Source organism: Corvus kubaryi, unplaced genomic scaffold, assembly GCF_017639235.1.
Source record: "Corvus kubaryi isolate FWS band 111438036 unplaced genomic scaffold, C.kubaryi_AGA036_p1.0 split3-73, whole genome shotgun sequence".
NCBI lineage: Eukaryota > Metazoa > Chordata > Aves > Passeriformes > Corvidae > Corvus > Corvus kubaryi.
The window spans coordinates 35,206,517-35,350,695 of NW_024582091.1; the positions used below are offsets into that span (position 1 = coordinate 35,206,517).

At 40.3% G+C, this 144,179-nt stretch overlaps 2 protein-coding genes across 5 annotated transcripts; one reads left to right on the top strand and one right to left on the bottom strand.

Moving 5' to 3' along the window:
- The first annotated feature begins 386 nt into the window (after nucleotides 1-386).
- AKAP7 (A-kinase anchoring protein 7) lies at nucleotides 387-86,096 on the top strand. Of its 4 annotated transcripts, XR_006014119.1 has the most exons (9): nucleotides 391-667; nucleotides 7,197-7,346; nucleotides 8,417-8,562; nucleotides 15,397-15,533; nucleotides 19,752-19,912; nucleotides 26,452-26,564; nucleotides 36,741-36,885; nucleotides 83,883-84,604; nucleotides 84,846-84,918. XR_006014119.1 is itself a non-coding variant. In XM_042016592.1 (8 exons), exons 1-8 carry the CDS (start codon nucleotides 508-510, stop codon nucleotides 37,592-37,594), a joined length of 1,167 nt encoding a protein of 388 aa, XP_041872526.1. In that variant the 5' UTR covers nucleotides 387-507; the 3' UTR covers nucleotides 37,595-39,288. The 4 variants fall into 4 exon arrangements, 3 of the variants coding, with proteins under 3 accessions (XP_041872526.1, XP_041872523.1, XP_041872525.1); XM_042016592.1 differs by lacking the exons at nucleotides 83,883-84,604; nucleotides 84,846-84,918 and adding an exon at nucleotides 37,440-39,288 and having other exon boundaries at nucleotides 387-667; XM_042016589.1 differs by having other exon boundaries at nucleotides 83,883-86,096.
- MSH5 (mutS homolog 5) lies at nucleotides 30,395-33,503 on the bottom strand. Its single transcript, XM_042016576.1, has one exon. The coding sequence runs from the start codon at nucleotides 33,334-33,336 to the stop codon at nucleotides 30,901-30,903; it is 2,436 nt and encodes an 811-aa protein (XP_041872510.1). The 5' UTR covers nucleotides 33,337-33,503; the 3' UTR covers nucleotides 30,395-30,900.
- Nucleotides 86,097-144,179: the final 58,083 nt, after the last annotated feature.

Below are 144,179 nucleotides of genomic sequence, written 5' to 3' on the forward strand. Positions count from 1 at the left end.
CAGAGTGCCCGGGCTGCGTAAAGCAGAGCACATTTAGAGCTAGAATAGACAAGACTGTCTATTCTCCTCCAGACCGCTGCTAAATTAATGTTAATTACCGCCCTGCAGCCCTAAGCTACAGCCGGTTATTTTGGGGGACGCTACTCCCGCTGGCTGCAGCTCCCCACTGGGGCGAGCGCTGGGGCAGCCACTTCTCATTAAGATACCGAGTGAAAGCTGCGCACGAATCGCGGATCTCACGTTCCAGGCCGCGCCGTTCGCTGTGAGGGCCGGGCCGGCCCCGCCGCCCCTGCGGAGCGCACGCTGCGGGCAGCTAAGGGGCAGGGCTGTGCCGCTGCCTCCACCCCGCCGCGGCCGCCTCCCGCCGTGCCCGCCGCGGAGCGCGCCGGGAGCTGTAGTTCCACGGCCGCACGGCCCCGTTCCCCCGCTGCTTCCCCGAGGGGCGCGGCGGCTCCGCCAGACCCGCTCCGGCTTCTCGGCGGGCAGCGCTGCTCGCCCCGGCCGGGCATGCGGCCGCTGCTGCGGCGGCTCCTCCCCGCGCTGTGCTCGGCGGCGGCCCGAGCCCTGCTCGCCCGGCGGGCCGTGCCCATGGCGCTGCGGCCGGCGGCGGGAACGGAACGGGCCGGGGGCGATGCCCGGAGCGCGGCCTGCGCGGGCCCGGAGCACGGTGAGAGCCGGCGGGGCAGCGGTGCGGGCCGGGGGAGAGGGCAGGCGCTTGCGAGACCCCGCGCCCGCTGGGCGGACGCTGCGGCGTGCGGGGCGCGCTGGGGCGAAGGGGAAAACTTTTCAACCTAATCGTGGGCTCTTGCTGATAGGTCTCCCGCGCTTGCCTGCCTGCCCCGCTCAGTCCCTAGCCCTGCCGACAATGTATGCATCCAACCTGACTGAATACTGAATCTACCATTTTCCCCTTATGTTTTACTACTGCTCCTTTTGTTTTTAGTTCCTTGACTGTGTATCTGACTTGGTTGAATACTAACCCCACCATTTTTTGCATAAGAAACTTTATTATTATTCTTTTTTTTTAGTTCCTTAGCTATGAAAGTAGGAATCTGTAGTGCCAGCACTGGACAAAAATGCCTCAACACTAAGACCATCTACTTCTACAGCTCTCAGTTAAACTGTCTCTAAAGGATTCATTTGTTATTAAAAATATGAATAGAAAGCAGCGGATGAAAGCTCAGCAAGAGTCAAGGAGCTCTGACCCTCTTGCCATCAGGCAGATGGGGCGGAATGGAAAAAGATCCCTGCTCAGAGAGGTAGAAGAATCCCTTCCTGGCATCCCTTGCCTTCCCAGCTGCCCTTACAGAATAGGTACAAGGCTCTGGATCTCAAGGGTCAGGCAGAAAACAGTGGAGCAGAAGGTCTATCTGGAGGGTCTTCCAGACCAATGCAGTCAACCAGGCAGATCACAAATACAGGTATTAAGAAAAAAGTGTAGTTGTAGTGGGTGACTTGCTTCTGAGAGGAACTGAGGGTCCTATATGCCGATTGGACCCATTCCACAGGAAAGTCTGATGACTTCCTGTGGCCCAGTAAGGGACATTACCAAGAGACTCCCTGAACTAATTTGGCCCACTGGTAACTACTCACTGTTGGCTGTCCAGGTTGACAGTGACGAGGCTGATGAGAGAAGTACCAGGGTAATCAAACAGTACTTCAAGGCACTGGGTTCTCTGGTTGAAGGGACAGGAGTACAGGTGATGTTTTCCTCGATTCCTTTGGTAGCAGGGATGAATGCCTGAAGGAACAGGAAAACCCATGTGATCAACAAGTGGTTTAAAGATGGTGCCATCAGTGGAATTTGCATTTTTTTGATCATGGGGAGGTTTATATGGCACCAGGCCTGCTGGAGACAGATGGTGTTCACCTAACAGGCGCAAAAGTGTTCTAGACAATGAGTCGGCAGGGCTGATTGAGAGGGTTTGAAGGGCGAAGGGGATGAGACCAGGCTCACTAGGGACAAGCCTAAGGGCTGCATGCCACAGTTAGGGGCAAAATTGGTAGCCCAGCTGAAGTGCATCTACACCAGTGCACCCAGTATGGGTAACAAACAGAAGGAACTGGAGGCCGTCATGCAGCAGGAAAGCCATGACATAGTCGCCATCAGGGAAGCATGGCGGGGTGACTGTCATGACTGGAGTGCTGCAGTGGGTGGCTACAAGCTCTTCAGAGGGGACAGGTGAGGAAGGAGAGGCACTGGGGTGTCTCTGTACCTCAGGGAGTGTTTTGACTGCACAGAGCTTGAGGATAGTGATGATACAGTTGAGTGCCCAGGGCTGAGAATCAGGGCGAAGTCTGGTACGCCAGATATCCTGGTGGGAGTCTGTTACAGACCACCCAGCCAGGATGAAGAGGCAGATGGAGTATCCTGTAAGCAGCTGGATGATGTTTCACAATTGCCAGACTTTGTTCTTGTGGGAGACTTTAACCTGCCAGTGTCTGCTTGAAACCAAACACAGTGGAAAGGAGGCAGTTTAGGAGGTTCCTGGGGCATTTGGAAGATGACTTCCTGACACAGCTGGTGAGGGAGCCTACAGGGGCAGTGTCCCACTAGACCTGCTCTTTATGAACAGAGAAGGGCTGGTAGGAGATGTGATCAGAGGCTGCTTTGGGCAGAGTGACCACAATGTGATAAGAGTTTTCAATACTTGGTGAAGTAAGGAGGGGCACCAACAAAACCTCTACCCTGGACTTTCAGAGGGCAGATCTTGGCCTGTTCAGGACACTGATTTGTAGAGTCCCTTGGGAAACAGTTCTTGAAAACAAAGGGGCCCAGGAAGGCTGGACATACTTTAAGAAAGAAATCCTGAAGGCGCAGGAGCAGGCCATCCCTGTGTGCTGAAAGATGAGCCGGTAGGGAAGAAGACTAGCCTGTCTGAGCACAGAGCTTTCACAGGAACTCAAGGGGAAAAAAAGAGGGTATATCACCTTTGGAAAAAGGGGCAGGTGACTCAGAAGTGTTTAAGGATGTTGTTAGGTCATGTAGAGAGAAAATTACAGAGGTGAAAACTCAGAACTTAATTTGGCCACTTTTGTTAGGGAAAACAAAAAGTTTTTATAAATACATTCATAACAGAAGGGGGCCAAGGAAAACCTCCGTTCTTTGTTGGACATGGAGGGGAGTATAATCATCAAAGACGAGGAAAAGGCTGAGGTAATTAACACCTTCTTTGCCTCAGTTTTCAACAGTAAGACTTGTTATCCTCAGGACAGCTGGCCCCAGCTGAGCTGGTAGACAGGGAGGAGAAGCAGAATGGACCCCCTGTAATCCAGGAGGAAGTAGTTAGTGACATGCTTAACCACTTAGATGCTCACAAGTGTATGGAGCTGGGTGGGATCCATCCTAGGGTGATGAGGGAGCTGGCAAAAGAGCTTGTTAAGCTGCTGTCCATAATCCATCTATCATCAGTCATGGCTAACCAGGGAGGTCCCAGGTGATTGGAGGTTGGCCAGTGTGACACCCATCTACAAGAAATACTGGAAGGAGGATCTAGGGAACTACAGGTCTGGCAGTCTGACTACAGTGTCCAGCAAGGTTATAGAATAGATCATCTTGAGCATGATTATACAGCACATACAGGACAACCAAGGGATCAGACCCAGTCAGCACAGGTTTAGGAAAGGCAGATACTTCCTGACCAACCTGATCTCATTTTATGACCAGGTGACCCACCTGGTGGATGAGGAGAAGGCTGTGAATGTTGTCTACCTGGACTTCAGTAAAGCCTTTGACACCATCTCCCACAGCACACTCCTGGAAAAGTTGTCCGCACACAGCTTGGACAGGCACACTCTGCTGGGTTATGAACTGGCTGGATAGCCAGGCCCAGAGAGGGGTGGTGAATGGTGCTGCATCCAGTTAGCAGCCGGTCATTAGTGGTGTCCCCACGGATCAATTTGGGTCAAGTCCTCTTCAGTATTTTTATTGATAATCTAGATGAGGGGATCAAGTCTACCACTATCAAATTCACAGACAAGATCAAGCTGGGTTGGAGTGTTGATCTGCTGGAGGGTAGGAAGTGTCTGCAGAAGGACCTGGACAGGCTGGATTGATGGGCTGAATCCAATGATACGAGGTTCAGCAAGACCAAGTGCTGGGTCCTGCACTTTGGCCACAACAATCCCCTGCAGCACTCCGGGCTGGGGGCAGAGTGGCTGGAAAGTGGCCCAGCAGAAAAGGCCTGGATCAGCAATAGTGTGGCCAGCAGGACCAGGGCAGTGGTTGTCCCAATGTACTTGAACTGGTGAGGCCATGCCTTAGGTCCTGTGTCCAGTTCTGGGCCCCGCAATTCAGGAAGGACATTGAGGTGCTGGAGCATGTCCAGAGAAGGGCAATGGAGCTGGTGAAGAATCTGGAGCACAAGTCCTATGAGGAGCAGCTGAGGGAGCTGGGGGTGTTTAGTCTGGAGAAGAGGAGGCTCTAGTGGATCTTATCTCTCTGTACAACTACCTGGGAAGAGGCAGTAGCCAGCTGGGGGTTGGCCTCTTCTCCCAGGCAGCCAGCGACTGGACAAGAGGACACAGGCTTAAGGTGCACCAGGGGAGGTTTATGTGGGACATTAGGAAAAAATTATTCATGGAAATAGTGGTTGGATACTGGAATGGGCTGCCCAGAGAGGTGTTGGAGTCATGTCTCTGGTTCTGTTTAAGGAAAGACTGGACATGGCACTTAGTGCCATGGTCTTGTTGACAATGTGGTGTTCAGTCATAAGTTGGACTTCATGATCTCAGAGGTCTTTTCCAACCTAATTGATTCTGTGATAAACATATTAAACATATTGACATAAATGTAGTAAACAGGGAACAGTGCCTGAAGACCAAATCTCACTGTGATCTGTGATATTTATGTGTCAAATAATAGAAGATTATTCTATGTGAAACTATAATCTGAGTATGTAGAGAAGGCAGCTGGGATCAAAGTGCAATCAAATATGTTTTATCGCTCCTTGTTTTTGTGGTCTCTCCTTTATGAGCTAGGTGTATCATGATTTTTTTTTCCTGCTGGAACAGATGACAAATGCTGATGAAGATCAGCAGTCAGTTAACAAATACAAATAAGGGAATAATGTATACACCTACTCATATATGACATTCAGGCAAATATAATTAAGCATGCAATTAAGAAAAAAGAGTTTATCCTGTAGCAGCTTGATGGTCAAGGAGTTCCTATGGAAGCTCGTTTTGTTGATCTAGGTTTCAGATTATCAACATTATGTCAAGAATTTTGAAAAATCTTGTTTCCAGGTGGTTTTAGTGACTAGAATGCAATTCTTGAATTTTGTTGCTGATTTCTTTAATTAGTATTTCAAAAAAAGTGATCTAGTTTTTTTTGCTAGAGGCACAACCTGTAGAATTTAGACACAGTGCCTGCTCAGTTCAGTTTACTGAAGGTGCATTGTTAATTACTGTAGCTGTGCCTTTACTATTGTGAACAGGCAGCATTTTTCAGTGGCACAAGTATGTTGCTTTTTGAGCAGCCAGAGAAAAGGAAACCTGCAATCTGCAATATACACCCCTCAGATTTATGTGAGTCCTTGTCCTGTAGTTGATGCTACCTTAACAAACCCCTTTTTCTCCCAGCTGATTATGATTCTGTAGTGCTGAATTTTGAGGTTTTCTGCCCCAGCCTGACCTATTTGTTAGTTTCATGGGTCTCTGTCTTGTCCTTCACTTTGAGATCTCTTTGGATCTGGGGTTGTTGTTTTCTGTATGCTCATGGATCACCAGAAACAATCTCATTTGTGTAAGCTTTAATCTAAATGTGAAGAAATAATTTTATTATTGCTTTAGCATCTGTTTGTTATGCATAGTTCTTTAGTGTCTTCAGGGGGAACAAGTAACAAATCTAAATACTTTGTTTCCTTTGAATAGCCTTGGGGATAAAGTTAGGTGTCAGACTACAACCGCAGAGTGATTTATGGCTCCCTACTTTAGCCTGGAGTGAATTAGCATTTAATCAGGTTGTTCTTTTAATTATCTTCCCTAGCAAAAAGTGATATGTGTAAGAAACATTCCACAGGGTGATAATCACCCACACTGGGTTTGTAATAATCGATTTTATACGTGTGTAGCCTTGCATGCCACAAGAACATAGTAGGCTTTTGCTGCTGAATTTTCCTCTTAGGCCAGATTTGGGCTATCTGCACTGGTCATGAGAGGAGCTTTGAAAGTGTCTTGTCTGTAGTAATGAGCTGCCCTGGAATAAACTGCAATTCTGACATACAGCTCCTTCCACTACAGTAATCCTTTTGTGGAGTTGTCCCAAAAGGGTATTGCGGGGTGCTTGATTATATGCACATTGTTTGCTGCTAGAGAAGATTTTACTTATTCTTTTTTTTTAAAGGTATAACTTAATATGCCAGTATTAGAGTTTACTGATGCAGAAATGTGAAGTAGACATAAGGAAATGACTCATGCTCAGTTGGTACTCTTGGGGAAAAAGACCTTTTAAAAAACTTGTTAATGGAGATTTTTCTGTCCCTTCTAACTCAAAATATTCTGTGATTGTGGTATTACTCTGAGTTAGAGCTTCATGTATATCGTTGTACATGCAAGATGTATTTTGTTTCATATTGATTTCCTTCTTTAGCTTAAATACTTTAAGTCAGTTCTTAGAATGAGAAATTCAGATCATTGCTGTCTAAAATATGCTATACTGTGTGGGAGATGCAGGAATAGAGTAATCATCTCATTCCTGAATGATAGAGTCAGCTGAGAACCCTTTGTTACATGTGAAATGGTAGGATTCCCTTCCTGCTTCTTCATGGCTCATTTTCAGTGTGTTTACAGTGGAATTCATTTGCCATTGTTTGTCTGCACTGAATTTCATATGCCATTACTGTTATCTAAAATGAACTTTATGTGATGGCTGAAGGCTACTATTTTTTATGCTCATTTATCAGTATATTTTAAAATTTTTTTGCATTCAATTCCATTTACTTGGAAAGACCAAACAAAACCATAGTTTATTAGAAAGCTGAACTCTCTTTTTTTGCAATTTCATGTAAAATGTTAAGGTATTTTTACTGATCTCTTGACAAAGAAGAAGAACAAGATCCTTGCGGGGTTATATGTAAATATTTATTTGCTGATAATTAATTAAATGTTTACTTGGTATGTTGCTTATGTATAATGTCTCTTAGCTGTTTATATCAAAAACTAAGACCCAATGTGTTATTTTAAATATATTACAGATGGGCTGGAAAATGTACAGCAAAAGAAAATCTTTAAAGAGAATAAGGAAAAAACACTACAGAGAGAAGAGCCATGTGCTGCCGATTCAGTAGACTCTCTAATGGCAGAAATGCCATTTGTGGACACAGATATTGAAGAGGAATGTGCTAGTAAGTACATTAAACAGAAGTAATGTGAAAGCATAGACACATCATGCACTCAGTTCTTGGTCTTACCTGTTGGCACGGACACATGGGCCATGCACATGGAACAGTCTCCCTGCAAACAGGTTACAGTCCAGAGCCTCTCTTATTAGTATTCAGTCCTGCAAATACTTGAGCATATTAAAAATTCACCTTTATGTTACCCTGTGGAGCAATGAGTCACAGAATAAAGATGTTTCATGTATTAATTCACGTTAATGTATGTGAGCTTCTTGGGTCATGGGTTTTGTGAGCTGTCTTTCAATATTTGTATTCCCAGCATGGGGCTGGAAGTACACTTCTAATTGGACAGTGGATGTTTGCAGCCTGGTCAGCTTATGGGTATGTATCAGGTCATGTGGTGGGAGAGGGTCTGTAAAGGCTCAAGGAAATGAGCTAAGAGAAAAACAATTATGTGCAAAGGAAGAACTGAGGACATGCACATTTCTTACACTACATCAGAAGGTGTCTCTGGGAAAGGAGGAGGTAGAGAGCAGATCTGACTGGGATGACGTTTTCTTCTGGGCTGGCTTTGGTTCTTGTGCTATAGGTTGGTCAGTCTTAGTCTGCTACAACTTTTTCCTTTAATAATCCTATGTATTACTATGTTTTATATTTCAAAATGCAGAATGCATGAGATTTTTGAAGCTTAGTATTGGTCCTTAATATTTGCTCTACAGTCATGTCCATGTTCAGGTGTAGACAATTTGCAGGGCTGTTGTCCTGTTCCCTTAGTACGTTGGCTAAGGGAAGCTCAGTGGTTTGGAAGCCGTGTGTCTGTCTGTGTTAGCAGCTTATAAACCCTGCTTAGAGGTGTAGGCTGTTAGTTCAGGTGTGATACTTCACTTGTATGGCTGCATTAATTCAGGTCAGAGTTGGATCCCAGTCAGACAGTTCAGAGCATGGGCAGAGCAGGTGAGTGGGAAGACATGCTCCAGTCAGTTGACTGAAGTCCAGCTCCTGTTGGTGTGATATTAAGAGTATCTTTGTTTTAATATGTCTGTGTGCCGAAAGTAACTTTTTTTTTTTCTCTTCAGTGCATGCAACTTCTGAACTAAATAGTAAGAAGAAAAGAAAGCGGACTACTGGAAGGGATGTTGAAGAAGGCATTGAGAGAAAGAAGAAAAAGAATAAACAACATCAGCCAAATTATTTTGTTTCTCTTCCAATTACTAATCCAAAGGTGATATTCTTTATTATACTAATTTGGAATAACCAGAATTACTCCAACAGCTGCATGTGTTTATAAGAAGAACGGTGTTTGATATTATGGAAAACTATTTTATTTTTCAGGTATTTTTAAGAAACATTAGCAGCCTATTCAATGAGTAACTCTGTGTTATGTAACATTTTTGTGAACAAAATTGCTTTTCTAGAAAAGACTGGAGGAAAGATATACTTACATTTTTATTCAGTTTGTCAGTCTTATAGATTTCACTGAAAGTGGCTGAAATTTCCCCTCTATAGTGTTATAGTATTGCTTATTTTGTTGTTCACATAGCATAAAGAAGAGAGACATTCCTATTTAATTTAATAAGAAATTCTCTAGCTGTATTTTTAGCTTTCTTTATAGATACAATTTATATTTGGATTTGTTACTGTTTTAACTTGGCAGTTTGTAGTTTAGCATTTTCCAGTAAAATGGATCATCTTATTTAAAATTGAAACAACTGTTGTTTTAGTGAGATGTTGTTGAAATGGGTTCAGGAAGTGCAAAGAGCTCTTTAAGAAAAGGCATTTTCTTGCAGTTACAGGAGTTGTCTCATTGAAAATGATTTCTTACATGCTGCAGGTTATCTCTGGTACATCTTTGATATCTTTTTTGTCTGAAACAAGGAAAGTAGGTGCATTATGTTTAAAAAGTTGAACCCAGCAGTTTAACACCATTTGCAAATTTAGTTCAGGGGTTTTTTTTTATATCAGGAGCTATCTCAGATGAATTTTAACTCATCCTACGTCTGTGTTATCAATTCTCTGAAAATGTGAAAGAGAATACCAAATGAAAATAAACCAAAATAGGTTTGAAAATGACACTGCAGTCTTTGATTCTTCAAAACATAGTATGTCAAGAAGAGATTGTAAAGGTTGGTTTTATAAGATACAGGATAACCTGATACAAATATTGTAGGATCTCTTTTGTGACACCTTATTCTAAAATATCTTTTCTTCCAGTCTGTTCCATGATTTATCAAGTGCAAGAATAATGTAGGGGTTATATAATCTGGTAATTGAGAATTCCTGCTCATGATTGTTACTATGCCCAGGGGTTGGTTGGGAAGGTCTTAAGTATGCTTGGTTTTTTATATGTCATTTATTTAGTCATATCATTTACAGAGGTAAAGAAACAACTGTTTAAATTAAATCTCAGAGCATTTGGGAATTCCAGGACTTTGCTAGAAAGTTTTGTTTATACTTACCTTAGAGGTGGAGTTGTTTTGAAAGTAGAAAATACACATTAGAATCTGTGTAGGCAATATTAGCCAACATTTAGACACCTGGTTTCTTGATATCCAGAGTGAATCTGGTAATTGCTGGTAGTATTTCAGTTGGTAGTGAGAGACTTTTATTTTTTTGAAGATCTGATTTTATTCCAGTGAAGTATTTTAAGCATTAATACTCTTTCTTTGTATTTTATGTAGTAACTTAAGCTTTACACAGAGGAAATTTTGTAATAAAGGATATTTCTGAAACATTTAATCAACTGTTCCTCTTGGAAAATGAACAGTTTCCTTGTTTTCATTTTAATTGTTTGGAATCGTCAGAAATGAAAAATGTTGTTCCATTAAGTTTGAATTTATACAGACTTTGCATTATTACTTGTGCAAAGAGAGTTAAATGGATTATGATCATTGTATCCTTTTCTGTTTGTTTGGGGTTTTGGTTTTTTTTTAAGTTATGATTTACATGATGTGTTATCACTTGGTAGGTTAGCCATTCAGGGTTCTCCAGTCTTGACTATAAGTACTATTGATCTGTTAAATCTTTAAAGCTTTGTATTTACTTCCTAGTAGTATCTTTGCAATAAGCAAAACTGTTTTTCTGTTACTCTTCAGAATGATGTATTTCAAGTAATGGGACAGGAGATCTTGAAATCAGTAGTTGAGGCCTTTTTTTTTGAGTGTTTTTTTAAAAATTCAGAGGGAGGAATTTTAAGTGTGATCTGCCTTGAAACAGTTTTTTTAATTAAGTTAGGACATCTCAAGTAAAAATCAATAGCATGATAGCATTTGAAATGTAAAATAATACTTTGTAAGATGATGTAAATAACAGGTTAAATAGCAATTTAAAGTTTTTATTTATGTGGTGGGTCATATCTTGTTGTACAGTGTTGGAAGAGTCCTATTTTGCTTAATTGATAGTACACTCAAATGTTAATTGCACTGTAGATTTATTGGAGGAAACAGAACAAATCCAAAGTTGTGATACGCATTGTGATGGCACACCTGTTCAACAGCTGTTGTGTTACATTTTGATCACATAACTTCAGGAAAAACATCTTAAAAACAAATTTCTGAGATTTAGAAAAAAAAAAACTTACTTGAAAATGTTTTTTTTTCTTTCCAAATAATGTTGATTGTGTAGAGCATTGTCATTCAGCCAGAAAGAGAGAACGTGCTCAGCCTTCTTTTTATTTTACCTGTATCCAAAAGGCAGGCTTTTTCATACTTTCTTGGTGGATTCAGCAATAACTTTTCTCTGGAACTGCTAACTGGTTGTCTTTGGACTTAACCCTGTTCCGATGCCATGTTATTTGTTAGGTTTTTAGCTTGGCTTCCTCATGGAGTTTTTACAGCTGTGAGCCTGTCCATTGAGGTTTTTTGGGTCTTGAACCCGCTGTGGGTTTTCAACCTGTTGTCCAGTTTTGGACAGAAAAATCGACATCTCAGAGGTATTAATTTCCTACTCTTTTTGTGCCATTGGTGCTCGCATAAAAGAGCGAGCCATGAAAGAACATGAAAGAACTACATAGGGGTGCGGGGATGTGGGGTTTTGGCTGCTAAACTAAATGCTGAGTAATAATGATCTCTTTCAGAGCTAGGTTGGTTTTTACAGCTATGATAACACAGTCCAGCATCTGTCTTCTGTACTGTGAAGGGCTTGTACATTTACATTTATATTTTTTCCTTTGCCAGCTCAACAGGTGCAAATTAAATTTAGAAGCAATAGTTGAAAATGGAATAAAATTGTAATTAGTATGACAGTTATTTAATTTTTGAGTTTTGTTTCTTTTTTTTTGCTTTAGCTTATTAAATAATTATTCAGTCAATACATTGTAATTAGCGGGGATCACGTTTACCAGTTTTTTGCTTAAATATGGGTTAAATTTCTCCTGTATCGGAGACAATGAAACTGTTATTTATCCAGGATAAGGTCAATTCTGACATATGAAGGAAGATAGTCTTATTACAGCATGATTTATGATAAAATGTTGGTGGAATTTTCTTCATATGTCCTACGCTACTTAAGACACTTGTGGTTTTGTAAACACCATATCACCTTTTCTGGCAAGTAGCTCTTACCTTCCCTCCTCCTCCCTTCCTAGAATTGGTCCCTTTAAGTTATAATTTAGTTATGTTTATATGACACTACTAGATATCTATGGCTCATTAGGTAAAACTTCTGCATGGCAAAACTCATTTTAAGAAATTCAGTCAGAAAAATACTGAACACTCCCATTAGATTGTGGGTTTTTTTCCGGGAAATTTATGTGTTCCTTATGATTAAAAGAGCTACCAAAATCTATCAATGCTTTTTTTATACCTAAGAGCTACTTTGTGCTTATCTTACAAAAGTAAAATCTGTACAGTACATTTGTGAAGTATTCACCACTGAATTTCAAATAAGTAAACTACAAAAAAATGAGATTGACGTTTTCAACATGCTTCTTTTAGACTTTATACACCAAAGATGATTTGTCTGTAATGTCTTTGCTCACTGTGCTTTAAGAAGTAATTAATTTTGTCAGATGGTCAAGTTTATTGGATTTGATTTAATTTTCACTAACATACTCAAAAACTGTTGCAGGTTTTTGGTGTTTTGTTTTATAAATGCTACAATACAACTAGCATAATGTCAAGCACAGTAAACATTTTGGATACAATTTATAGAGCATGTATAACCATATAAATAATTTTCAATGAAGAAAATGTAATTCCAGTATTTTTAAAGAGTAAAACTGATGAAGTTAGAGCTGTATATATGTTGTAAGGAAATTTGTCTAAATACGTTTGAAGGGAGTAGATAAATTATATCTGTCTACTGGACAATATAATCAGAATTGCAAATCAGATATCTCTACAAATTATTTACTGAATATTCTGGTTTTGTGTGTGCCCAGTCCTGCAAAGATCAGTGTTACAGCGTGGATACTGCAACACGCATATCAATCAACGAGGCCCGTGGAAAAGAAATAGATATGGACCGATTCTTGACAGATGTTTCAGAGAGATGTTTATTTCTCCAGCCACATGGCCGGGGCTCTGCTGAGGAACTGCTCAATCAGGGGACCCGAGGGTCCTTGCCCGTGCAGGGGAACACAAAACAACCCATGGGGAACAAGGCTGACCAGGGGCAGGGAAACCCCGTGTCTCCCGCTCAGGACCACATGGCAGGGGGGAAGGGACCCCGACATTTCACCCATTTAGTTTTAACAAAAAGAGATTTAAAACTTAACATTGAAAACAACTGGATAAACATAACCAGAATAGTTTCAAAACAAAACAAGCCACCCACCTGAGTCTTTAAATGTCCAAACACATTCTCTGGAACATCTTAAGGCTGACAGAAGGGAGACAGGATTCTCCGAGCATGCTTTGTGGGGAAACTGAGGCAGGAGAGGGTTTATTCTATTTGTACCTGTTGGAACTCTAAACAACAATAGTTAATTTCTTCCCCTCTTCATCCCCCACTCGGCATTGGAAAGGGATTTTTTGGGGAAACAATTGGTAAAGGCATGGTTTTGTGAGGGAAACCATGGGTGAACAAACGGATTGGGAATACACTGGGGGTAACAGGACATAGGGTAGAAGGGAAAGGTGGGATTAGAAAAGGGAGACGGTAGGGGGGGTTTATAATGGAGATATTGTCTAACATGACTACGATTTTTAGCATATATACTGCCTTTTACAGAAACACCATCAGGCCCAGTGACCTCCACTGCTTGTAACCCTTTTCTACCTTGCACAATTTTGAACCCTACTACTTCTCTCTCGTAAACTTGGGATGTATTTTTCAGGGTTATTCTTTTTAATAGCAGTTCTATGAACGAATATGTTTTCTTGGTTGTCACATCTTGTTATAAAACCATATTTTTGTTTAACATTATACCATTTTACTATTCCTAAAACCTTAGCTAGGATGACTTTTTCCTTTTTCCGAGTGGCTGCTGTTTTCTGTCTCGCTGTGTTTTTGCCTTCTCTTTCGCTCACTCCCATGTTGGAATTGCCAGGGTTGTCAGTGCTTCCGGGGCCGTCGGGGCTGCTCGTGCCTGCGCGCTCTTCCCGGGGTCGCATTTGGGGCCGCACGGGCTGGGCCGGGCCACGCCGCTCAGCTCCCCGTGCACCGCTGCCTCTGCTCCCAGCTGCGCTGCCGCTGCCTGGGTCCGCACCCACGTCTTGGCCGGGCCCCCAAGCGATGACCCCCCCACGCCATGCTCCAGCGCGCGTCTCGGCTGAGCACGGTTCCGCTCCACTGCCGCCAGCCGCCGCCCGCGCACCGCCCTTCTCTGTTGGGCGTTCACAGGGCTCGCTCCACCACGCGCTGCACGGGGCTGGGCGGGCACCGCCGGGTTGCACCGCTGCTGACACTGCAGCTCGTGTCACTCTGCCCGCGCGCGGGAATTACCTCGCTGCTGCTCGGAGAGGGCTCGGTCCACGTGGCCTGGGTCGCACGGTCCCTGAGGCAGTTTTAACTTTGCAAGGACACAGCTGACATTGCTCAACAGTCCCGTAATAAAATAATATTCACAAAAATATTCTTCCATCGGCATATATTTTGACTCAGAAATTAACTGTGTCCAAATGGTCTTCCAAAAGTCTTTGGTAAGAATCAAATCCCAAGAAACGTATAAAAAGTTCTTAAACAACCATGCCAGGAAGTGTTTCAGTTCCTTTTGAGCTTGAATTAAGCTAAAATTTACAAATCGTTGTTCAAGAATCTTTTCAAGTTTAAGATAAATGTCCATATGCGGCTCGGAGAGCCAAGTCTTTCCACGGTTCCTCCATAGTTTAGAGATGGAACAGCAAAACAAAAACAAGAGGAGAAAGCCAGAGTTTACTCACAAATCAGTCACTGTCCTTAGGGATCGGGGATCGTTCTACTCATATTACCACCATTTGTTACAGTGAGGATACTGCAACACGAGTATCAACGAGGCCCGTGGAAAAGAAATTTATATGGACCAATTCTTGCTAGATGTTTCAGAGATGTTTATTTCTCCAGCCGCATGGCCGGGGCTCTGCCGAGGAACTGAGGCAGTCACGGACCCGAGGGTCCTTCTGCCCGTGCAGAGAAACACAAAACAACCAATGGGAACGAGGCTGAGCAGGGGCAGGGAAACCCCGTGCCTCCCCCCAGGGCCCCTCTCCCAGGACCACATGGCAGGGGGGAAGGGACCCCGACAGATCAGTTTTTCCAGTCACTTCTCTGTGCATAGCAAGATAAAAATTGAGCAGAGTGGGCAGAGAAATTCCTTGAAGAGGCCTTTTATTGGTATTACTGGCAGTGTAAAACTGGATGATCTTAATCTGCTTCAGGAGTTTATGATCCTTATGGAAAGAAACTCCCATTAAGATGTGATGGGGAGTGTCCAGTGATTTATTAATCACTCCATTTGTACCCAGTTTGGGTTCACTCGGGTTAATTAGCACAGCTTTGTCAGAGGATAAAACTTTTTTCTGCTAGAATGGTTTTTACATAAACGTTTGTTTTTAGTTTGTGTGCTTTCTTGTTCATTTGCATGATGGGATACAGTAATTTTTGTAGCAGCTAACTGTTGTTTCTGTGTCTTTCTTCCCAGATTACTGGCAGTATTCAGGCTGTCCAAGATGCAATAATACAAAAGGATCAAAGGCTTTCCAAAGCAATGGTTCGCTCTGGCTCATTACATGTCACCATGTTAGTGATGCATTTATCCAGTGAAGAGGAAATTAGCATGTAGGTATTTAGTGTAAATTAATTATATACTAGTATTTTTCTTTGATGTGTTCATAAAAAGACTAAAAGGGTTAACTGACACTTTTTTATGCAATGCACAGCCCTAATTTACTAGGGTTACTGAACGTTTAACTCATGTTGTTTTTAAAATGCTGATCTTACTATTAGCCATTTTCATAACTTCTGGTATGTCATAAGCTCTGAACAAAGTATGTGTTTTTCCCTTGCATTTTTCCTACTGTGTGCTGAACTTGCATGCACAGATCTTGTGTTTGCTAAAGTAATTCTTTTAAAACAATGTTTTGATATAGAGGACAGAGGAATTAAAAATCTGTTAAAGTGCAGATTGCTCGTAAGAAGGTGAGAATCCAAGATAGAATGTAGAAACCATTTGGTAGTCAAGGGCATGCTTCTAACAAGTAGAAGCATTTGGGCTGAAAGCATTTGACACACCTAAAAATAATGAATGATCAGTATATCTAAATCAGTTACCTTGTTTTTACACACTTGTTTTCTTTGAATGCTATATCCTTGAGACCGCTATACTCCTCCCTGTCCTGTGAAGATACAAATCTGTCAGCATCTTCATCTCCAACAGTCTGATCTCAGGGGAGAGAAACAGCGAGGAACAGAGAATAAAAAAGCAAGCAAAGGGGGTACTAGATCTGGTAGATTCCCTCCCCTCTCCATGTGCCTTTAGTTTCCTGGAGTAAGCACAGAACTTTCTTCCTGCCTGGTTGATGAGCAAACTCTGATAGCACCTGTAAATTGGTGAGAACAACCACCAGCTGTTTATGTAAGACTTTTTTTGAAAGGGTTTGAAGTACGAACTTTTAAAAAAGGGAACGTGGGGTGATACCTCAAAGCATATGTGCCTCCTCATGAGTATTTTTTAAGGAGTCCAAAACTGCGTACCAAAACAAATATTCTTAAATTCAGAATATTCTGCTACTCTATGAGCCCCTTCTCAGCTATCACTGTCTGAATGCCACCTAAGCACTGACTTACAGAGTTCTTCTCTGCCTCTCCCAGCAGAACTCTACAGTCCAGCCACTCAGGACTGTCCTCTAGGCAGCAGCAGCTTCCTCAGAGATTCACCCCTTCCCTGGCCAGATGCCTCCTGTAGGCTTCTAGCTCAGCTATCCTCAGGTATTCTAGATTGCATGTTCTTTTAAATGGCTTTAAAAAAAAATTCATAATGGATTTTTTTTGTTTAATCTTTTGGGAGAACTCGAAGAGTAAAATGCTGAATTTTTCTTTTTCTTGCTTCACCAATTTTTAATGGAAAGAAACCAAGATCCAGGCTGGCAAAAGAACCTCTGTGTAATATAGGGGGAGAGTAATCTCTCAAACAAAGTGCAGCTAGTCAACTGGGTATCTGAGGTTGCACAGATCCTTAGGTTTGGATCCATTAAGTTACTTCGATATCTACAGTTTTTCAACTGTGTTTGCACAATAGTGCCTCTGTCTATACAGAAATGAAATGTGTTGAATGCTATTTGAAGTCAAATGCGTGATAAGAATGTGCTAAACATAACATTCAATTCAGCACAAAGCCCTTTGTGTGGTATTTTAGTACATACAGCTTTCACCCTGAAAATGGAAGATCTGTATTCTAGGCCACTCTTTCTAAGGAAATCCAGACCTGAAATTCCCATGCAAGTTTTCTAACTGATTGACTGTCGTCTAGCCTTCATGAACACACTATACATGTCTTTTTGTAGGACTGTATGAAATCAAGAATGTGAGATTTTGAAACTAGAAAGAAAGCCAGCAATCAAAGAGTCATGGCAGCACTCCCTTCAAGCCAAGAAGTTCTACTTTATGCTAACTGTATGCATAGTCATGGGATCAGGTGCTAGAAATCAGGATGCCTGCCTTTGCAGTAAATGCCTTGTTATGAGATTATAGTGTCAAGTTTTTCTTTCTAGTTTTCTGTCAAAGACTCTGTGAATCTCACCTTTTCATTACAAATAACAGAACTGAAAGAATTGAGCTTGGCTTTTTTTGTGATACTGCTTTTTCTAAAAGGTAATCAAAATTAAAACTCAGAAATTTCTAAAAAGAAACTTCATGAATTTTAAGTGCTACAATATTTACTTTACAGCAATATAGAAAGAAAAGTCACTGCTTCTATAATTCTAGCTTGTATTCACTTAGAATATGCTGTTTAATTATTTTTTTTAATTTCCTTTTTCCACTTTAGATCAAAGTGCTTGTAAACTTTTTGGGTATCTCTGTGGATTAGTGGCACTGAGTGTAATTTCTAGTTGGCGTTTTAAATACTGTTTGGTATGGAATAACAAAAAAATGCCACTGTTGTGGTTTTTGCTGTTGACTTCAGTGGAAATGTTTGTCCTTGTGCATTATTCTTACAAAGCAATTGTTAGACATTATAAAGTGATGGATAGAATACAAAAGACAAGATAGCTAGAGTGAGATGACAACTATTTTTCTACATATTGTAGTGTTTGCAAGATTATATATAAAAGAAAAAGTAGAACTAAATCTTCGATGCTACAGTGCTAAACTGAAAGCACACTGCACTGTGTGGATTGACCTTTCATAGAACTCATCGGGTAGACTTGGGCTGGTCAGTGAGTTCTGCAGCAGACCCTACAGTATGGAAATATAAATCTGTTCAGCTGAGGAACAGAGCTTTCCATGACTTTCTGTGGACTAACTCTCATATATAAAAAATACAGAGATAGATTTTAGAGACATGCATTAATCACTACTTTAAAGCCCTCTGCAAGCTTTAACTTAATTTGACGCAGTGTATTTGAAATATCTGTACTTGTTTTGGACCAATTTTTAGGTTCATGTTAATAAAAAATACATATAAATAAATAAATAAATCTATGCCTGCTTAAATGTGAGGTAATCTGACAGGTAGAACCAGTATTAGATCGTGTTTCTGAAAGGTCTTGAAGTACACCACATAGGGAAGACACAGGAACAGGCTTGTCCAACAGTGATAAGAGGGTAGGTAAGTGACAGAGACTATGCTTAAAGTAAAATGTCTTTGCCGAGGAACAAGTAAGGGCATTGTTGTTTATGGTTTTAAAGGATCTAAAGTACTTCTAGCTTATAGATTAAACCCTTCTAAAAAGACCACAGGAGAGCTCTAGCAATGAAGGATATTTTGTCATGTAATCAACCTTCACGTGTTTCTTAACTTTGCCGAGGTTCCAGTTAATGCATAGTTCACATCAAGAGTCCACTTTGTTAAACACAATGGAAATGTGTAGAGATTCTTGTAATTGTATAGGCTTCAGTGAAATCATTTAACCTGCTGTAGAAATCATGGTGATTGCTTTCATTCAGCTAGAACAGAAAAAGTAAAAATGCCTCTTTTCAGCGTTTTTACTGCCATCTAGCGTTTGTAAAGTCTGCATCGGTTTGGGGAAAATAGTAAATTCAGGTTTGTTGAATAGAATTAAAACCGTGACATGTGAGACATCTTTTAGAAAACAATAGGAATGTTTATGTGGTTTTTGTTTAGCATTTGAATCAATTTAAGTGCAGGTCAAAACAATTATTTGATGTAATTGTACATACACTTGATGTGGCTAATTAAGATGATTATTAAAAGGTTACCAGGCTTGTAGCCTGTTATTGCAGTTATTGTGTACATGCCTCTTAGCTCTTACAGAAAGTAGGCGTAAATTGAGATAGTACCTCTTTTAATAACAGTTCTCCATAAGCTTAGTTGTAATTTCCATAAATTTTATCATCATATATGTAATGTCACTTACATCTGTTTATAATTTAACTAACACTCAATGAAGCAGAATCTTAGTTCAATTGACCTATCAGGAGAAGAAAAAAGTTAATTAATTTAAGAATGAAAAACTAAATACTTCTGAGTAATCATCTTATTTAAATGGAATGCACAAAGTAATAGGGACACTGTCATCTTAGTATCTGGATACCTTGAGGACTGAGATAAACTCTTTGAGGAATTGCACCTGCTGATAAATCTGCCTTATTGTTTGTATGATTTTACAGTACAGCATATGAACCACTTTACCTTTATAAAAAGGTGGTGGTAATAATAACAACAACAACTGTATTGATAGGAATTAGTGCAAAAGTACCATAGTAGGTAATAAATTGATACTAAAAAACCTTTGTTACATTTATTGATATAATGATTAATAGCAGTATTAACAGCAGAAATATATTTGACATTGATATTTTCTTTCCTCTTGACAGAGCAGTTGGTGCTCTTTCAGACAGCAAGGTTTTTGTAGACAATCTCCTGAAAGGAAAAAGAGTGGATTTATCTTTTCAAGGAATTGATCACTTCAGAAATCAAGTTGGATTTGTGAATTTGGCAGAAAATGATCATACAACACTACTTAAAGAAATAGCAGGTACAACTTGTCAATCTAGTTTAAGTGTTTTAAAGACTTCTTGACAAACTAAATGAGAATGGAGCACAAAGATAAGTTGGTGCTAATTTAGTCAATATTAATTTACCTTTAACAACTGTAAATGCTACATAATTAATTTCCTAGCCTACTCTGCATAGTTCAAAAGGATGTTAATGAATTACAGACAGTACTGTTCTCTGATAACTTTTTATTTAGTATATGTAAAAATCATAGTGCAAATTTGTAAATGGGATATAAAGACTTCATGCTACCTTGTTTTGGTCCTATTTTTTATCTGTCTATGAGTCTATACTTAAAGTATGTTGTTTACAGATATTTAATACAAATTCTCAAAGAACAGTACTGTCTGTAATTCACTGGTGTCCTTTAAAACTATCCCGGCAATTCCAACTATTCCTTGGAAAGACTCTTTAAAAGAGTTTTTCAGTATTGATGAATTATCTTTTGTGCTCTGAGGAATGTGAGGTCACACCATTTTTTAATAGCGCAATAACCCATATAGGACATTCTGCAGAGTCGCAAAGACTGCTACTATCATGCTACCTCTTTGCAGTCCAGTACAGAGGGAAAAATTGAAAAGGTTTTTATTAATACAGTGTTTCCTTTAGCAATTAAATAGTTTCATTTCTGAAGTGCAGCTGGTTTGACCTTTTACAAAAACCTCAGTTTAATTTATTAAGGAATCACTGTTTTGCTACTTCAAGATTATGTATGGCTTCTGCTATGTTCTAAGGTGAATTTTGATTGCATGTGTTATTTTGTGTTGGACATGAATGAAGGAGAAATACTGATAACACAGGCAATAGAAAACAGATGAAGTTAAATTAGCTTCTAAATGGTAGGACACCATTTAGTTCCATAAATAATACAGAAAATTTTTTGATAATAATAACATCTGCATGTGGTCATTGCATGTCTGCTAATACCAGTGTAAATGTAGGTTTGCCAGAGACAAAAGTCCAGGAAAAGCACAGCTAATGTGAATCTTCTGTTTGTTCTGATTTGCTAGTTACTTCCCAAAAATCCACTAAAAGACATTAGCATAATTTAATTATCTACCAGGAGTAATGCTAAACTGTTCTGACAGAGGTTTGAGGAGTATTTTAATAACTCTTTGTCAAAACCTTTTTAGAAATCATGTGCTTACAGTGACATATACACTTACAGGACTTTTTAGAAAACTCTTTTTCTTATGCTTTCCTACACCACAGAATATTTGAAGGACTGTTGTGGTTTAGTCCCAGCTGGCAGCTCAGCCCCACACAGCCACTCGCTTACTCTTTGCTGGCCATTTTGGGGAGAGAATCGGAAGAGTAAAAGTGACAAAACTCGTGGGTTGACATAAAGACAGTTTAATAGGGAAAGCGAAAGCCATGCACTCAAGTAGAGCAAAACAAGGAGTTCATTCACCACTTCCCATGGGCAGGCACATACTCAGCTGTCTCCAGGAAAGCAGGGCTCCATCAAGCCTAAGAGTGACTTGGGAAGACAAATGCCATCCTCCCTCCTTCTTCTTTCCCCAGCTCTATATATGCTGAGGATGACACCATACACCATACGGTATGGAATATCTCTGTGCTCACATGGGGTTAGCTGTCCTGGCTGTCCCCTCCCAGCTCCTTGTGCACCTCCTGCTTTCTTGCTGGAGGGGTGGGCTGAGAAGCAGGAAAAGCCTTGGCTCTGTGCGAGCACTGCTCAGGAGTAACTAAAACATACCTGAACTATCAACCCTCTGTTCAGCACAAGTCCAAAAAATAACCCTATACTAGCTACGATGAAGAAAATTACCCCAGCCAAAACCAGCACAAGTACTAACTGAATTTGGAAAAGGTAATGAATTGCTTCGTTTTGATCTTTATTTTGATAACTATATTGTAAATGCTGCTTGAAGCTGATAAAAGTGGATAAGTGAATCCTGGTTTTTACCTGCAGGATTTGCAGATTTTGATTTTATGGATTAATGATGCATGTTATGGTCTGACCATGAGAGGGAGCTTGTATTTCATGAACAGAAAAATTACTCTTCTGTTTATACATACAAATATTTCATTTGCTTTTGGTCCTTTGTTTTTAAGAAATGTTGATTTGTTGGCTTAAATATTTTAATAGTTAAGACTGCAGTGTAGTACGACAGTCAGGTTGACACACAGTACAACTAACTTACTAATTTTCTTTAACTTTAGTTGTGTATAAATGACATTTCGTCTAATCTCTCTGAATTGATTTCCTAACAGTCCACACTAGAGAGAGAGAGAGAAATGGAAAGTGAGTTATACTGCCCATCTTCTTCTCTAGATACATTACAGCTTTACTCAAGCATAAACTTACATTGCCACCATACCAAAGCAATCTGACTCCTTTCTGCAGCCACATGGTGAATTCAGCTGTGGTAAAATTAACGTTTTTACCTTTGCCAGCTAATTTTTAGCCTGTTCAGTTTGCCCATGCAGTTTACTGTATAGCTACATAACTGTTGGCATGAAAGATGGGAGCAGTGGCAGGCACTGGGCTGGAGAGGAACAGTCTATTTTGACAAGGACGATAGTTTATGTGCTTCTTTAAAGATTGTGAAACCACACATTTAGTATCCATTTGAGGGTGAATTACATTGCCCTCACTTCAGATAGCCTAGGGAAATAGTTTAATTCAGTTAATTTAGTTCACTTTAGTTACAGATGGCTGAAGCTACGATAAATGAATTTTGCCTCTTGTCAGCTGCTCTTAGGTCATTTCAGATGATGAAAAAATTGGAAACTCAAAGGTATTGTAATTTTCCATTAGAACAACTGATTTGTACAAAGCGAGCAAAAAGGTGATAGTCCAAATTGCTGCTGTTTAGTTAGGTGGGACTGGAAGTATGATTCTCTGAAATCATACTGAAAACAAGGGCAGCAAATGCTTTTAGATCTTAATCTACATTCTTTCTATTCTGATAAATAGCTCATTAAAATGAAGCAATATGCTTATTGTGGTTTAAAAGAAGGTACTCTCACCCACTTCTTTTTGTGATCATAACAAATTTATGGGAAGTATTAGAATGGATTGAAGCCAGTAAAAGAAGCAAGTTTTATTAGGAAGTTCTACTTACGCTTCTATTTCAGTTTTGGACTTTGCCTTCACATTGTCACTGTCTTGTAAGACTTACCATATGTACTGATGTATGTGCACAAAGTAGGGATTGCTTGGCCCAGCTGCTCCATGGATCCTACTTTATGAACGAACTCACCTTTCTTCTGTATGTGTATGTGGTGATGGAGAGAAACAGAACAACCTGCACATACTCCTGATGAGTGCTTGAAATAACAGTATGGCTTGCTGATACATGGCAGTGGTTTGGGACAGTGACAGCTCACTGTAGAAAAGCCTAACTAATACATAACCAAGGAGCAGTGGAGGAACTATTGGGAAATTGGCTTGACTCTGGCTTACCTTTTGGCCCATCGCTTAAAAAACCCTAAGAACTCAAGAATTTTAATGTGGCTTAACATGGCAGTTCTAATTTTAAGTTGTCTATGCTCAGCTATTCTTCATTTCCAAGCGTAAAGTAAAAAAAAAAAATTCAATAAAAAGCCAGAATACTTTCTAAATTATAAACCTTTTAATTGAAGGAACGTGGTTTTGAGACAAGCAGAAATTAATAGTCTGGAAGTAAACATACATACATAGCAGGTTTCTGTATCTAATGAAATCTTGGGAAAGAAGATGACCATTTGTATTACGGAATATGGCTCCATATGCAATTTTACTATCAATTGTTCTATATTGATGTAGCTGTTGAATTTTTGATCTTTTCCCATGTAAAGTGGCTCTGAGTAAGCTTCATATATCACATTTCCATTCTAATTATGGGGAGAGAGTTGTCTAATGGATTCAGCTGCATCCAATGTAAGAGGCAGATGACATTCAGTAATTTTGACATTATAAAATGAGGTACAAAATGGTATTACAGAGTACTTCAAACTGCATGAAAGGCAGTCTGAAAGCTGTCCAAAAATTTGTTCCAGGAAGTCATTGAGCTTGTAAAAATAGCTTTAACATTTCTAGGGTATACTTTGAAGCTGCAAACATCAGTCAGCCTGAGGCTAATAAAGGAAAACATAGATTTCGTTTGATTTTTCAGTCTAAGTAGTAATGATAATGTCTGGAGGAAAAATGGAGGATACTCATTTGTCAAGACCCTTGGGCATCATCTGTCTATTTTTCTCATCACTGGCCTCTAAATTTCTTTCAGTTTAGGCAATCCCCATCATAAACTTTAACTTTTATGTATCTGCCAGTTGACAAATCCACTTTTATGCTATCTCATAAGCCAAGAACTTTCTCTTGCCCACAGCATCCATGCGTCCTTCCCAGTTTCCGTTAAATCCCTTCTTGTAGCCACTTCTTCAAAGAGCTTCATGGATTTTAATAGCATTACATTATCTTGTAACTTTACTGTGCTCTCAGGAAAACATCTGTCTTTATTTCTTTTTTTCCCCTCCACTTACTCAGATTTCTTTCTATTTTCATTTGTTTTGAAGAAGGAAACAGTGTTAATTATGTTCGTAAGTTACCTTACCCAGTAAAATGTCACTCTTTCTGTGCATGTCCAATTCTGCAAAACTGGGGCTATCTGTAGTCCCAGCAAGCCCAATGTCTTGAGGCTGTGATGTTTAATATGTCTATGCCACAACAAAGCTGTGTGAGAAGCCTGATGCCCGTGAGAACGTGTGTAGACACACATCTACACACACGTAAATCTGTTAAATTTAAAGCTGCAGTCTCTGCGTGCTTTTCTGCTCTGACCCAGGTTTTCATTGGTATTTTTGATTAGAATTGCCAGGTATGAAAGAGCAGTTTGGAAAGATAAATAGAACACATATTGAACAAAGCTATTTAGCACAAAACGAAGACAGGGAGGGCTGTGGTTGCTGTTCAGCAGTGTAAAGTGTAGGTGCCCAGCTGTCCCACCCAATTCCCACACAGTCACAGCACTGTGTGATCGGTCTGCCCTGATGAGATCCCTGGGTTCATAGTCCTGTGATCAGGGGCACATTGGCAAACCTCTGCTCTGATACTAAGCTCTTACTGGACTTAGGAGGGGACACCTGGAGAGGTGCAAATCTTCATCAGCACAGATCCTAATTGCAGAGTGTGAGATAAGACTGCATGGCCTCAGATGTGACGGCAGAAAAAAATGGAGGTTTCAGAGGGGGAAAAAAAAGACTACCATGCACAAGACTGAGCCACAATATCACATGGTAGCGTAAACCTGGGTCTGATAAGATTTACCCCTTGCTGGAACATCAACATCAATGGATCCCCAAATTGTGCTGTTCAGAGAACAGATACAGGAGCCAGAAAGCTTAGTGGGGATCCAATGTAAATTTAGAAATGTCTGCCACAGACAAAATTTAAAATAATACAAGTAGGTCAGCGGTACTTGTGTTGTTTGCTTCCCAGTGTGATGCTGTTTCTTCCAGGTGGGAGAAAAAGGACTGTTGAACTATCAAGCAAAAAAAATATTTAAATGAACATACATTGTTAAGTTAAGGGCTGATTATATATATGTGATAGGATTTATAATTTTTCCCCCTATTTTGATTTTATTTTGTTTGTATGAGTCAGCAAGACCTACACCTAGTGAAAAACTGGAAGTTGTACTTACAAAGAACAAAACAGTTTTGCAGTTTTTCTGTTTTTCAGTAATAGAAATACTCTTATTTTCCAGTATTATTTTTACTACAGGTTTTTCCAATTCTATCTAAACCATTTTTTGAATAGAAATTTTTCATGTTGGAAGTATTTAATCTAAAAAAAACCACAGAACATAATTTAAAAGTTACACTGAAATTTATTTCCAAGAAATTAAACATTACATTGGGCAGATGAATTGGGAAATAGTAAACTAGGTCAGTGTTGTAGAGTTGCTTTGGCCTGGACTGTAAACAGATAAAAGTGTACATTAAAAGTAGGAAATTAGCTTAGAAGGCAAAAGTAAAGCTTTAAAACCCAAACAAAAATCATCAGCATACCTGATACATTCTCTAATGCTGGCATGTAAATCCAGTGCCAAAACTTAGAGCTTTCACTTCCAAATTTCCTCTGTTCTGAGTGGGAGATTACCCAAATACAGATAATAGAATTCCCCACAGAATAGTGTTTTTGAATAGAGAATTCTTTTACATACTCAGAGTTTTCCTGAAGTTTCCCGCACTTCCAGTGAGAGTGACTCCTGAACAGTGCTATGTTGAGTTCCTATTTTGATAGCAAAATCGGACAGCATGAACAGCTTTCTAATTGCCATTATTTAACTGATATTAACTGCAAATATAGGACCATTTTCACATGCAATAATATATACCTCTGAAGAAATAATTATGTGCCTTTGAAATTAAGTAGAAATCTCCCTGCTTTTTGGTACTCATCATCTTGTTTCTTTCATGTGAAGGAGCCATGACTAAAATTACATTTGAAAACACATTTTAAGCATTATATTATGTAATATCTTTGTACTTACACACTTTTCTCCTCATCAGAGACTATGAAGATGATATTTCAAGAAAAGGGGATCATGACAGGAGAAGAAAGAGCTTTTAAACCACATCTGACCTTCATGAAGTTGTCAAAATCAACAGAGCTACGTAAGCAGGTGAGCTCACATTTCACACATCTCAGCAGCAATCTAGAAAGTTTAATTTGGAGATGGACAAAGTGTTGTTTATGCTATAGCATCATACTTTCTACTTTGTAAGCAGCTGAAGAGGTAAGACTTTAAAATACTTGGTTTTTAAAGAAATAATTAATGTATCTACTGTATAACCAGTAGTCCTGTACTGTAATTTACCACTCTTCATATTCTCGGTGCAGTAATATCATGGTCTGTTTTCTGTTGGGAAATTAGACAAGACCAAAGGATAAAAGTACTTGTTCAGAGTCACAGAATTCCCATTAGGGGGTAGATTGTATGCATATGGTTTGTTTGCAGAGTTTTGTTACTGTATAGGGGAAAATTAGCAAATAAACAGTGGAATTTCCCTTTGAATTATGCATAGTAGGCAGACTGTTAGTTTTCTCTACTAAATATACTTTGGTGAATTTCAGAGTAATGAGGAAAAACTATATTAATATATCTTCTATATTCTCTCTTGCAGGTAGTTATTTCTTGCCTATTTATTAGATTTTTTGACAAAATACACAAATGCATGAAAATAGGATATAACTGTGATTAAAATACATAGAAGCAAAACGAGTGTACCTATTTTTTATGTCATACTAATTTAACTAAGACTGTATTATTTAACACAAGGTATATGTGCATAGATTTTTTTTTACTGACATTGTATAGAATGTTTTATGTGATCTTTTAACATTGAATGGGAAAATAACTTTCAGAAAAAATATTTTAAATAAGAATTAAAGTACATAATACTAATCTTTTACGTTGATTTTTTCCTTAATAGTGGGCATTAAAAAATACTTTAAAATTTAATTAGAAATATCCCTAAAAATGCTGAAGGTGCATGTTTTAATTAAGTAGTATTTTGAAATCAGTAAAAAGAAGGTAGGGAGATTTGAGATACATCAAGAAAATTTGAGGATATGTGTACTTTAAAACAGAAATAAGGAACTATTCACGGGATGCAGGTGGTATATGATAGATATTAAATTTGTAAACTCACAAAACCTTTTGCTTATATTGACAGCTGGGTTTTTAAAATGCTAATTTAAAAATCCACAGATCTTCTAGAATATCAGTGGTTCAGTGATTTAACTGGTTAAAACATCTGAGACAATCAGGGTGGGGGTTTTGCTATTCTGTTTTTTTTATTGGTTTTGTTTGTTTCATTTACATTTATCTAGCTTCCATGAAATATTAGCCAGGATGCATCCTTTCTGTGTTCTGATATTCACTGCTGCTGACAGAACCAGGTCAATGTCATTCCCAATCATCTTCCTGAACCCTCTATAATGCTGGATAATGCATATGATCTACTGTATAGAAAGATACTATGTATTAAAAATCTGTACATTTTTCTCTGTCAATTCAGTGTCAGGCATAAGCATCAGTCTTTACTATAATTTTTTCTTTCATTGTGTTCATACATTTAGTTAGATAGTTTTACGCATTTAGAGAAAACTAAATAAAAATATGAATCATAAAAGGAATAATTATTTTGCAGTACATTTGAATACAATGTGTAATTGCATTTTTAGATCATATAACAATATGAAAAGCAAGAAAAGGAAACTGGATGAAGGTTACATGAGCAAGCTTATAAAAGAAAAAATAGTACTAAAGTGGTTGAGTATAGTTCTCAGCCATGGCTTTATAACGGTATTAATTTAATTTTTAAATGTAAGCTTCCTTATTTGAAATAATACTCTGTTAACTCACCCTCCTCTCAGTGACATCTGAATTCCACCAAAGTTGTATTTTTGGAAAAAAAAATAGGTTTTTTAAACCTTAATATAACTGCAGGCATTTTGAAATGCATATATTCTGAAGAGATTTTAACTTTCCCAAAGTTAAAAATTATATTTACAAAGCAAAGAGTTTGAGAATTTAGAACTAGTGAAGATCTCAAGAAATCAGTTTTTCACTTTGAAGGCACATCATTAAGCTAAAAATGGTACATCTAAAAAACTTGGAAACAGATATTAATAAAGGATAAAAGTGTGAAATAAAGTGGATTAGAAAAGAGCTATCTGGTTTACTGTACCCCCTTCAGCTTCTCAGAATAAAGGACTTATTCACCTACTCAGAAGTGGGACCAACTCACTTTTCATGCTTAGTTGGACATTTCTCAGATTAGATGTGCCACTGAAAACTTCCCCAAAATCAGGAGGTATAGTGTGCTTCTAGATGTCCTTGTGGAAGGAGACAAAGGGATATGATTTACTTGCACATGTTTAGCTATTTCCAGAATTATTTGAATGATAAGAATCTTGGGTTAGTATAGTTATCTTCTATGCAAAGAACCTAATGAAGCCTAATAAAAGAAGAAACTGACGTTTTGCATTTGAAGATAATGTTTCTATTCCTGCTTCCCTCACTTGCCTGCTAAGTTGCCACCAGTCAGTGACAAGCCCTGTGGTTTTCATTTGTACAGATTCCTGTTTATTGCAGGGTGTGTTGAGAGGCACACTTTGTAAGTGCTGTATGACGTTTGGAGGTCCTTTGATACCTAGTACTGCCAGAACTGCAAATACTGTGGAATGAATTTCATAAGAAGATGACTGACAGCTAAATTGCTCTGATGGCATCTGTTTAATTAGTGCAGAGTATATCCCTATCCTAGACAGTGGTTGTCAACAAAAAAAGCCAAAAATATAAATTATGAATCTTTTGTATATTATATTCTTTTGTACGGTGTATCTTTAGGATGCTGTATGTATAGTTGGTAAAAGAGAATATGTTAGTGAAAAACACGTTTGTATATTCTACACTTGCGAGCATTGTACAAGGCCTGATTCACTGTTGCCATTCACTTCAGTGCTAACATCATCAAGATACCAGATATTATGCAGACAGTATTATTTTGATTGCCCTGGAAATAGCATTAAATGCATGATTCAGTAATTTATTATTGTATTTTTTAATGTAAATTATGTTAAACTTCTGTCTCTTTCCAGTTTCATACAGAAATAACATAAGGTACTTATTTTGTAATAATAATATTAATAATAGTTCATCATCAAGGAGGAAATTCCACACTGAAACAAAGCCAAAGCAGTGTCTCCAATTTCAGATCTTTTTGATGTGCACTGATATTCATCTTTTTGCTATCTTCAGCCAGATATACCAGATAACATGTTAAATATTTATAATTATGAAGGGATTTAATTTCTTTTCATGTAAATTTTCTCTCAGTTTATGTGACATTAATATGTTCGGCTTCTTGAAATGGCATATAAATGAGAGATGTAGTATGTCTTTTATTAGCCATTATGTAAGTGGTTAGAGCAAGTTTTAGCAGACAATAAGCTATGTAATGTCTCCTCTGTCTTATTTACATGAGGAATCTCAGGCACTCCGGCTGCAGGAAAGGTTATTACTTTGATATTATTTAGATAGGGCTCTTGTGTCATTAATTTGTTAATGAATTTTTCTTGCATATGCGTACATAAAATACTGTGTTCAATAAAGATCTTCTGCACGACAAGAGCAGTGAAACGGAATCCTCCCTTTGTGGTATTAATCCTCAAATGTTAATAATTGAATATAGAATAGAAAATGTGAATTTCTCTCTTACATTCCTAGATTTGTAATTTTGCGTTTATTTATACCCATGTGGCATAGACACATAGTTTTATCATACAGGACCTTAAAGAAGAGAGCATTTCTCAGTAAAACCAAGGCACTCCTTTTTATCAGTCCCCACTTATTCTGACCACCAGCATTCTTTTTATAATGAATCCTGGTATCTCTGGCATTTTGGACAGAAAAGCTGGTATAAGAAAAGCTGCAGAGCCATTAAATCCCTTTGTATTTCCATTTATCAGCCTCTATGTCAGTGGTTTTTATTGTGACAACTATTACCTGCTGATACAAGAGTCTGAAGCACATATTTATTTGGAATCTTTGATGTTGAGCCTAAAATGGCTGCAATCATCACTTTGGCACAATATGAAACAATAAACACTTTCATAGTCTTCTAAGACCAGTAGAAATGTGTTGTGATTTTTCTACAGTATATTTTTTAATTGGAGGTTCCAACAAAAGGGCAGAAAATTCACAAACTGGGTGACCCAACAGCTGGGAGACGTTCTTAAAATTCTTCTTCTCTTCGTACACTTATATGGTACACCATATTGCAGGGATATATAAGTACTTGGTTTAAACAAGAGGAAGGAAGGACATAGCTACAAACAGTTTGTTACAAGCTACATGTCCTGTGAGGTGTTTCATCATAGTGATCATTCTTTAAAGTACCAAACTCTCCATGGTAGATATGATGCACTCTCTGCATTTACACATATGCTTGCTACAGGACTGAGGCTGCAGAAGGCAGAACTTCTTTAGACATGAACTCTTCCAAGTCCACTTGGGGATCGTCAAGGTCTATGCAAAGAAACTTTTCCACAACAGACTTGCATTTTTCCATCCTATCACCTTTGGAAGGATGATCAAGACGTTTGATAGGTTTTCCATTGCGAATCAGTTCTGATACTTCCACTCCTCTTTCAATAATTTTGGCTGGCATTCCTGCTAATGCAGCAATGGTGGCAGCATGACTAATGGTGGACATACCCTGTTTGATCTGATAGAAAAATATCAACTCCTCTCCATCCTGGTGGGTCTCCATGGTCAGGTACTCCAGAAGAGGTGTGTCAGGCAGGAGTTCTAGCTGCATTAAACTGTGAAAGTTAGTGGAGACAAAGACCTGTGGACACTGTGTTCCTTGTCTGATCCAGTACCTCAGGACAGCAGCCAGAAGGGACAGGCCATCCAGTGTGTTGGTCCCTTTACCAAACTCATCAATAAGTACCAGGGACCTCTCTGTGGCATTGTTTACAGCCTTGGCAACCTGGTTAAGATCAATCATGAATGTGGAGAGCCCTACAGAAACCGATTCCCTGCTGTGGATTCTTGTGTAAATCCCATCAATTACTCCAATCTCTGCCTCTGCTGCAGGGACATAACTGCCGATCAGAGCCATGAACACTATAAGACCTACTTGCTTTAAGTAAACACTCTTTCCAGAGGAGTTTGGCCCTGTGATGATCTTTATTCGTCTGGTAGCCTCGCCGCTGTCCACAGGATTGGCCACAAAAGTCTTTGCACATAGTTCCATGAGTGGATGTCTTCCATCCTTGATGTGGAAGCCGTGGCGATGAGTAAAGCGAGGTCGGCAATAGGCATTCTCCCGGGCCATCGCTGCCAAGGCTAGCAGTACATCCAGGTGTGCAGTGTACTCAATCACACTGTTAAGTACTTCAGACTTCTCCAAGATCCTTGTCTGCAGCTGGTGCATGATGAGTGTTTCCTGGTCTCTGATCTCACAGTGCAAGTCACCCAGCAGGCTGTCTAACTCCTTGGTCCGGGCACTTCTGTAGTGCAGTTTATCCTCTGACAAGAACATGAAGTCCAAGCCTTCAATTTCAAAGTCACTCTTCTCCACCATATTTGGTAGGCGTGGAATGGACAGAAGGAACCCAATCAAAGGAATGTAGATCACACAACAGGAGGTAATCTGATTGTCCAAAGTCTCCAGTTCTTTTCGTGCCACTTCTGTAAGGAAGTCTGACAGTCCCATCAGCTTTCGTTTCTTTTCATCGATATTGGTGTCTACATTAGGTCTAACAGTGAAGCGGTTCTCTGAGAGGCTGCCCTCAAAGTCTACCACTTTGCTGATTAGATTAGCAATGTAGTGCAGATCATCAGTGAAGACACGTGAAATAGTCTGAAAAAGTTCAATAGTATTGGGCAGAGAGCGACACGTGTCTCTAAGGCACACTGCATTGTACGCTGTCTTATACAGTGCTTGCCAGTCACTAACTTTTGTGTTGGAAAGAGTCATTCTCTTTAAAATAAGAGGCACATTTTTAATATTCTTGAGGCAGTTTTGAAGAGTGAGGACTGTTTCATGGTTCTGAGCCAGCAGGAAGAAGTTGATAACATCTAGCCGTTTGTTCAACTCTGTCACGTTCCGGATAGGTCGTGTGAGCCACAGCCTCAGCAGTTTTTCTCCCCATTTGCATCTGCAACGGTTTAAAATTCCATATAAGCTAAATCCTTCTTTTAGTCCACTGGATAGCTTGTACACAGAAGGATGGATATCACTTTTAAATATCTGCAGGACACAGTAAGTGTCTTGGTCCATATTCACAGTATCTGACAGCACAAATTTTTTAAAGGCCAAAATAGGAACTGCTACACTGCTGTCTTCGAGCTCAACTCCAACCCTTCTCCTGTCTAGAAACTTAAGGAGGCCCCCTAAGGCTCGTATCATGAGTGGACTCTCGAAAGGGATGATTGAGGACAAATAGAGAATTTTCTCTGTTGCAGTCATATGAGATGGGATAAATGGAAATTGCCTAGATAGGATCCGTTGCTTGGTGACTTCTAAACCAAAATCTATGTTAGGAAACAGGACAATTTCTGGTTTTCCCGTGTCTTTATCACCAGCAGTAGCTGTTAGGTTGGTCAGGAATTTGGCAATATTCTGGTCCTGTTTTGCACTGGTCACTATGCATTGAGGGTTAAGTTCCCCAATCACTTTTTGCAGTAGCTTGAGGTCTTCATTATCAGGTATCTCAGGCATGAAGTAGACTGAGCAATCTTCTGTATCATAGTAAGTAATTGCCAGCTGCCCTGCATACCACAAAACAGACATATGTATCTCCGAGCTCTCTTGCTCCTCTTGCTCGGGCCCAAGCGGCGGTGGCAAGGCACAGCTCGTGGCTGATGTGGCACTCATTCTGTTGGCAAGAGGTATTTTTATTCTCAACTCATCCAAAAGGTCCTGAGAAGTAACTTTGATTGACAACAGGAGGTTAACACTCACTCTTCCAACCCTGAAGAAACTAAGATGCTACCAGGAGTTAACTATAACCATTCAAGTGAAAAGATGCAGCCAGTAACTACAGCCACCGTCTGTTTCCAAGGAAGGTGTAACAGAACTAAGTAGCAGCATTAGTTTTACAGTTTTTCTTTGCGTCCTTTATTTTTTTAAAGTATCTATGTATGCCCTGGTACCCATAAATACAGTAATGTACACGGACATGTATATCCACGTACAAAATCATCCTCCCTCAGAGGTTTGTGACACACACCTGCACTGACCATGGCTCCTCTTAGCAGTGCAGCCCCACAGCCTGGCCATCATTTCAGGGTCCCAGCCCCACATTTACACTGCACCATCACGCAGTACCAGTTTCTATACAAGCACTTAAGGGATCAGATATACCAATCCCTGTCAGCACCTCACTTCCAATCCATTCCCACCTCTTTGCTCTGTACTCACCCTCCTCACCACAGACGGGCAGCTCCCCTCGGCTGCTGCGCCTCCCTGCAGCCCAAAAGTGTTCGGCTGACCTCTTTCCCTTCCTCTCCGGGCGGGAGCTCGGCGCTCCACCGGGAGGGCCCGTCAGAAGGGCCGGACCCTCCTCCGCAGCCGGGCCGCGCCCACAGCGGCCCTGTCTCGGCTGGCGGCCCTGGCGGCCCGGCCGCCCCGCGGGGAGCGACCCTCGGCCGCCTGCGGGTCCCGCCTGGAGGGAGCACCCCAGTGGTGTGCTGGCTTGTGGGGTCTGGCACACGGAGCCCGCAGCTGCTTGCGTCTCTGCTACCTGCGCTGTCACCACTGGAGCCTTCCTGCCCCTGGTCCCACACCTGATTCCTGCCCCAGGTCCCAAGGCTGACTGTGGCAGCAGCCAGGGGGACTGCATGGGCTTCAGCTGTGGGCTGGGGATGGCAGGCTGCACCTTCCCAGAGACACAGGGAGAAAAACCAGATATGGCAGGACTGCCAAAGGCTAGCTCCCTGGTGCCCTGCCAGTCCTTCAAGAGCTCCTCATGCCGTGCCTCTCCAGGCCCGTGTTACACAGCCATGTCCTTTACAGGCATTATCCATTACTGTGCTTCCTCGAGAGGCAGATGTCTTCCTCCTCCCATTCCAGCACCAAATGCTTCAAAGTGGCCTCTCAAGTATTCTTGTTTCTCACCCTCCCCCATTACAGCTTATCTTTATAATCAGCATGTGTTCTATTCCCATGTGGTAACAACTTTTCACTTGCACCTCTACTGCTCCAGACTCTTTCAGTTAAGAAATGAGCCATGACCTTCCTGTGCACCTGCATTGCTTCATCCTTTCACATCTCACTGCAAGCAGCACTCCAGAAATTGTTCCAGTTACTAAATATATCATAGTTTTCCCAGGACTGCTTTTCCAAATACCTTTCAGTAGTGCATCACAAGCACAACTCAATTCCTGAGCATTCAACATTTGATTCACACCTTACCAATCTGTCTTTGACAAGCAACATCCCAACCTCTTGTAAATGTTATTTTTTTTGTTGTAGCATGAAGTTGTGATTTTTATCTTTTCTTCATTTCATTCCAGAAGTACTCAAGGCTTCACATTTTGGCAAATGTTCTCCTGGCTGAAAAGGTCTTTTTTAAATTTCTAATTGATGTCTAACTGTATTTCCAAGAACTGTCAGCCAAAAATCAAGGAATGATGATTTAATTTCGGAATAACCTTGGTACATAAGGACTAGTTTAGCCATAGAATATACAATTTTAGGTAACGACTGTGAGGATGGAATAAAGGTAGACTTCACGGAGATGTAGGCTCCGAAATTTCCACTTCTTGAAATGAAAAGCATCCACCACTAGATGTCATCATTTCGGAGATTAAGGAAATGAAAAAACATTTTGACCTTCACTAAAGTAGACTTTACTTTTCACACTGATGGGCTGCTGAGAAACCACACACAGGCAAACGTGGACTTTGCAGCTGTTGGGCATGTAAAGCCGAGGGTCCAGGATGCTGGCAGGTTGACTCTGCAAATGCAGGGTGTGTGCAGGGGGAGAGGTTGGGGAAGAACACAAAAGAGGAGTAGACAGTATGGACTGCAAAACGGGCCAGTCCTGTTTAAAATGAGCCTGGTGGGTGCACTTGTCTGACATTGCCAGGGGCAAATGTCTGTATCCTCCCCACACTGTGTGTGTGAGGAGTGTAGGTGTTCACTGCCAAACCTCAAGCAGAGCCAGCCAGTATGTGGGAGACCCGTGGGCTCAGTAAGAGCCTGGTAATCTGGGCAGGGATGCCAGGTGGACAGAGGGGACATGACGGTGCTTCAGGAATGCCCACATGTGAACATGGAGAGAAAGTCATGTGTGTCCTGCACTGCTGAGCTTCTGTCCCTGCCAGGAGCCACCTGCACTTGTGTGTCCTGTGAGCCCCATGTGCGGGTGCTGGTGAAGGCAGTGGCATCCATGTAGCCAGCAATGTCCATGTCCTTTGAGCATGAGTGTCTCTGGGAGGTGAAAGCAGCAGGTACATCCATCAAAGACTGGGACTCCACACACTCAACTGGGGTCCAGCAGCTGGGCAATAGGGAGCACTGGGCTGGGGCTGCTAGAGGCTCCTAACATTCCTTATCATGGAGTAATGATACTTAAATAGCAAACAGCATTATTGGGAGGTAGATTGAAGGAGAAAAGACTGAATTTCTACAGAGATCCTATATTTTGATTGACAGTGGAATGGAATGAGGACCCCTAAACTCCTAAAATAACTACTGAAATGATGTTTTCTGAAAATAGCTTAATAGAATATTTATGTTCCGCTTCATGTATCAACTGCATACTGATTTCAATATTATAAATCACAGTAAGTTTTTAGATTTACTGAGGTTAAAAAGTCCAGTGCTAATAAAATACAACCATTTTTTCCTGTGTGCTGATTTTAATGACTCAGAAAACTGCCCTTGACAACCATTTGAGATTCTTCCTTGTTGTAGCATGCCCAGTGATGATAGCAAGAATAATTTCCAGTTACATGTTCCATGAACACTGTTGCAAACCATTTGAAGTTAAAGCAGTTGTAGTATTGTGTATGTTTTTGTTTCCTACAGGTCTAAAGATGAAATGATGGAAAGGAGAACTAATGACATTTTTATTTCATTTAGTTCTGAAGTAGACAGTGCTTCCCTAAAGCAGAAGATTTGGCATATGATTATTTCTGTATTCTTTTTTGGATCTTGAAGTAGTTTTCCATCCTAATTATACTTATGGCTAAAATGAAAACTATAGAAATTAAATATGAAAATTCAGTCTCCAAGTAGAATGCCTAATTGAATTTTATGTTGCTTTTTTAAAGGTGAAGAAAATTGACTCTAGTCTGTATGAAGATTTCAAAAACCATTATTTTGGAGATGAGATCTTGCACCGCTTTGATCTTTGCTCCATGTTGAAAAAAAAGCAACCAAATGGTTACTACTACTGTGAATCCTCTATTGTTTTTGGTAAGTACATCTTAATTTTCTTCTGATCAGTTGTGTCTCTGAGTTATATGTGCAAAAAGCCATTTTTTTCTGGAGTGTGTGTTAGGCAATTCTTGTAATATCCATGGAGTCTGACAGAAGTCTCTCCCTCAGCCTTGGCTCTGCCGGAACTCTGTGCTCTTGCAGGTTCTTGCTGGCAGCTAAAAGTTTCTGTTCAATTATCCATCTCCAGAATCCCATTAAATTTCTCATCCTAAAATGAGTGTTTAAGGTAAGTGAGATGTCTCACTCTCCAGAGTTGCTCATCTGTCTGTTGACTTTAAAGACAGGCTGCGTGACTAAGTCAGATTAGACACAGTACTTACAGATGATTAAAGCTGGGTGAAATGTCTCTGGTTTGGCAGAGATGTGACCCTACTTGGACTACATTCATAAACAGTGAGAATTTCAGTGGTACCACAGATTTGATAATAACTCTTCAGGATACCATTAGACTTTCAACATTGTAGAAACACCTTGCTAGATTATTGCAATGCTATAAATCACAGTTGTGTCTTTGTGCTTTGTCTTAACAGAAATACCACTGTTAGAAGTTAGTGCTGGTTTCAGGACTACGTGTAGGGCTTTGGTGACAATTTGGTTTCTCCCTTGTGGTGACTTCTTTTTCTGTGCTGCAGTGCTGCTGCTGGAAGTGCTTACTGGTCTTGAGGATTGTTTTGAGGACTTTTAATTAATACTTACACAATACTTTAAACGTCAGGCACTTCACAAATCTAGTTGCTGTTAATGTTTTTGGCTGTGCTTAGGGTCACCTTTCTTTAGCTTAGGTAAATTGTTACAAAAAAATCAAAAGCAGTACAGAGGAAAAAAGGGTAGGATATAGCAAAACTATTGCAAAATCCAGATCAGTTAAAATCAAAATGAGATATCTTTACACATATTTATTTATCTATCTATATATCTGTCTTATATTTATTACCTTGTGTTATGCATGTCTCATGTTTATCTATATATATATAGCTATATATATAATGTCTTCTGTACATGTTTGTACATTTAAATATTACTTGTATGCGTCCAAATGCCTCAGAGAGAGAAATTACAAGATCATTTAACATGGTATAAAAATTTTGATTTGGGTGAAATTGAAGCTGCACTATTTACAAATATTCTTCAGACTATTTTGGAATATATGTCTGATTAAGGAATTCAGTATATAACTCAATAAAAAAAAATCTGTTTAGGAGTATATTTGGTAGATATGGACAATGTTTTTCACAAACATTTGTTGAAATCTCTCTTCTTGAACTTACCTTGTTACTGACATCTCAGATTGCTAAAATGAGACAATCTTTCAGCAGTCTTTTGAATGTGAGTCCCATTAAATGGTTTACAACAGCAGTCAATCAACCAGTATTCAAAGCAAGAATCAGATGCTTGTTTGGCTTTAACTCAATCCCAGTATGACAATGCATAAAGAATTTATGTGTCATTTTCACAGTCCAAACAGAACTCTGCTTTGAATTATTTTTACATGAGCACTACATCTGACTTTCTCTAGCCGTAGAGAGAATGGATGTTCTTCACTGATATTAGATTAAGAAAGTGCACTGTTATTATCCCCATTTTTCTCAGTTCTATATGGATTTAGATGCATCTTGGTGAAATATCTGCATTTAATTTCTTGGTTTTGTACACGTTAATATATATTTATTTAAAGTCAACAGGTGAAGGAAAACAGCTATATTGGAATAGAGTTTAAATTACTTACTTTTTAATTTCAGAGAAGAAGAAATTGTATTTTAATGAACTTTGAAACATTAATTTTAAAGTGGTTTAAAATGTGATTTGAATAGGGTTTTTAGTAATTATAGTTGCTAGGACATTAAAACAAGGGTGTTAATGTGGTTCTACTAATACATCAAAAATAGTGAAATTGGAAAACTACTTAATACAGACAAAACACTGTATCCAGCTCTAGTTCTTCTTACATGTACATGTACACAAGCAGTTGTCTTTTCCTTGAAGTACACAGAAATTACAGAAACAGAATTTACTTGTTACCTAGAGTTTGGTCAGAGTTGAGATTTTTGCATTTAATATGATGAAAAGATATAAAAGGGGATCAGAATTAATGTTAGAAATCCATTCACAGCAAAGACTTGCTTACTACCATGTCCTGGCAGCCAGGAGGGCCAAATGTGTCCTGAGGGGCGTCAGGCACAGCATCCCCAGCTGGGCAAGGGAGGGGATTGTCCTGCTCTGCTCTGCACTGGGGCAGCCTCACCTCGAGTCCTGTGTGCAGATTTTGGTGCCACAGTGTAAGAAAGATGTGAAGCCATTATACAGTGTCCAGAGGAGGGCCACAAAGATGGTGAAAGGCCTTGAGGGGAAGCGACATAATGAGTGACTGAGGGCACTTGGTCTGCTCAGCCTGGAGAAGACTGAGAGGAGACCTCATTGCAGTTACAACTTCCTTGTGAGGGGAAGCAGAGGGGCAGGAGTCAATCTCTTGTCTCTGTTGCCCAGTGCCAGGACTTGAGGAAACAGCATGAAGCTGAGTCAGAGGAGGTTTAGGTTGGATAGCAGGAAAAGGTTTTTCACCCAGAGGGTATTTGGGCACTGGAACAGGCTTCCCAGGGAAGTGGTGACAGCACCAAGCCTGACAGAGTTCAAGAAGCATTTGGACAATGTTCTCAGGCACATGGTGTCTTGGGGTGTCCTGAGCAGGGCCAGGAGTTGGACTCGGTGATCCTGATGGGTCCCTTCCAACTCAGCATATTCTATGATTCCATGGCTAGTAAGTGCCACAACGCGTATCAGCTGCACATTTATTTAAAAGTATGTTTAAAAATACGGGAACCAAAAGAGATTGATATGAATAAAAGGCAGAAGTAAAACACCTGCTGAACTGCATCAGTATGCACCTCAGGTAATCAGGCTTTGACCAGATGTTACAGAGCAGCATCCACTAACTTCAGCAGATCCTACATCTGCGCCAGAAGTTTTCTCTATCTGTGTGCCAGCCCCATGGGGTGTGTGTTCAGGAGTTAAAAATTGATGTGACAGTGAAGGTAGTGTTGAAGCTTTGTCTTCAAACTTGTGTTCAGTTTGCTATTTAAAGCAAACAAAACAGCAAGCCAAACAAAGTGTCCTTCTTTGGACCACCCACCTCATGGCAGCTGTTGTATGTCACCTCAAATCCCAAAGAAGACAAGTGAATGCTGGAATGAATTGAGCTTTTCAATGTATACTCCTTCACCTGAATGATTGGTCAGTTTTTGATACCGTGGTAAAGATGTTCAATAGACCCTCTGACTGTCAGAGGGAGCATTACGTAAATCTTATGTCAAATATACCTTTAGCATTAAGTGTATCACTTAAATATTTTCAGGATCCATTAATGAAGATTTTTGTAGACTTGTTTCAAAGAAAGTTGGTTTATAGTATTATAATGTAAAACGAGATTATATACACATTAAAGAAAGTTATCACATGCCAAGCTGTTTTCTGTGATGTTTCTTCTGAGTGGCTTGTAAGAAGTTTATACATCAGACTTCCCCTGTGCTACATCTGAGGTAGAAGAACTTCAGGAAGTCTGTTGCTTGGTGGAAACCACCCAGCACGTTACTGTTACTTTCTGCACAGCCAAAATTCATAGTCTGGAGTGTGGGCCAAGCTGGAGGTTAAAGTACCCTTACAGCCTTAATCCTTGCAATCTAGCAGTAGCAATATGGAAAATGAAATATCAGACTACAAATGTCTATTTTATCTGCATAAAAACATAATAATATGGTAAAAGGTAATGCTTCTTTCTGCTCATAATACTTCAAACAGATGCGTTTTTAAGTAGCAGAACATTAGTGGATTGATTTGCTTTTCAGTGGAACTTTTTACAAGTTTGGTGTCCCATCTGACTTTGTTACAAAGGTCATTCTACAGTCTTGCTGAGATGGGAGACACCTGCAGAAAGTCATTCTTCCCATTCTAAAAGGAGTATCTAAGACAGGCAGGATCTGAACGGTATCTATGAAAGGCAAGTTGTGAGTCTAAGATACACTGTTAATTTGTTAATTAGCTTGCTTGTTAATTCTATATATATGTATATATAAATATACAAGTTTTCAACTAAATGGTAAAAATATGCATTGTATTTGCAGTCTTTAAGTTTCTGAGGGAGATCAATAACACTGTGCACAGAACATGTTAAAAAAAAATTCTTGCCAATTGCTGGTGTTAGGCTATTTAAACCATTTAAGTAACATTTTAGTTACCTTAGTAAGCTTGATTAGGACTTAGTAGTGCAATTTACGCTTCCACATTACATTTTATAATGCTAGCCAGGCAGCTGCTCAACACCCATGTCTCAAACAAAGAATAAGACGCTTCTGATGGTACATTGTATATGAGCCCTCCAGACTGAAGATAAGTTTGTCTGCAATAGTTTTGGGAATACCCACAGAGACGAAAGAATTACAGAAGAAAGAACAGGAGAAAGACTCATCTGTACCTGAAACAGAAAATAGATATGATAATGTTACTCTATGAACTCCAAATAATACTGAGAAGAAGCAGAAGACTGAAAATAAAGGAATTGGAAACTAATTGGTAGTTGGAGAGATTGTCAACATCCCTCAGTCTGCTCTTGATAAAAATGCACTTACAGTGTCAAGCAAAACATACAGTAGCATTTCGCCTTCATCATCAAGGAAGAAAACATTTCAATACAGTATGCAATTTGAAGTTTTTCCAGTTTGTCTGAAAGCTTTTTATGGTGGCACTGTCTTAAATGGAGGAAAGACTGCCATTTGTTTCTTGTAGATGCTCTCCTGCTTCTCCGTTTTACTGGTGGTTTGACCTTAACGTGGTTGAATTTATTTGTACAGCAATTGAGCATTTTCTCACATTGGGAACAGCAGTGGTAACCAAGTAAATGCTGGTTTAATGTCCAGATTCTACACCCAGCAAAATTACATGTATTGTGTGTTAGTTTCTTTTCACCCTCCTTCTTAATTGCATGACAGTGAAACGCTTTTTCTAAAATAACGATACAATTTTTAGTTTTATCTGTTATATGCCTTTCTTTCCTCTTTGCCTGTAATTTCAAAATACCCCTAGGTTTGCTTCTTTCACATCTAAATTTTCTTTGCTTGATAGTCTATTTGTAGCTTTTACTTTCTCCACCCTATTAAGTTGTGAGTAACTGTTTTTGAGTTTCTTGCATATTTGTGGCACTTCTCCCAAATTGTAATTAATTATATGGTAGTCATACTGCTTCTAGGTAAAAATGTCTTGGGTGTTTTCCCAGGGACTGTTTCTTAACATTTAAAATTAGTAATTAAATCACTGTTTGTGTTGAGTTTATCCAGAACTGCTGCAGTCTTTTGCATGCAGTGTGCTGAATAAGTATTTGCCTGGATAAAAAGCAACAGGTATTATGTGCTAATCAATAAAGTCTTTCCCTAAAGCCCTGTTTCTCAGCTGACACGTGGTAGAATATTGACTTATAAAAATGTTTCTTTTAAACATGGCAGAGAAAAATTCACATTTTGGTTATTAACCTAGAAGCCAGGCTCTTTGTGGACACTGACTAGAAAGTAGCGATCCAGTGGTTTCTTGCAAACATCAAATAGTTTTCTATTTCCACGTGAGAACGGAGTGGTCCCCTATTGATTCCTTTTCACTGCTCTTGCGTTAGAACTGGATGGATGGACTCTAGCAATAAATCTCATCTTGTATTGCTACACTGGGCAGTTGCTTCTGTATTTGGTAATTTTCTGCTATTGAAACGTTGATCATTAGTATTACATTTTTCATCATGAGATTGCATTTTTATATTAATTTTGTCATACCAGTTACAACATAAAAGCTGTATGAATACTTGCTGTGTCTGGATAACGAGAGCAGGCTAATTAAGAGGGAAGTAACCAATATGGTTTGAAAATGGAAGTTTTCATTTCAGAATAATATTTCATTGTTCTGAGGCAAATTCTAATATTTGAGCTTTAATGTTGGCAAATGTATGACAAACTCTTCATGAGACAGTGACAGGGAGCTTCAAAGACAGGAACACGTGTTTAGAATTTAATCATTTATCTCCTAGTACTGAGAACAAGCAAAAAACCTCCTCATCACTTTCTGTGATAATGAGATTTTATTTATTGTATTTGATTATGAGATTTGCTTTATTGTACTGGGTAATTTTTGCTACACTCTTTTTAAAATATCGTAATGCAAGTGTGTTCAAAAGACTATTTTCCTTTGTTTTTCAACAAAAAAGTATTTGAAGTAGTGATGTGTTTTTGTGCCAGAGCTGTTACCAGTAGTTGAAAATAAGTCACAATAGGATTTTCCAAAATGATTTTCAAATACATGTGCAAACAATGGGATAAAACTGGTAAAGTAAGTCTAAAAAGCACAAAAGCCTATTTGACACCAGAAAGATTGTGGTTCCTGACTAAAAATTTAGTTGAGTATATGAAAAAAGTGGAATTGATTTTTCACAACATAACAGAGTATGCTATAAAATACAATTTAATAACATCCAGCAGGTTTTTTAGTGTCTTAAGTATTTATGCTTTAAAGATATTTTCCCCAGCAGACTTTGGTGGTCGAACAACTAATTTATTTCCAAATTTAATATATTCAAATTACATTGAAAATGCGTAAAGCATTAATTTCAATATATCTTAATTGCAAAAAAGTAAAGAGACCACTTAGGTGGTGACGAGTAAACTATGTAATATTCTTTCATTAAATGGATCAGTAAAAGATAATAATTTATGTTCTTAAAATTTTCCTAGCTATCAAGGTGCTTTTATTGATACATATTTCTTCTATAGCATTGACATCAAATAGAACGTATGTTTGATTTACCATAATGAAATTAAGCTCTTCCTGCAGTTTCTTGGAATCTTTTTCAGTAATTTGAAGGACCTGGAATGAAAGGAAAACCAGTTTTCCATTGTTCAAATGTCACCCTTTTTCAGTTGTTGCTGGTTAGTGTAGAACTCTTACCCAGTGTGCTGCACGGTTCCACGGAGAGTCTGTAGGCTTCCTACCTAATCCTTATGAGGTATTCTAAGATAAGACATGGTTGCAGATCAGTAGAGGTCTGTACCTCAGAGGTTTTACAAATGCTGACATAAAAATGTTGGGGAAAAGGGCTTGTTTTGAGTAATACCCCAACTTGCATTTCTCTTTCACAACAGTACTCAGCAATTAATAGAAACAGGTGTTTCTAGGATAGAAACAATAGTTTTCTTATTCTAGACTGTGCATAAAATAGTTTTGAAGCCCCTAGTATTTGTGTAAGTTCTTTTAGTGAAAATATTTTCAAGATAAAATGTAACAGATTTTAAAGGTGCATTGTTAATGTGGCTTGTAGTGTCATTTCTTGTTTCCAAGAAAGCCACAATGCACTGTTTGTCATGGAAGCCGTAGAAGGTAAGAGCAGGATTACATCAACCACAAGCTAAAACATGACATCATTGTTTTAACAGTAGCCTGCCAAGTTACTTGGTTTTAATCTGTTCTTAAACACAACAGAAAGGGTTATCACAGTACCTGCTGAATACATAGTGTGTGATCTTCTGTTTTTTGAATGAAGATCAAATATTTAAGATCTGCATTAATATTTGATGACAGCAAAGGGACCTGAGCCTCCTCTCTGTTTATAGGACAGTTAGGCAGATATGCTGGGTACAAAAGGTTGGAGATGTCACTTAAACAGTATAAAGACCTTTCTGGAAGGGTGCAAGATGCAAGCTTGTTGCTATATTACATACCTGAAGAGTTTTCATTTCTTCTTAGTGAATTATGTCTGAGCCTGCATGTGTGGACTCTTATTGTCAGCCATCCTACCAGGGACAGTTCAGCATTGCATGTAATCCCCCTGCCTGACACGTACCAGAGGATGTGGGGTTTTTACACTACCTTGCATGCCAATGACAATTCCTTATCTGTTCCATTGAAGGATTGAATGTGCTAGCCACCCGTGGCATAAACTATGTGATATTACTCTAGCATTTAATGTACCTCACTTGCTTGTGCAGTGGAAGTGACAGGGAGCACTTGAGATCACATGGAGATGAAAATGCTAAATGCAGCTGTTCTTCCTGCTTCTCAAGCATGGGTGCCACCATGAGGCTGATGCTATAATGTTTAGCTATGTACTAATTTCTGTACCAGCATCAGCAGCTCAGGAGGTTTACAAAGCTGTGGTACCCAGGCAGAGGTTGAAGATGCAAACATACTCATACTTACTAGACATACTTACAGACATCTGAAGTTAGGCTTCCAATTTTTTAACTTTCTAAACATGCCTACCCTCTATTTTCTGAGACAGTGTGGGTTCACTCTGCTTGCATTCTGAGCAAATATCTGGCCATACGTGGTTGCCAAAGTGCTGAGCTTGACAGTTTCAGTTGGCAGCACAGATTTCTATTCACCTGGATTTGGATCGGCTGTGAGTACAGGAAGTCTTGTCCTCTCTAGACTGCATGATTTTACTTTAGGTAAATAGTTTGATTTCTGAAGTCCCAAGACACTACAGTTGACCCTTTGACACATACTTTTGAAAACCTCTGCTGTTACTTCATCTTTTGCAAAGAGCAGGTTTGTCTTACAGAATTCTGAGTAGCCATCTCCAGCCTAGGGATTACACCGGAAAGTAATTGCTGACTGAAGACTGTTTGAAAAACCTTTTGCCTTCTAAATCATTTATTTAGAGAAGCAGTTAAAATGCCACAATTGAATTTTAATACCTAGGCTACCATAGCTTTTTTTTTTTTTTTAATATTTAAGATGTTTTGAATCAGAAACCTTAGATACTGAACTTTATTGTTTTAATCAAGAGAACAAACAAAAGCCTTTTTTACACATATAAATGCTCCTAATTAAATGCTTTTGTAAAGTGGGTCAAGCTGAACAGGAACAAAGCACTCTCTTATTCCAAAATAAGAGTGTTCACATATGGAATTATTCAGAAACAGCTCTTAGTACTTTAAAATTCCCAGGCAGTGTTAATCTGTCTTATCTTTCAAATTCAGGCAAGCTCTATAGTTTTCCTTCCCCATTCCTATCATATTGCAGACTCAAAACACATTGACTGTTAAAATTTTTCATCACTTGATTAGGTTGTTACACCACCTTTGGAAGAAGAGATTTGTTAGCATACCTTTAATATTAGAAATGTTATTTTCACATGAAAGCAAGTAAAAGCAATCATTTTTTTGCATGGGATGTACTCTTTCAGATGATTATGTTGAACTTTTGTGATCTTTATTATTGGTAAATTCAGCTTTCTATACATTGTAGTTTCCTTTCCTGATTTATACAATATCTCAACATATCATCCACAATCCAGTTACACTACTATGGTTACACTACTTCCTTCTTCCAATTGTCTTTCAGTTAACTAGTCAGAGCTTCTCATTTTTATTTTTTTATTCCCAGAAATATGCAGAATATCTGGTTTAACTTTATTCATAATTCATTACCTGGACTGGTTTGAATGTACTTGGTGGTTATCTCTGTTCTTGGGATAGCTTTTCTTAATTTCTTAGAATTTCTTAATTTCTAAGAATACAAAGCACATGAAGGTATGCTGTGTCTCCAAATGGAGTCTAAAATATCATAGTACAAATCTATATAGGCATAAAACCCTATATATTCCAGAGCAAACCAAAATCTATAATCTGAAATACAGATGTGTAAATCCTAATGCCCTAGTTATTTGAGAACTATTGCAAATATTTCCCAGATAAAAAAGTCATCTGTATTTTTACTTCTTCTCTGTATCCTGGCACCTTTTATTGGCTTATATGACCAACTTTCATGATGATATTGTATTTATTCAAGTGCTTATGAGGAAAAAGGACTAAGGTTTTAAAGATTCAGTTCTTTCTTACTCTTTATCTGCACTTTCAGTTTTAAACTCTCCACTCATTTTCAGTCCTTTTCTTCACTTCTTTCTCTGTTTGGGACTCAAGTAGTACAGGGCCAGTGGTGGAGAGGCTCACCTAATGAGATTCTAAGGAAGAGAAAATTATTTTGGGAGAATATTGGTCTGTGCTAGTAGATTTTAAAGGTAAGAATTATAATGTAGAGTGCAATACCTGAGTACAAAATATTTTTGGTTATTTGGATATATTTGAGCTTCTATTTTGCATCCCTCTTGTTTAGAGCAGGGATTTTGTCTAAATGAGTTGCAGTGCTCAAACACATGGAATGAGTCAGCTGCATATGCCTAATAAGTTTCTCTTCTGTAGCAGTAGCTGTTCTGGCTATTGCATTTTTATTTGAATACTTTTGTCTTTATGGCTTATTTAATATAGTGGAAGAATGTGTAAGGGGCCGTGTTTTGTTACAGATACACATTTTTTCAATGTAAATTTACAATTGTGCAAATTCAAATGTAATGATCTGCCAGTGCAGATCTAGAAGGCAATTACAATAAGAAATCTACAGATCAACTGTCTTTTAAGGGCTGTTTTCCCAAACCAATTTTGATCCACAGTGCTGGTCCAGAGTCTTTTGCACTGTGAAATATAACACATGTACTGAATGTATATTATCTACCTGACTAAAAAGTGCATTTCATAGGTGTATTATGTTGACAAGTCCTTCTGTTTTGTATTAAAGGAAGGGATTGTTATAGATCTTTGTGTATAAATAAAATTCACAAGTCAAAACCAAAGGTTTTAGGTGAGTATCTTGTATAGGAATTTGGCCCCAGAATGAGATGCCTCCATTTCCAGTTGTGTGGAGTCCAATATCTCAGAGCAGAGTCAATAAAGGCTGAGCTGAATGGTGCATTGATCAAGCCAGGCATCAACACCTCTCTGTCTTTCTTTGGTTTTTGAGTTTGGCATCTCACCCTACTGGGATCCAAGACCTAGTATCCTCTGTTTATGATACATGGGTACTTAAATCAGGTTTCACATTTTATTTTAAAGAGGGAATACTTACTACATACACAGTTCGCTTGCAAATGAAATTGGACATTGGGACTTTTTTCTGCTCCCAGCTTGGGAAAATTCAAGCCCCGCAAAGACCAGAAAAGCCACAAATGGCAGCTCAGCATGGAAACTGAACTATGCACCAGTGTTCTTCAAGGAACTTAACCACAGAGCAGAGAATTCAGCCAAAGAATGAGCCCCACCCTTGCCCCAAATAAGATTCTGTAATCCTGTGCTTATTTCCTGGTGTGTCTAGTCTTATGGAGGTCACAGGCACAATGCTAAAATGCCCACCGAACTCCTAATCTTGTGGCTGATTTAGAAAAGGGAGTGTCCAATTTCTGGATCCTTATCCCAGGCTGTTCAAACTGAGCCAGTTCTGAACATGACTATTTCTGCTACTGGACAATATGTGGGGTTTATTCAGTTTCTGGATGCAGATTCATCACTCCTGGCTAAATATTCTGTTTGGTGCTTGTCTTTTTTTGCTATTCATTAGAAACAAATTATCAATATATAGCATTCATACATGCATATGTATTATATGTAGGTCTGTGTGTGTGTGTCTTCATGTTTGTGTATACTGCACATGCATGCATGTTTACTGTAAGGTGATGTGGAACACTCCTTTTAAGCAGCTCTTTTTCTTGCTGAAATCCTTGTAATCAATTCAGCCACAGTGGTGGGTAGTGTTCGTTTGCATGGAGGAGGTTAAAAAAAGCACAGCAGAGAAGCATTGAATGCGTGTGGGTTTGGACAGCCTTTGTCTATGGGACTTGTATGGTACCTTGACATATATCCAAGGTGCTTCCTACCAGTTGCACAGTAGATTCTCCCATGATAGGCTCTGGATTGACTACAGCCCAGATGTTAATTTTCTCATGTATTGTTAGTACATGATTCATTGAAATGTTCCTTTTCTTCGGAAACAGTTCAGAGAATCTCATACATGAATGTCCACTTAAAGGAGCATCTTTTTTGCCTGTTGCATGTTATCTTTCCTATGTGAGCTTATTTTTCAAGCTATGCTGGCTTTTGCCTTCTTACGTAAATGTTCATTAGCACTTAAATAAAAAATTCATGTTTAACATCATAATTAAAATACACAGATAAATCCAATTTATCAATTAGTGTAAAATAGCAATTTAAAAATCAAAACAGATAGTGGAGGTGTTACCAGTGATTTCTCCTCTCTCCAAAAATATTTATCATACTAAGGATGAAAACAAATGTCTCTTTCCCTCTCAAGGAGTTGTACAGTACACAGAAATTTTATGGAGATAAACAGAATGAGAACAAACAAGAGAAACTGTTTTACTTCATCTAATGCATGCTTACAAATGAGTACATTTTGTAAAGAAATACTTTTCAATACATTAAGGTAGAGAGAAAGAATTTATTTCACTTACTTGATATTGTATCCTCTTGTTCACACAGCAAATGCAGAATCCCATTCCCTTTTTTATGACCTTTATAAATACCACTGTGTCCTTGGAGTATAGAAATATGTGGGAATGCTCTCTCAGTTAATTACATTTTGCTGAGTTAATATAAGCATCTCAGTCCCCCAATACTTAAATTCCTTTCTAAGAATGAAAATATTTTTCTCAAAATGGCACAGTTTTTGTACAAATAGGTAATAGGTGTTCATACATGAAACTAAAATTCCAGAACACACTTCCCTCATATTTATAAATCTTAAATACTGAGATTGAAAGGCAATAAACATATTTCTAGGTGAAGATACAAGAAAGTCTTTGGGGTGTAGTCCCAACTGGCTTTTTTTTGAGAACCTTTTGGTAAATTGCTCCTGGCTGTTAGATCACTTTTGACTCCATAGTTTTCTAGGACTTTGAGATGATGCACTTTCAGTGTTCCAAATTTTATATTATGTAGATATCACTTCTATATCTTTTTATAGAGATGTGATAGAAAATCACAATGCATAATCTTTGCTTCACTTGTTCTTACTTTACTTTTTACTACTTTCAAGTGTACATAACATTCAGATTAATCGTTGTCAGTAGTCTTATGTGACCTACAAAGAAACTTACCAATTATTTAAAAATGCATATATTTTAATTTTAAATCTGTAAGCATATTCTCTAATGTCTGAGTCTCTTGGGTAAGTCCTATAATTAGGTCTACTTTATTTTAATGAACTCCAGTATTTTATCTCACCTGTAACTGGAGGCCAGTGAAAAACTGGCAGAACTATTTGTTTAAATCAAAATTAGGAGGCTGTTGATCTGTAGCAAAAGAATGGCTGGGTTCTAGATGAAGTGTCTGTTAACTCTGGGGAAGGACTTGATTTTTGTGTTACTTAGGGGGTTTTGAGAAGAATGTATGAAGGGAATAACAAGAATCTGTGTATGACTAACCAAAATGAGTTTAGTTCACAGTCATCTGAGAAAGCAAAAGCTGGCTGGCATTCCCAGTGCTCCTTTTCTTTCCATTTAGAATGAGTTTTCTGCTTTGGTCTCAAGAAAATCTTGGAGCAGAATACCATAAGAAATGACTCAGTGTTACTGCCTGTCCTGATCCTTTAGCAGAGACTATCTGGCACTTCTCTTTGTGATGATGAATCTGGTAGATTCACACACAGGCAGTCATGGCAGTGTAATGCCTTTCAGTTGAAATTACACCAGCAGTTATCCAGCTTTCAGTCCATTGGTGTGTTCGTGATGTATTGGTAGACCATATGCTAAGGGGTCAACTGGAAGTGATAAATGCAGATTATTCACTACACTTACTGCAAAGATATGTTAATAATGAATGCATTTTTTGTGCCTGTTTTTGAGATGAACATTTCAAATTCCATGCTCTTTTCCCCTTTCTTTCCATAGTGTAAATTAAAACAGTGATAAAAGAAATGCAAAAGGAAAGAAACAGCTTTTTAAAATTACAGTCAGTAAATGATTGCTGGACTAAATGATTACAATATTCAAGAATATGTTAGCTAGATCCTGAAATATTTTGCAATGTCCAGTTTCTGTCTTTTTAGGAAGGAGGGGGAGCAATGTTTTCGTGAAATAAGTTTATTTGAACTGGTATACTCAGAAGAGAGCGTAACAGTTTAGTGTGTTTGCTGTCTGCAAAAGATTGTTCTTTGTATATCAGTTTGAGCTGAACATAGATTAGGGCTTCACCTGGCACTTACTGCTTTGAGTGACATTGTGCATGTCAGGTGAATGCCATGGTGCTGCACATTAATCAGATAAAACGACTCAAGCAAGAGGGTGACCTGAAGGATCCCTACTTGGTTTGTATGTGAAACTCAAAGTGGTGAGCCTTTTGCTGAGGTGAATGGGTTTAGCCCAAAAAGATTATATTCCTGAGGAACCTCACAGATGTGTGGTGCAAGTGTGGGACAGGAATGTTTTGCCTGCTGCCAGTGGCCAAAACCTGGGCACTGGGGGAGAATTAACTGCTTGGCAGACTAAGCTGCTTTCTCATCTCATTGGCACAGAGGAAACTAGAATTCCTCTGGGCATTGACTTTGGCCTGACTTCCTGCTGGTTTTGTGTGTATATGCCAGTCAAGCTCTTAAAATTGAAGATTGATCAGGACTGAACCTAATCACTGGTCAGAGCTCCTTCCTGCTCCATTCACAGACCTTCTTTCCACTGTGGCTGATCTTTTTGAAGGACTGTTGGCTGTGGAAGAAAAGGCTGTATTTAAGGATATATTCAAACCTAGAGATTCATTTTCTGGAAGGTTTTGAGGTGAAACGTGTGATTTCAAAGGAAATGATTAATCCTTTTCTTTCAGAATATTTGTTTTCTTTATAATCTGACCAAAGAGATTGGTTGTGTTCCGTGTACAGTTTACTAAAACAAATGGCAGCACACAAACAGATTTCAGTGAACCATATTAAGGTGCAATCTTGCTGATGACATCAAAACCTGATTAATTTTGGTTTTTACATGCAAATTGTACGTGGATTCATTTGGTGACTTTATGCTACTTTCTTTTTTCCCTCCCATCAATCATAAAAAGCCTTTGATACGGCCTTAAAAACATAGCTGTAATGCACAGTAACCAGCATTGGTCCCTACATTTCTGTTCTTTGATGCTAAATACTTATTTGTAGAGTACCAAATACCTCATTTTCACTGGCAATCAGGACTATTATTGCAAAAGGTTGAAGAATGATGTAAAATACAGGGTGTTTATTCTCACTAGAAAGTCAGAAAAAATAACCTGTTACTACTGATTTCCAGAGCTTTAAAGAGCATAGGGCATCTGTCTTTTCAACATCTAATTTTTCTTCACACTGTAGAAATATGTATTTGAGGAGCCTTCTGTGGTTGTACCATCAAGTACTTCTAAGATAAATGAAAACTTTTACAGAAAAGACCACTTTGAATATCAGCTCTGTCTTGACTTGCATTCTTACCAGAAGTTTTAACGAGCAGGGGAAAAGAAACTTTGTAATTTCTCAGAAAATTAACAAATGGGCTCTGGAGTGCCAGATGTAGGAGATCAGGGAAAAGCTGCAATACTGAGGAGTGATGCAAGAGGAGTGAAAAGGGGACTGCAGTCAGGACCTCCCTGTGAAACCTTATGCCAGCTAAACTTTGGGCACATTCAGTGAGTTAATTATATATTTAAGTATTCCAAACCTGATAATAATTTTAGTAAAGAATGGTAATGAAGAGCAAAATATCAGCAATAAAATACTGACTGGGATCAGTGGCAGCAGCAGATCAGATACACAAAACTGTGGTACAGTGTGAGTGCATTTCAGTGACTTTCTTGACAGTCTTTGACAGGAAAGAATATTACTAGTCACAATTAATTGTAATTTCTTCCTTTAAAAAAAAGTGCATTCAGTTTGCTTGTTCTTAGGGGAAAAATATTTTTTTTAACAAGAATTGTTCTTCTAGTCTATGCGCAACACTCAGTGTGAAAGAAAAGTGAAAGAAAATTTTAACATAATGTGATCAAAAATATATGGTTGTTGCAAAAAATATCTCACTGTGCTGTGTGCATAATGCATTTTATTTTAAATGTAAAAATTTGTCATGTTTGAATGGAGAACAAGGGAAGGATGTACAAGAACAGATCTCTAACTTCTTTTCCTTGATAGCAGGGTTTTCCAGTTCTTCAAAATGATAATTTAGAAACACTTCATGTAATCCGGAAAACAAAATATTCAAAACAACATTTGGGAAAAAATGAAAGTAATCTTAAAAAAAGGCAAACAGCAGATTGATAATTTGTTGGAAATTAAGGTTTAGTGATGTAGATGTCAGAACATAGTCATTAGACCCTTGCCACTGCCACATCTTACTCTTAATTTTTATACACATAGGGGAAAAAAAATCATTATTTTGCTATAGTAAATAATTTGAAAGAGAGAGAAATCTTTTATACTCTCCTTAAAACTTCTTTGGTGCCCTCACAGTCAGGTTAACTCTCAGTAAACCATCATTGGACAATAATAGCTGTCTTTAGCTACTGACTGCTTCGTAAAATTGAGAGACTGCATGCTAGGAGCAGAACTCTTTTCAAGCCTTATTATCCCAGCTGTTCAGTTTGCCTTATTTCAGAAGGAAAAATGTAAGTACCAAAAATTTTCCCTTGACTTGTAATACAGTTTTTTTCCCACATGGGATTTAATAATTTGTATTAAGAGAGTCAGGATTTTAAAGGCCATTTCCCTCACAATAGCTAATGCATCCTTCAGTTTCTGGTCCTCATGTTTTTATATATTCTTTAATCTTTCTTTTTGATGGAAACAGCAGGAACTACCTGAATATTGAGTTAAATGAATGCTTAGGAGGTCTCAGAGGCTTAGGGCTGTAAATGGAGCCTTGGGAAGACCCTGATGTGCAAGGTGTATCTCACCCCAGTTTTTTACATTGTCATTGTCATGGAACTTATCTACAAGTCTCTTATGTCAAAGGGGACACATTCCTGTACTGGCAGCCAGTATGAAGTCCATCTCGTACACATCCTCTCAGTGAGGCAAAATCACTTCAGGAATAGATGGGATACTTCGGGATGTAGCTGCTATAGGTGGTCACATCCACTCTGCAAAGAAGGATGCCGTGATATGTTTGTGGTTTGCACCCAGAAGTGCTGTATGGCTTATTCTAAATGTGGCTCTGGATGCATTCCTGAGGATAACAACTTGTACAGTTGGCAGATTTGGTCTTGAGCCTTGCCCTCAGGTTGCACTTAAAATAGAAGGCAGGCTCATTGGTGGCTGAAATCCCAGCCTTTGCTGAAAGGTACAGTGCCTTCCAGAAATCGAACTCACAGGAATAGTGATTTGCAGTGAGTAGGATCAAGATTCTCTCTCTAGAAGGCAGTGTTGTAAAACACATATTAGTGGTGAGAGTTCCCTGGAGGATTTTAATGTGGTTTTAAGAAGCATAGTTAAAATATGCACTCCTGTTTTATAATGCAAATGCCAAATCATTATCTTCTTTTTTTTTTTTTTTTTTGGTATAATGCGTGTTTCTAGGAATATTCTTAAGCTATTGAAAGAAAATAAAATACTTTAAAATTAATTTAGGCTCATCATTTAAGCTTTTTCTCCAGAAAAATTGAATTGGAAGTGTTTTCAGAAAGACACAATTGAAAAATTGTTAGAATTATACAATGCATTACAAACCAAGTATCAGAAAGAAGTGGGAGCATAGTCTGCACTGTCAAACACAGTAGGAGAATGTTTGCATATTGGCACGTCCAACATCATTTGTTTATCCCTGTTTTATCTTCTAAATGGGGATTGTAATTCTGATTTGGTAGGTGCTCCCAAAACAAAACTTACAGTGATATACTGTCTTCTGCACTCTATGTGTGTGTACGTGTGTTTTTATACATAGGCTTGAGAACAGCTTAGGTTCTGAGTGCAGAAATACTTTTAAATTGAAATGCAGATCAGCTTTTCCTCCTCACCCACTTTTTACATAATTTGCACCACAAGCATCATCTAAAAAAAGCTAGGTTCCTTCTGATCAGCTGAACAGTATTCAGGAGCATTAAGAAGGGTGAAACTGCCTGTGCTTAGAATGAATACACTTTAGTTTTTCTTAGTCTTTCTCTGCTGTGAGGAGAGAGACTTTCCAAGGTTTAAAACTGTAATTTCTACTCAGTGGAGGCCAATAGGTCTGTTTGCTGGTTTTTTACCGCTTAGTTCTGGCTAATCTGAACAGCCATCCTTGATGAATGATGGCACCTTGCCATCCTTACCTGGAAAAGTTCTACCCCTCAATTTCAATCCCAAGGTGTCCTTCAGTTTCTCGGCCTCCCAACAAAATATATACCAGTGTCTTTTGGGGTCTATTCATTTTTGATAATGCTTTGGCTATTTAGGCCTCATGTGGCTGGAGATATTATAATTCTATATCCAGTTACATGTGCCTGAAACAGCTGAAAGCTTTACTGCTCTGCTGTAACTTCTGTCAAAAATGGACTTTGAATATCTCACCAAAATTTCAAGAGATGTCCAAACAGAACAAATGGCAGGTCTTGAGATAGCAAAGCACTGAAAATGTGATCAGACCCACTTCTGTTACTGAATATCATATTTAAGATGGACCCTATCCAGCTCTGGAGGTTTCAATGGACTTGATGGTCCCTACCCTCATCTAGGAAGTTAGAGCATGTAGAATGATGGGGCCAGTGTTAAAAGGCCAGGGCCCTCCTTGAATCCTCTGCTTCTTCCATGTACCCACATTTGTGCTTATGTATTTTGTTAGTTTCGGCTAAAAGGTGGCTTGTTAGATGGATGAAAGAGGTCTATCCCTGGTTGTGGCTATTCCAGAACTGCTTAATAGAGTATTGTCATCCTGACATTCATGGATTGCCAGGACTGCTTAGAAAGTGATCAGTAAGAACTGTGATTATTCCATGTTTTAACAGAAGGATTCTTGGGCTTAAGAATATTTTGTGCTTCTTATGCTGCTTGGTTAAACATACTTGTTGAAAGATGAGAGCACCAGGAGTTCTGTATTGATTTAGGTACTACATACATGTGATCTGTGTATATAGAAGGAGATTTTGCTTACATAAAACTGAAAAATATATGTTAATGTTTGTTGTTCTACTTGAACATTTTTGATTATTTAGCGGTTTTTTTCCTTTTTTAAAGTTTTTTTTGGTTGAGAATATTTGGGGGGTTTGCTTAAAATGCTGTCTGTCTTCTTGTTTTGATCCTGGACAGGCTGGAAGATACTGCTCACTCTTAGAAATACTTTCTCTGTGCTTTGATGACTGTCTTCACTTATGCCCTGTAGTATTCATGTTTAATTCATTTATGTTGTAGAATATGGGTCATGTTCTCTTCTTTTTGCTCTGGGTTAGGCTGACAGCATCTCCTCAAGTGAGGTGACTACACAGCTGAGAGGAATTTCTTTGAATATAAAACTTAAAAATTGTTATAGTTATTTTAAAAACTTGTATACTGTCCTGATTTTTCACTTCTGCTACTGGAAGATAATAATTCTTTAAACAGTAGATGATCTCATTGTTGTTAATAAGAGAACAGTAATGGAAAAGAATAAAAATTACCACCTACCAACCTTATGCATTTAGTTTTTGAATACTGCATAGCTTAAAGACAATTCTAATTTTATGAGGAACCGTGCTTTAAAAATATGTTAAATTTGTTCTTGTTCTTCTGAGATAAGCTGACTTATCTCTGTAAAAAAATGAAATATTCATAGGATTTTCCAGTCGGAGATTCTTACTTTTGGGAAAACAAACATATAATTTCTTGAATCAAATAGTAGTTTGAATATGAAGTAGTAGACATTTTTGTGGAGAACTTCTGCCACTGGTTAAATTAATGCCTTTATAGAAAGCATGTCATATGAACTAGAACATTTAAAAAGTGCAGGTTAATAGTAGGAGAATTCATACCTTCATCTGTGTGGTAACTGGATTCTTTGCTCATATGTATTAGTCTTTATAATATAAAGAAAAATAATAAAAATGTCATCTGAGCCTTATATTTTATTTTATCCATGTGTTGAGGGGAAACTTTGATGCTTTATCCTCCTTCATATTAACATCACATGTTAAGAACCATTGCTGTCACAGGCTGTCTGTAATGGTGCTCAAGTGTCAGTGACTGCAGGTATCACCAGAGGAGGTGTGCAAGATTAGGTCTTTTAATGGAAAGAAATTGTGGATTTGGTTTCTTCTGATTTATTTTTACTTTCTGAATGTAAAAAAAATTACTTTCAGAAGAAATTGATTGCAGTCATGCAAGGCTGGTTTTCAAGTGCACATGGATGATCTCTCAGTGAAACACCATGGTTTCCTGGATGTCCTGGACAGGAAATTGTGTTGTGGTTTAACCCCAGCCGGCAACTAAGTACCACACAGCTGCTCACTCCCTGTCCACTCCCACCTATGATGGGATGGGGAGAAGAAGCAGGAAAAAGTAAAAGCTGTGGGTTGAGGTAGGAACAGTTCAATAATGGAAATAAAGTGATCGTTTAATAATAATAATAATAATAATAATAATACAAAAAGAGAATAATAAAACCCACTGACAAATGGGTTGTCAGCCTGTCCTAAGCTATTGGTGCCTCCCAGCCAACTCCCCCTGCTTCGTATACTGGGCACGACATTCTACAGTCTGCAGTATCCCTTTGGCCAGTGCAGGTCAGCTGTCCTGGCTGCACTCCCTCCCAGCTTCTTGTGCACCTGCTCTCTGGCAGAGCATAGGAATCCAAAAAGTCCTTGACTTAGAGTGAGCACTGCTCAGCAACAACTAAAACATCAGTGTGTTACCAACATTGTTCTCATCCTAAATCCAAAACACAGCACTGCATCAGCCACCGAGAAGAAAATCAAACTCTATTCCAGGACAGCACACAGACTAGTCTGTAATCCCACAATTTCTATGTACAACTGTATTCCTTCATTATTAGCCAAATGATAGAAATCTGTGGGATCATGTTTTGCTTATGTGTGTTATCTGCCCATTACAACATTAAAAGTTGTTAGAAAATTTCTGGTAAACACATGTAGAAGTCTCGAAATATTAAATAACTACATGTTAGCAGAACTACACATCCAGATAGAAGAGAAAGATATTTTATTGATTCCCTCAATGAAGCAAAAATTGTGGTATGAGCTTAAGTTTTAAGAGCCACAGGGCATCAGGGAGTCTTGTTATGAATGGCTTACCATGGGTCAATCTTCAATATGAGTTCATTGGACACCAGAGAGCTACTTCTCAACCACATGTCATGTACATTCCTTGTTGTCTAACAGAACAGCTTGTGCTGACAGCTAATTGCAGTAAAAGCTGGGATATTCACATAGACTTACCCTGAAAAGATGCTTTGATAGCCAAGAGTATGTGAGCACCCCAATAGTGTTTGATTCCTTTAAATTAAAGGAACCACAAGACAAAATAAGTAGAAAGCACAGTGGTTTTGGTTCTGGTGAGTAGAAGAATACTTAAACAAAATGTATGTCTTTTCATTTGCTTTTATTTACATACTTTGGAGGAATGGACTCAGTTTGCCAAAGCCATACAGGCTGTGCTCATTTGCTATCATTTCTCACTGTGTGTGCCAAACTTTCACTCTCATGTGTTTTATAATTTATTTACTTTCAAGTAACTAATGACTGTGTTGAGTAATGTTAGGACGAATACTAGTCCTTGTAGGACTGCCTTTGATTCTCTTTTATCTTTAATCACTAACTGATGTTGCATCTCGTTAGTATTTTATTACCTTAGGAAATCCTAAGTTTACGACATCCACCAGGTGACCTTCATCACCCACACTTGTAGTACACACCGTGTTGAGGAAGATTAGTAACCTGGGGTGAAGGTGACCGGCTCTATTGCTTCTAAAGTCGGTGGCAAATCTCCACCACACCCAGAGCAATAATCCCAGTTTTGTTTCTCAGCTGCTGTGCTGCTACTCCAGTTGCTTGAGCAGCGTTTTTCCTTCCTTAGTCTTGTAACTTCATTTTTCCTTATGGGGGAAAGGAAGTGAGCCCATATATTAACTATAAATACGTAATATATATACATAATATGTCCTTAACTCTATTTTCTCCCGTTTCTCAGCACGCCGCTGTGGAGCGGAGCGGAGCAGCGGTGGCAGGGGCACTCAGCCACCCTGGCCGGTGCCGTATTTAAGGTGGCCAGACGGGTGCCTGTATTTTCTAGCGCCCATCCCTCCCGTAACGTCAGGACGGGAAAGGGAAGATCTGTCTTTAAGCAAAGTGGATGTCAGGGAGGTAGGCGCAGGATGCCAGTGATCCCCGGCCCCGCGGGCTGGCGCTGGGCTGGGGTTTGGATTGGGGCTGGGGCTGGGGTTTGGGCTGGGGCTGGTGCTGGGCGGGGGCTGGCGGTGCCGTGCCAGGGGCGGGGCGGGGCGGGGCCGCCGCTCGGTCCCCGTCTGCCTCTCTTTTCCCGGGCGGAATAAGCAGTTTTTGCACGAAACGCAGCCCGATCTGCAGGTTTTGCTTAAGGTGCACGCAGAGAGGACAAGGGAGAGGCTGAGGCGGCGGGTGCCATGGGCCAGCTCTGCTGCTTTCCCTTCGCCAGAGGGGAGGAGAAGATCAGTAAGTGCGCGGCTGTGCGCGGCGCTGGCTGCTGCCGCCGCGGGGAGGGAGCTGCGGGAGCGTTCCTGCGGGGTTTTTCCTTTTGGGAAATTAACTGATTGCTTTTTAAAGAAGGGGTTGAGACAAATTAAGCAATATTTCCACTAAGTATGTGAAGATTTCTTTCTAATAGAGATAAGTAATCAGGTCTAATTTTGTTTATGAGCGTTCTGTCAGTCCATTTCTGTAAGCAAATGTAGCCAAAGTGAGTATTTTGATTTTCCTTTTCGGCAAGTGCAGTTTAGAGTGAGAGATGAGAAGGTTTTGTGTTGTAAGCATGTGCATGTTAATGATAAAGCTCATTAGCAACAAAGAATGGAGATTTTGTTAATGTCAATGTTGACAGATGACAAAGGATTTCCAGTTGGGTGTTGGTTGGATGTGTAGTTTTAAGGTGACCAAGTGAGGGAACAGGTGCACTTTATGTATGGATCTGGTAGTGTCTGGTTTTGCCTTCAGTAATGTAAGTTGAATCAGAGGGAGTAGTTCTGATCTCTTTATCCTTTGGTGTACTGAGTCGAGCTATCTAATTTGACTGGAATGTTGTTTCTGTTAAATTCTGTGCTGAAAATGATGTTTGTCCTAAATTTGGTTACACAATAAAATATTTACTCTTGACTTCTTGCTCAGTGAAATATTTTCAACCTTTCTTCTAGAAGATGCAGCCAAATTTCTGTCACATTGTGTCTGAAATCAGTTTTAACTAAATTCACATAATTTGTTAGCTGTGGGCTAGAAAATCCAGTTTTCTAATCTGGTTTATATTTCATTCTTGTTACTTAGGAAGCTGTCTAGGCATAAATAAAGTGAGAGTTTATACCATCAATTAAACAATAAATGTGTCTGCCAGTAGTGCAAGAAATGTAGAAGACGGCCTCGAGAAGATGAGTTGGCAGTTATTTTAAAATGTTTTTCCTTCCCAGGTCATGATATGAGGGTAAATCAAATTTACAAATTTACAAATTTTGCATTGGGGAAATGACTAGGAACATCTTATATTTCAAAACTATTTTTTCATCTAGCCAGTACAGAATGCCTTTATGTGGAGACCAAGTAGGTAATGCAATTCACTTCTAATATATGAATAGGTAAAGACAGACAACAAATACAAATTGAGATTTTTAGTTTGTTCTGTTGACAGAAAACAAGAGAAAGAAAAAACCATTATATTCTTCTGCATCCTGCTTCTTTCAGTCCCCTCATCACTGGTTTTTAACTTTTCTTCTGCCATCACCTGCCATGCACCAGCTTTCTTTGTATGTGCTCCTGTGAGTGACTGGAACATACACTGAATATACCATTTAGCACAGCATGACCTCAAACTACATGTAGTAAAAAAAAAATCATTCAGGAGATGTCATTATGTATGTGCAAAGTCACAAAGGCTTTTGAAAGATGTCTGCTTTTGGCATGTAGCACCTGGAAGGTGTGGCATAACCCCTTGAGAATGTGGAAGGGAAAAATACGGATAGTTATAGGATGAGGGGAATCTGAAGCAAGGAGATCTGGCTATGGGTGAGGTAAGAAGGTGGTGTCTGAAATGAGGAGAAAAGTAGATGTGGCACTGTTTTACCAGTATTCATGGGGGAGTAACATGACTGAGCCATCTTAAAAAGGAAAAGAGAGAGGATGTACAGGATGAGCATGGTGAACATGATTGGTTTTTCCCGTAGTTCAGCACTGACTGGAGAAAAGAGAGAGAAGGGAAATTGCTTTCCTTTCATCTGGCCTCCCTCCCTCTCTTCTGCCACATCTGTTTCTCCCTCTGTGCACTGAGAGGAAGCACTGCTGGGCATCTAGCATGGCCCCAGCCAGACAGGAGGTTTGAAGCTGGCCACGTGGAACAGGCAGAAAGGAATGTGTCTCACATCCATTTTTCATCTTCTTGTCATATTATTGTGGTGACCTCTAAATTAATTGTGTTTGGAAATTAACCTGGGCTTTTTATTACCACTAAATTATCCTGGTTAGCAAACATGCAAGTGCAAATCACAATGATGTGGCTGTTGTACACAAGAAACAAAAAGTACATTATAAAGGTGCAAGCATGTGCAGTAAACAGCAGCTCACTGTGCTGCTTGACTCATTTCAGTTGCAGTGAAGATGAAAATGTACGAACTTCATTATGGCTTTCCTATAAGTTTTGTTTCAGCTGAGGTGCCTCAAGTGAACTCAGCTGACAAATGCCAGTTATTGAATTGCTGAAGGTTTGTTCCTTATGCAGTAAGGAAATGTCTTCCTTTCATATTAAGCGTAGTTTCAAAAAGTGCTGTAATTGTATTACTGGGTATTGTTGCATAGTACATCTTTCTGTTGAGTGAGGTGAAAGCTCACTCCTTTCATGGTGTATTTCTGAAAATTTGAGTTTAGATATATTTCACATCAAGTGTGAATTGAACTTAGCTTCAACATGTTGACTAATCTGCATTGTTAAAAAAAAATTAACCTATTTTGCCTTAGAAATGAATAGGTGCTTATGATTGAAATGCACCAAAGTGCTGACAAGTGGAAGCTGAGTTGTGTTACTAAGTTTTAACAGCCACTTGCTTACATCTTGTACCCACACACAGTTATGTATTTCACATCCCTTTCTATTCTCTTCAAATTTAGGTATAGCCATGGAAAACATTTAGCCGAGTTTTATGGTTATGGTAAGATCATAAGAGTGGTTGCCTGGACCAGGTTTAGGATCTGTCTCCCTAGCACATGCCTAACAAAGCCATTAGAAAAGGGCAGGTGTGTAAGAAGGTGTTTCCTCAAAATAAATGCTGCAGCAGTTCAAGACTTGTGGACTTTGTGAAGCGGGATGGCATCCTTGATAATTACAAGTCTTTAATTATTTTTTCCTTTTCAACCCACAGAAGTTTATAAGATCTATACTATCTTCTGGCAGAAGGCTTTATGGCTTAAATATGGTTTTTGTAAAGAATCTTACTAGTCATGCCAACCAATACAATATTGTTTACTGAGTACTATCTAAATAAACAGTTTTTCTGCCACACTTGGTGGAAATCAATTCCCAGAAGGTACTCTGGGTAGCAGAGATCTAGGGTACTCTGCAATGAAAGAAAAGAAAAAAGTATCTCTTCTCACCACTGATTGTGGGATAGACACAAGTAAAGCACAAGTAGAAACTGTTAAAACTTAGACATGTAGGACCTTAACAGCCTCTTCTGTTGTCTTAGTGAATGATCATGTAAACACTCTAAGGCTGAGACAGCTTTCTACGAGGATACAGACACCCAATTCAGCATGTTAAGTTCCAGTGAAGTTGGTTGGAATTTCAAAACCTGGCTCACTGTGTTCAAGGAAGGGCTTTTCAAAGAGTATATATTTCAAATGAAGATTAATGTTTAGTCTAACAATTAATTCTTTATATTTCTGACATCATGAAGGAATTGCCTTCATGATAGCCCTGTAGTTAGACCTTGTATTGATTTGCTTATGTCAATGCTCAGTAAATGCTATTTCATTTTGGAAATGGCCTCAAATGATCTTTAACTGCTTTTTGAAATGATCTAACTAGAAGTTCATTTCTGGTCTAAACTGTTTGTTTGCTTTAACTTCATAGCGTGACACTTCTTAATCTGACATTAAAGAAAGCACTTTACAAAATAAGTATCATTACACCTCATTATAGCTGTATATGTGGTAGCCCATTTGCTACTTGATAGGAAACCAAGGAACAGAGACCTTGTTGTACTGGCCAGAAATTGTTTAAAAAGGCTGTTAAATGTTGAATGCATACAAAATTCCCATATTATACAACTATTAATTTGAAATAAGGCTGGTCATATAATCAAAATAGAATATGAAACTTATTTGCATTCTAAAAAATGTGATTTCCAACTTAAAAGGGCAGAGTATAGCAATATGAGCACTTTTGCATGTTTTAATTTGATGAGATTAAACAATTTGTTGTTTGCTAGCTGTTATAAACAGAACAAGAGAAGCCCTGCTGAAAAGGACTTGGGGTGCTGCACATGACCCAGCAATGTGCACTGGCAGCCCAGAAATCCAGTTGTATCCTGGGCTGTATCCAAAGCAGCCAGGAGGGCCAGCAGGGCAAGGGAGGGGATTCTGCCCCTCTGTTCCGCCCTGGTGAGACCCCACCTGGAACACTGCATCCAGCTCTGGGGTCCCCAGCACAGGAAGGACATGGACCTGCTGGAGTGAATCCAGAGGAAGTCACCAACATGATTAGAGAGATGGAACACATCTCCTATGAGGAAAGGCTGAGAGAATTGGGGTTCAGCCTGGAAAGGAGATGTCTTTGGTGCGAACTTATTGCGGCCTGCCAGTATCTGAAGGGGCCTGCAAGAAAGATGGAGAGAAACCTTTTACTAGGGCATGTAGTGCCAGAACTAGAGGGAATGGCTTCAAACTGAAAGAGAGTAGGTTTAGATCAAATATTAGGAAGAAATTCTTTATTGTGACAGTGGTGAGGCACTGGCACAGGTTGCCCAGGGTAACTGTGGATGCTCTTTCCCTGGAAGTGTTCAAGGCCAGTTTGGATGAGGCTTTGAACAAGCTGGTCTAATAACAGGTGTCCCGGTCCATGGCAGGAACTAGATGATCTTTAAGTCCCCTTCCAACCCAAACCATTGTATGATTTTATTATTATATGCTATCATTCATAGTGCATATTGAATATAAAGTATGTAAATAGTTGTGGAAATGAGTAAATGAACACAGGGCCTAGGGCTTTGTAGCCTGTACAGAGGAACTGGGCAAGCTGGCAAGTTCCAACTTACAGCCAGGCGAGCGACATGCAGTCCAGATCTTTTGGGCCTGACCAAAAATTACCCAGCTGTATCAAACTAGGGATTGGTTTTTGAGGGTAAAGCAAAGTTCAGTGAACAGAATGCAATTAATTTATTTACGTCTTAAAATGATTTTGAAAATCCTGAAAGTTACATTTGCAAATCATTGATTTGGTCAAATATGCAGTTTGGTGTAAGTTACCGGGATTTATTTTGCATTTACGTAGCTGTAGTACAAAAGTTGCATTGTCTGGCCTTCTGTCACGAGAGACAGGACAGGTTTGCCTATCACAAATAGTAAGTCAATCCCCGTTGTTAAACAGGCCTTGTGCATTTGCCAGATTATCCAATACTGATTGCTCCCCGTCCTGCAGGTTGTGTCCTTCTCACTGCTGTTTTGTGAGGTTTTAACTCTTACTTCCTCAAAGTGATACCTGCTCTGGTACTATGAAGACATTATTCTTTTCCCTTCTTCTTCCTGAAATGTGAAAACACACTCATCAGCTGAGGTTGGTGAGTCCTATTTATACTCATTCTCCAGTGCTTATGTTCTGTCTTGCCAGTCTCCCTGTGTGATGTTGTTTCTTCACTCCTACACATACATTCACACAAGATATACACAAAGAGGTGCATGATGTGGATGAAAAAAACAAACAATTTAAAGGAAAGGTGCATTCCTCAGAATGACATTTTGAATGACAAATAGGTGTTGTTTGTCTTTTTCCCTCATGGAACTTCACGGTGCCTGTGATTAGACTGCTAAGATTGTTTCCATTCTCTGTGGGAAGAAAAGAAAGAAAATCTAGCAGTCTAAACCCAAACTAAGTGTTCAATACTTACCATGTCAAAGTTGAAAGTTACACAAGTCTTCATCTTCCTGCAACCAACTTTAGGTTTGATGACCAAGGCAATAAGCCCAACCAGGGCCTGAAGACAGCCAAGGCTGTCATTAGTGTCACTAGAATCATGACTATCTTACATATATGTTTGCTCTTGGGTCTGACAGCGGCTGTCAAAAATAATCCCTCAGTAATGCAGCTAGTCTGCTAAGAGAGCTGTACACACTAGTGTAGATAAAGAGAGATTTAAAGAAAATCTAGGAGAGAAAATAAGGTGTTAAGTTCACCTTTGCTGCAAGGTATCAAGGAGTGGGATGATTGAAGAACAGGCTTTTAAATCAGAGGAATGATGTTTAAGAAAATATCATTCTGATACTTCAGAAGTGGATACCTCTGTGGCCTCAAGAATGAAGAATATAGGCATCTTGAAGTAAAGAGGATAAAAATACTGGTGACTGTGAAATTGGGAAGTTTTAAAATTGTGTTGGATGTTTCCATATGTCTTAAGCAATCCTCCTTGAAATTAAAATGTCTCAACATATTTGGGGGTGTTGGTTGGGTTTTTTAATTAATAACTGCACTTAGAAAATAGTCCTACATGATAGGAACACATATTGCTGAATTTTCTTCAATGTCTGATCTATAGTAATTTTAATTGAAAAGTGGAATTTAATACTTTTTTCTCACTTTGTGTTTGATACAAACATATGTAAGTCCAAATTTAAATCCTATCAGCACACATGGACTGCAGAAAGAAATTAAATTATTGAATTTAAATTTTTTACCAGTTTTTATTTGGGTATAAGGATTTTTATAACACAGAATTGTATTTTTTTAAAATAGGCTACGTTTTATTATTTCACAAGTATGTAGCAGACTGTCTTGCTCTATAATCTATTAGGCTGCAAAAGTTGGGCTCTCTTCCACCTTCCTGACAGGATGTTTTGTATAAAATAAATTGCAACTAGTAATTCTGGAGATGGATCAAGTCGAACGTGATTGCCTTGTGATTAGGTTATGTTGGTGGGAAAAAGCAGAAGTGTTTATTGTATAATTTATTTAGGGATATGACAGAACTGCTTCTTTTCCTGAAAGGAAAACATGAGCAAAGTCAGGGAGTTCTGTGGTTCATAATCAAAAAATGTTCAAGTTAATTTGTAGATCTTCTAAAACACTGAAAATTGTAAATTCTGCTAAAAGTCTAATCTTTATATACTATGCACTTATGTATGAAATGAGGATGTATCTGGGGCTGAATACCTTATTTGGAGTACTATTGGCCACAGTGATCCATAACTACACTATGCTGAGAAACTTCAGGAAAAGTCTTAACTAAACCTGTTTTAAAGAACTTGAACAATAACCCATGAGACGATAGGAAGAGCATTCGTTTCATTTCAGCTGTAGCAAGAAGAAGACCAGGACTAGTTAGATGGAACAGGTACCAACACTTCTCTTGATCCCGGTATGAGAAGATGAGAAATAAAAAAAAAGTACTGGAATTCAGAAGACCCTAATGAGGAACTTCAGAATGGAGATGAGGTCACTAAAATTGGCACCAGGTTGATGGAGTTGGAACTTTAATGAACTTAATGATCACTTTTCATAAAAAGTGTGTCTTTTTACTATTTTGCAAAAAGTATTTGCATAGATTCCTCCTGTGTTGTTGAAATTGTATTTATTTTCCACATTGAGGCCAAGTGCTCTATCTTCCATCCACATGCTACTATTACTTTACTGTCAATGCCTCTGCAACTGTATTAGGTCCCCAGCATATTGGGAGAGAGTATCTTTTATATCTGTTTAATGACTGGCAGAGGGGGATATACATAACGTAACTATTGTCTTTTGCTTTCACCCTCACTATGATCTCAGTCCTCCTTACCCTGATGGGGGAGTTGTGTGATGTTTGGATAAGACTACCAAGGTGAAAACTGGCTACACTTTTTATAACCCTGCCTGTAGTTTGTGGGAGGTTGCTACAAGCTGCCATCTTTCTCAGTGAATTCTAGCAAGAAATACGTGATCACGTGCAATACTGGTTTACCTGGCTTCTTACAGATAAATGTTGATAGAAGCAAAATTACTATGCTGCCAGTTGTTAGATAAGCAAAACAATAATGGTTCTATGACCATAAAACCCCATCCTCTTCTAGATTAAAAAGTGCTGACAGAAGAAGTTGCAGATCCCACGGAATCACTGCTGCCACCATCCCTGGTTGTGTACACTGGTGATCTGTGCTGTGTAGACTGATCCATAGCAGAGCAGGTTTTATGTGAGCACTCTTTTAATAAAGGCAGAAACACCCCAGTGAGGTTAAATGCTTCTCCATCATTAGGTGACTGACCTGGGTAATTTTGTTTTAAGTGAATTAAGGAATTTTGAAAAACCCTGCAGCAGCTGATGGTAAGGGTCACATATCCACAGTAGCTTCTTCCATATTATGACTGGATCTAGTGAAGAGTAATACACAAGAAAAATACACAGGCTCAGTTTTGCAAAGTGCTGAGCGGCCCTTGTGAGCATGTGCACACACGGAGATGGCTTCCTGCTGCCAGTAGACCATGCTGGAGTGGCAAGGAGCTGAAGCTTCTGATGCATATGGGAAGGACTAGCAGAGTGGGAAGAGGAGACACTGACCAGAAAAGTTGATTATGATGTCTTTCTCAACAGAGAATACTGCTCTCTTGGTGTAATGGAAGGGTTTTTGCTATGTTTAAAGTAATAAGCTCTGCCTCTGGGCAGGTTGACCCATTGATACATGTGGATCAAACAGTAAATCATGTAGATGTCAGATGGGTCAGCCTTCCTGCTAAGTGTGCCATCTCAGGGCAGTGAAATGGTGTCTCTGTACCTACCCTGGACTCAGAGAAGACAAGTAAGACCTGCCTGGTTGTAGCCAAATGCTTTTCAGAAACTGCAGTAAAAATAGTTGGAAGGGCAAAGCTCTGAGAGGTGTATGGACTGTGTATCTCCCTTCTGCCACCCCTCCCAGTTGTATTGCCTCATATGGCTGCTGCTTCACAGGGTAAAGTGGTGTACTTCTTATTGGCTGGCCTATTTCCAAGGTCCTGTAGGATTTATCATGCTTATATTTCACAGGAAGGTTATCTTCATATTTGTATGCTTTCCCATCATCTTCTGATCTGCAAAGCTATAATTCAGAAATGAGTTTATTGACAAAGAAATGGTTGTTAGTTAATGCTGGTCTGGAAATGTTAAGAGACATGAAAGAAAGTTTAAAAGCTGATGCAAGTGTATACCTAATTTCTGCTGTGAAGGGCATTGTATGAGCCATCTGTGGATTTTTTAGGTAATCACTGTTTAGTCCTGTTAGTACTGCAGAGGATAACTCTGTTATGGGACTTTTCATTGAGCAAAGAGGAGAGACAACATTAAAACTGTTTTGTTTACAGCTGAAGGTTTCTTTGCAGATATGGGAACTGAGCCTGTGATCCCAGTGAGTCCATACAAAGGTCACCACTGCTGGAACTGGTCAGCACGCTTGTCGGGCTAACAGAGGCTGCTGGTTGAGGGGGTTGTGGTTGTGAAGAATGCACAATTAGTTATGCATATATGGTTATGCAGTTTTCTGAGTGGAAATGAAACACTATAAGGGGTGATGATGAGTACCATGCAGTATTGCTGCTGTTGTATGTATGGCACTGTAAAGGAAAGAAAACATAATCCTCTGTCAATCAGAGGGATCTTCCTTAAAATGTTTATTTTACTGCCTATTAATGCAATTAATTATTTCTGTGATTTGTTTTCTTGATTTTGCTCTCTATTTTAAAATTTCTGGCCAGATAACGTTTTAGTACACTTGGCTGCAAGGTCAGACAATCTCTGTAGAGAAGTAATACGCTAGAAAGTTGCTTATGTGGAGAAATTTCTAATAGTGACATTAGCTAGACATTTTGTTCATTGTTTCTGGAAGGTATTTCATTCAAAAAAACGCATGAATAAAACCAACAGATTCCAAAGGAATAGTAGTATTTTCTTTAACCCCTTACTGAGCACACTGATGCTACATCAGTTAAATTGATTGACAAAAGTTTGGGAAGACAGGAGGCTGCAATAGATGCAGAATTGAGTCCTGCATTTCTTAGGTTATATAGATATCAGTTAAAATTTCATCTATCACAGGTCATTTCCTTGCCCTGTAAGGGGGGGAAAAGCTGCCCAAGAATATATCTGTACACTCCAGAAGGCAGTCAGGAAAAAGAAGCTTTATGATGATTTGGAATATGAGCAAATTCTGCTGCAATCACATTCAAATAGCCCTGAGCATTACTGTGGGCCACCAGCTGCAGTGGCAGATTACAGTTGAAAGTTGCATTTAAAATTCAAAATTGTGCTGCTTCTTGGTTCAAAAAGCCAAACATACCAAAGAATAGTGAATGCAATTTCTCATGGAGCTAAATCTTTCAAATGCAATTAGTTTGTTTTGTAAATCTCCAGCATAAAGTTAGACAAAAAGCTTGAATAAAAATTAATAACTCTTTTAAAATATACTGTAATGGTTAATTGCTTTTGATCTTTTATAAATGGGTTATAACTGGCAGTTAACTATTGTCTGTCAATTTGCAACATAACATAACATAAATAAGAATACATGTTGTTTTTGCCCAGAGAACTTACTTCTGTGTAATAAAAATTATACTTTTCTGGTAGTGGTAAAATCTCAGAAAAATTTCCAGTGTCTAGTAACTGAACTGTTAATTTTAATAATGTTTATATTAATTAAAAATAATAATTTCAATAATAATACACCATTTAGCACTGCAGTGCTTTGAAGCTCTCTAAAAGGATGCTTCAGTTGGAATATTCGATTAGAAACAAGCTAACAGTGTTTTAGGATTTTTGCTAAACATGCAAGTAAAACCATGAAAGGGAAACAGATTAACTGGGGCATGAATCAGGCGGTACTGAAAATGTCAAGTGAAACCCTTAGCAGCAGTAAGCAGGAATAGTGTTGATTTATACCAACCAAGGACTTGGCCTGCCAAGTGTCATGGCTGTGACAGTCCACTGGCAGCCCCTGGAGTCCAGAGCTGCAGTGAGACGGATGAGAATATCAGCTAGCCCATTTAAAAGCAGACCTTCTATAAATACTATCAGAAATACTGGTTCAGATGGCAAGCCAACAAATTGCCAGCTCCATCTGGAATCCTCTTTCTAAGTACATACATGGCAAGAGAAGGAGCCTGGGTAAAATGCTGTTTGTGCAGCCTTGGGCATTAAAAGTCAGACTGGTAGTCTGCTCTCTTGGCTCTTGCAAGAGACTTCCAACATGATTTCTTCAAGAGAGAGTGAGCCTGGAAAGAAAATAAGATCACTTTTAAATCTTCTGCATTTACACTAGTTTGTCCAAGCAGTGTGTCTGCTGCCCTCCCATATTCTTTTTGGGTTTAAAAGGGAGAATAAAGGCCAAAAGACAAAGTAAACATACAAAGTAAACATAAATATGTCTTGGGTGAATTGAAGAGGGTAATTACACTGATGGTCCTGTATGCAGATGTTCCACTTGAGAAAGTGTAGTGGATTTCTCATACTTCTGTAAGTATGGATGTTAAATATTATTGCTCATTAGTGGAAAATGTGTTTGGTATCCACTCCATATACACCCAGATATGAGATACTCTGTCTTTTAAGCTGTTAAAATGATTTAAAGATTATCTTAATAACACCATTGGCACAGCAAAAGGAAGACTGGGTTCTCAGAGGAACTCTGCTTTACTCTAGATACGATTGAATGAGGCAAAGGCTACAGCATTATGTTTTTATTGATTTTCAAAGGGTAAATTACAGGTCATTGCTATCGGATAATATTAAAAGCTGCCCTGTACTCCCTATCTGGATAGTGAACACTATTCAAATATCTTATTCTGTATTATGGAAGTTCTGTCAGTACTACTTCTCTCATTCATTATTGCATGCTCCTGTCCTGGTTTACTGAGATTTGTGTGTACTCTGGCACGCTGCCTCTCTCTATTCGCTATACAAATTGTGCCACTCTTTACACACCAAACCGTAGAAGGAGCAGCATGGTTTTCTGAAGTGCTGTAAGGTCTGCCCTGAAAAGTAAAAAGCATTAGAAAGTCCAAATGTTTAAAGTTACGAATTTTGCCTTTCCATTTCCTTACCTTCTGCAGGTTAAATCAGAACTACAGCGGTAAGATTTCATTGTAGTAAAAGAGGAAATGTAAATTCTGTTGTTCCCACAGCTTTACTGGAGTCAGGAGCCAAATCCTGTCCTCTGGCACATGTGTTACTCTAGCTACTACTGCATTACTCTCTGAAACTGTTCTTAGTTCATACTTCTGTTTTCATTTGCGCTGGGCTGCTTTGGAGTTATGATTCAAAACCTCTGCCAGGAGAAATCCACAGAAGTAACTGTTCCACGAATGCAGAATTTGGCTCAAAGTACTTCTTAGCTTTGCTACCTACAGACACAGCCCAGCTCTGTGACCACTCTGGGTGCCTTGGATGCCGGGGTACTGCATGCTAGGGTGGCTGGGGCTGCACCTGAACACTGGGACTGCCTTGCCCATGCCAAGACTCTGATATAGTTCTGGACCTGGCAAACTGGTACATACTGCAGAAACTTCTGGGCACTGGTTAGGAGTTAGCACCAGCCAAAGTCCTTTCCCAGCATGCAGTTTGGATGCAGCCACAGCATTTCAGAGGCCTGCAGAGCTGGATAGGACAGACCTGAGTTGCTCTGTGCTAATTGGCCTTAGAGCCAACAAGTACTAGCATTGTATAGCTCACCTGTGTAAACATAAGCAGGTGCCTCTGCATGAAACACCAGGTTTCAGAGATGCTTTTCATGGTACTGTGAGGACAGGCGTTTGTCTAACATAGAACCCAAGTTGAATTTTCCTTCTCTGCTCGAAAGTGATCCATAAGCAAATCCATTTTACAGCCAAATAGAAAGTGCAACATGCTAAACATGACATACCATTCTCTGTTACTATATGAGAACAGCTACCCTTTCAGTTTAGAAACTAATTTGCTTTGACCTATTCTATTGCTTTATGACAAGTCCTACTGTAACCTAATTCCTGAGCTTAGAGTGGAGCTGCTCACAATGTAGAAATTGTAGCATATGGAATAAACAGCTATTACAGAAATAGAATAGCCACACTGAGGGTGGGAAAGTGTTTGTTATACAACCAAAATGTGGTAGTTGTCTTACTTCTTCCTAAGCTGATATTTTAAATGTGCTTTTTTCCCTTTATTCTGTCTGATTTGTGTTGCTTAATACTAGATAATTGAGTACTTTGTTTGGTAACGGAGAGTGGTATTCCTGGAAGCAGGCAGGCATGTTTTAACCTTAATTCCAGAAACCATTAAAAAATTAAATTTTTTTAAAAAACTATAGAATTGGTCCACACAGCCTCCATTAAAGATGCCATATAATTAAGAAAGAGAAAATGAGTTATTTTGTTTCACTAAAGGTCTCTAGAAACTAGAATATGGACTAATAATCAGACTCTCAATTTTGACATTTCTGTAGTGACCTGGAATGGTCAGGAAGGTATACTCAGTCCTCTTTCAAAAAGGGGTGAAAACAGGTTTCATCTGTGGAAAAAGTTCACCTCTGGAAGGAAAAACCAAACCCCAAAATCTATCTCTTTTTTCCTGTCCTGCAAGGTCATGTGCCACCAGACCTATAACCTTTTAGCAGAAATGGCATGCGCGCAGTGCTAGCTAAATCTGCCCTGAGAAGATCAGTGTAACTTTTATCCTAGAAGCTCAAGAAGCTCATGGAGCAGAGGAAATTGATGTTTGGAGGAAATACTGTGTTTCCAAAAGAATATGATGCTCGAAACATGAAGTAGGAGCCCAGGCTGTGCTTCCAGAATATGCCTGGGGAGCTGTGGAGCTACATCTTGGGGAGCTGTGAGAGCAGGAGCTAGCTAGTTTTGAAAAAAAAAAGCTACAAAGACAGAAGGCAGGAGGAGGAACTGGTTAACATGATTAAGCAACTGTTAGGATAGCATGGGATTACTTCTATTGCATCATGTGAAATAAGACCAAGAGAGAACATTTTGTATATATTTCAGGGAAAGCTTCCTGTCAGTGACAGATGCTGGGCTGCAGAGAGTCTACATTTTGCAATGTTGTGACCAAGATTTTGAGATTAAGGCAGACAAACAAAGAAGGCAAGACAAACAACAGGTCCTTGGTCGAGTGAGGGGTTGTCCTTTAGATGACATTGGTCTGTTACTATTTGTGAAATTATTATAGGCAAAGTGGAAAATAAGATAGCTTGAAAGTATCATAATAAGGCGTACTGGCACCTTGTTCAGCAGCTGATTACTGATGGTTTAATAATGTTTTATGCCAAATCATTTTGCCATTTCTAAAATTTGAGTGGTCCTGTTTTCATAAGCTTAGAGAACTGACAGAAGAGATTGGGATTTGGAGTAATTTGGGTTATATGGTTGTATATGGTATGTAAGTTAGCATGGCGTTCCTGCCCATGGCAGAAGGGTTAGAACTAAATGATCTTTAAGGTCTCTTCCAACCCTAACCATTCTATAATTTTGTGGAGCATAGGGTTGGAAATTGTCTTAAAAGGAAAATGGACTGGTTGCAGACTGTCCTTGAGCCTTAAGTAGCTAGAAATACACTGTACCAATGACCAATTTGGCACTGCCAAACTTGTACAATAGTCAGTACATTTAGACTTGTAACTCTGATGGTGGCATACACAGCCAGACTTTTTCAGGCTCTTGACCCTACCTGTAACTCACATGATGCTTAAGAATCGTTGTCCTAAATTGGTGTAGAGAAAATTCACTTGTTATTAGGTATGTCCTCTGGATCCCAATCCCCAAATCTCAAAATCTGCCATTAACTTTACCTTTTCTGCTGATGGCTTAATCCCTTTGAATATCTGCCAGTCTCAGGTGAATTTGATCTGGGCACTTGATAAGTTTCCTGTGAGTTACAATCCTCAGGCATGGATAATTCATTTCACTCGCTAGAGAACTTGTATCCTTTTGCTAAGACGTGATTTGTCTTACCCCATGTTCTATTATTGTGTTAATCTGTTTCGCATCCTAGCAATAATTTTTCAGTGACATTTTACTCAATTTTTCATTTTACTACAAAGCACAAGGATAGAACAAAACATATTAAGGCTCAGCCATGTTTTCTGTATCGCTTACTGTGGCTGAGTACCATCAGCAAATGTACATTTTTTGCTGTCTTAAAAATCCATTACCATCCGATATAGCCTAATGCAATCAAAAAGGTTTTCCTTTCTTCCTCTCTCAGATCCCCTTTTGCTTTTCACATACACCTCATTAATACAATGTGAGATGTTTTTCCAGCACAAAATGATGAGTTTATTCTTGCAATTCTACAAACTGTAATCTGTGATGTGGTGAGTTCTAGGGATTGAACCCCCTTCTAAAGTCAGGGTTTACATTTCTCTGTTGAAATGAAATTTGCTGTAGTGTTTTTGTGTTTTAAAGCGAAGTTGATCCTCTGATTTAATGACATAAATGTTAATTTATGTTGACCCCCACCTGTGTGCCCTATTCATACATTGTGTGTGTGCTCTCTGTTGTAATTAGTCTGAAACATTTTGAAGAAGGGCCAGGCACAATACAGCCTGGATCATGGAGTCACTGCCTGTAATGCCTGCTTCAGCACAAGTGAATAATAATAAGTCCATTCCAACAGAAGTGCATCATTCTACTTTAAGAGATCCATTTCATTCCCTTTACCTTCTTTTTAAAGCCATAATCTTTAAAGAAGTCATAAAATAAGAAAATATTGCGGGATTAGACTTTAGATAAAAACATGATATGTGGTGAGGTCTGTCCGAGTATAAGCTTCTCCATCAGCAGCAGAATGTGTGGATGCCTGTGGTGCTGCACCCAGGTTGTGAGGACAGGCCAGTTCTCAAATGCTCTGGGTTACTGCTTCTGATGCCCCACACGGTAACCCTCGGTGTGGAGCTACACCTGCATTCTCGGAGGTCAAACCACGTGGCATTGTGCTGAGCAACTGTTGTATGTGCTTTCCTGTCTCAGGAAATCTCAAAATCATGAATTACATAACCTGCTCTTGAGGACAACTATTGCCCATTTCCTTCCTTCTTCTCATCCTTAACAAACTTTTCTTGGCTCCTGTAGCCAGATCTAGAAATGGGAGAACTTTTCTGTATGGAAAACATAAAGGCAAAGCAAACTAAACTACCTGCTTTTGATTACACAGTTGGTACTGAATAGAGTGAAAAGAAATGCAAAAACTGGTTATGGCGGGAATATGCACCCTTTATTTTTTACTCTTGATCTGAGGAAAGGCTGAGAAAAATACTGCTTTAAAATAAGAGGATGAAGAAAATACATGAAACTCCAGATTAGACCTGTTTAGCCTGATAGAAATAAAGGCCCAAAAGAACAGCTGGCATAAATAAGCAGTTTTCTACTGATGTTATGGGACAGATTTAGAATTATTTGGATGCTAAAGAGGAAGGTGTGGAACTGTGTATACTATGTAGGTAGAGAGAAAATTTGCAAATGGAAGGAGGAGTGCAAAGAGATGAGAACCATCAGTTTTAAGGCATGGTAATGAGCAATCCATTATGGTACGGGGTAAATTGGTAAAAATTGTGATAATTAGTTCATTTTTTGGCATAGCAGACATATTTTCCTGGATTGATTTCACTGAAGTGTTGCTAGAACAGTCTTTGACTCACTGAGTTTGAGGAAGTAGAAATATGGGGGAAGAGAGGGAGGGGGAGTTATTCTTTTGCTAGAATGCAGTGTTAGAGCTGTAGGGATTTACTCTCATTAAAGAAGTGTTGCTGTTAGGGAAATGGGTGTTTTTTAAGGAGTTTTATGTTGTTTCACAAAGAAAATGCTTCTATAACTATTTTATATTTAGCATAGGAAGGATGTGGAAGTAAGGCCCATTGGTTTAAAAAAGTAATTAGGACTCGATTATTCTTGATTTTTAATGGTGAAGCAGACTCAAGAATAATGTTAATTTTGATTACTAGGTGCTTGTTCAGCAAATGAGGATATTTGCACTATTCATAAAGAACATAGGATGGGAAAAAATCAGTATTGTCCTCTTATATTCTTTCAATTTTTTCTTGCCCTAGATTATAAAGTCTGTTTTTTTCATATGAAGGATTGATTGCATTAAATTTAGTTTTATGGCATGGTAATGTTTCAGGATTTTTTTCATGCACAGATTTTGTTACGCTATCCTCTAGCAACAATTTTCAGATTTCTGTGAATTAGATTAAGTGAGCTGTAGTCATACCTTCAGCATTCTTAACTCTTTATCTACAGCTATTCTGATTTCATATGTCTGAGGTCACCAACACTCCCACGGTACAGAGCAATTTATTATGACAAAGCACATGTCTGAATTTGTTGCTTTTCTTGTCTTTGAGATATTTTGCTTTGGAAATCGAGAGGGACTTTTTGCAAGGGCATGGGTGATAGGACAATGGCTTTAAATTGAAAGAGGGTGGTGAGACACTGGGACAGGTTGCCCAGAAAAGTTGTGGATGCCCAGTCACTGGAAGTGTTCAATACCAAGTTGGATGGGGCACTGAGCAACCTGGTCTAGTGAAAGGTGTCCCTGCCCATCTCAGTGGGGGTAGGACCTAGATGAGTTTTAAGGTCCCTTCCAAACCGAATCATTCTGTGATTCAGTGTTCTTGCAAGTGGGTATATTTGGACTTTTAGAGAAAGATGAAAAGTTAGGGAACAGCTTGTCCTGAAGAAGATCCCAAGCAGTGGTTTTATGGGTTCAGGACCAGAGCATTTAAAAGGAGGTCTAAACTTCTATGTACTAGTACTCTCCAAGTGTCAAAAGTAAGTTTCATATTTACAAACCTTTGTGTGGTAGAGCAGTGAACATTATACAGCTACATCTCACAATATCAGAATGAAAACTGATCTCAAATCCCAGCTCTTAAGAAACCCACCACATTTAAAGTGGAAGTTAGGTGGCAAACAAATGAGAAGGAAGAAAGAACAAAGCTATATACATTATTTAAGGAAAAATCTATAATAGATAAAGGGGATTCTGATAGGAAAGGCCATGATAAGTACTTAATGCTAGGGGGGTTTTTGAAATGCAATTCAAAGTGACTTAAGGGTGTCTTGTTAGTTTTCCCAAAGCTGTTAGCAAATTTGGTCAGATTCTGTAGACTTGATCCATGAAAGGAAAGACAGCAACAATACTACTCCTATGTTCAAAAACACGTAACTTCATGGTTTGCCTAAGAAGCTTGTGAAGTGGGTTCAGTTCCTTCAAGAGGAAAATTCCAGGGGAAAAGGTTTAGACCCATCTATTTTGACTGCCTTTAGATGCAGTTATGTTACCAGTTCAAACCTATGTAAGATGCTCATACCAAGAGAGGGGACTCTAACCTTCTTCCATTAGATTCAGAATCTAATTAAGTATGATTACAGAGGTGTTAAAAGCACCTTGCAAGTGATGTTTTTTTCCATTAAAATCATACAGTATTTAAAATTATTAAATCAAATTAAAAATATTACAGTATTTTATAGACACTGTTGGACACACTCTTGAATTGCAATTATATCTTTTTTTTTTGCAAGATTTCATCTTCCTTTTGTGATTCAAACAGTATGCAGCTGTGTTTCACAACTCATGTTACTGCAACTAAAATAATTAAATGAAAATGCATGTTGATTAAAATTTGACTTTTCTGTCTATAACTTACAAATATATTCAAAATCACTTTCCCCAGGGAAAGAGATGTACTTTGTGAGAGACTGTCAGAGTTTGTATGGAGTCTTTTTCTGAGCTCAGGAGGAGCAATAACACAGATTCATCTTGTTAAGATTCATTTATTAACACTTGTTTAACAATCTGTCTTAGTCCAAAAAAGATGACTTTTTTTAGTATACTTGACAGTAGCATGGCAAAGTCGCAGCCAAAATAGCATCCCTTTGGAAGCTGTATAGTAACAAATGAATCTGAAAGATGTGAAACTGAAGTTCACATAGGCTATGGGAAGGATAAGGAAACAGTAACAAGAGGTGAATGTTTATTAAATTACTTGCCTTGTCATGCTTGTGAGTAAACGTTTGATTTTCATGGTTGTCAGGTCCATGAGCAGGGTTTAAGGTTTTGGCAAAACATTTGGACTGTGGCAATTAAAATGTTTGTATATACTCTTTTGGTTAACTGCTGCATGTTTTGGGCCCACAGCTCCCTCAGCTGGGTGATGTAGCAGGGTGATTTTCTGCCTTCAAGACCATCCAGCTCTGTCTGTGGTCACTGGTGACCACGGTTGATGGGGAAGCAACCTACACTGTCACCCACAGTGTGTTACATTCTCAGTATTATTTCTGGAGGCCTATTGAAGGCAAGGGACTGACGTGTCTGTCCTGTTCCAGAATTCAACTTTTCCCTGGGAAAACTGGGAAGCCTGATCTCTCTCTCTTTTAGGCTCTGAAAACAGCAGGAGGCTTCCCCCTTGGATGCATCCTAGAGGAAGTAGGAACTCTTCTGCTCTGCTTGATAGGCTTGCTGACCCAAGCAGCCCTATTCTGTGTTCCTGTGAGCTGCTGGCACCAGGCAGCACTGTGAATGGTGAAGGGGAGTGAATAATGTTGCCTGGGTGTTTGCTATCACAACCTGCCTCAATCCTTTGGTTCTCCCATTGCCATCTTGCACAGTGGATGTTACTGTGGCTGTGTAAAACCACTTCTGTAACTTGGCCTGTTTTCTCTACCAGAGTGTTGGTGAGAAAAATCAAGTAAAACTAGCTTTTTAAGCCATCTTGTTTCCTTCACCCACTTTGCTATCTTTCCTGCTTGTTGCACTAGACTTCTTATAAATTATTTCAATTTAAGTGTTAAACTACATTAAAGGACTCAGGGAATTTCTCTATCAGCAGGTCTCTTCTAATAGAAAAATAAAACCAAGATATTTAGCAGAACTCCCTGTATGCCAGGACTAGAGTCTTACATTACCTTTTTAATTTGGTTATTCTGTTAGCTCATGCCTGGGGCATCACATCCCTCAGTGCTTGCAGAAGGAAGAGTAGGTTTAGCAGATCATGTCCTCTTTCTTCATTTAGAGGTGGTCAGAAAATTTGTATCAGAGCTTCACAGGGGTTTGTGTGAAACAAAACAAACTTTCACCATGTTTGCCAAGTCTGCAGCTCAAAGGGTCCTGCAGGTATTCCTGCTGTCATTACTGAATCTGGCAAGAGCACCATTTTCCCTGAATAGCTGCAGCATTCTTAATTTCCTCTTTACTAGAAATTCCTAACTGTATCAGGTTTATTCCATGGTGTGCCAAATTAAATACAAAAACCTTTCCAGCAAACTAGAAACCCGTGTATTCAGCATGAAGGACAGATTGGTATTGCCTTGTAAGGCAGTCCTGCATTTGCGGAGCAGTATGTGTAAACCTAAAGAAGTTTGCTAGATATTAGGTGGGAACATCCAGCAACAGAAATGTCATCACCATCATGTCACAATGAGATTATAATTTCACCCTTCCTCCCAGTGCCTTATTTGTGTCAATTCCTTAAGTGGCCACTTAAGAGACTTTTCATGCAAGTCCTTCTTAATTAAAAAGGAAATGCTCAGAGTTGTGACTTTCCTGTCTGTACTTACTGTGTTGATTAGATATGGGCACATGCTTGCATCTGTGTTCATAGAGTTTGTAAAAACTGTATTAGAAATAATTATTAGAATAAACCAAAAGGTAGATGGAGGAATGTCTGTTACCACAGCCCTCCACAGGTTGCAGAGCAGAACCTCTGCCACCAGAGTACAAATTTCTCAGCTGGTCTCAATCACCTATTCAAAATACTAAGGGTCTCCTTTATAATTTTCCCCGTGTTATCATTGTCTTGTTGCCAAGAAAGGTTGTTGGAAGGAAAAACAAAGCCCAGTGTGTTGAGGCCATGAGGGAAGGATTGCAGAACATTGTCTTGGAGCATAGCTGGAAAAAAAGTCGTAAAACTGGCTTTTCCTATAAAAGGGATTCCCTGTTGCTTCCTTCAATTAAATGTTACAAAAAATTGCAATCCATGGGCTAATGATATGAACAATAGAGGGATTCAAATAACTGTCGTGCCTCTCTCCAAATCTGAGATAACTACATACGCTCTAATATAGGCTGTGTCAGGGCCATGAAAATGCTGTACCAGGACCATGATATCTGGTTTGTTCCAACACAGTGTTTCAAAATTCAGCTCACAATCTTGTAATGTGTAAGAGGGTGTAGACTTGGAAAGTAAACCTAGTCCAGTAGAAAGATATACCAGTGAATTTGAATCCAAACTTGGCTTTGGTTGCAGGCATCTGGTTCGTGTCCATAACTGCTAGCAGTAGGATGTAGGATCATAGAGCCCCTTTTGAATAATTCTGTGGAGTTGATAGTTCCCTTTGTAGAAAATTGTGGTCATTTCAGGACAACTGGTATGCTTCAGTTTCAGTAATAAAAAACACTGCTTAGCATGAATGCATTGAGGTACATTCACAGAGTATGAATTGGTTTTCATATTTTGAAAATTATAGAAGAGAATTCTGGGATAAACAAAATGAAAGGCTTTTTCATTTTTATTCTGAGCCACATGGAGGAAAAGACCATTGAAATTTTTTATTCATAGGCACAGAAATAAAGCAGTGTCACAACATTGATGCAAATACAATGCTGTGGTATATCTGTTATCTTTTCAGAGCAGAGGTTACAAACAGAGCAAGTGTGAATTTTTAAACCTCCCTTTTAAATCTAAAACAGTCATATCTGCACTGACTTTTACAGATATTCCAATAATGTCAGACAGTCCACTCAAAGAAGCATTTGCCTGCTGCAAAGGAATTATATTCGTCGAAGAAGCAGGCGAGCAGCAGATGCAGCATGGAAGGAGAGATAGAAACAGGACAGATCCATGTGTTAAATTGCCAAGTAGATACAGATGATCAATACTCGTTTTGATTACATGACCTGTTTCATTTTATCAACATATTCCTATCATGAATAGGAATGATAGAACAGTATCCAGCTCCTTGCCAGCGAACCGCGGCATTGCAGGCACTTCCACAACTGCTATTTTGGGAGTTTGAGAATAGAAACAGAGCATCAGGGAATCATATAGGCCCATGTGCCAGTGCACCAAGGTGGCTGCACGGATAAATCCAAGCACAATCTTCATGCAAGGATGTGCATGCATTTGCATTCACACGTCAGTCAGAGGCTGTGTATGTCTTGCCAGTGGGAGTGCAGAGCTCTCTTAGGAGGTGCTACAGACTTCACCCTAGACTTCTGATGAGCCATGAATATCTCAAAATAATAAAAAATAAACAAACAAAACCCCACAAACCTTCTGTAGCTGTATAAACTTTTAAAAGGCTCATTTTAAGTAATCTGACATTTTTTGTGCTTGAGAAAGTACTTCTAAGTGAGCTACCTACTTATTTTGAAATCATAAACACAATAGTAGACATGTGGATTTTATACATATATCTGTACATGAGAAAGTATTCATGGGAGAAGAGCTTGGCCTTTTTTAGACCATGATACGTGATGTACTACAACTAAAATTACATTATGAGTAAATATAATCACTACTGTTGTGCGGTATCTGGAGGCCTCTGTGACTGATTAGTCATATTCTGCATATTAAGCACTACAGGGTCAAGTGTGAGAGTGGCTGAGCACCATATTTCCCATTGATTTTGTTCCGAGTTGCATGGATGGATCATTAGCACTGTGTGAGTGATGATTTCCATGGCCCACAAGCAATTCTGAAAAACAAGAAACTCTGCAACTAGAAAACAGTTTTATTTTAAATAATCATTAAGTATTTTAATTATTTTCTTCTAGTGAGTAAATACACCAGGGCAACCAACACATTTTTTGAGCATCTTTACTAAAAGCAAAGAAAGTCAGGAATCAAAGGGCTTCATTCAAAGGACTGTGTGGGATCAATTCAGAAAAGCTGTGAGGAGATGCTGCTCATAAATACCCTGAGAGAGAATAGTCTGAATTAAGTCCCTCCTTCATGTAATTAAAGGATAGACTTGGACCCAGAATTTAGAGATAGCGAAGGGATATGGTAAACAGTGAGTCAGAGAATGTGGAGTATGTAGCTATTTGGTTTTGAAAATAATGGCTCTGCCTCCGTTGGACTTGCATATTAGCCTAAAATATTTCTCCTTGGATAATTCTGTTTTTAAAGTATTCTTATATTTTTTTAAATTTGGTTTTAACCAAAATTATCTCCCTAGATATTCTTTCTAATATCTTTACAGTATTTATCTACACTTTCTCCAAAATGTAAAGAAATGCTTTACCAAGATGTAGTCTGGTGATTCTTCAGGGGGAGAGCACAGTTCTTCCTTGCCCATAGTCACAGCGCTGTGGAGGCCCAGAACGGGAAGAGCTGCTGTTCCAGAGCAGAATGATCAGATTAACAGCTAATAGAGCCACTACCTCTGAATATGAAGAGTATTGTTTGCCTCTCTCTCTCCTCCTTGAATCCCCATATGAATTATGTTTTATCAGTGAAATCACTCCCAGCTTGTGCAGTCCACTAGGAAGACTAATAAAAGTCTTTTATAACTATTATCTATATATGCTGGCAAACTTTAATAAATTTACATGTATGAAAAATGACAAATTTAGGTAATTGAACAGTAAAAAGCTTTGTGCTGAGAGCATACAATAATATCCCTTTCACCAGATGCATGTGACTAAGCAGCCTCTTATTACTGGTTGCAGAATGCAAATGCCAGAAGAAGACATGAAATATATGACCTTTAAATGTAGATGGAGGGAAACAGTTATTTACCTAGTGCAGGGGGCTGTGAAACGGCATGACCAATGAAAGGAAAATTTGCTTTTCCTGGAACAAATTCTTTGTAAAAGGAGGATTCTGCAGTAGAGTTTAGAGTTTTTTAGGAAAATGTTTCATGGAAAAGTACCATTTCAAATTACATGTAATGATGTATGAGAATCCTCACTATGTGTACAGTTGTTTTGTTGTATATATTATTTGTATGAAGCTTTAGCAAAACAGGGAAATGTCAGCTTCTTGTTTTTATCAGCAGATATTTTAAGAATGGACTGCTGGTACTTACAGTCCTTTGATGTTAGAGCTTTAAGATAGAAGACACAAGTGAGGCAGGGAGGGACTATATGGTTTTTCTAAGTTTTATGCTTTGTTTAGAAAAATATTTGTAACCTGTGCTTTAAGTGTAACCTGTGCTTTAGTAATTTTTCCTATGAAACTCCTGAATTACAAGAAAAGAATAAATAGATAGATTTTATATTTATTAAGCAAAATCACAACGTGGTGGCACCTAAATTTAGGAATGCTGCTGAAGTGTAAATTTACCTTATGAAATGTTTGACCCTGAGATTAGCTCAGTTGGTCAGAGCATGGGGCTAATAATGCCAAAGTTGTGACTTTGATCCTCTTAAGGGCCATTCACTTAAGAGTTGGACTTATGATCCTTGTGGGCCCCTTCCAACTCAGAATACTCTGTGATCTTTGCCCAGGTGTCACAGGTGATTGTTGGCCAGAAAAAATTAAATTTGCACACTTACTCTTCTAAGCTAAGTGAGTGCTCATAGAGTTAGCCAGTGGCTTTTGCTGGAGTGCTAAAAGAAACATGAACAGTGAAATAACTTTGATCTGATACACTGTACACATCTTTATGGAACACTTTTGTGTTTTGAGCTTGAGGAGGGGGGAAATTACTTTTTACAATCAGGAAGAGGCATCTAATAACTTAGAATCCAGCTCAAGCCAGAGGCTCCTGATACAATCACAGCTACTGTCTTTGCATGGCAATGAATTCCTTCTCTTGTCTGTTGTGACGCATAGGTGAAAAACAAGCAGCAGAGCCAGACGATGCAGAGCTGGTGAGCCTCAGCAAAAGGCTGGTGGAGAATGCAGTGCTGAAGGCTGTGCAGCAGTATTTAGAAGAAACACAAAACAAAAGCAGACAGACTGATGGAAGCCCTGCAAAAACTGAGGAAGCAGCAAGCGGCAGTAAGAATGAGAGCGACAATGATAACAGCAAGTGAGCACTGTGCAAAAAGCCTGGGAGCAAATATCCCACCAGGAGTAACTACAAAACCAAGTCCCAGCTCCCTGCTGAAATTTGCTAAGTGGCCCTGGGTGTCAGGCACTCTGCTTTGTGGGTCTCTTATCAAAAGTTTGTTCTGAATTGAAGGACACTGTCTACTGGTTTAATAAGTGCTTGCACTGCTGAAAATCTGTCGAATGCTGGGAAGCATGGACAGTGGAAAAAAGACAAGAGTGGTGAAGCAGGCGGCTCCAGTCTTCACTTGCTCTTGATACCAAGAGTCCCTTCCTTGCTTTTGAAGAGAAACTGAACATTTTGCATTTGTCTTTTGGATTGTCATGGATGGCTGTGGAAGAGGCCTCGCCATAAGTGGAAGCGATGCCCTGCACCTGAGGGTTTGGCAGTGCCGCAGGGCTGCTTGCTCTGTGTGAGAGCACGTGCTGTTTCCTAGTCAACAGCAGTCAATCCCAAGCTAAAAATTACCACTACAGATACTCACTACAGATACTATTACACAGTATGTAATAAGACAGAGTTTCCCTTAAATGTGATGCTGTACTGTTCTTTACATTTTGGTAGCATTTGTTCATGTAAATTATATTTTTTGATTAAATACCTTTTTATAAAAAATCACTATGGGCAAAAGACTGAGCACTTCTTACGGTCCAAACCAGATAGAATCTCTTTATCTCTGTACATTAATGACTTTAAATCACATTAGTTGCTATAAAATGTATTATATTGTTCTTTTCCTCTAGGAAAGAGCCATGAAGCAGACTTAGTAAAGGAAGCTTTACGCAGAGAAACGCAGGCCCTGTTACCCAGACTGAATCAGATAAAGGAGCTGTTAACGAGTCCTGAGATCCGCACAAAAATTAGCAAAGAACTGTTTGAAGACAGGCACAACTCTTAACAGTAAATGGAAAAGTTGTATTGACTCTGAATCTCCAAATGCATGACTGTAAATTGCCATGATGTAAAATCTCATCAGGTTGTTTAAAGACAAAATATTTCTCAAGAAATTTTTCAGGTTGGTTTGTTTGGGTATTTTTTAACTGAAAATGTGAATGGGTGTAAATGGCTTATGAGGAATCATGCTGAAATACTTGCACAGAAGGATTATATTTCGTAATAATGAAGTACAGCCATTTCTCAGCACATGTTTGAGTGTGCAGGTATATGTCATGACTCCAAAGTGGAAAAATACTGGCTTCAAATAGATCTGAGCAAACACTGTGCCCTTCCTTTATCACTGTAAATAACTCAGTTTTTTCTCGTATACTCCTTCCCTAAAATTGATGGTTTTAAATACTTCAAAATGTATATTTGGAAAAGAAAATTCTCTTTTATTATCTGCCTTTTGTATATGTACTGGCATTTTGGGTTAGCATTGTCTGTTTTTAATTGGTTTTTTTAAACAGCACTTGAATACTTGTATAGATGCTGACATTTAGTTTCTGCTGATGTTTACACTAATGCAAAAATGTTTTAAATTTCAGTATGAAGTTCAGACTCCACTGATCTCAATGGCATACTCTCCTTGGCTTTAATGGAGTCAGGATGCTGCAATTAAGATTTCTCTTGCAAATAATAATATTCCTTGGGATAATATTTGCCTTTTTACTTTTGTAGAACAGTGGTTTTGTCTTTTGTTTTTGATGTTTCCTCCATCTCTACCTTCTGCTGCCTGAGGTGGGGTGTCAGTTTGCTCTCATTGTTCCCTCCACACACCTGCAAGATTCACTGAAGATTTGGATGATGGACAACAATGCAGGAGTAGGTCCAATATTTGCAATTTTTATAAACATTGTCATAAAAGCTATAAAATATCCTGTGATTGGTATCAGAATTGTGCTGTTAGAACAGCTGTGTGCATGTTCTTCATTTCTCTGAAGCACTGTTCATTTATCTCATGTCAGAGGTCTTTTTTCCTCATTTGATATATAACAGTATATTCTGAAATGCATCTTATACATGCCATGTTCACAATAAAACATTTTTCCTTTGCACTCTGTGTACGTTTTCACTTGTTTCCAAATGGACTTGAATAAAATTAAGTACTTGCAAGTAACAGGGTTACAGGACAAAAATAGTGCTCCAGTGAATCACAGCATTAAGTTGACTGTGGGTGTTGTGCCAACAACATACTGCTCTGGAGCCTGGCTGCTGAAATCATGCAGATAAACTAGGCCCAAGTCATTCTTGTTTTCAAGGACAAAACTTTGAAACTCTTGGGATTAATTTATATTCTGGGCAGCACATGTTTAGAAGTAAATACTGGGTACAACTTCCTAGAGGTCCACTCTTGAAGTGTGAGTTTAAGGAGTAGTCTCAAAATACTCTAAAATGATAAATAAAAAAAAAAATAAATCTGAGTCTGAAATCATCCCTGGAGATAACTGAGAGGCAGCTTTTCATAGGCTATCAAGCTACTTAAATCCAACTTGCACATAAGAACACAAAACCAGACACTCAGCTGTGAAAACAGGAAAACAATTTATTGTATTATATCTGAATCATAGGTTTTCATCTCCCATTCCTCTATGCAAGTAATTTCCATGACTAAGGGCCTTTTTATATCATTCAGCTTGTAAGAGTCATTGTTCTCATGTTTCAAGTAAAACTGTGGAAATTAATCACTGAATTTATGTCCAGGCACTTTGATGGGTGACCTCATTATTAGAGAGCCTGCTCATGCTGTTCCTATGGATGGCATCAAGAATAGCAGCTCTGAAAAATGTTAGGAGAGTTAAGGGCCTGAGTCTAGGCATCATCTGAGATGTACTGGCGTGGGTCTGCCAAATGTGACACAAGCTATAAAGGAGACATGTTCTACTGGATCAGAAACTGTAGGAGAGAGGACACCCCAGAGCCTCTAAAAAGACTCTGGATACCTATGTTTAAGCAACCCAAACCCATCTTTAATTTTCAGATGTTTTGAGACAGGAAAAACAACAGGGCTTGTGTTTCTGAACCATTCACATTCTCTTAAAATAGCCTTTACTTCTGGTTTTGACAAGATGTGACTATTAATTTACTCAAAATTCAAAACAATAGGGGGAAAAAAACCTTGCATCTGGGTTCATTCTCTTACAACAACCCTTCTTGCTTTCTCTGTTTATTTTTTTTCACTGGCAGTGAAGCCTGGCTGCCAAATTGAAGGAAAAAATCTCTTGTATGGAGCTGTGAGATGAGCACTGAAGAATGCAGATACGTAGAGACTGAACCTCATATAGGCAGGTGTGAAGCTCGAAGCTGCACCCACCAGAACAAATATGTTTCCTTCCTCACACTTAAAAATCATTTTCAGACAACAATTCTGTTTCTTAAATAAGCTCTTCTTCTGGGGAATGTCTTAAGGTAGTGATGCACAGGTTATTCTAGGAAAAGCGTTGGCATTTCAAAACAGATGGTGCAATTTTGTCCATGTTTTATTTTCAGTTCTACCTTCCAGTTTGCTCATACTCAAGGAGTATTTCTATGCTGCTGATTGTAGAGCTGTCTGTGACAGATTTAAAAGCAGTAGCTCATCTTCCAGGAGTAATCTAGCTGGAACTGCCCATGACCTACTGAGAAACTTCCTGACATCTAGGCTTGGTCCAGGCATAGACCGAAAAAGTTGCAGATGGCATGCATTGGATATGTGAGCAGCCCATGCCGTAAATTCCCTGCACTGTTGGGCTGTGCATCAGAGCTGTTTAAGAGTTGACAGGGTAACCAGAGCGACAGTAAATCAGTGTAAGTCCTGACTAACAGATACGAGTTCTCTGATGGAGGAAGGGAGACTGTTGTGGAAACCCCTGTCTCCAAGCACAGGTGCACATGGTATAAGGTTGCTCAGCCTGGTAGCTAAGGGGTAATGCACCAGCTGAACGTGCATCAAGGTCTTGGTGAAAAGGAAACTAAATGGTGTTCCTGTGGTGGCTGAAGGTGACCTAAAGCTAAAATGGGTTGGAGCTTAAGGTCAGATCTGAACGCTGTGTTCAGATATTGGGACAGATAGACAGATATTGGGACCCACACAGGAAAACACCCCATATCTACTGATGGTCCTACTGAACTGTTTGTTACAATACTACTTCTTGGCAAGGTTATACAGTCTGTAAGTTAGGATTCAAGAGGCTTCATGTTACATATTTATAGAAGTTTCTGATTATAACTGCACACTTCTCTGTGTGCTATTTTCGCCTAAAGACCATGTGAGTGTGTCATGGATCAGAGTGTGAGCCATGCTTCATTCTGGTGACAAGAATGATAGTGCTTCGTTTTTATGTCAGTCTAGACATGACTCATATATTCTTGTTAGAATTCTGACTTTTTGAAAGTCTTGAGAGATATCCTACACATTTATGTAGTCAGCAAGCAGGAAAAATGGAAGAGCAGAGCCACTGCCCTCAGTGGAACTTGTAAGTTGAAATTTAGCAAAAACACACATTTAAATTTTTTTTCAGTTATGTCCAAGAATATGCTTGTGAAATGAAGTGTAAACTGAAACTTTATTCACTGCAGATTAAATACTTCCTGCAGAGCTGGCTTCAGCCCAGTGGAAGACAGGAGCAAATCTGGTTGCCTCAGGTGGACTCTGGTAGCCAGACATCTGAGGGTTGCTTCACTCTGCTTTTAGCCTCAGACTTGGTTTTGCACTGCCTTTTTCAAAACAGTGTTTTATCTGTGAATGCCCTCTGCCTCTGTTCAGCTGTTAGTGGTATATTGTCTTGGCCTTAAAAAATTAAGGGCTGAACTGCTACTGTGGCTTTCAGCTGTTTCCATCACTTTGAAGGAGGGGAGAAGCTATTGCTGAAATCCCAAAGAGATTGATGTCTTTGCAGAGACACCTCTGGTCTCACTCAATGGGCCAGAGGTCAAAGGAGGGCCTGTGTGACTGTTCGCTGAAGTCTTCATCTGGCAATGACTACTGTCTGATCCTGAGGCAGCAAGGACAGCCCAAAACCACTGGAAAAAAGCAGTTCCCAAGGGATTCACCAGAACCAACATGGTGAGTGGGTCAGCTGCATGATTAGTGAGCAGTTGGATAAAGTAAGTGGTGTTCTAGCTTTACGAAAAATGTTCTGAGTCATGGTCATGTAATAATTTAATTTGTGAAAACCTTTTGGAATTTCGATTCTTCTGTAAATTTTCACATGGTGACAAGGGGTAATCTCTCAAAGCGATGAAGCATTTGCTTTCAAAGAGCTCTTTAGTGCCATACCATAATCTTCTATAGAAATGCTTTGCACTTTTTATTTCAGTCAAACAAAGTCTTTCCTGGCCTGGTTTCAGAGGCAAGGAGTCTCACTATTCTTATGGGAAAGGAAACTGAACCGTGGAAGTAGGAGCACGTTAATGCTGACATGTGTTTTACTCTGCTGTTCCTTTGATCAATACAGTTTCTGTATAAGCAACTTCTTAGCATGCACTCATCTTCTCATTTATATTCTCCTCATGTTAAGCCTTTATAATGAGAATATTTGTACTGAATGAAAATCAGTCCCAAGAGACGGCTGGGCTGAGAAATAAAACACACTCATAGTGGAGCAATAATTAGAACAGTACATGGGAAAACAAAAAGTGATATGCCTGCCATTCCTGGCGCAGCAAAAAGGGCACTCTGGCACTGATAAGCAAATAATTCTGCAGCAAGAGGCTGGAATTTCACTGATGGTTTGTGGTCTTTGCTCCCACTGCTGTTTATGTGCTTTGTTTAGTGACTCTTGGATGAAAAATGCATTAGCAGAGACTGGGACATGAAACTGTTTCTTGAAGGAACTCTCCTTATTGCTGGAAAATAAAGCCCCTTTTTGCTCTTCGTGATTAAGGATTAAACCAATCCAAAATTCAGAATTAGGGTAGTTAAGAGGAGATGATTAAAAAATTACACATGAGGATTTCAGCAGAAGCTTATTTGAAATAAAAGTTGTTTTTCTTTCAGATAAGGACAGCAGAGATGATTTGAGGTCAAGATTGACTCTAGAGATTCTGGAGGGGTTTATTTATCAAAATTACAATTTGAATTAAAACTCAGAGAAAGCATTTCTAGAATAATTTTTACTTTTAATTCCTTTTTTTTTCTTTTCTTAGCCGTACAGAGAACTTCAGGCACTGAAACACTCAGAAGATAAGAAGAAGAAAACATGCTGATATGATTGAACTTTGGTCATAACTCAGAAAAACAAAGCAGAACAGAAGAATAAAGCCAAGAAGAAATACCAGCAACCAATGATAAAATTCAAAGGTAGCTGCCAGTGTGAAAAAGATTTAATAAGTCCAAATGTTTAGAAGAATAAAGGATGCAATGAAGCAAAAAAATAGCGGTCTCTGCATCTGGTCAGTCAAATGACGAACACCTACATTCCCTAATTTGTACCTTAAGATTGTGAAAAATAAAATGACAGAATGCATTTTTTGAGAGACTGGGAATTAACTTTCTTAGTTATATACTAGACACTTCTTGCACTTGCAGTATATAAGGGTGTACTACTTTGAAAATGACACAGACAAAACAGTTATGAAAAATCACTGGATTTAGTGAGTTACAGAAAAGATAAGTACGGAGAAGCCACAGACCAATTTGTCTCATTTTGTCTTGTTGCCATCCTGTAACCTCAGACTCTTGGAAGACCACTTTTCATCTGTCGTAACTGCAGAGATGCTCCTTCATAATTACTAAGTCTCTGGGTTTTTTATTGCTGTAGCATTTCTGGATCATCAGCATGAATTAATAATTTATATACATTCATAATTTACAGTAGGGAGTGTGATGGAGTAACGGAAGCTGGAGGCCATGGGATCAAAGGGAAGAAGGATCTACTCTATAGTCAGTGAAGTCACCAGGGTCATGAAGAGAGGCGCAAAGACTGTATGGGGAGCCTGCTCTCTGGATAAAGCAATGTGCTCTACCAAACTGGGGAACAAGCTACACCACCAGCACAGGAAAACCTGGGGTGGGAAGGTGAACATGAACAGGTCCTAGCTCAAAGTGTGTTGCGACCTCTTGTTCAGGTCAGTTTGTTTGGGCATCTTTAACCAGTCATAAAGAGACTCCACAAATTGGACATGCAGAACTCAAAAGCATAAAATTATTGTTTATTCTGTAACACATTAAAAAATGGGGTTTTACAAACTCCTAAGCTAAGCTTCGACACGCTCCCCACCCCAAAGTCTCTCTGCTGGCCAGGCGGGCATGGAACAGGAGGAGAGGGTTTGGTGTCCACAGTCCCCTGCACTGAAGTCTCCATGGTGCTGAGCTGCCATCTGCCACCCCCTCCACCAGTGCTGGTCCACCAGCTGTGTGAGCCAGAGATTCCCTCACTGCTGACCTGCTGCCACCCCATCTCACATCCTTCAGCCAGCCTCCATCAGAGCTGCACAGGGCAGCTGTCAACACAAGACCTTGTTCCCAGGCTGGGGCAGCCACAACATGCCCAGCAGCCTCGCCACATCCACATCTGTCACGTGGGCTGTTCTCCACAGGAGCAGACATTTCCATCCAAATACTACATTAGCTTATGCATGGGTGGATTAATGTTACTATTTGTATTCCAGACTCAAACTGGTCCTTGCAAGAATTAGATTAAGGAGGTTTCAGAGAAGTGTTAGCTAACATTTGTTAATCATTATTCTTGAACATAATCTCAGAGCACTTGCCTCTGCTGAAATATTGGACATTTTCCTCACCATGTCTCCTTTCCTCGCTCTGGAGAAATCCAAAGAGAAGCTTGCCCCAGAGGATTAGACACAAAGGTGCAGGAAGCCAATGGACAAAATCAAATGGAATCCTATGGCAATGGACACTGAACACACAGATAAAATCTCCATATTGCACATAGTCTTCTCCTTCCTGTGGTTTACTTGGGAGTCATCCTGCAGTGCTCCTTTGGTGGGGGCTATGCCACATGGGAATGCTCAGTTCAGCTGTTTTGTGTAATTCATCCTTCACTAACCATGTTATTTAGATTTGGAGGTTTGTGCAAGGCCAGTTAAAAAATAAAAACAAGCCCAACAGAGAGCTAGCACAGTCTGGTGTGAACATGTTGCAGCATCTGTGTTAAACTCTCCCAACAGTAAAGCAACTTCATAATCCTACCAACACTTAGCCTGAAAATCACACAAATAAATTAAGAAGCTTTCAGAAGAAATGAGAGAGAGAAAAGCTTGCTGGTGGATTTAGCTGCTAACCCAAAGTTTTATTAATTGTATGAGCAGACACCCCAGGTTATGCACAAAGCACTTGCATGCGCTTTCTTCTGCAGCTGCAGAAGTCCATGTCACGTAAGTTACGTGACAAGAAGAGTTGTGCTCATTCATGTGAACACCATGAGGAGCTTTACTGAAGAGAAAAAGAGGCTCAGAGTGGCAGCATACCCAGAAGCTAAGCAAACCTGGGATAGGAGACCCCAGATTTAGAGAATCTGATTTCAGATTCAAAGTAATCATCATGAGGGTCTTTCATCACCCAGATTTCTCTATTGAGAGGACAGAGAAAGAAGGAGAATCCCAAAATTGTACCAGTAAATACTTCTTAGGCAGTTGTTTATAGAGTGGGCTGCTGGCATGATGTCTAAAGTAGCCCTGTTTTTAATCAGACTACTGATTAAAAGTGTGTTTAAAAGCTGAAAATGCCCTTGCTACCCAACTGAGGTAAATTCCCCCAACAGTCTATGGGAAAAGTATAACCAGGGCATCACATGTGCATTAACAGAAATAAAAGTATACCAAGGGCAATACTTAATAGCTTTAAAACCCTTGTTCTGAGCCTCTGGGATAAACAGAGTTAAATAATGGCAAAATAAACCTGCGAGCATACTTAAAAATTCATTCCAGAAGTCACATTGTTGCTTTTTATGGGATCAAAAATCATGCAAAAAATTATTCAAGAATAATCAGCGAAGTTTTTATGACAAACAAAACATTAGAGAAACTCAATATTTTTTGTCTGGTTTTGACTGTTTCCCTTGTGGGCCCCCTCCAACTCAGAATATCCCATGGTTTCAGAGCCAAATGAGAATAGGAAATCTGTCTCCTGTCTTAAGAGGTATTACACATATCAAGCGGTAATTCACATGCATTTCCATATTATTTTAAACCAAAAATTTCCCCCCTCCGCTTTACTCATGTGAATGTAAGAACTGAGAGAGCACAAAAAGCTGTGTTCCCGCTTATAGGAGCAGTGGCTGCTGCAGCAGGGGCAGCTGAGTGTTTCTTTCCCCGGCACATCCTCCTAGTTTCCAGCCATCAGCCCTTCAGGGACTTTGTGAGTGGAGACTTGCATCTGGAACTGGAGGCTTTGATTACCAGCCTGATTAGCAAAAATGAAAATTATTTCCAAAGAGCAGAGAAGAGACATAAATGATAATAAAACACAGTGGAAGTCGTAAGTGAATTAACGAGCAAAAGACAAACTCAGCCCTATTTCACAATAATAATTTGAGTGCTATTTGGTATAGTCCCAGCTCTCACAGAAGCAGAGCTGGGCTGCAAAATGCAGAGTGGCTTGGGTTGCTCTTGTGCCCTGCTAGGCCACAAATCTGTACCCACAGTGTGCACAGGAAACGGCCAGGCTCATACCACACCATGGTTCTTAGCATCCTTAGCAAGCCTTGCCCAGAGCTCTTTGATACTCAGACTGACAGCTGCCCTTTTATTGCTGTGCCAAATCAGAAATGTTTGGATGCCAAGGTCAGGGAGATGTTCCCAGAAACAGGTTGGTGGGCAGCTCTGTTTTTCAGACAGGACACTGCAAATCCTCACCCCCTGGGAAGATTTGCCTCCAGCTGAGGCACCATGGCCTTCAACTGAGGAACAGCCATGTGGTTGTGCCTGGCATAGATGTGGTGCCTTGAGCAAGGTCACCTTCTCCCAGGCAGGCAATCTGGGTAATTTACACCCTCTCAGGGCAAATGTATTTCAACTAGACCAGAGAGTCAAATGCAATACATTGGACCAAATAGATAATGCATGATAGATTGTGATTGCAGAAAATAAAGACTTATTTTGAAAGAAAATCTTTTTAGTGTGCTATTAGATCAGGATGAAACATTGCCTGAATAATAATTACAATTGAAATTACACTTTTGTTTCTCCAGTTTGGGGTTTGGGGGTGAAGTAGCATTGCCAGAGCTAGGAGAGAGTCTGGTTCTTCTCAGTGCACCAGAGCTGCTAACTGGAGAGAATGTATCATTCATACTGCTTTTCTGTTATGGTCCTTTCTGATTTATCTTCTATTAAATTATGGTCCTTCTTGAAGACCTGCCAGCAGGCTGGGTCTGTATTATTACTTGGTGCTTCGGTAGCCTGGATCCTTTCAAAATATTGTGTTGCAGTAAGGGACATCAGAGGATGCTGGCAGGACACAAACAGAAGAAGGGTTTAACATACAGTAGATAATTGACCTGTGGAACCTACTGCAGAAGGATCTTGTTAGTGGAAAATCTTTATGTGGCTTGGGGGATGAATGGATGACAGGAAATCCACTGTGGGTTGATACCAAAACCACATCCACTTTAGGAAAGCCCCTACTATAAAGCTACATCTGTCTTTTAAAATATGAGATTTTATAAATGTTTCGTTTGGCCAGTTTGTAAAAGATGTGAGCTTTGTTACCCTTACTCCTTGGGCTTTGGAAAATTGCTGTACCATTCATTTGATCATATACAGGAAAAACATTGCTATCAAGCTGTGATCAGATTAGCAATAAAAATATAATCATAGGCTTGGTAAGTTCACGAGAGCCTACTGAAGGTGATATTATGTGCAGATTGCTCTTCTAAAGCCTGAGGGGATTTTCATGCTTCAGCAGTATCCACCACTGGCACAGGGAATTATCCTCATCCCTTGCACCTTAGCTGAATTTAGAGCTCCTTACTAACACAAATAACCCACTTGCTCTTTGTTGTCTATTTGAGAGTGTGTTTTCTTCTCATATGGGAACTGGTTTTTATTTCTGTATTTTTATCCTTGCTGACCATTTTTACACCTCTTGTGCTCTACAACAGAACTTCTGGACTGATGTGACTAGAACTGAAGACACCGTTATCATTCCAGAGTCACATATAGTCTGGCATGATGATGTTTTCTTTTGTATTCCTTATTTCTTTCCTAATAATTCATAGCATTCAGTTTAGCTTTTTGATCACTGCCCTGAACTAAGGTGAAATGTTCAGAGAAATACTCACAAGGATTGCAAGATCTTTTTCCTATGTAGCAATAGCTCATTTAGAAACCGTTATTGTGAATGTGTAATTAAGGTAGGTTTTGCACTGATTTGTATTTATCAGTATTGAATTTATTCAGATACTGCATTATCTATCGACATTCTCACAAAATATTTTACAGGTCTTGGTAGACTTAGCTTTGACTACTGTGAGTAATTCACTACTATCAGTAGAAAGTGTCTCCTAAGTCCTCACATTATTTTCATGATCACTTACGAACATTTATGGAGTTCTACATTTCCTATTGCTCTACTAATTTTATAATCATAATTGCTTCGTTTCTTTAATGCACTTTGAGAAGAGACATTGTTAAAATGATTTGATGATTACCTCATCCTTAATTGTATGTTTGTTGATATTTTCAAATAGCTCCAACCGCTTTTACTCTAAAAGCAATGTTGATTCATTCCAGATATGACATATTTATCTATTTTCTAATGTTTTCCCATTAATCTGCTCAGTGTATAAGGCACATTTATCTTCTTGTAATTCTCAAAATTTTCCCAGGGTTTTCATTAAATATTGATGACACATTTACCACTTTCAAGTCCTTGGGATCTGAAATAAGTTTAGGGAATGGGGTACAGTGTGGCCATTTCAAACCATCCTAGGACTGAGTCATGCAGAAATTACTCATTTTCTGGTAGCCAGATTTCACTGGGTCTGTTTTGCTGCATTGCTTGATTTCAGAGGAAAAGCAGTGCACACTTAGCACCTCGTCCACCTACAGTGAGCAGCACCTTTCATTTGTATCTCTTGCTTTCAGCTCCAGGACTTTTGGATTTGTCATGCTACTTATAAAGCCACAACAGAAAGTAGTAAGAACAAGCACCTGCTGCCAGTGACCGTAGTGGAGTCTACAGTGCCCTTTCAGTTGAAAGGTTTTAATGGTGCCTGTGCCAAAATATACTGTGAAAACTGTGCTAGATCCTTTATCAGTACAAGTGTAATAGAACTGGCATGGATAAATTAGTTTTCCTAAATGAGAAGCTCAAATAGTGGAGCTCATGTACAGCTGCCTACTTCTCAATTCGACAGTTACCAGGAGAAACTTGGATCATACAAGGCCTTGCAACCAAAAAGAAAAAGGGTCCTTCTTCTCTTTCAGATGAACAGTTTGGCTGATGAAAGCTCCCAAGAATGGGTTCACCTCAGGGGAGAAAATAGAGATCCTAATGGAGGTAAAATTGCATGGCTCTCTCCTTTCATCCTTCTGCCAAGGCTCATGCAGGTGAAATCAGGGCACAAAACCAGACAGCCGTTCATTGTCGGAAGGAGGCGATGGGAGATCTTCCAAGTATTTACAATAGTTCTTTCCTCTTTACTGTATTTTGATTTAGGCAATCTGAGGGGTAGGAAATAAGGTCCTGAAAGAGAGAGAATTTAGCAAAAAGGAAAACTCTGCATGCTGAAGGTAATAATATTTTATACAAGAAACTTTGATTCTGGCCTTCAAAAAGAAAGATGCTTTCAATTTTCTGTACTGCTAAAGCCATTTTGCGCCATCTGGACTTATGCTGCAGTTTTCAAGCAGGAAATTTTTTCATTCCTGTGTAACCTTCTTTGTTGGAGTGATTTCTAAAACTCAGTTACAGTAATGATATTTTATAATATAGACTAAATATCAAGCATCAAGTACCAGATTGATTTTCTCTTCAGAGATGCATTTCTTTAATGTGCAAGTAATTTCATCCTTGCAATGAGTCTGTTATAGCACTTTCCCTTCTGCTGGTGGTGGAAACAGAACCCTGTTCAACCCATGGCTGGATCCCAAACCTGCTAAGTGTACTGGCAATGCTGCCTGCGATTTTAGCACTATGGAAAGCAGACTTGAAAGACTCAAGGTCCCTTCAGCTTTCTGAGGGATGTGGCAAGAGTAACAGATTCAAGGATACAATTTAAGTCTTCATTTTCAAATGTAAAACTCAGCATTAGAGAAGATCTTTGGCAGACACCAATATAATTTTATAGACTTGAGTTTATTCTACATCAGGACAAACCTACCTGAAAACTTACCTTTAGGATTATGTTTTCCACAATGACAAACAGATGTATCCAGACAAAAAATTTCTTGTACATTTAGATACAGTCCACAGCACAAAACTCATTTGCAAGAGTACAAATGCTTGAACTCTGGTTCACAGAATCTGTCATCTTAATATTTAAAATAAATTCAAAGCAAATGCAACAGTCTCATGCCTCCAGTTATCTCAACTGCCAGTGGTAAATAATCCTGGAAAATCCACTTAGAAATAACAGTAGGTGTTTAGATGCACAACTGAAAAAGCACCTCAACTTTGTGCCTGGGTTAGAACAAAGTTTTCCTTATGATTACTGGGATATCCTGCTTCCGTTTGGGCTGAAAATACTTTGGGAACAGTTTAACTCAACTATGCAGCAGTTTCAGTCCTAACAGCATCTCTGAAACAGAGAACAAAACATGAAAAAGCAAAAATTAGCAAACCCTAAAAATCCCATAACATTTGTTTGGCATTTGAAATTAAAATCTGAAGCAGAAACCTTCCTTTGAGGAAAAGCTGCTCTTACCTTTCTTTTCCTGGAAAGGTCTCCCTTCCCTCAGAAAAATGCTGAAAATGCCAAGAAACAAACATGCAATCTCTGTAATTTTTTCCAGCTGGGCAGGTTTGTTCAACTAAAATATTCTTAATCTCTTAAGCGTGATCTGATGCCACCTCTTTGCAGGCTGCATGAGTCCTCTTCTGACCTTGGAAATTGAGTTTATATGTATACTCGTCTACAGCTCTCATTTGCAATGCCAGAGGCAATTTAATTGTTTGGTACTTTCATTAGTCCCCTATTGATTGGTTCCTCTTTCTCCCTACTGTGCACAGAGAGGTACATTTCCTGTTGATATTTGCTGTTTCACAAAACCCTCTTACCTTTTCTTCGGCATTTTGATGATATTTGATACTAATCTTACCTGGTTGTTCTTAAAGCAGCATTTTAATTTAATATTTTGTTTAAAGCAAACTTTGAAGCAACTTTATGTGGCCCTGGAAGTTCCACTCTGAACTAAGTAAATCACTTCCCCTCCCTCCCTCCCTCCCTCCTTTCCTCCCAGCATCTATTAAACTGAGTATTGGGCTGAGAAGTAGGAGGCTTTCCTCACCTAGCTGAAGGCATTCCTGGCAAATACTATGGCATGCCCTCTAAGGCTGCTGTCCAGCTACACTGGGAAGCACGGCACCCTCACACACTATGGGTGTCATTAGCTGGGACACTAGGACCTGTTTTGTTTAGTTTTATTTGGGTTTTGAACTTTTGGAACAGCTTAGACATCATAGGTCTAGGAGAACATGTTGTTTAAATGCTCACTAGCACAGAGGAAAAAAATAAAAACTTCTTTCACTTTTTTTTACTGTAAATCCCAACAAATTCATACCATGTCTTTCAAATGTGTTATTTTTAAGTTGTTCATACTCACATTCAAGAGTCTTTAGGTGAGTTACTGGAGCTTACAGCTGTAAGGTCTCACAACACACACTTTGAGAGCTACACTAAAACTTAGGGACAGAGGAGAGCTATTGAATTTGCTAGTCAGGAAAAACTATGCTGAACTTCCACATCATGTGCTTTCATGTTCCCTGGCTTGCACAGAACAGGACTAAAGTCATGGAAGTGGCAACATGCCACTTCATCAGTGCTGAATCCTTCTGCCAGAATGACTCAACTTCAGCCATGTGATGTGTAAGTAAAAATAGAAATAAACATGGGCATTGATTAATGGTATGAAAGATCAGATATTGAAAGTTAAATTGTTACAAACTTTCTTTTTATCCAAAAAGTAATAAGGCAGACATGAAAAAGCTCTGATAGTGAAGTTCTCTGTGGCAAAGGCCTTTCCTGATGCTACTGGAAAATGTCAGCTGAGTTTCTCACTCAGTCTCCAGCAGAGAAATCCTCCTGCAAAAGTCCCATAATCCAGCATGGAAATCCCAAGTGTCGTGTAATATATCTCTGAGGGTAAATACCAACATGGAAATTGTCCGTCTGGGTTTTTTTTCTGGCTCTTGCCCACACTTCCCAGAACTTCGCATTTGTCTGTGAAGTTTGTTTCCATGGATTTCTTCTTTTTCCTCAGCCCTATCACCTGTTGTGGTTCAGGACAGGCAGGCAGAGCTGTGCTTTGTCCACTTGTGAACACATGCAGAGGCACTGAGCACCCTTGTGCCACAGAAACAACCCCTCTCTACGAGCAGAGAAACGTAGACATTGCCCTGGTATTTCAGTGCTGCCACTGACAAAGCCACTGCCTGGGGCAAGTTGTGTGGCACACAGCTGCAGGGTCCTGCTCCATCTCAGACAGTGATGAGGCCTGAGCACTTAGTGGAGAAAAGGAAGAGGAGTTACCAGAGCAAGGTTAGAAACAGTGAAAGCCTCAGGGAAGGGACCCCAACACCTGCCCCTTTTGGTTCAGCTTTGCCCCAGTGACACAAGGGAACATCCTGGGGTGTTTCGGGTATCTCTGTACCCTGAACCCAGCACTGATGGACATCTCCTTTCCCTGCCAGCACACTGTGGTTTTGACCATCATGCTGGGAGGGCAGTAGGCTTCCCAGTAGGCTTCCTGGAGTCAGGAGACCCTTCCCCTTGGCTGGAACACCCCAATTCGCTCCTGACATGATCAGAAATGGCTTCATTTGGTGCAAAGCTCTTGACTGTGGAAACAACGTGGCTGAGCTGGTCTTCGGACAAGTTCTTCATCTTCCTTCAGGGAAGCTGAGTGTCTCACAAGCCACAGCAATTCTTGAGCTGGCTGAGGGCCCTCCAGCCCTGCCATATGTTGCAGACTCACCAGCTCCATTGCTGAACTTCCCTGCAGAGCCTCTTAGTGCCATCCATCATTTAAAATGACATTCCAGTAGTGCCCAAGAACCCAAGTACGTGGTGGTCTCTGGGGCTCCAGGGGTTGCTCCTAGGCATACTTAAAGGCATCCAGATGATGGCAGCAAACAGGACAGGGTACAGCAACACAGTCCTCCATATTTCCAATCTTTAAAACAAATACAGTTCTCTCTACTGCAGCTTGCACAAATGAGGAAGTTTTAATTACATCCTGAGAAAAAATGGCGTCATCCTTACTGATTTGAGAGTTCAGGTTTTTGCAGCACAAGCCCTTTCCTTCAGCTTCCCTGCCCAGAGCTGGGCTGCTCCGGGCTCCTCTGCTTTCTTTTGTCCTCACTTCACTCTACAAAACAAGTGCTCAAATCCCCTGTGGATGAGAGCTAGCCAAGGCAACGTGGCCCCTGGCTTGCCAGGTACCTGGTGCTGAGCATAGCAAGCATTTAGTGTCTCATGGTTGGTTTGGGAAGGAGCAAATGGAGCAGAAGAAATTGCCAGGGCTTATTAGGCATGGGATAAACTCTGGCATCTGGGGTAAGGTACTATTGGACACTCAGGGGCTACAGATGGTGCAAGTTGTTCTTTCCCTCTTCTGTCCATTGCACATGGCTGTCTGTTGGCAGTGGGACGACAAAACCAGAACTAAACAAGCAAAGAACCGAAATCATCATATTTTTTGTGGATGCAGAGCTGAAAGGCAGCTTGGAAATGAAGTGTTTTCACACAGGCTGAAACAACAGTGAAAATACTGCAGTCACTGCATACAAGCACTGGCTTTGTAGGAGTGCTGAACTGAGACAGACCAGCTTGCACGCAGGTAATGCATGGACAAAAAGGACATTTACAGAAGCCATTCCCAACATATTGTAGCAGATTTAAAACCTGCTGCAAGTGGTCAAAGCCAGCAAGTATAATGTGCTGGAGGGAAGAGCAGAGAATTGTAGGCATTGCCCAGGTTTCAGACTCACTGCATTAAATGAAACCCCTCTACAATCACAGAAAATGGATCACAACCAAGTGAAAACAAGCCCAGAACTCTCAGTGCATTCAGTCCTGCCCCACTGACATGCTGGAAGGATCACCCAGACAAAATCAGTTCAGTTTTGCATGGTCAGGTGGGGTATATGAATCTGGCAGGTGGGCAGTTGTAGGGAATACCAGGATGTCCATGTCCTGCCTTTGGGTGCACAACCCCTGAGAAAAGAGAAATCGTGTATCTGAAGTAGGCTGCAAATACCCAAAATAGCACCTGTCAGACATCTCAAAGAATTTACATTTCAGCCACCACCTGGACTAAAGTATCTATGCTGAAAGGCAGCAGATCAGATTTTAGGGACAGTGATTTTCCTCTCCTCAGAGATGGAGGGGTGTCTTGCTCATGCCCAGCAGTGTGGTGTGACAGGGCTGCTGTCTCCGGCTCTGCCTCCCTTCCCCATGCAGTCCCACTCATTTTTCATGGCCAACATGCACTGTTGGTTCCTGCCCTGTTTTCCTACAAATGCATCCAGCTTTCCCTGGAAAACAACAAGAGATTTCTTCATTTCTGTTAGCACCGTGTTCCACTAAGTGCTCTTGGTGGTAAGAATATGATCCTAATTGCTGATTGGATTTCTCTGGATTTGCTTACCAGGAAGGGGTTTGTTTCATTTGTTTTTTTTTCCTGATAGATTAAGGAAGCTCTTTATATCTTTTATTTTCCACTTGGAAAGATATATTCATGCTGCAATCATGCCACTATTATTACCACAGTTATCACCTGATACCTGAAGCGGACTGAACAAATCCTATCAGAAGTGATTCTCCATTTTTATTTTTAATTACTACTTTTCCTAAGACTTGTGGCAGGCTGCTATATGTATATATTGCATTGCATTATTCACAATGATAGTATTTTTAAAACTATTGTATGTATTATCACCCTTCCACAGCATCTGAGACTCGTTCTCTTAATACAGAAAAGCCTTCTCAGCAAACTCTTTTAGGATGTGGGGATAGATTGGTTATATCTACGGCTTTAATTTATTCCCTGAATTTTCTTAACTTCCATAGGAGTTACTAGTGACATCCTAATAGGATACAGGTAGCTTGAAATATTTTCAAATACAGAACAAAAAATGGAATAAACATGCATTATTTTTTAATTATTCATAGAAATGAAACAGTTGATTAGTTGTCAATGGGATTCACAGGTATGTTCACCCACTTTTGTCAGTAAGTCCCTCTAGCTTTTGGTATTAGGTGGAAACATCAACAACAGCCAGATATTTTAAGATCACTCATCTTATTGTGTGCCATCAGTGGGGTTTGTGTCACTGAGCAACACAGCCAGTGCATGGGAAAACAAGCAGAAGTGATGCTACTGCTATTTATAATCCATTTTCTTTTAAAGCAAAAGATACTTTAAAAATAGTAAGATTATTTATAACTAATGGATGCCACCCACCAGAGCACACAGGGAGGTGTGCGCTTACAGACACAGACCACTCTGAGCACTTCAGCTTAACTGAATGTGAGGGAGGTCCAGTACAGCATGTAAACAGATTTCATCTTATGGCTCATTTGTTCAATCACAGAGATGGTTTGTGTCCTACCAGCCTAGAACACAAACATAAAATAAGATATATATTAATCCATTAACACAAACCCTCTGTATACTGTCTCAGTTTTGTTTCAGTCTCTGCTCTGGACTGATGTTGAGGGGATTTTTTTGCTGTAATGCAGAGATCTAGACCAGAATGTGTTATTTCATCATTCATTAATCTGGCCTATTTATTCAATAATAATAAGAATCTGGACCCAATATGAGGACTGATAAAATGAAGAGATCCCATTGGCAGTAAAAGTTGATCAGGCTCTTCACAATTTCTTTGGTATATTTTGAGGACATATTTAACAACTTCAGAGGAGAAATAGATCTTTGAACATGCATATCTCTGTTACACCAACCCATTGCTTCAGGCATCAGAAGGAAAATATTGCAAGCATGATTAAGTTACTGGGACACTGTGTAAATATATTCCTTTGGATTTTTTTCCCCTGGTCTACTCTACATATTAGAAAATCTATGCAAGGATTGCCCAATGATGACACAATTGTACAGCTGAATAGCACATGCAACTATCATAGAGTGTATATTCAGGAAGGGAAGATTTTTCAGTTGTTATGAGTATAATGCAATCTAAGGACACAGCAGTCATATTTTTGTAAATATTCACTAACAGGTTTCTATCCTGAATGTGAAAAGAAAATGCATTTTGCCAAGAGTGCTCCCAACTCTTTTTGTGAGCAGGTGACACCAAAGGCAGAGAAAATGCTTGGAACTTCCTCAGAGAAATCCTGCTACTGGAGATCTCCTACCATGCTTGTCCATTCTTCCAGGGAAATAGTTTTTGAGCCTCTGGAAGACATGTAAGGTTCAAAGGCTGGAGAAGAGACATGCCAGAGTCCCACGTATCCAGCAGGTAGAGCAGAGATGCCTGCTGTCCCAGCAAATGGAAAGGGGATGACATGAACAGGAGGAGCAAAGAGCCACTTCCAGCATCTGTGTTAGAGACTGGGAGTGTGGGAAAAGGAGATGCAGCAGTATCTGATGGTTCATTAATCTATTCCCACAGCATGATTAGATCAGTTGGGTCAGTTTTCTAAAGGCTCCAGATGATTGAATTAGTCAAGGATAGGTCAGATTATTTCTGCCTTACTGCCATCATTACGGTGCCACAAACATATCAATTAGAAGAGTTTGCTCTGACAGGATTCCTGCTGTTACTAATTCAATGGCTCCTATTGTAAAGAAAACCACCTTGGTGGTAGCCCTGAGGAGGTTGTGGCAGCTGAGTGTGTTGGAATGCCTAGGCTTGGGAGCCAAGGAATATCTCTGTTTTTCCGGGGAAGAGTACACATGACTGGCTGAGATGCAAAGGAAGCAGAGCTTTGGGGCCAAGACCCCAGTTTTGGGCGGCAAAGCTTTCATTTACCCAAGTAAGAAGATTGACTTGGGCTTGCTTTTGAGAATTTTGGGGGCATTGCCCACCACCATGGGCTTGTCACCTCCCTGTTAGATCAGTCCCAATGCCATGTCCCCCTCCCAGCTGGGAAATAAGCTCTTTTCCCTGGACACTCCAGAAGTGTGCTGCAAAGATGCAGTCATACCATAACCACAGTGTGCACTGGGCTTTTGAGACTTAAGCATGAAGACCATTTGGTCTTCACAGCTAATACTTTGCAGGAGAAAAATTAAATCTTTAAACTGAAAGAGTCTCATCTGCATTTCCTCAAAGCAGTAACAAGAACAATGGTGTGGGATAGCAGTATTAGCATAAAAGCATTATAGATGAAGAAATCCTTATCCGAATAACCATGGATGAGTTAACAGCTCACTGACCACAGAATCATAGAATTGCTAAGTTTGGAAAGGACCTCAAAAATTATCAAATCCAATCATTAACCCAGCACTGCCAAGTCCACCACTAAACCATGTCCCCAAGTGCCACATCTAAATGTCTTTTAAATATCTCCAGGGATGGCGGCTCAACCACTTCCCTGGGCAATCTTTCCAATGCCTGACTTCCCTTTCATCGAAGAAATTTTTCCTAATGTCCAATCTAAACCTTCCCTGGCACAACCTGAGGCCATTTCTTCTTGTCCTGCCACTTGTTAATTGGTAACAATTGTTACCAATTAAGGTTTTCCAGAACTAGAGGGTATTTCCAAATACAACTTTCCAAAGACCTTTAGTTAAACTGTGGATCTGTGCTCTGACTTTGGCATTATGAGATCTTAAAGCTTTCCCAACAGTCACCACACATCAAGAATATTTTGTTATGTGTATTGATTATGATGACTTACAAAACCTAACGGTGTGTGGAACTCTTAAGTTTTGAATATGCCATTTATTTGCATCAAATACATACCACTTCCAAAGCACTCTAGTTTTTTCTCATGGAGCCTGCAGGATGGGTGGATCTTTCTTCCTAATGCCTGAAAATTGTTAAATTCACAATAAAGCAATACTCAGATGGCATAATTATTAGCATTACAGGCTGATCCCCTAAGAAAAATTGTGGAAAGAGCCCTTTTATGAGAGGGTGGCTGCTGTAGCCAGGGGTGGTCTGGCCCTGCTATCACAGGGCTGTGACTCCAGTTGATGACAACTGCTGACTCCAGTTGATGCCTTGCCCATTCATTGAAGCAGCACAAGAAAGCATTGCTGCACATCTCTGTCCATCTGGGTTGAAATCGTCACTACTTGAACATCTTGGCTACATGGGTGGTCACATTTATGACTCAAAGAGTGCTCCTATCCACCATATTGTCCATCCTTTCTGGATGGAAAACCCAAGCTGGAAAACCCAAGCTTCCTCTGGGTTTTCTCATTCTCCCTGTGCTCAGAACCAGCCTGCTTTTATATCAGATATCTGCCACCTTTATTTGGTGCACTATGCCAAGGCATTGCTGGAGCATGAACCCAAGGCTGTATTTCCCAGGACAGACCTGTTCTGGTTGTGTTATCCCTGTTTCTCTGCACACTGCAGGCCTGGGGCTTTCAGCTGCACAAGCCCCTTGTGTTACTGCATCACTTCATCCTCCCGCACAGCATGTGGGAGGGAAGCCTGTGCTACAGCACTGCTTTTTCTCTAGCATTGGGTGTGGAGGGGACCAGCAGCAGCTGCCCAGCACTTGCAGTATCATCAACGCTGGGCAGTGCAACCTTTGCTGCACAACAGCAGAAGTGCCCAAGAGAGAAGGGCATGTATCAAGCAAGAGTTTGGAACATCCAGGTATCCTGGAGAAGGACACTGACAGTGGGAGTAGCAGGGAAGAAATCCTAACTGGAACTGAGACAGAAAAAATATCTTCTTACCTATGGGACAAAGGTCATTTCTTCACAAGCTGCAGGTTTCTAGGTGACAGGTGATCATGCCAAAAAAAAAATTCCCTAGTTCATACATATGAAGATCTTCTATTCACTTTCAAAAAAAGGGCAGGAATACCTATAATCAGGCACCTTGGACGTCTCCAGCTTTGTTAATTGGTTCATTTCAACTGGAGTCTGAATCAGGATTGATGTTCATATTCACCAGATTACTCTTGCCCTTATCATGAGCCAAAAGGAAAAAGATATGGCTCAGGCCAACCTGAAAATCAGATCCAAAAGCTGTTCTAAAACCCGTCACTTTAAATCGGACTTTTCAGTACAGAGAATTAACAATTGTCAACTCACATCTACAGCTTTCAGAAGCCTTTTTACTCAAGGATGTCTGCTCCAGTTTAACATTTTCTCACGTTTTCAGTATTTCTGCTCACCACCAAGGTGGCTGCAGACAGCTGTGAATGAGAAGGAGGAGGGAGAAAGAGAGCAGTGCCCCAGGGGGGCTGCCATAGCTGCAAAGCTCCATCTCCTTACCAGGGACAAGGGACACAACTGTAAATTCTGACAAGAAGAAAGCCCTGCTCGGGCTCTGGAGCGGCAGCCTCTGTGGTGTGCCCTCTTCCAGAAGGGAAGGCATGGCAGCCCATGTGCTAAGGATGTGGGGTGCCCCAGAAAAGCGATCTCCCACAGCACTCGGAGACCAGCCTGGTTGTGCAATGTGCTACATGGCTAATTGGGGACTGTTGAAGGATGCAAACCTACGGAGTCCAATTACTGATAATTTATTGCATCAATCATTTAAAATCAAAGAGTGAAAGGGGAAAAAATTACAACATTTTTTCAGCAAGTTAAAAACATTGAATTAAGCAGATTGAGTCTCTCACCACCGCTCTCTAATCACGGTGTTGCTTCTGCATCTGCTGTGTAGGTTTAGCTGGAAGTGTTTTCTAGAGACAGGAAGACAATTAGACAAGTACCTGTGAAAAATGTTGGTTAATTGGTTTTTTGAGTTTTTTTTTGGTCTGTATCAGGAGGAGAACACTGCCAACATGCTATGAAAACAAAAATATGGAATCATAGAATTCTTTAGGTTGGAAAGGACCTTTAAGATTATCAAGTCCAACCATTAACTCAGCACTGCCAAGTCCAACACTAAACCATGTCCCCAAGTGCCACAACTACATGTCTTTCAAATACCACCAACACTGGTGACTCAACCCTTCCCTGGGCAGCCTGTCCCAGCGCTTCACAATCCTTTCCGTGGTGATATTTTTGTAATACCCAATCTCCCCTGGCACAGCTTGAGGGCATTCCTTCTCATCCTATCACCTGTTGTTTGGGAAAAGAGGCAGACCCCCACCTGGATACAACATTTCCGGCAGTTGTAGAGAGTGATAAGGTCTCCCCTGAGCCTCCTTTTCTCCAGTCCAAACAATCCCAGGCCCTCAGAAGTTCTTCATCAGACCTGTGCTCCAGACCCTTCTTCAGAAGCTAGGGAGAACTTGCCTTTTCCCCTGCTGCTAACTGGGAGTGTGACATGGAGCAAAGTGCTACTGGGCTTTATCTCTGCTCACATATAGCACCGTAAATATTAAAGAGCATCCACTTACTCCAGACATTTCTCACTACTGAAGTGGGATCAGGTGGTGGGAGCCATTGATTATTTTTATATCTTGCTTGCTCTCTTTTGGAAACATAAAATTTCATTCTCTTTTGAAGATGCATCTGTTGGGGTTTTGGGAGTTCCCCTTCTGTTTTCTTTTTCTCTTGAGGAATTTTTCCCATATATGTTGCTGGGGCAACAAATTGCTGTGTGCTTGGGAGAAAACAGAAGACCTGGCCACAGAGGGAGGGGTCCAACGGGCTACTCTCTTTCACCTGGGCTTGTGGGCTGTTGTTCTCAGTGTTCGGACGGAGAGAGAGGCCGCCATCGTGGTGGAGGGAATTCGTCAGCACTGCAGGCTTCTGCTTTTTTGGCTGCCGTCCTTCTACCATGAGTGGAGCCTGCTCACTGGAGCAGCTGTTGCCCTGGGACCCTAACACCCCGCCTTATTAAAAGAGGGACCTGTTCACTATCTTCTGGGGTGCCTCAGGGAGAAAACCCAGGGATTCCCAAGCCCGCCTTTCCCTGCCCCACTGGGAGCTGGGCTGCGGCCGCCCTGCCCCTGCCATTGCTTTGAGCCTTCGCTACTCTGTAGCCCCGCACGCCCTGCCTGCTGAGACCTCCCGGGGTTCCCACTGCAGCTCTGGAGTTCGATCCATCTCATCTGCCACCCGGGATTTGTGCTCGTCCCTGCCGCTCCAGCCTGCTGTTCCCGAGGGTCCAGCCGGACACCGGGATCGGCTGCCCAGGGGGTTTGCGAAGCCTTTGTTCCATCCCTTCCCGGGATCCCAGGGCACCGGTGCCGCGTGCTCCCCGAGCTCGCTCCGGAGCGCCCCCTGCAGCCGCGGGGGAACCATCGCACCTGCCCTGCTCACCGGGAGCCGCCAGCGCCCCTGCCGGCTGCGAGCGGAACTGCACCCGAGGGGAAATAGCCTGACAGCCGAGAAGGCTGGGACCGGGTTTGTGATTGTTTGCTGTTACTGCCAGAGTTATTGCTGTTTGTTTGACTTGTTAGAACTGTTATTCCTGTTCCTCATATCTTTGCCTGAAAGCCCCTTAATTTCAAAATTATAATAATTCAGAGGGAAGGGGGTTGCATTTTTCATTTCAAGGGAGGCTCCTGCCTTCCTTGGCAAACACCTGTCTTTCAAACCAAGACAGCATCTCATCGCTTTTACCAGTGACACCAGCCCTTTCTTTCCCTCATACTATGTCACTGCAATTTCACAGCAAGCAACTGAGAAAAAAATGTATTAATGGTTCTTGGTTCATAGGCAGGCTCTGCTGTGCTGGAGTGGCAGTGCTCTAAAAGGGCTAATCGCAGACAGGAGGCCTGCTGAGTTGCACATACTGAACATGGGGCCTCTCCCTCGCACTCCCGTGCTGCGGTGCCTGCCTAGTCCATTCCAGCAGCACTAACAGAGATTTTTGTGAAGGGACAGATAGGGTGGGCGCAAGGGTCTCACTCTGCCCAAACCCTGTGGTGAAGGTTTCCCTTCACTGAAGTACTTTCCCTTTGTTTGCCCAGCTCAGGCTGCTTTGCCTGACAACCTGCCCTTTGGCTAAATACTGCATATTAAATACAAGATCCCCGAATCTGCAGATGAAGGGTATCCTTAGTTCTGAATAGACCTTCCCACGTAGAAAGTAATTTGAATTTCAATCAGGGTATAAAATGTAGTGTGTACTCAACAAAGCAACTGAAGGCAGGATGAGAAAACATAAATGAGCTTCATTTAAGTTGCTTTCAAGTTCCTTCTGTACAATCCTTCCAGTTCTTATTTACTGTAATCAACATCCATCTGATGGCAATTTGTAGGCAATTCTGCATTACAGTTTGTTCAACATTCAGAGAAAAAGTGCATGTTTCTGAAACCTGAGGTAAACTCCACGTATGCTAGAGCTCTGGATAGAAGATGAAAAGGCCTCATAACAGGACACATTGTTCTGCTCCAGAAAAAGGTATTGGGAAGAACAAATGGGCACCAGTGGCTCCAAGCAGTTTTTTACAAGATTATTCCAAAGACAAAAAAGGTCAAAATAGAGTCAGTTCTTCCACCACTGTGGGTTGTGGCATGGTTAAGTCATCTGGACTCAGCACCTCCCATTGGAGAGGCTACTGAGCCTCTTCCTCTTCCCCTTCTCGCAGTCCCTGGGTGGGTGATGGAGAAACATATTCTGCTGTGAGAGCAGGTGTGGTGTGAGGAGAGCAGGTAGCACTGGTGAGTGGGTGTTTGGGTCTTCTGATGAACTGAAGCAACACAAGAATTTTGACCAATTTACTCAGCTGCAAATGCTGTGCAAAGTGCCTCTCTTGGTATCACTGTTGCTGTCTACACTGGTTTCACTTCTCATGAAGCCTCCTTCATGCAAAGCCAGGTTTTATTGTAGGAAGAATAACGGAGGCAGAAAATGCCTGGTGTTTAATGCTCTGTTATTTCAATTTCATGATTGCTGTTTCAAGTGTTGAACGGGCTCTTACTTCTGGTGATACCAGGCGAGAGAGGCATTAGTTGGAGCTCTGCCAGGCTGAGATCAATAAACTCACCCACATCCTTACACTTCTCCCTGATCACAGTTGAATAGCTCATTAGCCTCGTTCCAACTATTATCCTGGCACAGCACTTTTTAAGCTGATATGGTCCCTCCTTGAAACAGTAACGATGTGTTTGTGTCTGTAAGGCATCATGCACAGTTATAGGTCTGCCTCAGTCATGAGCAATAACGACTGTACCAAAGGTCAGCGCAGCCGCCAGGCTCCATGGGGCTCTAAGTAGTAAGCTTGATATGAAAAAACTATTGCAGTTATACACAGATAACCTGATCCTCTCAGGCAAATCTGGTGAGATGCTACCCCGGGGAGAAAATGGAGCAGCCAGTGTGAAACTGCAATTTATAGGGGCTGAACAACAACATGTGCACACCTTAAGCAGTGGCTGCAATACAAGAAGGGCATTTTCCCTGCGGGTCTTGACATTACTGGAAGTTTTCAGGCTCTGAACTGGTTTAATATCTTGAGACAGACTGTGATCTAATTGTTCTCTGCCTCTGTGTAAAAGGTACTTAATTTCTATGCATAGTCTTTATCCTGGAGCATAGGATAACTTTGAATTTATGATGTGATTACGGAAAGCACTTTTTATCATAAGCCTGAAGTGTGATAGGTCTAATTTTGAATAAATCATTCTTATCAGCTGGATCAGCTATTGCTTCTGCCCTGGGCCAACAACCAGGTCCTTTTGCTTTGCAGCCAATAATGTTTTAAAGCTTCTTTAACACCCAAAATGCCTAGATCCATGCATAAACAAACCCACAAAGCTAGTTTGAGAGAAGTCAAATTCTCCATGGAGGTCTAAACACTCTGCAGCTGAGAGACACATATGAAAGCTGCTTTGGAATAGCTAAACCCATTTAAATCCATTTAAAAGCCTCACAATTAAATTTGCATGCAGCCAGCTACTGCTCTGTCTCTCCTGAGTCACAGTGGGTTTAGCAGGCTGGAGAAAATCAGGGCCACTTTTTCACCAGCACAATCCCAGTTGGTTTTCTTCCCGACTTTTACCCAGATGAGCTGTGGGAAAAAGGCACTGTTGCCAAAGTGCCTTGGTGGGAAGATGATGGGGATAATTCAAAGCAAGCAAAGTACAAAGAGACCCCAAAAAAGCAATGTGAGCTGAGCAACCTCTCCTTGAAGGAATGAACCACTGAGCAAGAGATGCCAAGGGCCAGGTGTCCCTCCCAGACGAGAGAATGAGTGGATGGGCGCAGAACACCCATGGATGGCCTGCAGGATGCCATGGGGCTGGTGGTTGCCTGGTACTTCAGGCAGCACAGAGCTGAGAGAAATACAGAAATACAGAGAGTATTTCTGGGGTGGGGTCAGCATGGACAAATGGAGAAGGCAGCAGGTAGTATCAAAGAGCAAAGTGTTCCTGGTGAGCAAAGCTGCCGGTTTGGGGACAGAAGAGGCCACACGTTAAATGGGTTCCCAAACACCTCCAGTAATCACTGCTTCTCATTAAGAAGCTGCTGATGGCAGAGGTGTCACTTGGCAGCTCCCTGTCTTAAGATACAGAGAGGAAACATTATCTTTGCCATGCAGATTTAGGGTCCCACCTGTCCTTGGGTGCAAATGGTCCTTATTGAAACACATGGCTGCTGTGGCTTGATAAACTGCCAGGGGCTTGTCTGCCTGTGTTAGAAAAAGAACATCTTCCTGCAGCCACACAGAAATCCCGGGGCTGGTTAAACAGGCATTTCTGTCTGCTTTCAAATACGGGCCAGCGCCATGTGTAATGGCAGCTGTGTGTTCCCAAAACATTTCCATGCAATTAGGTTGCAAGGAGACAAAAGCAGCCAGCCAGACTCACTTCTCCCTTACTCTGCTCCAGCCTCAGGAACTTGCTGTGTGCTAACACCAGCCTCAGCAGGCTTTCAGCAGTTTCTAACCCAACCTTGCTTCCTAACTCCTGGAGCAGGGAAGGCATCCATGTCCCTGTACCCCTTACCATTTTCCTGCTAGCTCCCACAGAAAGTTGATCAGGGGGTCACTGAGAATGTTTTTGTGATGGGTTTTTTTTTTCCTAGTTATTATGAACTTATTCTGGGTTTATTCTGGGTTTCATTCAGGAAGAAAAAGGAAGACAAGACATTATTTCAGTCTGAAAAATACGAGTAAGGAAAGCACGAGTGACAGTTTGCATTCTGAAAAACCTGAGCATTTTAAGTTGTTTTTACAAGATGAAAATATAACAAGACATCTTTTTGAGAAACAAGACTAACCTTACCTTGACCTATCCTGTATGTGTCAGAAAGTATTTTACACTTTTATCCAAGGACATCAAAGTGCTCCTGTGCTCCATCCTATACACTGTATTCACTTCAATATCCTGAATGCCCTTTGTCCCTCTGCATTGCAAGTGCTGCTGCTCCAAGGAGATGTGCACCTAGCTGCTGAATATGTGCTTTGCGGGATGTGTGCCTATCTTATTATTGTATTGAAAGATATGTTCCTATCTTTCAATAATCTAGATTAATGATTATTAATCCTTCAGCTGTTCAGAAATACTGTCAGAACAAGCAGTTTTAGCAGACGAGAGCAAAGAAGGTGTGTGCTTGCATGTGTATTTGCTACGTTGTTCCTTCAAATTCTCCAGGCATGAAATCATTACATGTCTAATTAAGTGGCAATTACAAAAGCAACACTCTGTATTAGTCCCTTTTGCACAAGGGATTTTTCTAGATGTTTTTGATCTCACCTTTTACAGATTCAAGTGAAATTCAGGGTGAATTTCTGAAGTTTTTTCACCAACTTCAAAGGAATCAGAGTTACCTCCAGCGGGATGATGGCAGGGATGAATTCTGCAGGGCAGTGTTGGAGAGGCTGAGTGTTTAACTGGCTCGTGAGCGGTTGTAACACTGCCACTGCGGATTCAATTTGTGGAATATATTACAACAGCAGTGTGAAAAAATACGTTTTGCAAATCGATACACTAGAGCTTTAAACTAGGATAGGGAAGGGCCAATTTACACTTCAAAACCGAAACCATGCCCTCGGATACATTTGCCGAGCTCCATCAGAAGTTAATAAGGACCATGAAATCAAAGAAGATACAATTTAGCTTAACTATTTGGATGCCTAATCCCTTTGACTGTGCCTGTTTTACATCTTCTACAAGCCAGTTTTTCAACTGATTTTCTGAATGCTCTGAAAGTAGAGGAGGCAGTTTGAAGGCTTGTCCAACAGAAGTCTCCTAACATAATAGATGTCAACAAATTAAACAATCCTCAAATCTCCAGGTTCTTCAGAGAAGTGGTGTCCAAATCCTCATTTCTTTTCCAGCTAAGCTACTTCATTCAGTAAAAAGGTCAAGTCTGCCTACAAATCTTGTCTTATCAACATGCCTAAGAGTAAACTATTTCTTTTTATAATATGACTCTTTGAAGTGTTCCTGACTGGAAGTCACCAGCTTTCTGTGGAGTGAAGCTTTTCCTCAGTGTATTTCTACTTCCTCCTTTTTTATATCAGTGTTTTGACTGAAAACGGCAAACTCTTCATTGTTAATAGACTGGCAAGATTTGTTAACATAAACACAAATCTAAAACAAGCTTGATATTTTAATTAATCTTCTCATACCAATAAAAGGAGCAGTGGAAAAGGATGAGCGAAGTATTTCTTTTTTAATTTCAAAACGCTCCATACAATGAAGTGACTTAGACACTCCATGGTCTCAGATATTTCTAAACTCCTGCGTTTTTGTGGCAGGTTGTGCCTAGCTGTTAAACAGACAGAATGGGTTTCTCTTCTACAGAGATTAATTTCCAGCATAGGATTTTCTAAAGTGGTATAAAGTGACATAAAGTGAGAGTTCAGGAAGATGCCAGAGCACAAACACAGTGTTACCTTCCTCTATCCTGCCTTGCTCTAGAAACAGGTATGTGCAACACTGGCATAAGCACCATGGAGGTTTCTCTAATGCTTGGAGGGACTAGAGTGGGGCAGAAACAAGAGCAGGATCTCAATTCCCACTATTTTTTTTTTTTTTTTAAATCTGACCAAACATTTTTTAAAGCAACTTTTGCTTATGCTGTTGTTTTCTTTTAGATACTTTTACTGTGATGATAATGCACCACTTATTCCTCTCCTACCCCTCTGCCTTTCTCTGCCTTGGATTTTGGGAGTTTGAGAAGCTGCTGCTGCCACAGATTTTTCAACGAAAAGGATGCAGAATGAGTCTGAGGGCCTTCCACATGGCATAGGAAAGCAGGAAGAAACAAGTATGGCATTAAAAGCAATAGCTGGAACTGGATAAATAGTTCTATACTATAACTATACTATAACTATAAAGCGCTCCTACAGTGCTTGGATGCTTGAGCAAGCTTCCTGGCTGCCACACCTTCCCATCAGGGTTTCTGGAAGCTGAGCTGTCGTTGCTGCCTTTTGACTTCTCTTTCCCCTTGCATACAAGGACCACACTGTCACTTTTCACCTGTGTCCTCTCCCTCTACAGCCATCTCTGCTTAGAAACTTTGTGAACTGAGGATCAGAGGACAATTTTGAGTACAGCTCTAGCTGATTTTGCATTGCACCATTTTAAAGCCTAGGAAAATTTGCTATGACGGCAATTACAAGGTTAGATTTTTTGGGGGGGGGCGGGGGCGGGGGGCATTCTTTGTGCCAGAAGAGAGAAATAAAATAAAGAATTTTCAGCTTCTCTACTTCTAAACAAACTCCAATCATGTGATGTATTCCAGGGTAGAAGAAAACCCAAAAAAACAACAAAGCAAACAAACAAAAAAACCCCAAACAACAGACAACAAACAATAAAGAAAGTTATGAGATTTCTGGATATTAAACTTGTTTAAAACTGAATCCTTTAATAGCAGGAACCAAATAGGAGAGGAAGTGGGGGAGGGTTTTGTTGCTTTAAGGCAGGCCAGGTATAAATTTCTGTTATTGATGTGAGAAATCACCAGAGACTTACTATACTAAAGTAGATCTGCAAATGTCTTAGGTGGAAAAAGTACTTCTCTTAAATACAAAGATACTTGGTAATAGCTTATCTGAGTTTCAGAAGCAGCAATAGGCCCATTACTAGGTCTTGGCTACCCAGGGCCTGTTCCTACATGTCAGTCCCCAAAGTCATTGTGTCTAGCAGTGCAGCTTGCCAGCTTAACCCATGACCATGTGATCGACTTGCAGTGATTTTCCTCTGTGCTAAGCCAATAAAAAAATTTTAACTCTATTAAGACCCCAAGGCTAAAGTTACACACATTCTAAAATAGGAGGAGTAGGAGCAGATGGAATATTTAAGGTTTATAATACAACCTTTGACACTTAACAATAAAGCACTTCAGGAATCCCCTGTGAACCTGGTGGAGCTTTATACTGCTAGACTGTAGCCAAGCTGTGAACTATCCTTAGCAGCACAGAAGGAAAACAGGACTTTTTGTCAAAACAAGTGAAAAAGTTTAGTCAGTTCACATCTATTGATTAATTATACTCAGTAAAGCTTTTGCTTCCTCTCTAATAAAAGAGTTTTCCAGCAAAATCAAATGCTAAGACCACTGATTTGCTATTGTCTTGCTAAAATACTAATTTACATTTACTTAATCTAATGTAAAAGTATTCAGTACTGCATCTCAGTGAAGAGCCATGAAATACGTACACAGTACAATGTGAACAAAAGCTTATTCTCTCCGTCAAAAATACTGTATGGAATACGTCTTATTAAAATGCTGCACTGTGAAGCTGTCCTTTTTATGGTGCTGATAATTGACATCTCCTGTCTGGAAGTAGGAACACGGTCACCTTTCAGGGTTCACATCAGTATTTATTACCATAGAGACCATAACAATGTCTCCTTACAAATGTTTTGTGTAGTTTTCCCTGCTATCTACTTATTTTCCTGAGCTATTGGGTTATAGGATAATTTAAGGTGGAAGGAGTCCCTGGGGCAGCATGACTCACGTCATTTTGTCCAGGGCCTTCTGTAGTCTACTTGTGAATGTCTTCAAGGATGAGGAGTCCACAATGCTTCTCCTCAGCAGGTTAATTGATGATTTGAATCTAAAGAGGACTAGGCAGAATTTTGTGTTGTTGTTTATCATTTGCCCACAGCTGCACCCTTCCTGCTTCCGTGGCTTTGTTCATGTGCAGCATTAAATTAATGTGTCTTACCTTTCCCCTGTGGTCCTGTAGTCCCGGGCTTGGACAAGCCACTGTATAATGCTGACATCCTATTCCATGTTCTCTGTCCTCTTCCTCAGCCTGATGGTACCTACATGCCATGGGATGCAGCAGTGCTGAGGCACTGGGCAGCACCTGGGAGCAGCTGAGCACACAGACCTGTCCCTGTGCCTTTCCTCCTCATGTCCCTGTGCTACCCGAGCCACTTCAGCTGGCACATTCCCAAAAGGGAGGCTGAAACTGAACTGTGGTGGTTTTATCCAGGCCATGAGAAACATGACTTAGTTTTTAATTTCTTAATGTCAGAATCTACTTCTCAGCGTTGCTGAACTGCAGGCTGCAGATCTGAGATGCCTATTGAACTCCAGATAGGAGGAATAGCTCCTCCTCAGAAACATTAGTGTGTATTGCTGTCAACATTTGACAGCTGTAGGAAATCAGTCTATTGTTGCTACAAAATATTTGCTTCCTGAATAAAGTGGCAATAGATATAAGGAATCCCACTGAGTTGTAATAATCCAATGGTTCTGAAAAGCCACCTGGATCTGGTGATTAAATACTGATGAGCTGGGTAAATTAATGCAGTGATGGTACAGCATTGCCTTTCAACATTTAGCTTGACTGCTGTGTCTGGTGTATTTACAGTGGGCTAATCCTCAGATTTACGAATGAAGCTGAATTCCCTGGGGCATTGTGTGTGATGTTTTTTATTTTTTAATGGGAGATGCTGAACTGATGAAAAAAACAGCTGTTCCTATAGGCTGGGGAGGCCACAAGGCTTTTATTTACTCTCCAGGTGTGACCAGCTTGCAGCCAGCATGGCCAGCAGGGTCCTTGTTAACCAACATCCCTCACTATGTGTTATAAACGCAAGAGTGGAAGAAGCTTCATTACATTCAGAACGAATCCGCAACACTCTGAAGTCTGTGTTGGTGTATCTGGTACCACAAAGCTGACTTCCCAGGGGACAGCTGGACCTCTTCCAAGAAAGGCTTCAATAACATGGGAAATGGAAGGAAGGATAAGAAATAACAACAATGCTGAGAGCAGACTGCCGAAGATGGATCATCAGACAGTATCAATTCTGCTGGCACCATGGATGTTAATGACTCATCAGGCCCTTTTCTTCCTCCAGGCCCAGTTTGAGTAGAATATTGATTGCTTTACAGTAAGTTCTTGTTTACTGCAGCTAGATTCAAACACAGAGCTGCATGATAATGTGGAAGTAGAATTAGAAGTTTTCTAGAAAAAAAACAACATATTTTCCTTAGGCTCCAATTCCATACAGTTAGCTCTTAAACTGTTCTGTTTTTAAGGCATAGACCAGAGCAAAGAAGAGAAAAGAAACCCTCAAAAGTGATCAGAAAAATCACTGACATTTCTGGTGCTTCTGTTCCCCTGTGTTGTCACAAAAAAACCCCAAAACCCATTACTTTGAAAACTCCAGGGACTAGTGCTGTAACTAGAGAAGCAGGACTGCAGAAGTGTCATTGTGTCACGCATGTCAGGTGGTTGAAAATGCATCAGGCTGAGTGTCTGGCAGCACGTGGCAGCTGTCAAAACCAGGATGCTGTTTGTGTGCCTACAAGCTGTCTTCTCCATTTGCCTTTTTGACTTCTGGAGGGGTGACCAGAAACTGGAATTCAGAGCAGGGGACTTGAAGGCAATGGCTCTTTGGTTCCTCCATTTCCCCATCTTTATGTGCAGTTAGGTAGTACTATAGGAACTGAAGCACATGCAGTATTTGTGCATTTCTAAGATGTGAAGTGCCATTGAGAACACATCTTTTGACAGTATTCACAGTCTTCATTCTTTTTTTCTGATGACAGACCTCTGCATAATGGAAATAGCCCCAAAACATCACTGATAGCAAAATATATTCTGCTGTGTACTACCCGACTTGCTGGTCCAGGCATATTCTGTGCAACTGAGAAATGATACACCATTAGTTATTTCCATTTTCTCCCTCCTGAATTTTCAGTGGACTTAGGGCACTTCAGGTCATACAAACAAAAAGTTATTCTTTGCATCAGGAGTTTCTGAACCTCAACTTCCAACGGAACACATGGATAAGCTAATAAAAAAATGGAAAGAAAAGGCTTTAGAAAGGTCAATAAACTGCTTTTATGCAGGAAGTAGCAGAATTTTAACCATAATTTTTTTTTCTCCATGAATTATTAACATAAGCCATTAAAAATGCTATAACCAGAGGACAAACAGGACATTCTGAGAGAATTTCAGAGTTTGATGTTTTCACCTAAAACATACCCTCTTTAATGGTACAGCTATTAAAATAGGGGCATCCATAAAATCTGTTAAACATAAGGAATGTTACTCTCTTATGACTACTTTAAAATCCAAAGAGACTGAATCTTGTCTGTTCCTTATGTAATAATGACAAAGTTTATAATTTTAGCATTATGACCAAGAAATTAACGTGACTGCTTGGGAAAGTAGTAAGACAAACTGGACTGTTACCTCAGTGTCTTCTGAAATCACATTTCTAAGATACTGAATTAATATAGCTCTGCCAAAGACAAACATTTTTCTTTTTATAAATTTAATTCCTGTCATAAATACTTCATAAGAAGGAAAAATGAAACCTTTCCTGGAAAATTGTTTCAAGGCATATTTTCTGAACCTTAGCATCAACAGCAGCAGTCTTGCTTTGCCTTGTTGTTTTCTAATAGGCTGAGTAACACAGGCATTGGCTTTATCTCAGTACAGAAGTTGTTTAAAAGAGATCATAGAGAGGACTTAGGTGTTCTGCAATGTTTCCAGGTTTGCCTGACTCCAGGGCAAAACATAAATAACTCCAACACTAACCCGGAATAAATAAGGAGGAAACTAGTTCTTGCTCCAGCAGACGAAGGATTCTGATTCCCATACATAGAATGGGGAATCTTCCCCTGGCCAGCCTCAGCCAGCAGCAATCTGCCTTCCCAGGGATGCAGGCTTCTGAACTCCCAGTTAGAAGAAATCCTAACCTGGCCTGAGTAACACAGGAAGAGCAAGAAAGGAAAAGAACAAAGCCCTTGACTAATACTTTCAGCTCCTTTCCTTCTCTAGACTGCAGTTTATATAAATGCCAACAATGACTTTCATTCCTCAGGCTATTGATTTTCCAGCACCCTGCCCTTAAATCCATCCAGGCAGAGAATTACAGTTGAGAAAAGAGAGAAAAGATGGGCTGTAATTGAAGGCAGCTGCTTTCATAACCTCTCAGTTGCTACAGACCAGAGCAAACATCCTCAGTTAGTTATTGGATTTTAGAGGCCATCAGTAGCTATGAGGATTTGGTGAGGCCATTAGTCCTCTTTCCCCATGGGGTTCAACCCTAAACTTGTGATCAGCTTACAGAAGCATCCCTGAGGTACATCATAGCACTAAGACTGCAAAAGGTGAGAAAAAGCTTTTGACACAAGTCATCCCAGCCTTCTTCCTAGCTCAGCCTCCTGCAGAGTGAGGTCTCCAGTGTTGAAAGCTTTGGTTTGCTTGATTCAAACACCAAATAAAACCCTAGCCCTCATCTGAATGACAAGCCCACAAGCCCAGTCAAAGATGCAGGCAACAAAACCTCTCAGTTATCACCATTAGCCACAGTCCTGGTGGTGGTCAAATCCTACTAAATGCATGAAAAATTTCTGGGCTTTGCAGGATTTTTTTTATAACCCCCACAGAAACAATAACTTGGCACAAAATTTTCTGAGAAAGAAATTAAAAGCCCTTGCCCCCAAAGATAACCAGATGCTTCTCATGCGCTGGATCCTGAAACCAGAGCTGAGTGGGTGCGGGACAGCCCTGGCATAGAGCAGAGCCAAGCACATTTAGCATCTTGGAGAGGGAATAACCACGGTTTGATTTCCCATGAAGCCTGCACAGAACAATACCTCCTGCTAAAAGCAAAGAAAAGGGTGAATGATGCTGCAAGTTCTGCCCAGGCTGTCACTGAAGTTCTGTTTGGTCCTAGGGTTAAGATTGGAAGATGGAAGAATAGCAGAAGGCTGCAAAGGGATGTAAGAAGAAAGCTGGAGTTGATGACAGCCAAAGGCTTTGCCTGCTGTGAAGGACAGGACCTGCTTCCTGAACTTAGGAAGATGGTCAGACCAATTTCTTCTTAGGGCTGGAGAGGTTGGAGAAGGCACATGAATTTGTTAGCCTAGGCTTTTCTGTTGCTTGGTTTTGTGGAAGGTGTCTGCACATTGTGAGGGAGCTGTGGCAAGTGCTGGTGTTAGGCTTAGAGTATGAAAAGTAGAACATGGAAAATATTTCCAGAAGAGAGGTGGGGTCTGCTTCTTCTACAGGATAAAGTGGATGATGAAGAGGTCTGGAAAACTTTATTGCCTGAACACTAGTTGTAAAAAAATTCAAAAGAGCATACTTTGATATTTTTGCACTGTTCTGATACCAGTGCTTTAGGATAATTTGAACAGATGTGTATATTGAGCAGAAAAATAACACATCTGTGTGCTGTGCAGGCTGAACATGACATGGATGTAATTAAAACTCAGCACCTGCTGCTTAAGTGATTGTATTAATCTGACATGAGCGACATTAAAGTGGTTAACAGGAATGCCCAGGGCACAGAATTTCTAAAGGTAATGACAGCTTGCTCTGAGCCAGGTGGGTGGGGAGGACAAGGTCACCAAAGGCAAGGCCTCCTGTGGGGAAGAAGGAGACACTGCTTTCCAGAGAGGGTTTCAGGGCACGAGGAGTGTGGGGGCTGTCTAAACTGGTGCCCTCCAAAGCAGGATGTGCACACATCAGGGCTGCACAATACAAGCCATGGGGGGGGGGGCCAGAAAGAAAATATTTTTTGTGCGTTAATTAATTAAATTTAAAAATAAAATAAACATTTTTTACCTTTACCTCATCCTATTTTTATTTCTATTGTTGTAATATTAATACAGTCCTACATTTATTTATACTTAATAAATAAATAAGTATTGGGGGGGAGGTGCTCAAAATGCTTTTACTGCCCAACCAAAATAGTTTTGGGATCACTGATCTAATTTCCCAATAAATGCTAGGGAAGGGAGGGCCTAAAATCCTGCTTCTCACTTAACTTCAGCCGTGCACTGGCAGCTTACCTGAGACAGAAACCCATGTCTTTGTCTGGGTCCCAGCTAGCTGCTCTGACTACAGATACCCCTCTGCCTCTTGTCAAACGGCCTCTGTTCTACTGCATGTGGAAATTTACAAAAGACTTAAAGAGAAAACATAATTTTCTGTTCCATTTAGTTTGCCCGTGTTGCTTCCCTGCCTTGTGGTGCAGCCACAGGTGGGAGCTAATGGCTGGGGCTCTGCTCTCTCACTCAAATAAATAACCCTAACACCAAACATAAAATGTGATGGCATGGCCAGCATCTGTTATTTTACAATAAACATTACAGAAATAGGTGTGTGACCTGCTGCTGACGAATCCTGATACCCATAACTGGCATTGCACTGGGCCACTATTTCCATGATTTACACCTTCAGAAAGCTCTGCACCAAGTGCTGCAGAGAGCAAAGGGACTTTCTGCCTTTATAAAAGAAACACAGGAAAGACAATGACAAAAAACACATGTGAAAACTTAAAAGACATTTAAGAAAAATTATGTCTAACACTGGAGATTAAAAATTGACAAATGTATCATAGAGAGGAGCAGGGCTGTTTTGTGGTGGATGGATTTACACTGATAGCAGCCACCAGAGTTGCAGCAGGAAAAACCCTGCTGGGACCTGGGAGCCAGAGCCTTTGCAAATCCACAAAGGCAGTGCAATAACAATCCACTTGTTTTTTTATTGTACAGATGACCGTGGCCGTAGGGCTGCATAATGAAGTGCTTCTTGCAGTGTTGCAGCATTTTGTCTTGCTAGCCCTTTCACCATTGTTAGCAATTTCTCCATCTTTTCCTACAGAGCTATTGAGGGATTAAATCAGTTGTCTGTGGTGTGTCAGTCTGTGTCAGTAATTCCCTGCAATTGAGAAAAACTACCTACAGTCTTCTCTTTTTCCTCTTCCATGCTCATCAGCCCAATACCTAAGTCTCTGTGAAATACATCTTACTCTATTTTTGATGAAAGCTCTTTACTTTCCTGCTCTTCAGCTAGAATAAAATACAAGCACAATTCCAGCAACTTTAGTGAAATTAAGCCAGCTATGACTAGTTCATGAGCTAGCTATGCATTTTTGTACTCCACGTTGCATTCCTCATCTCACAACTGCTGCTGCCATGCAAGCATCTCATTTATAATTTTGTTATTAGATGAATCTCCACATGGAATCCCTCTAATTCCCCCTTTCCCAGCAGATGAAATGCAGAAAAACTGCAGTACCTGATTTATAAATTTTATTCTCTCTATGGAGACAGAAAGCAGTAGTCACACATATGAATCTCAAGATGATTCCTGCCTAGAAAAATTAAATTAAAGCTTTTCAGTTGAAGATGCTTACAGTACAGAAATAGACTGTTTCTAGTCAGCAGGATTAAAGGAAAGAAAAGCTCAGCAAGAATGAAGTTGCTTTGCAGAGTTCTCTCTATCTAGGCAGCAGACCGTAATTTCCATAAACTAAAGAGAAGATTCTCTTCTCATCACTGATTTTCAGGTCAAAGACCCATTTTTAAATTCCCTTCTCTTCTCTTTCTTTTCCTTAATTCCCTCACTGTCTTCTCTTTTGTGCTTTATTTGAGGATCAAAGGATAGTAAAATGTAGAAAAACCGAGTATATAATTTTAAGGTACATTTAGTTGTTTATTTAATAGCATATTTTGCAAGTGCAAACTTAACAGAGAGGGAGAAATGCCCTTTAACAATACCACCACTTGCAAGCCATTCTCTGAAAGGATGTTATTTTCTCTTGGTCTCTTAAAATCAATGTGAGCTGTTTTTCACTAAACTGGTTGTCCTGTAGACCTCACTACCTTCTCCTTACTCTCTTTAATCCCTCCCTTGGCCCAGCCCTTCTTTTGTGCAGTCAGCTGCTGGAAATTAACCTATCACTGGCAGTTACAAAAGTACAGTTCAGCTTTGAGGCAGATAAACTGTGGGATCCAGTTCATTGCACGGCCGTGTGAACACTGGTACCAGTTTGAGGGACACCACAAAAACATGGGGCCAGTGGCAGGTTGAAAGGTGAAAGCACCACTTTTGACTCTGCCCCACTCTTAAATCTGCTTTCGGGGATGGCAGAGGAGAACCTTGAGCCAAGCAATGGGATTGCGGTCATGGAGCTCCCTTGTCAAAGCATAGCTTGTACTGGGTTCTATAACATGTTCTGATAGGTGACTGAGCTATCCCAGGCAGCCACTTGTCCTGAATACAGTAAGAGAAGAAACCACCATTAATGAAAAACTGAAACTGTAAAAAGAGTGCCACTGCTTTCTCTAGTCTTTGATTCAAAGCCTCAGGATGAGGAAAATTAAAAATAAGGAGTAAAATCCTGCATCTCTTACAGACTATGGAGGTACCAAGGCAGAGTCAGGTTTGCACTCCTGAAGCAGTGGTATGAACATGGACAATGTAAGCTATGAAACTCATGGCTGGGATTACTGAGATTAACCAGAAACTGTAGAAGATGAAATTTTTTTCCTGAAGTCACAGGAGGAAGTCCTGGCAAACCAAATGGTCACTGTCTCCCTTCTCCTTGCTGAGCAGCCATGTCACAGGGTATGTTGTCCCCTGGCAGTGAGATGCAACACCCTCTGCTGCAGTGCAGGGGATCGCCAGGATGCTCAGGACCCCCTGCATTATTTGCTAAAATTATTGGTTTTGCTATTGTTATTATTATTTTTTACTACTACTATTGCTATTATTGTGATGATGCTGTATTTTTAACATCTCAGTCCTCAAGAAGTAATTAAATAGTATCTTTGCCAATTTCTGAATTTCACTATCACAGTTCAAAAGAATAAATACAGGAGATGTTCAGTTTTTATTTTTCTGTGATAAAAAACAATCTCAAGAATTTTTGTATATCCCTTCAAGAACAATACCCTTGGTTAGGTTATCCAAGCACAGAAAAATGCAGGCAAATGCTCATGCCTTTCCTGTAGTGAGCATGTGAAATAACAATATTTGTGATGGAAAAAGTGTTGCAGAATACCTACCGTGAATGCATATTCAAAAACTAATTGCACCCCTTTGCTTTATCCCAAATATATATGCATGTGAACAAATATCAAACTATAGAAGATATTAACTGTGATATATACACATCCCTATGCAGAGGGTAGGAGAAACATATATGAACACTCTGAGCATAAATTCTTTTATGCATATTTTCTAAATTCTTGCTCAGTAATAAATCTATTTATCCACATGCCTTGATATCCAAATAACTTATTCAATTAATATACCATTGGTCTGTCAATCTGGCACGTTTTTCAACTAAATGAATAGCAGACTTTTTGGACTCTGCCTCATTAAGCTGTTTAGGGATGGTACTTAGCACCAAGGAAGAGCAAAAAAGGAGAAAATGATCCAAGCAGCCTGCAAGGCTGATTACTTCTGAATGCCTTTGGCTACAGCCCAGGGTAATCACCACACAGCCTCCTAACCCTGCTCCAGAGCAGCTGAGCTGGGGGCTGCCTCTCTGCTTGCCTCATTTGGGAAGCTGGCAGAGCAGGTGTTTTTCCTTGCACAGCTTTCCACCCTGTAGATGAAGACATCCTCTGAGTTAATGCCATCCCATTTTTGTCATGACATGATTTTGCACTTCCCTCTTCACTATGGGAGGCGTCAGGGCAGCCTGGGAGTTGCTGTGGGCCTGGGAGTTGGGGTGAGCAGCACCCACAGGGGCAGGGGAACCCATGGGGACTGTCACTCTCATGTACCCCTGTGCCAGATCTCAGGGGCCACGCTCACTGCAAGCCCTTAGGATAGCAAGGGAAGACTGGTTTTGCTGACACTGGCATTCTGTTCAACTAGAAGAAATGAAAAGAGAAAAGCAAAATATTATAGTGATAGCAGGAGAAAACATAACAATATTTTATACTAATGAATGCTGCTTGGGAAACTCCTTTGCATTTACCAGTAGTTTTTAAACATGTCAAATACTGTATTTTTGTATACTACCTGAACTTCTGCACATCTGCACAACTTTTACACAGTGCCTGTAATGAAATTTCGACAAGGTTATCTGACTTTCTATGCATCATCAGTGGTGACTGACTCACAGCTTCTTGGAGTCTCGAAAAAACATATGCATGGCAGTTTTTATAGCTCTTCACTTTAAGCACAGTTATAGACATCTCTGTATGTTTCTATCAGTATGACTGAAAATGAATGCAAAAAAGACTTTATTCTTATGCTAGATCCTGCCACTATAAAGACACCAAACACTTGCTCTGCAATGAAAAGGAGAACTACATGGCATATTTGTAGGTTAAGCTCTGAACAAAAAGCCCGTTTGATAGAGCTTTACACACAGCTGTTGTAAATTCTGTTTTATCCTTGCTAATTTTGTCTCTGCTTTTGACTAAATAATAAATCCCCACTGAGTATCTGAATCCTTAAATGCTGGCAGGACTTGCTGAGTGGAATACCTCCTAGTGTTGTCCATGCTGCCAAAGTGAAAAGCAACCCCTTTACGCTGTACAGCCTAAACCCAATCAAGGCCTCTTCTCCAAAGCCTCTCTGAGGCCAATTCCAGGTATTGCCTAGCTCAAACTAAGGAAATTTAACAAGGCCACAGTAAGATGCAAATTTGGGCAAAGGTCAGGGAGGTCTGGTCCTATCCCTCACTAACACATATCTCAGGGCAGGAAGAGATGTGTCCTTTGGGCTGTCTGTGGGGAAGCATGACTGCTTCCTAAGCAAGTCTTCACTTCTCTGCTCTGTGCAATTCACAGGGAGCCTGATGCCAGCCCAGCTGTGAACGATGGGCAGACCCACAGCCTTTCCCCTTCCACACATGTGTTTTCCTTGACCAACAGCCTCGACCAGGGAGCCCTGGGGTGTCAGCCAGGGTCAGATTTAGTGCCTTTTAACTTCCACAGAAAATCTGGCTTCAGCTTTCCCCCTCTCCCCCCCCCAAATTCATCACTGACTTCTAAAGAGCAGCTGGTATTTACCAATGGAGAACAGGTCAGCATCAGGGAAGGCAGAACAGGCTGAGAAAGAGAAAGGAGCACAGGAGGCAGGTAGCATAGATGGAAGAGTAAATGTTAGGACCATAAGGAGGAAGACATGAAGGATGTTAGTGTGGTATTTAACTCTGTAACACTATTGACTGACTGTGTTGATTCAGGAAGATATACTGCTATTAAAAGATTTCCAGTGTTTAGCGGTCTCTCCTGCAAAGCTTTTTTCTTTCTTCCATGAACAAGCATTGTGAACATCCTCTTCTCCATGCACAAAAACTGTACTCTTCTTTTTATCTTATGCCTACTAGGCTGACATGAAGCCTTTTGAGCTTCAGTATTTTCAGCAAGAGTCAGCAACACCTTCAGTTTTGTGTCTGCAGAGGGGTAGCATGAGAAGCAGCAGCAGGATAGGTAGCCACAAGTCTTCTGTAAGGTATCTGCTGGGTCCCACATCATCAGCTGATGAGTTTTTGAAACAAACCTTGGTTGTTCTGTGGCTCTGGGGTGTCACACAAACAGCAGAGCAGCTAAGGCACTGCACCAAGAGGGAGAATTTGGGCTGCACCCCGAGTTCATCCCAAATGTCCCAGCAGCTTGCAGATGCCTGTGCTAGTGGGGCTGAGTTGGTTGCTCCAGAGACTTGGAGAAACTGTCACACCCACCAGGGCCCTGTGAACTTCCTGTGTTTCAAGTGCAATAGACAACTTTTTGCAAGGTTCCTAATTCCTACTCATTTGTGTACATTTGTAGGAAAAAATATATTCAAGAAAATAGGTCGCACAAAACACCCTGCCGCTCTCCAGGGCTCAGCTATTTTTTGCTCAGGACCTGGCAATAAGAGCTGCCTTATTAGCAGAGGGGCTACACTGTGCAAAACTGGACAGTTTATGTCTTAGGCTGAGCCTGAGTTGATAGCTTGCTGCACTGGGCTCATCCTGCACCAACCTCCCCAGCACTGCATTTCTGGAGCAGTGACTGGGCAGCTGGGGTGTACACTGCTTTTCTTCATGGAGCCCTGCAAGACTGGGTTACAAAGTGCAGGAGTGTAGGTGCCACCATGAATTCAGAAGCAGCAACACCTTCAGTGCCCATTTTTTTTCCATCATTGTCTATGGCTTCAGATGATACCCTTGAATTCCCATGAATGGCTCAAACCAGAAGATCAAAGGTGGAACAGGCCCACTCAAAACTATAATTTGCCCATTTCATATATGGAAAATATACGAGGTAACCTATTGCTTCAAAGGCAGGTTTTTGGATGGCTGTAACCAGCCTGAGCACCAAAGTCACACATGTGTACTCAAGTAAAATCAGTCTGTCACTGCACCTACGACAGTCTCAGCACCCTCAACTCTATTTACTAAGTGCTTATCTGAAAAGGAAGGGGAATAAATCTGTCAGTGACAGTCTTAAATTACCTCTCTGTGTTCTGAGTGAGTGCTGGATGCTGCTCCCTGGTGAAGGAGGTTGTGCAAACTGACACTTTGCCTCTCTTGAAGAAGTCTGGCTGTGGAGCACCCAGAGGGCCAGCTCCTCACCAACTCACCCACAGCCCCAGCGCCCAGGGTGCTTCCTTTCTCCTGTGCAGACTGCTTTCCAGGTGAAATATTCAGGATAAATGAAGTGCACTAGGGAGAATAGCTTGCATGCTGTGTGAGACTCTGGTAGGACATGCTCCTTTGACACTGAAAGGTGTGACTGCAGGTCCTGTAGTTACACCTAAGTTAGTGCTAAATGGGGCAGCTCAAGGGCTGGTGTCACTGAAGCACCTGTTCACCTGGGCTCACTGCCTGGGGGCTGTGAATCACATTTGCTTGCAGATTTGGCTGACAGTGCTGCAGCACAAATGTTTCATGCCTGGCTCAAACCTCCTTTACATCCTGTATTCCCCAACACTTTGCTCTTTCCCTTGTATCACCTGCTCTCTAGTGCTGGCACTGTCTTAGTTTTTATGAGTCAAATGGTCAGGGATTCAGCGACAGCAAGGCCAGAAAGGCTACCACAGATATCTACTTTGATCTTCTATAACAGGCAAACCACAGGATTGCTCTGATTCAGTCTTTGTTACGCTCTTGGCCAGGCTTTTAGAAAAATCTAGTATAAGGCAAATGCAGCATGAACTGGCTAACTGAGCAGTGTGTGCGTGTGTGTGTGTGAGCACTGCCCAGCTGGTGTCTGTGCTAGACACCATGGCACACAATCACAGCTGCTGCCCTCCTCTGAGAAAGGACACAATTCAGCACAGTGCTCTGCCCCATTGCTGGGTGTCAGGACACTTAGGGACTTGTCATATCCTTGAGATTTCTATTTTCCCACTGCCTCACCCCAGTAATGCTGGTTGTAACTGGACAAACACGCTAAAGGTATTTAAAATTTGCCTGAATGGGAGAGGAAGAGGAAAAACAAGGGGTGGATCTGAAAGGTGCATAGACTTTGCTATCCCTAGGAAAGCACGTGAAAAATACCCTGTATTTGGCTACCTTGATTTTCCATCTTTTGTATTTGTTTGTCAATGTGAAGACTAACTATCATATCTCTCTTCCCCACGTTTAAAAAGCAAACAGTTCCTTGGTCAACATACATCTGAATAAACTAAATAGGTTAGATCCCTTTTTTTCATTCTCACAAGGACATATTTCCAGTCCCTCAGTAATTTCTGTGGTCCCTTCCTGAGTCTTCTCCAATTTCATCAACATCTTCCTTGAATTTGTAGGCATCAGATGAGACAAACATTTCAGTAGCAGCCTTCCTGTGGGTATGACACAAACCTCTCTGTTCCTTTTGCTTTGTGCTGCTATAATCAGGATATAGGAAAGATGAGAGCAGGTGGTTTTGCCACCATCATTCTGAAGCTCATGCTCAGAAGGTGAAGTGCCAGGACCTCCAGCCTTCACTACAGCCCTCCCCAGAACTGAACTTGTAGTCTTTGTAGAGACATATTTTCATTACAGGCCACACTCAAATACATATTGCTTATTTGCATCCTATTTACTGACAGGTTCATATTGTTCTGTATCAGGGACCTGTTTTCCTCATAATTGATTAGTGCACCTTTTATTTCCTTTAACATCTGCAAATGACTGCGTTTCTCCAGTTGTTACTGAAGAGATTTAAGTGGCATAATGTTAAAAATTTATCTCTGTGGGAAGGTCTAGAAATGTAACCATGAAAACAAAAGTCCCCATTACATTTTGAGACCTATCAGCTCTGCCTCTTAATCAAAATGCCATGCTGTGGCACATCATACACCCTGCAGAGTCTGTTACAACAGCCTCAGCTAGATTTTACAATCAATCTCACAAATTATCAACAGATAACAAGCTACTTTTTCATAATTGCACTTTGTTCAGCATTAAATATACCACTTTCTTTAAATTTTTTATTAGTTGACTCTTGGATCAGCTACAGAGTATTTTACCTGGATTAGTTTCAGGCTATTTGATTTATAATTGCATGGACTCCTTTATTTGCCTTGCCAGGGAAGATTGGCGAGATATAGCTAATTACCTGGGTTTTTTTCCATGGGTGTAGCAAAAGATGTTTATCCAAGATAGAACGTGACTTTGGCTGCATTGTTTTGGGAATTTTTGAACTACAAGATGAGTGTGTGGAGACATCTGCCTTTTTGTCATCTGGGAAGCTGCTGGGTTCTGATCCACTGCACAGCTCCTTTGCTTTTCCTGGGCTGAAAACTTTAGAAACGGAACGTTTTGATCTCCAAGGTCAGAGAAGATTTATCCAGAGGGAAAGGAATGGAGAGAACCTCAGGCCTGATACCAGGAGAGCAGAAGAGTATGCAGGGAGGTTGTGATGCTGCAGGGAGAATGGCTGGGGGCCCCCCAGTGGCAGCATCACTTTTGGTGTCCATGCGCAGGACCCAAATTCCTTCCATCATGCTCATCACTGTTGCTTCTGATGTCCTGTTCTTTGTGCTTCCAACCTTTTTGTGGGGGTGTAAAAGTCCTGTGTGTATCTCTACACTCTGTTCCTATGTGTCCCACTTTAGCTCTTCATTAACCAGTGCTGGAAGGGATAGAAACTACAGCTGGTTGTCCTTCTGTTTCTTACTCTGGCTCTAGAAAAGAGACCTGACATCTACTGAAGAGTTCAAGTTCTACTGAGATTTCCTGGAGAAACAAACTTTCTCTACCTGAAGGTCACGGAGAGAGGCTGTTGCCTGCCTGAGATTTGTCTGCAACAACAACAACATTGCTTTTCTATTTTTACCTTTGGTTTCCTCAAAAGGGATTTGATGCACAGCACAACTGCAACAGGAGAGGGCTCCTAGCTAGAGCCTGAAGCCAAGCACAATAGTTTAGGTGAAGCTGCGAGCTTGTATTGGTTTTCATAAACAGAGAGTGGAGTAGAGCTGAAGCTGGTATGAGTCAGGACAGCCAGTGTGTCTTCAATGGACCTGTCCCTGGTGACATCTCTTGTGGGTCTGACTCTGAAATGAAGGACATGCTGTACAAGCAGATATGGGTGTAATTATTTTTTCTGATGAATCCGAAGTACATGGAGAATGGGGTAGGTCCTTTGTACAGGAAGAATCAAATAAAGTAGCTGAGATAATAAATGTGCCCTTTTACCCTTCACAGGCACGTAAAAAGTAAACTCACCTCTTTCATTAAAACGGTTTGGCAGTACAACTGGATTTGTTGGTTCCTTGTAGTCATGTCTAGGACCTTGTCCCAGTTTCTTCTTTTCCCCTTCCACCTGCTCCTTTAGTAGCCGCCTGAATAATTGTAAAACAAGAGAGTGCTGAAAATCGGATGCATTTTTTCTAAATAAAGCAGCAATTTTAAATCCCCTACATGAATAAATAATCCCTATGTTGCCTGAATCTTTTATGACATGAATGCCAAAGAACAACTTAAAAAGCTTTCTCTGTTGTTTTGGAACTGGGTCAGAAAACTCGCTCAGGGAATTTTTAATGAGCTACGCTGCCTCCCAGCTCTGAGTTACGGGTTCAAGCACGAATCAGGTTAGTAGGCAGCAGAATTTGTCACTGCAGCTGAAGAAGCCAGACACACTCCTCACCCCAGACACCCACATTGCCACGGGCAATAGTGGCACGATGAGCACAAAAGCACAGGGAAAAATGGGAAAAGGGTCTAGAGTATGAGAACTGCTGAACCTCCTTTCATTCAATACCTGTCCTTTAACCTATGCCCCAGCCTGGACTTTGCCCTCCTGTGCCCTTAGTTTCTTTCAGCACCTTCTCCACTACCTCCAGCTGTAAAGGGACCATTAACCTCAGCTGGCTCACAGATAATGAAATAACTGCTTTTGTCAAGGGAGACCTTAATACACATAAATGGGTGCCAGTTAGCAGAAGCTGAAAATATAATTTTTTTCTGGAGCCATGAACCTTCACTGTTGATAAAATTACCAGACTTGATGTTGTCTTGATCAGCACAGAAAGCCTATTTTTGACCCTTTATCATTGCTCTGTAGATCTTGTACAGACTAACTGTCGCCAAGTTTTTCGGTGTTTTTCTCAATAATTTTACTAAGACTGATTCTTTCATGATTTTTTCTTCCTTTCTTTACCATGCTTTCTCTGTTCTTTTAATTTGCCAGCTTTTCCATCCTAATTTTCCTAATTCTCAAAAGAAGACAGTGATACTAGGTTCATGGTTTTTTCACCAATTCCAACTATAGGATACTGCTCTTAGTGTCATTCCAGGCTCTCCCATCAAACTGCTCAAGCACTTCTGTTTCCTTCCCAGCTTTCAGACATTGAACATAACCCATCCTACTGCCTCTGTCATTCACCCCCAACATTTTGATTGATAAATATCTTGGATATCTCACCTTGATGTCCCCATCCTGGGTCCCACAGCCCTCATGTCCCACATGGGTGCTGTCAAGGGACCACAGAAAGGACATGAAGATGAGAGGAGGTGCCCAAGGCACAGCTCTTTAGCAGCATCCTAGCACCATGGCTTCCCTGGGTGACTTCCCATCTCAATTCCTTTATCCTTTTTTTTGGAAACTGGGGTTCTGGCAAAGGGTATGCTGGGACCTGTTGCAATACAGAGCCTGTGGACTGGGCAGTGTCTGGGTCACACTGTTGTGATATGTTTTTTCCTGTTTCTCCTATATTCCAGGCAGGTACGTGTCCTGATAAAAGCAGAAGGGTAGCTCAGGTACTGCATGGGGCTCCATCATCACACCAAGTGGCCTACATGGACTGTCAGTCCTCCTTAAATTCTTCCTCCAGCCCTGACCCTGCTCTGCCAATGAGGAAAGCATTGTCAAAGGGTCAGGTGCAGACAGGAACACCTATTTTGTCCAGTTATACCTTTTTTATTATGAAGGATTGATAAGTATGTAAAATATATCTTTCACAAGTTAGAGGAAAACAATTAAGAATTAAGCTGCGGATGCAAAATGACATTTCTTTTATATGTTCCATAAAATGGTAAAAACTCTATGGAATCACTGATGCTGCTTCACCACTGTGAAACACAGAAGAGCCTTAAGGAAAAGATGAAGGAGGAAAAAGGGAATTGTGGAAATGCATTCGATCAGAATTGTACTTTTTAGTATTTTTAAATACATCTGCAAAATACACACAAAGCAGCTCTTAGCGCTGTACCTCATGCCATCTGACCAAGATGGTCATGTTACAAAATCCTATAAAAATCAATAGTAAAACTTTCAGACTGTGCTAGACAGGACAGCTATCTGCTCACAAATCTCGTTTTCCAGTTGTCCAGCTGCTGGGAATGGGAAGATCACCAAACAAAACAGTGTCTGTCAGGTTTAATCACTTCCCTTAGCGGTATTTGTGGAGCTAACAGAAAGAAACATTTTTTTGGGGATGGTAAAAAAAGGTAGAGTGTCTTCCAGACATGACAGCCAGAGGAATTGCTGCCTCTGGGAGCTAATGCAGTCATTAGGAACCACACTCTTCAGGGACATTTCAGGGGAAACTGTGACTATGCCCTAAATATCCAAACAAAGCATTTTTCCTACACTGAAGGGAAGCTGTGAATTACACTGGAAGAATTTTAAAGACTTATTGCAAGAGAAAACTACTAATAAGAAAAAGAATAGAAATAAGAACAGACAATAACAGCTAGTTTATTTTACTTCTTTCTTCTGTCATATGGAGTAAAAATAGAGATATTTACTGAAAAGGTTTTTTTGTGAACCCTGCAGAAAATGCCAAAATATGCACTCCTAATGCAGTGACCTGTTTGAATTAATAAATATGAATGTAAATTAGGGTGAAATAGGAAGAGTAAATGTCATGTCACTCCCAGCTAAACGAAAGTCAGGCATTTAGGATCGTTTGGTTTACCTGAAAAGAGAAAAGCCAAGGTTAGGGTTGGGTGAGTGACTCAGAAAATTCCATTTCTGGAGGGAGGAAGGAAGGAAGGAAGGAAGGAAGGAAGGAAGGAAGGAAGGAAGGAAGGAAGGAAGGAAGGAAGGAAGGAAGGAATTCAGAAGGAAGGAAGGAAGGAAGGAAGGAAGGAAGGAAGGAAGGAAGGAAGGAAGGAAGCCCTAAGGACACTAAACATAAAGGCAGAGGAAGGCTGTGAAACCTTGACTCCACTTACTTTGGGGAACTTGTTACACTAAATAAACTATACTCCCAGAAGAACAAAATGTTCTTTGGCATCAAACCCAATGTTATTAAAACTTAGGGGAAAATAACATATAATAGCTTACTTAGAGATGCAGAAGATGGTTAGTAACAATCAAAAGGCTGTTTGAAGAAACCTGGAACTAATACAAGACTGAAGGAAACTGGCAAGGTCACTAAACCACAGAGCTCAGCAATTGCATCAGGTGATCCTTTTCTTAAGTGTTTTGTTTCAAGCCTGGTTAGGGTTAGGACTAATATATGTGTTGGTCATTCCCTATCAGGCAAAATTTAAATAAAGAACAACCATTTACACAGATGGAATATATATGATTTTTATCTCTGTCACAGTTTGACATGAAAGGGCATTTTGAAGTATGTGTCATCAACATTACGCTGTGTTGATGACACATGCTGAAGTGCTGTGAGGGAAAGAAACTTCCTGGGGAGTAATCACCCACAAACAGCCCTTGGCAATTTCTCAGGGATATGTGATGCAATAGAGGACATTGAACTAATCTTGTATCAGGTTGCAATTCTTAATTTTTTAGTTTACATCTGCCTTTCTAACAGGGAGAAATATGTTTTTAGGCAGTAAGGATTAGTATCACAGGTAAATATTTAATAAGAAAGTTGCTTTCCTCCGGTCCGGATATCTGGATGTGTCTCACAATAGCTCTGTAATACTTAGTTACACAAATGAACAACTCATGAAACCCCATGACTCAGAGGTGGAGATATCTCACTGTATTTTGAGTTGCTTGACTTGCTTTTATTTGTGGGGTTTTTGTTCAGCTTTCTGCAGACTCCAAATTTCTGTCAGAAAGGACCTTGCAATCTGATAAGTACAAGCGATTTGTTCCAGCACTGATCAGACTAAACATGCATGTTTTGTCCTTTATGTTTCAACAATGGAGGCTTTGTGGTAGGGCATGGCTCCCTGCCACCCAGGAAAGAAAGGACAGAGCGAGCCCAGCGCCGGTGCAGCCGTGCGGGGGAATGCCGTGCCGGGAGCCCTGGGCATGCCACTGTGCCGGACATCCATACATGCTGCACCATTAAATCCATAAATGTGACCTACTGCTGGTATGCAAGGGCAAGTCATGGCTTTTTGACAAATACAAGTGTGATAGGAGGGAATAGTACTGACTTCCTCATAGCAAAATTTTTGTTTAAGGAATTACAGGTGATGTCTGTGAAATTGTCTGACACTGCCATTGTCACCACAGCTTCCAGTTGCTCTGCAGTCCCTCAGTGGAGGACAGCAGGCTCCAAAACAGGAAGGTAGCTACACTGACGACTGCAATTACAGCCAAAGCTGGGGGAGAAGATTAGTCCTGAAGACACTTTTGTGACCATTCCTCACAGGTAATTTTTAGCAAGTGTTCGCAGGGGAAAAAGACTTTCCTTCCTGCAGGAAAAGGATGTCTTCAGTGACAGGAAGGGATTCACAGGCTTTTCCAGGTAAACTCCTGCCATGTAAACTCAGGGGTTTTTTTCCTTTTTTTTTTTGGTGGAGATTTTTTTTGGGGAGAAACAAGGAAACAAGATAACTGATCACAAAGTTTCTTTGTAACATTTTGAGACTGGAACATAAAAAATCAAGTGTTAAAACTTTTAGACTGAAACACCAAAATGCAATCACACTGAGATACAGCCCTTGATCAGTTTCATTAACTCTGTTCTTCACCTTTCCACCTCTATTTGTTGTCCATTTTCTCACTTTCCTCAACCCAGATATATTCCTGCCTCATAGAAGACAAAAGAAGGGCTAAATAGTGATAAAAGGTCAGAATGGGGTCTGAAATGGAAAAGAAATGGAGAAAAAGGAAAGATGAAGAGGAGGGAAATAAAAATGGGCAGGAATTTGGTGTGTGTGTCTGATGTCCTCTGAACTTAGATCTCTCATTCTCCAAGGTGTATAAGTACACAGGGATCTTCCTGGGCCTGGGGATGTAGGTCCTGCTACTGCTGAGCAGTGCCCACCTCAAAGTATTTAAGTGCCATCTTTAACTGCAATTTGAGTTTCATCCCTCACTATTGTGCAGGAATTCAGAACAGCACTTCACAGCTGGGATGCTTAGATGCTTTGATCTAGATTGCAGGTCATAGTTACAGATGGCTGGTTCCTACCTGTGTATTCTTGTGACAACACCATCCTTTAGCTTTAGTAACCCCTTTCATGGCTGTATCACGTTGGTATCTCATGGCCACAAGTAATGAATGCACCCAGGTCTTGGTTAATGATAACATGCAGTGAAAACGTATTTTCAGCTTTAAATGACTGTAGCTGAGTAGTAGGAGGGACATTTAGGTACTGAGGAATGACTGTTCTGTCAATGCTTTGGGGATGAGTTATCTTAAAATAGACACAAGCAGCTTAAAATACCAGATGGTATCTTACAATGTTATGCTCTACTTTATTAAGACTCCTCCACTTGAGAATGGGATTTTTTCTCTTCTTATTTCATTTGCATTTCCTCTTCCAATCTGAGGATTTCACCGTATCCCTTTCTTTTTGCCCATTCATATTTCCTCTATCCTTGTACCTGCAGTAGGAGACAATGTGGAGGTGCCCTTCCAAAATCTCCTTACCAGAACCAGGAACAACTGCAAAGCTAAAGATTAACAAGCAGCAGATGCAGAGAAGAAGACAGATGGAGAATGAATGTAGCAGGAAGCAAATCCAAAAGATCTCTTCAGGGATAACAGCATACAGAATATATTAAACTCTCACAGAAAACCCCAAAAAACTAACAAAAAACCAAACCAAATGAAAACAAAAGCCCCATGAAAAATATGTCTATGCCAAGGAAATATGGACTCTGGTTAGCTATGCAAAAGTTGTGTGACCCATTGAGGTTTCCAGTATTTTACTTAAACTACTGCATTAAGTAGCAGTTGTACTCATTAGGAAATGCAAGCAGAACTTGTGCTTAAACACCCATGCTGCTAATCAGCAACAATTCATTGTTAACTCCCATCTTTTCTGATGCAGAATTGTACACTGTAGATCAAATCAAACATTGGTTGAGAATGTGAAACGTAGGTAACTCCAACATGTACTAAAGAGGTTCCCTTGAATCACAACCCATCAGCTTTTCTGCAATGAGGCAGAATTTTTAAATTGCATCAATGACATACATTGCATCACCTGGGGAGTGCAAGGGGTGTTGCAGTCTAGCCACAAATGATGATCAGGAGACTCCTTTGGCTTTGAAGTCCATCTCTCGTGTCTCTCTCATACTCCTGCCCCAGTCCTCCTGGCTTAGGAATTTGTCACAAGAGATCAGAGTTAAAGACATCTTTGCACAAAACCCCGCATGGATTTCATCTGAGTGAGAAGCATAAAACTGATTATCACTTCACAGTCTTTGAAGATGGGGGGGCTCTATTGTTTTGCTTTTTTTGTCCCTTTATGACCATTATGCATATATCATAGATTTGAAAATACAGTCAGACTACACGACTGAGTAAAAAAATCATCTCGACATGAGTGGGATTTTTTTTTCCCCTTGACTCAGTGCCTCAGGATTGGCCTGACATTGGGATCTGTGGGATTCCAGATAGCACACTTATCTATCCTGCCCTCTTGACAGCTATTTATACCATTTTCTCTTTCTGAAGGATCAGCAGTTTAACTTACTAGGACATGGGAGCAGATTCTGCAAGATGAGCATAAGCCAAAGGGTATTAAAAAAACCCCAAACCCCAACAATGAAAGAACCTGACTTCAAAAGCATTCTCTGTATCATCAAAACCAGTCACAAGAACAAAGCCTCTCTGGGATATTCTGAAACAATGTACCTTTCTGTGGAAAAGTTATATATCCTTCTTGACCAAAGCCTATCATTCCTAGGCTTCAAATTGTGAACTTAGATAGTTGCAAAGTTTTCTTACTCTGAATTCAAAGGGAATATAACATTATATAGATTTCAACTTCTGCTCTGACAGTGCCTTAAGAAACATTTTTAGGATTAAATATTACATAAGAAAACTGTCTCTGTACCTGTCAGTGTAACACCATCCATGAGTGACATGCTGCTGACTTCTTTCCCAGAGGGAAGCAAGTAGCTTATTTATTTAGAGATCTGTTATATGACTCAGTCAATAACTCAGCTGTCTTGTTCCCTTGACTATTCATTAGTTCTAATTAGAAATAAAAGCCTGGAAGATCAAACTGGCTCCACTCAGTTAGTTTATTGATTACAAAATTCAAGACAATAATAAATAAAGACATAAATTCCTTTCATTTCTACAGACCTAAGGCACTTCATTGCTCCTAAAGGACACAGCTCTTTAAAGTTGTTCCGTACTCCAGACTCAGAGAACTCTATTCCAATATGCTAAATACCCTCCACTTCCTATTCTTGGGAGTAATTAAAGGTTGAAGCAGCCCAAGTGATGATAAAATCAGCATGCCTTGAGTGGCAAGGGTAGCAAAGCAGCACCTGACACCATCTCCTGACTCTCTGGTTCAGCAAGGATTTAGACAGGCATGTGATGGGATCTCCTCCTAGTCCCTGCACACAGGCTGGCTGAGGGGGCAGCAGGGTCACACCCATGTCTCATCTGGGGCACTGGGCTCTTTTGGGTAACTCACCCCAGGGCTCAGATTTGTCAGTGGCTGAGATTTGAGTGTTGCTGGCAGAATATTCCCCACTTTCGCCTTCCAGTCAAGCTACTGGTTTCAGTTCAGGGAAAGGTTGACATAAAAGAAATAATCCAGGATCCTGACCCACACTGCCAGTGTTTAGTCTAAGTGTGAGAGAAGGGGTTTCCTTCTGTACATATCCAGGGAATTCAGAGAAAGTAGGGCTGGATTACTGAAGGCCCTGTTGAAGACTATATGAAAGACAAGTGTGAAAAATACACAGCATGGGTATGTCAATCTCTTAATTCAAACAAAATGTTCAGCCAGATTTATGTTATACTGACAAGTCAGGAATTTAGGAGGGAAGAAGAAGTACATCTATGAGTATGTCCCTTTTAATTCATTTATCCAGCTAAAAATAATAATAAAGATGATGTTGTTTTTTCTTGGAAGCCTGGCTAACAGGAGAAGATTTCAACTTCAAGTAGTCTGAAAATGGCATATTCAGACCCAGGAGTGACTGAAGAACAGTTCTCTACATGAAGCCCTATGTATTACTGGCTTAGAGTTTGCTTAAGTCAGAGAAATGAAATTTTATGCCTTTTAAGTAAGTTGTCTTAGCTTTTAGTGTTCGCTACCTGAAACATTAGAAAGAACATCAGTCACATGGTCCATGGGGGTGACCATAATCAACAAATGTCTGTTGGTATTGTAACATCTGGCTTTCGTGGCTGAAAACACATTTTTAAATAGTGTTTAATTAAAAGTATGAAGCCCTTCTACTCTCAGTGTAGACACTGCCCTTGACAGGAAATTATACCTTTTCAGACAGTAGGTAGAGCAAGAAGTACATATGTGTTCTGGTGAGTAACTATAAAAACAAGGAGGACAAAAATGATCCCTAAGACAGAAATAAATTGTCAGGGCAACAAACTGGTCTGCTTTGGGTTTGAGGCCTTGCATAGAAAGCAATGCAGACAGATATGCCCAGTTTTTTTACCAGGACAACTTTAGCTGGAGTATGGAGGCTAAAACCAAGGAGCTGCAAATTAGAAGATACAAATCATAGACTGACAGAAATGTAGGCCCAAACTACCAAGCCTTCTTTCATCATAGATATAAATTGCTTCCCAGTGACAAAATTTTACAAATTTGGACAGAGCATGTAACATTGAAATAAGGTACTCTTAACTTGATGCACTTTTGTTAAAAACGAAATCCCAGCAGTGTTTTCCATATTGACTAGTCCTTCACTGGAAGCAACCAGAACAGAGAAAAGAGAAACCAGAAACTACAGCTGGTTATACGAGCATGATTTTAATCACGTTTTTACTAAATCTATGCAAAATCTGAAGTATCTTCAGAAGTTCATGTAATTTCAAGCAATCCTGTCCTGAGTTTGTCAAATAGCTTTCAATGATGCCATGAGAGCATGTATGGGAAAACCACATTTGCCCTTCGTTATTCTTCTGCAAAATACATTCACTCACCAAGTACAAAGAAGTGCTCCAGGAGCAGGAGGTCTCAGGGGAAATGTATACTGTTAGTTCTGCCCTCTTTCCTCTGGGACACACCTTCATTCCCTGTTTGGCACCTTTGCCAGATGCATTTGCTGACCTACTTCTGCAAGACCAGCTGGGAGAATCTTGGTGGCATCAGCCCTCCTTTTTATTCAAACTGACCAGATGCCATAATATAGAGCACTTAGATAGCCATTATATATGGGGGTTGGCAAAGAGACCACATGAAAAAAAGTGTCCTTAAAAAAGCCACCAAGCAGACCCGCTCATTTCCTTCATCCCTCCAAGAGGACCCAGTGCCCTTCACCTGCCCAAATGCTTCCTGATGGTGGTGGGAGCCTGGCTGGTTGCTCTTCTCTACATGGAGAGGGGAAGGCTTCCTATGTGTGTGCTGCCTGGGCTGTGCCTGTGGAGGTGCTGGTAGCAAAAGAGAACTAAGAGGGAGCACTTCCAGATGTCTGGGAGCCCTTCCTGTTGTCAAGACCTTGAAGTCTTCAACCCCTTGAGTGTGCAGAGGATGTGTCTTGAACATGTGCACACCTGCCCACCCGGTGATGGCACAGCCTGCCAGCCACCCTCACATCCCTCAGACACATCAGCCCTCCCTGTCTGGGGCCGGGAGGGAAATAGGAGATGAAAGCCAGAGACTTGTGAGCAAGACACATGTCCCTGATCTGCTGCAGGGACTGTGTAGGCGGCTCTGGTGCAGCCCTCAGCAAAGGCTCCACCTGAGGGGACACCCGGCTGGCAGAATACACACATTGAGAAAATTGTTGTTTCAAATGATTGGTCTTCTGAGATGGTTTATGGTGTCTGATTTTTGAACATTTACATGAAAAGACAAGGGAAGGAAAACAAGTGAAAACATTTTAAAGTCAAGGCCTTTTACAACGCAGATGACATCAGGCCTTGTTGAGCTTTAAGCTCAGGATCAAAAAAATTATTGGTTGCTGGAGTTTTCCTGCTGGAAGAACCTTGCAGTGCACAGGGAGCCCTCCCCCACCTGCTGGCTTGGCAGGAGAGGGAACAACAACCACACAACAGCATAAATACATTTCTGAAAAGGCTCTTAATTAAAAAAAAAAAAAAAAGGGATTGTATATTTCATCCACGTGACACTGACACATTCCAATTCATATTATATGACACATAACTTGGAATATTTACATGACTGATGAGCATATTAATAAACCAAGCTTTGACAGGAAAATGTCTTTCAAGGGTTGAATTTTGTTGACATAGAGTTCTTCTGTGCTGGAGATAATTAGTGCTGCCTGCTTTCCCCTTGTTCTCAGTAGAATTTTTTCCCATACTACAAGGATTAGTCAGAGCTTATAAAAATCCTGTTCAGTTAAATCCAACTAGTAAAGAATGGTAGACCACATGTCAAATAAGAGGCAGAGAAAAAATCAAAATAAAAGCTGATTAATTTAAGGAATCATTTGAAAATCATTTCTGCATTTTGTTTTCAGTACAAAATAGCTCATAATGAATATTGATTTCGATGACTACTTCTACTATTTTTGCTAGACTAAGAACTGTATCGAATGTTTGCCTCTGAATAGGGATGAGCAAACCAGCTTGGAAAAAAATGTGTTTGCTCCTCCAAGCATTCTCTGAATCCTTACTCATTTAGATGATGAAACCCTGACTGCATCCAGCCTGAGAGTCTGAACTTCAGCATCCATGGGATCTTCTGGTTTAGTCCTCATAGAAACTAGATTCACACCTCTTCTTGCATGGTGGCCTTTTCACTAAGAGTGTGCTATGCTACAAGAAAGGTGAATTCACTGTCTGTTATCTGCAGGATGTGGAAAGTGTGTAAATATGTTTTTAGAGACTGACATGGGATAGTTCCAGTTTCAACTGTAGTAGTGATGGAGACATCCCTCCTTCAGAATTATTTTTCTCTACTGCAGTGTTGTGCAGTGCCTCAAACACAGAAGAGTTCAAATATCTCATCCCATCATTACTTTTGCAAGGCAATCATTCCAGAAATATTGTCATAGGCTTTCTGGCTTGTTTCCTGCAGTGCAGACTGGAGTGACCTGCTTTGGGTTGTTCTTCAAACCCCAAAGAGATTGTGACAGAAGACAAGTGTGTGTCAGAAACATTTCTGCAAGTCCAGCTGGGAGAAGGTGCCGCTAGCAGAAACTGTGGCAGAAATCAGCAGCAAGATGGGAAATCCAGTGGGAAGGGAAAAAAAATATGTTCTTTCTTAGTAACTTTAAATAAAGCTGACCTAATATATTTTTAAATTTTACGAGTATGAGCACCAGTTTAATTTGCCCACAACATCATTAAAACACATAGTTAGTACTTATTAAACCATCCATCTCTCTTTATGGTGCTACATCATCATGTGTAATGGAGCAGTGCCCTTTACTCTGCCAAAACAGAGTTTATATTAATCTATAATATACTGATAGGAAGATATTTGGGAAGATATTTGGGCGTTTTATAATCAGACTTGATTCTCCATACTTTATAAGCTTTACTTGTAATTTAAACATGAGGAATGCCTTCCTTATTACAAGGTGCAGCTATTTTTTTTTAAGTGAATAGCCAGCAGTATTTGCTCACAGCTGAAGTGTCTCATTACCATTTTATGTATTTACACCTATTTTCAATTTCTATGCCAGGATCTTCTTCCAGCTACATGCTATGCAATGTCTTCTCAAAGGAAAACCCAAGGTCTACTACTGAAGTTTGCATCAGCCCAGACTGATCTTTCTCCTTTCCCTGATGCATGACTCTTTCAAATTAATGAAATTCACTGGTGGATCCTTACAACTATGAGTAGTACAACCAAGTAAATGAAACCAGGCCCAACCTGTGAACAAGGGAACTAACTCAGGTTCACTCTTCCCCACATAGGGCTCATCCCCAGCCCAAATGCAAGTCTCCAAACTCTTCCTGCTCTGGAGAGGAGCAAATGAACACATCACCCATGTGCACATTTCTTGAGCATCCCCTGACTCTTTAAAGCAGACTGAAATAAAATCCCACCTTAAGTCACTAATAACCACAGTAATTTTCTTATCTTTCAGGATTGCTTCAGCTTTTAAAGCAAACTGTAATGTAACAGGGAATTGTGGTATCTCAGGACAACTGGGCTAGAAGGGACTGCAGGAGGTCTCTGGTCCAGCCTCTCTGAGCAACCTGCACCCCTGCATGACTGTCCTCATTGTGAAAACTCTTTTCAGCATATGCCCGTTTTCTCTAGAGCTCCTTAAACCTCATCACTCAGGTTGTCTCAAACCAGACCAGGAGATGCATGCTCCTGCATGCCTTCAGCATTCCTACCAAGTCCAAATCAAGGACATGGCAGGAACAGCTATTGTTATTTTTTCTTCTGATATGAACCAAGGTGCAGCATGGCAGATGGAGGATGAAGAATGCCCAGTTCTTGCTCCAGCATAGGTCAGGAATAAGGTTGATCAGGTGGGTGCCTCAGTACGTGTGCTAGCTCTTTGGACCCTTTGGAGTCCACCAGTGTAGACATAGGTCCTGAAAAGCCAGAGAGCTGAGAAAAGTCTGCGTTGGTACCTCAGTGGGAGACACATTTCAGAACAATGCTGTACCCAAATGGAAAACCAGCAGATCCACTTCTGGTGAGATACCAAGACCATTCACCAGGCACATACTGTTTCTTTCCTGGGAGTTGACAATAAAGTGTTGATAGACACAAGCTTCATATATTGTCAACTTGCCCTTGTCAGGTGAGGAGATAAATGAAGTAAACACAATAAAATCTGACTTGGCCCAGGCACAGGGGTTAACAGTCTCGGCAAAACATGCAGCAAGCAGTGGTGGTATAAAAGACAGAAGAGCTGTAGACCTAAATCACTTCTGAAGTGAAACACCTAATGCATCAGCAACATGAGCCATAACTTCAGGAGAAGGGAAGAGCACCATCTACTGAATGACAAAGGCAGTTATTGCTTTTCTTACTCTTTCATGGAATCATTGGAAGAGACCTCTAAGACCATTAAGACCAACCATTAACCCAGCACTGCCAAGCCCTCCACTAAACCATGTTCCCAAATGCCACATCCATTCTTCTTTTAAATACCT

Coding starts and splice junctions, on each gene's coding strand:
- AKAP7 (XM_042016589.1), top strand. CDS start 508: ATGCGGCCGCTGCTGCGGCGGCTCCTCCCCGCGCTGTGCTCGGCGGCG. Junction 8,563..15,396: donor TTCCAATTACTAATCCAAAG/GTGATATTCTTT, acceptor CTTTCTTCCCAG/ATTACTGGCAGTATTCAGGC. Junction 26,565..36,740: donor CAACAGAGCTACGTAAGCAG/GTGAGCTCACAT, acceptor GCTTTTTTAAAG/GTGAAGAAAATTGACTCTAG.
- MSH5 (XM_042016576.1), bottom strand. CDS start 33,336: ATGAGTGCCACATCAGCCACGAGCTGTGCCTTGCCACCGCCGCTTGGG.